Genomic DNA, 144,179 nt, shown 5'->3' on the forward strand with positions numbered 1-144,179 from the left:
CCAATCATAATGTCTCCTTGTAGTATATGAACAATATTATGATAATATTCTTTATTACCTTTTGATTAATAAGTCACGATTTTATAAGATGACTATTATTTGGTCAGGTCAGAGAAAAAAGATAATACCCAATTATGTTCAAAGATTATTTTTTTTTTAAAAATAAAATTATTTAGAAAGTTTGCTACATGCTAAGTAGCATATAATTAGGTATTTTAGCAGCATTTTTGAGTAAAATCGTCTTCAACTATCATTTGATAAATTTATAGCTAAGTTTTTGAGTACCTAGCTACAACATCCCTAAATTTCTTATCAATTAAGTATTATAGTGGGTTACAAAAATTTTGTACCCTATGTTTCTTTGTGCTTTAATTTGTCTAGGCACCCACCAGAATGCCACTGTAGAAATGGGGATAAAGGAAGAACATGAGAATTATTATGTCTTAATAGCTAAGTACACATTAGACAACAAGTTTTGAGTGCCATTTTCTTTGTTGCCTTGTCTAGAGGAAAGATAACAAATCAGCAAATAAAATTAAATGAAATCAACTAGCTTCTCATCCGCTTTAAGTTATGATGATGATAGTCTTGATTCTTGATGTTCCTTCTAAATCAAATTGATTGATGCTCACTTGTTTGCGAAAGCCATAAATAATTTGGAGTATATGAAAATGATAATTTTAATTAAGGTGCATTATAACTAATCAACCTACGTTTTGATTAATACCTTTATAATATTATTGAAGTGTTTTTTTTTTTCCCTTTATAGAAACTAACAAAATAATTAAGGGTCCGACCACGGTACCTTAGGGGTATTGTACCCCATCTCATGATTCTTTTTATTGTGAGATGATCGAAATTTTAGCAAGAGTAAAAAGGTGTGTAGACTATCGGTCGCAATCACAACCCCTAACTGATGAAGATAATAAAAAGAAGAAAAAAAAAAGTGCTTTCGATGTACACCCTCCTGCTGAAATTTTTTCATGGGTGGTATTTTTCTCAACTAACTTCTTAAAAAACCAAACATGATAAGAATCTAATGAAAAATTTATACATTAGAAATACTCAAAATTTTATACGTAAATTAAAGTTTTATATATAATAAATACGTGCATATATATGAATTTATTTTAATATAAAATTAAAATTCGACATTAAAATTCGGGAGGAATTTATAACGTTGTAAACAGACTTTTATAATGTTGCAAAACTGTGGAAAAAAAAATTTTTAGTCCCGAATCTAAAGCTGACTCCCTAGATTAGATTGTATGTATAAAAAGATTGAATAAGTTGTAATCAATTAATTGTTGTATATGTGAACATTGAATACTTCAACAATTTGACCAACTTACCAAATGTCAACCCTAACCCTGAGAAAAAAAAAGTACACGTTCACACATGTATCGGCTGAGCCGGACAAAACCTAAAAGCTCAAAATCGAAGTCCCCCGAAGCTACAAATTTCATTTTCACAATGCATGCCTGTAATAATAATAGCAAAAAAAAATTTTAGATCCCAAATTTCAAAGCATGCATGCAGACAAAGTACAAAACTTTTTTTATTTATTTATTGGGTTTTCCTTAAAGAATAAGCTGAGCAGATACGACCACCGCAGACGCAAAAACTTTCAAGTCAATTTTTCAACCCAAAAAATAGCTGCTGTAATTGAGCGGCGACGCGTAAAAAGCTTCGCAAATAAAAAGCAGTCCAAATTATTCACGCCATTGTTTACTCGGGATTTTCTTTTGAGAATCTTGAAAGAGTCAAGCGGCAAAGTTTCACATCGTTTGACAGTTCAAATCCATGACCAAATCTATGACTATGACTCACGCATGACTCTTTAAGTACTACTCTTTTTTCTTTTCACATTTGTCGTTAATTAGTATATAAAATGCCAATTAAAAATCTTTCTAGACCAGATTCTATTAACTCAACAATGAATTGTAATAATAATGGAAAAATCCACAACAACCTAGAGATGGGTATTGTGTCAAGTTGTGATAAATTTTAAAAAATGAAACAATAAAAAAAACCAACCGCTTGAGCTATCAGTTTATAATACACTAACTTGAGCTTTGGTTTAATGGTGAACCACTATTCTCAGAGTTAAATATGATTATAAGGGTAGTAGTTCGTGTCTTTATAGACTCAGTCTCCTTCAATTAAATAAAAAATTATATGAGCCACTCGGCCTTTGGCCAAGTGGTTAGGGCTGCTGCCCTCCAACTTGGAGGGCAGCAGTTCTAACCCCCAAAAATGTATTGTGAGGGTATTTCCTTCCTCAATTAAATTTGAGTGAAGGCAGTCTTCTCCCTTACCTAAGTGTGAGGAGTAGACATCCATCGAATATTTGTGAGAGTTAAAATCTGGACAGCGCTCCATTAACATTGATGTAAGTTGGTCCCAGTAATAGTCTGATTTGTAAATATCAGTTATAGTCTCATGTAATATGAGTTGTAATTTGAGCAATAATCTCATGTAATAAAAATAAATAAAAAATTATATGGAGTTAATTTATAAAATTTTATCCCTTACGAAATACGAATGAAGTAGATATATCATTGTGAGGATCATATGTCTGTGCATGTATTTTATAGAATTAATGTAATAAAATAAGTGCTAGTTAATATAAGTGTCAGTTATATATATAATTATAAATATGAGTGTAATGTCTGATGGGTCAGTATTAAAAAAAATTATAAAATAGTAAAAATTGAAATTTATGGCTTTGAGAACTCGTGGTTGAATGTTTTCACCTAATGTGCTGAAATTGACCTAGTAGATTGAAAGGCCAGAGGAGACCAGACATCAAAATTGATTTTGTTTCTATGGGCAAAGACGATCCCACGTGGCACTCCAATTTTCAAAAAGTAAAAAAGCAAACGCCAATTTTTCTTTCTTTCTTCTTTTTTTTCCCTCCTTTGCTGCGAATACAAAAACACATAAAGTTTGGACTTCAAGATTAGGGTGGCATTGAAAAGTCACCATGTTTTCACACAACAATTGGCTCAAAATTAACGTATTAAAAAAAAAAGAAAAAGAAAAGGTAACGCAAATATTTTATTTCTTCATTCATATTGACGAATGATAAGGCTCAAAATGTGAGGCCAAATTTTTTGGTAGAGCGTGAAAGGTTACTTAAACAATATTTCGCGTATAACACGAAGATTCTCATTTCCTCACTTTTGTCGGTTAATTTATGTGTACCTTGCCACCTTTTATTTATTCCATCTCACTTCCCACGTTCATTTCATACTATATATATAGTATGGGAGTTTGCCAATTTTCTCCCTACAGTAATCAATATATATTATTTTTTCTCATATTATTTTTATAATGGCCAAAAACCCCCCTGATAGTATAAATTTACAATATTACCCTTATTTTCAACTATTCTTTTATTTATATTTATTATAAATTAAATAAATGAGATGAATAGAAACTAAATAAAAAATTAAGCATTAAAAACAAGAAATATATGTTTTGATATGAGAAAAAAATTAATAATAAAATTTTTTTCTTGTACTTATTTATTTTGTGAAAATTTTCTCATAATAAATATATAAGAAAGTTTTTATAAAATGATAAAAAAATTATTATAAGAAAATTTGAATGACAAATAAAAATTTATTATAAGATAAATAATAAAATATTTTGCCTATACTTTTGACATTTAATTTTAAAATATTACAAAATATTTATTATAAGAAAATGTTCACAAAATAAATAATTACAAGAAAAACATTTTATTATTATTTTTTTTGCTCATATCAAAACATATATTTCTTGTTTTTAATACTTAATTTTTTTATTTAGTTTCTATTCATGTAATTTATTTAATTTATAATAAATATAAATAAAAGAGTAATTAAAAATAAGGGTAATATTGTAAACTTATGTTGTGAGGGGAGATTTTTGGCCATTATAAAAACAGTAAGGGAGTAAATGGTATATGTTAATTACTGTAGGGGGAAAAGTGGCAATCTCCCTATATAGTATTGATTTGATTCAAAATTTTGAATTTTATTAAAGTTTAAGAAAATTGTTAAACTGCCTAGTTTAATTGTATAATGTTATTACACTATTTAAACCACGTACGGTTTAGTAACTTTTACCGTCGTTACATTAATAATCTTTTCGAATTTTAATAAATTTAGGACTCTGAATTAAAACACACACAAACATACACACACAGACAAATATGAACACTTTTTTTAAATTTATATTATGATTTTTGTGGATTCTATGCTACGTCACCCCGCCAGCTTTTTTGTGATAACAAAATTTGGAAGTGGCATCTTATTTTAAAGTATGAATATTTTATGAAACAAAAATCAGTTGGTTCCCATTGGTATGACGTGGGAAACAGACCTAGATCCTATCCTACTTTTTTTTTTTTAATATATGAATGTTCAGATCGGTATTTAGAAAGACTTCTAAGAATTTTTAAAGGACTCACTATTAAATTATCGGCTCATCCCACCAAACATGATTAGAATTCGTAAGACTCAAATATTTTAAAAATTATTGAAACGAGTGATTTTATGAACGTGGTACCATAGTTAAGGTGCTGTGTGTTCGATTTTTTTTTTTTAAAACTCATTCGTTTATCTTTTCGGATTATATATAGTCTCTTAAAAAAATATTTTATATTAAATTTAAACTCTTATTTATCAGTTTAAACTTTCGAGTTCGGCAATATACTATACTTTTTAATTATTAGAAAAGATTTTCCATTAAATGACCCATAAGGTTCATCGGTGGCCAACTCATATGCAATGGGTGGTTTAATCGAGAAGGGGTATGTGAAATTATTCGAAGCTTTATTCGAAGGTAACAGCTCAAATGAATTGGCTTTCTCAGCAAATGCCGCATGTTGCATTGCATTGTTTGTAAGCAAACCACAACATGATGCTTTTTACCCGAATTTTTGGATGCCAAAATTTATTATCCCTCGAATGGACCGTTTTACCCCTACAAACAATCAAATATTTGTTTCGGATAAAAGGAATCAAGGAATCTATTTGACTTGATAGGTTGAAAATTTTGTCCAAATTGGTCTGGGCCTCCATTGAATAAAAGTCAACTTATTTGGGCCCATATTTTAATTCAAATTTATTTCCCTCATAATGTGTATATCTCATGGAGAAAGCAGCCATTTTTAGGCATATGGTAAAATCATCTTCAAATGGGTTCTCTTTGTTTTGTTTTTTTTTTTTTCCTTTTTTTGGGTGCACAACTTTTTGTGTTTATTAATCTTCTATGAATTATAATTTCACCAAACATTAATTACATTTAAGCTGTCATATCAATTGTGACTCAAATAACAAAATAAAAATTGAGATCCCTAATGCTATTTTTTCAAAGTATGCCTAATGAACTCTTGAGTTATGATTTTATTCACTTAATTACTTGACTAATATGCTGTTGCTAAAATTTAATAAAAAACAAGGATGCTGACTTTATATACCCCAACTTTTTAATTCAATTCTATATAGAGTAAAGCAATATAGAATTGGATAATTGAATTGAGACAGCCAAAAATGGTTAATGATATAGAAATTTTCTTTCGCTCTTGACCATGACTTAGACTTGATCTTTTTGCTTTTCGGTTGATTGATTGCCAAATGAAAGCAACGGGCAACAGAATTAATAATAAGGCACATGACATTAATAATTGGAGCTGAACCGATCCAGTGACTGAATCTTTTCCTTAGATGGCATGTCGTACGTGCACTTCAAGTCTAAACAAATATATCTTCTCTCTCAATTTTCTCCAAAAAAATGATTATTAGACAATGGATTCTGTTAGTCACATGTGGAACGCAAATGCTAAATTGCTAACCTAAGAATCTTTTATACTTTAAGACATTCTAAATTTTTTTTTGAGTTATGTTTGGTTGACTCCAGATTACGTTATCATTGTATTTACAAAATTAATTAATCACCAAATTATTTGATTCAATTTTGAAGTATTTCCAAAAATACTAGAAGTAAACATATGGCCCTTGCCATCATAGGCTTTCATAGGCTGTCACGTATTTAAGACGTACAGACACTTGCATATGGGCCAGCGAGCTCCATTACAGGCCAGGACAGGGCCATTAACAAGCCCATACATTGTTGTTTTCGTTTTAATGACAAATAGTTTTTTAGTAAATATTAAAATAGTCTTCTATTAAATCTATTCTATTAAATCTATTTTATTTCTTAAACTCTGTTGATAGCAGCTATAGAATTTTTGTTTGATTTTAATTTGCGATGGCAAATCTTTATCCTAAAAAAATTGAGTTTTAGTCTTTTAAATTATATCTCAATTTTAACAAGCTTTTTCTAAAGTCATAACGTCAATTGATTAAATAAATTTTTTACCATTGTCCAAGTTTAGACAAAGAAATATCGAAGGATTTCGCAGAGACTTTTGCCGAAAAGAGAAATAAAAAATTTAAAGTAAAAATTTTAACAAATTTAGTATTTTTTGTGCTAGAAAAATTAAGAAGAATAAATGAGTGTCAATTATTCTTTCTCATATAATTTTGTGTCTGTAGCAATTTATCTGATAATAGCCAATTGAATAAATGAATGTCAGTAATCTTTATATATAATAAAGTGTATCCAAAATTAATTTAAATTAAATCAAGATATTGGAGTCAATTGAAAAAAGTGAGATGGATATGTCTGTAGCTTTTTTAAAGAGGCTTGTCCAGCTTTAGCTGTCGTAACAGATTCCAAATCTGTTGGACAACCAACTTTCCCGCTTCCGCTAGGTTAATATACTTCTGTCTAATTAGAGAATGACCCCAGCATATTCCTAGATTACTACAAAGCTACCCCAGTAACTTCATTATTTTACTAGATGCACCCCTTAAACTAGTGAATCACAAGATCATCTCTCAAAATTGTAAATTGTTAATTTTGTGCTATGTATTGATATTTTTCAATCTAACTAATTATCAAGGCTATTAGTGTCAATAGTTTCAAGTTGAAGGGTGTCATTAATATAAAATTTGGCTTGAAAAAAAAAAGGGTACTGTATCTTGTGTGCAAGATTCAAAGTAAAAGATTCAAGGCTCATATGTTCATCATTTTGAGTAATCTTGTTTTTATGGAAAAGCTTATTCTTGATTTGATCGTTGTAACTTATTTTGAGTGGTTAATAACTATTAGAGCTCTCTTTTGAAGAAGCAATCGATCTTGCACCGAGTCAAGTATTCATCTTCATCAATTCTCAATATTATGTTTAAGCTTCTGATTTTTTTGATTAAAATAAAAAAGAATTGGTTTTAGTTAGTTAAAAAAAAAAGAGATTCAAGCAACTTGTTCATCATGTATCCTAAATTTCATTATCTATTACATCGGTACAAACATATTTAATCCCTCAACCAAAATTATGTTTGACGTTGTGCACTCTATGTATTTACAATTGTATTCATCCCTTAGTGGATTGTACAACTAGTAGATCAGTGGATGCATAAGTCAGATGTAAGGACAACAAATCTTTCCATCTTACTCATGTCTTTCAGTTCTAGGCTAGCTGCTTTCTTAGACATGTTTCATAGGCCGCATAACCTCATAGTCATAGAAAAACACGCTAAAGTAGCTAATACCAATTTTTTCTCTTTAAGATATAGTCGACAGTGATTAAGGATACCAGTCGAGTTCTTTCTTATACCTCAAAGAACTTATACAATGAGGAAGCAGAGATTCATTCACTCATATTCCTTTTGGTCATGGAAGCATGGTATGCATCACGCGTTGGAGTGAATTCCCTTTATATAAGAGCATATGTTTGGCAATTCACTATACAAATTTAAAATTAATCGCTATTCGAGCGCCCAGTTTGAGTCTCAATAATCTCGCTTTTTTAAGGCGCCAAATAAATTCGTATCTGGCTTAATTAGGTTCTCATCTTGATTTAGTCAAAGCGAATTTTTAAAATATAACCTATGAGAACGTACTAAACGTACTACTACTTTCTCTTAATCTTGTGTCTTATTCTAGCTTACTTTTCTTAACAACTGAGGTGACCACTTGTGAAAGAAAGTTGGTCGAAGCGTAAAGACATATCTTTTAATAATCATGTGTGTAATCATGCTAATATCATTAAGAAATGGATAAAAAAATTTATAAAAGTATCCAAAAGCTAATGAATAAAATCTCATCAAGTATAACTTTAAATCTACATAATCCAAATGATTTTGTATGTGCGAGATAAATATTTCGTGTTATCACTTTAGTAAATGGGTCTGCAACCATGAAGTGTGTGGATATGTGTTGTATCAACACTTTCTTTTTTGTCACAATATCTCTCATAAAGTTGTACTTAGTCTTTATGTGTTTAGACTTACTATAGTATTTTACATCCTTGGTAAAGGATATGCCGATATGGCAACTTGACTATCACAATATATAGTCACAGGCTGAGGAGGACTAGTCACGATCTCAAGATCATCTAGGAAATACCTAAGCCAAATAGCCTCTTGTACTGCGACTGAACATGCTACATATTCCGCTTCTATAGTCGATAGAGTTGTGCATGTTTGCTTTTTGCTACTCCATGAGATTACATCACAATTAAGTAGAAATACATATCCTAAGGTTGATTTATGCTCATTAAGATCACCTTCCCAATCGGTGTATGTGTATCCAATTAATTGTAAATCACCTCCTTGATAACATAAATAATAGTCAACATTGCCTTTCAAATATCCTAAAATCATTTTGACAATTTTAATGTTTGCGTCTAGGATTTGATTAGTATCTACTCACCAAACCCACAACATAATAATATATCTGGCCTTGTACACATCATAATATATATGAGACTTCCAACAATATTGAAGTACGAAATTTGTGCTATTTCGCTACATTCTTTTAAAGTCTTTGGACACATTTCAAGGTTAAAAGTTTTTCGTTTAGAGATAGGGGTATCCATAGGCTTACGCTTGTCTATTTTAAATTTTTCAAGAATTCTTCTAGTATAAGACTCTTGTGATAAAACTAGAAGTTTTCTTAATTGATTCTTATGGATTTTGATTCCCAAGATATAAGATGTTTCACCCATATCTTTCATTTCAAAGTTTGAAAATAATCATTCCTTGATAATTTAGACAAACTCTATATTATTTCCAGCCAATAATATGTCGTCCACATATAATGATAAGATAATAAAGTTATGTTCACATCTTTTAACATACATATGATGGTCTTCTTCGGTCATGAAAAATCCATAAGTTGTTATAGATTCATGAAACCTAAGGTACTATTGTCTGGAGGATTGATTTAACCCATATATAGACTTTTGAGCTTGCAAACTTCGCTCTCTTGGTCATTGGCTATGTAACCTTCTGGCTATTTTATGTAAATTTCTTCTTCTAGTTCTCCATTAAGAAATGCTGTTTTAACATCCATTTGATACAATTCAAGGTCCATGTGTGCAACGATGGTTAGAATTAATTGTATAAATGCAAACTTTATAAAAAAGAAATTTCCTCACAGTCTGTATCTTCTTGTTGGGTATACCCTTTGCGATCAAACATGCCTTATATCTTTCAATTGTGCCATTCACCTTTCGTTTAATGTTGTGTTAGAAAGTGTATATTTATAAAGGAAAAAAAATCATTATTTTACATTTCAAGTCTTATTAACATCCTTACTTTTATGTATTGAAGTTTCTTGTGATTTAATTATGTGTGTTTTATTTTAATTAAGTATTTTATATATTTTAGGGGCATCATAGTTATTTCACAATGAACGAAAGATCAGACAACAAAACGGACATTAGTTTTAAACTAGGACAGTTGTAAACCTTAAGAGGAACATAAAAAGAAAAATACCATTGTTCACATGTACGGTACTGTCCATGTTACTATTCACGACACTGTTCACATATACAGATCGATGACGTGGCATTGACCGATGATGTGGCATTAACTGACAAGGTGTTACGATCCTGTTGGACTAAAATTCTTATGTACTGTTGATCGGTGACGTGGCAGTATATTAGTGTGCCAAAAATCACGCGTACGGTACATACATATACACATGATTATTTTCAACCAAACCGCGTTACTATTCAAACCGCGTACTGTTGACTGATGACATGGCGCAATCCTGAGCGTCCAAAATGTTTTTAATTCGATGGCGATGATTTACTCAGTGTATCTATATAAAAAAAGGGGCTCTCCCCCCTAATTTGGCATCCCTGAATCTATTTTTGAGCTCTATTTTCTGTAATTCCTTCTCTATCTTGTATTTTCTACGTATTTTAATAAATTCTCATTTTACCCCTAGTTCAATTATGAGTAGCTAATTTTCTTTTAAGCTTGGGTTGAAGGTGAAGTCTCAACATATGCCATGAGCTTTATTTGGTAAATTTACTTTCTTTTCCCCTCTAATTATTGTGGATGTTTTGACTTTTCGTCAACAAATAGTAATGATCTTGTCTAGATATCGCCATGATTTCACTGGCTCCCTAATTATTATTATTTGACACGATAAGCTCTTAGCACCATATTGATTAGAGTATGGTTCATGAGGTGTGAAAACCCCCCTCATATTTTAATTGATATTAATAAGGAATATTTAACTCAAGGTGCATGCTAATGCAGATCCAAATACCCAAGTGCTGCATTTCAATAGAATTCGCTTCAATTTATTCTCGCCATTTTAATTCAAATTTTAGGATAATCTAAGTCACTTTCACCACAAATCCAACCACCATTTAGAAAATTAATTCTACACATAATTAAAATCAATTTCCTCGTGGGATCGACACTCGTCACCATTAATCTATTCTACAATAGATTCGTGTACTTGCGAGTTCAACAAAATTTGCACAACATTTAACACACCTATTTTTTTCCAATGATGATGTGATAGCCTTACTATAAGTTCTTGGGTCATTACCATCATGTGAAGCAATCATAAATGCCTCTCATTTAACCTCAAAACGACAACATGAGATGGGCGTACGATTACTTTTACGAATTGAGTGATCTTATAGAACAATCCCATCTTGACTTCCACTTGGATTAAAATCCTAAGATATATTTAGGTTTTTCTCAATTTATAATCAGAACTGTCAATAATCTCTAGATCATTCAACTCATTTAGATGAATATCTTTGTTGACTTCTAAAATGCTAAAGAATTCATTCTTTAAGAATGTGACATCTTATGACACTATCTCAGTTATAGTTCCTTCATCATGTTCTCCTATGAATACATATCCTTTGAAGTATTCTGGATATCTTATAAAGATATATTTATTTCTTGTTGGGCCCAATTTCCCATGTTTTAAAGATGGGTTGTGACACATGTTGCAGAGCCCCAGGGACGCAAATGAGTAAAATCAGCTTTTTTACCCTATCTATAGCTCATATGGAGTGTAACTTACTGACTTACTCAGAACTTGATTGAGTATATAAGTAATAGTCAACAACGTATCTCCATAGTAAGAAACTAGAAGATTTGTTTGCATTATCATAAACTTAACCATCTCGAATAATATTATATTCCTCATTTCTGCAACACTATTTTATTGTGGCGTTCTAAGAATAGTTCGTTATCTTTCAATACTTTTATCATTTTATATTTCCTTGAATTTTTTTTAAAGGTCTTCACGTCCATGGTTTGTTCTTAAGACTTTGATCATTTTATCTAATTGATTCTCTATCAAATTTAAGTATAATCTAAAGCAATCTAATGCTTCAAATTTATGAGAAATCAAATAAACATGACCAAAACATGAGTAGTCATCAATGAATGTAATAAAATATATGACTCTATATTTAACTTTTACATTCATTGGTCTACAAATAATAGAATGGCTATTATAACTTTATTAGTTTTACCAAATGGTTTTCCAATTGCTTTTCTGGCTAGATAACTTTCACAAGTAAGCAAGTCAATATTAGCGAGTGAGCCCAATAAGCCTTCTTTATCTAATCTATTCATTATTTCTTACCCTATATGTCCTAGTTTAGCATGCCAAGTATTATTTGAATCATAATAATTAATATAAAAAACAATAAAACCATTTAATAAATAACTAGAAACAACTAGAGTTGAATTAAAAATAATTTTTAAATTAACACCATAAAATTGTAAATGATATTCCATCCTAAGAAGAACAATAATAGAGATTAAGTTTCGTTGGATGTCTGAAGTATAAGGAACATCATGGAGATAAAGTATTCGGCCATCACGCAACTCTAATTTACAAGTGTCAATTCTTTTAGTTTTAACCCTGGTGTTATTTCCCACGTATATCCATTTAGTTCCTCGACTAATCTGACGATACTCCATAAATGCTCTATGATCTTTGGCTATATCTTGTTGCTTCTGAGTCTATAGTCCACAAAGGATGAGATTCAGTTAAAAAAACAGAACTTGTCACATAGTTACAACTTAAATTTGTGGAGATGAATTGTACCATTTTTGGTTTAAAAATTGGCCTAATTTGCCACAATTGTAACAATTCATTTTAGTCTTGTCTTTTTTTTTTACCAGTGCACTTTCTTCTCATGCGCTTTCCATTGTTAGGCTTCCCTTGTGTTAGCACAATTTTCTTTTCCTTTTAGAAAGTATTATTTCCTCTTTTGCACTTAAAGCCCGAAGCTATTTGTGGCTTGGAGTTAGCCATATAGAATTGATTAGAATATTTAGTAGCCTCTACGCAATCATTTTCTAATTCCAAATGAGGCTTGAAATCATTAAATGTCTTAATGTTATATTCCCAACTATCAGGAAAACATTGTATGATTGCCTAAACATGTTGCTAACCAGTCAATGCATGTTCAACATTTTTAAGCTCACGTATCATGTTCGATATTTCCCTTAGATGTTGCCTCATAGTCTTTTCTAGGCGCTTTCTAAATGAGTCGAATTTGATGTTGAGCCCTCTTAACTTAGTGGTCGAAGTATCACCAGATTTTTCTTTCAAGGCTAGCCACATTTCATAAGCCATATAGTACTCTTCGAACTCACACATAAGGTCATCTTACATTAACTTAGCAATGTAATGTGAGCACTGCTATTCTTTTTTTTTCCAGGATAAATAAGACTCAAGATCCTTATTGTATTGTTCAATAAGACCGCTCTCAAGCTCCTCAGGCTCAATTACAGTGTTATTGAGAGTTTCGAGAGTTTCTTGCTCCTTGATAATATATTAAACCTTTTGGTGCCAAATGTCAAAATTGTCATTGTTCAATTTTTCTCCTTTGTTCAATTCGGCCATACTATTTTTTGAAGATGCCATCTCTTTTAGTCATAATAAAAAATAGGGAAAAAATTGTTAATTAGCATAATTTTATATTACACACATTTATAATTTTTCCGCAAACAAAAGAACCAAACATGATTATTTAAATAAGGATTATAATTGAAAAGTTGTCAAAGCTTCTAATCATCATCTTTTCTAAATAATTAAATTATCATCATTTAGTCTTTTTGTGCAAAAATATTTAATTTGTTTAGAACTTTAATGATAAAACTCTTATTTTAATTTTAAGGGATAAAAAATCTTGATGCATCTATTCACGTGAATAAACACTAGGAAAATTCTCAGGGAAGAGGTAGGGATTGGATATGGTCCCACTTAAATACTTTATTTCCTTAGACTCTTATCATTTTTTTGACAGAATTTTCCTTGACATGCATAAATTTACATTACTACGCCATACTTTAATAATCCCATTATATGTTTAAGTGTTTTATTTTGCCTCCCACTCGAGTGAAATATTTCCATAAGTAAGATACAAATTATCTCCATTTCTAACATTTTAGAAAAATAAAAATTAAATAAAAAATCAAAAACATAGTTAAAAAAATCAATTTTAAAATGCAAATCAATAGAAAATTAAATTCTAGTTCAACTGCCGCAAACAACACCATAAACGGAGGTCGGGAAGGAGGCACGTGCTTTACACGCATCGCTGTCATGCGTGGGTCAATGCGGTCATGCTAGTTGTGCTAATACACGTTGTTTGGTTTGATTTGCGCAATTTAGCTCGGTTGGCTCGGTTTAAGGGTTCGAATATGCTTTATCGGCTCGATTAAGCTGAGCCAATATGTGTTGCTAAACTGTCTTCAGACGGTTTGATGCGTCCTCTTGGCCGTGTTGTGCACACTCTGGCTTCCAACCACTTTCTACCGTCACAAATCTATTTTTCCAACCAAACTCGATGTTTTGAACTCAATTATGGATTCAAAATTTTGTTTTGGCGAATGAATAAAGTGCACACACCATCCTAAGAGTGAAATTGCACATTAAACACTATTCATCTTCTTCATATCTAATAATTTTTTTAGTTTGCAAACCAGAACTTGAAATGGTTCGTTCTCTTAATTTACAAGTCCAAATCAAGCATATGATATAACTTTGTAAAGCTAATTAGAAGAATTTCTTATAATGCCAAACTCGCAGACAATGAGTCAACATAGAACAATTTATGAGCAAAATAGGCATTCGAGTTTATAACTTAGGGTTCCAATTACCTCATTATATGAGAGCATATTAGCTCATTTAAAAATCTAGATATAAACCATGTGTGTTCATGTGTTTATAGTTCGAATTTCGTGCTTTAACAATGAGAGTTTCATTCATGCCATTAATGTGTGTTCTTATAGTGAAAAATCAATTTTCATAGAAGAACATGGCATATTAGCATACATAATGCTCTTAAGATTATGACATGAACTACAGAGGCTTTGATACTAATGTTGATTTTCTAAACCAATCATGCAATTTATTTTATCGACCAAAGTCATACCTTGTTGGTTGATAAGGAAACGAATCATCACGAATCTGCAGGAATAAAGAATAGATGCCCTCTGATCTCCAAGAACGAAATTTTAGGAACTTTCATAAACAGATCGTAACGAGCTATGTCACTGGTGGTGAGAGGACAATCACGGAGTTAGAAAATCCCCTTAATTCACGAAGGAAGAACCCACTGCCTTATTTTTTCTTTCTCTCTCACTCTTCTTATGATATTACTCTTACTCCTATTATACGTATTTGCACTCACCTTTGTAATGCTTATATAGTACAATGAGTGTAGTTCAATTCAAATAAACTTCTTAGGGTTATTTGGATAAACCACACCTTATGTTGTTAGGATCTAAATAAAACTTTAAGTTTATCTTATAAGAATCTTAGATAAGTTATACAACATTAAACTCATCTCTCACATTAAATAAGTCAATCCATCATAAGTGCCTAAATCTAACATTTAATATAAGTCATGATGAAAAAAAAAAATCCATGCATCATAGATTATTAATATATTTAGAATTCTTTTATTATTATGGGAAATTATCCATCGTCCACCCATTTTTTCACCGTTTTTCAAAAAAATATATAAATCTTCTTTTTTTTTTGCAGCGCTCCACCTGAAGTTAACATTTTTTTGTTGGTCAACTCTCGTTATAGCACCGTTAGAACTTTGCTGACATCATAAGGGTAAAATTATCATTTCATAACGACATAGTAGTGGACACAAAACAATATAACTTCAAGTGGAGTTCAGCGAAAAAAAAAAAAGTGTGTATTTTTGAAACAATACGAAAAAAGGTGGTCGGTGAATAATTTATCTTTTATATTTGAGGGTAAAAAAATCATTTATATAATATTCCGTTAGTTTTTTAATTGTCTCCAAACAGAAGTGGACGAGTGAAAAGAAATGTAACTTCAGATGGATTTTAGTAAAAAAAATAATAATTATGTATTTTTGAAAAAGTTGGAAAAAACGGGTGGACGGTGGATAATTTTCCTATTATTATTATCTTTTTCATTTCAAATAGTTTATCATGTCAAAGAAATGAGACAAAATCATCATGGGAATGTAAAAAATATTACTAAAAATCATAACGGCAACGTAAAAACATTACTAACTTATAAATTTCCTTAAAAAAAATTGGGCTTTCAACTCAATTGTAATAAATCAGTTGAGCTAATCAACCCCACTCGTTATTTCATTAAAAGTTTAAAATTATCGATTTTTCTCAATAAAATATGTTAGAAAAAAAGGGATATGTAGTGTTTTTACAAATAGTATGGCCACCATATTGACAACTTCTGAAGTCTTCAATGTGATCGCTTTTTTTTCACTACTAGAAAAATAGACTTTACTGACACCAATTTAGTGTCAGTAATTACTTCTACTAACACTTATTAATTGTATCAATAATGGCCACGTGAGAACATTTGTGTCACTATAATATCACCAAAATAGTGACATATAGTGTTAGTATTTGATGATACTATTTTTGTGTCAGTAATTCGTGTCACTGTATTATCACCAAAATAATGACACAATAGCGTTAGTATTTAATGATACTATTTACATGTCAGTGATTTATATTATTTTAAATATTTAGTGTCAGTATTTAGTGATGTTATATTACTTTTGATTAATAGTATATTTTTATTTTTATTATATTTTTCCTATTTGTTTTACAATGAAATAAAAACTCAAAATATATTAAATATACCAAATCTCGCAACACAATTCACATAATAAAAATCTCAAATACATTACTTAAATTAATATAATTCAACTACACTACTGTTTGGAAAAAAAAACATAAGTACAAAATTAAGTTTTCCACAAGTTCTAAACAACAACAAAGTACTAAATTAAGTTTCAACAAACATTAACCAAAAAGAATAAGCACAAAAATGTCACTGAATATCTATACATGGCTTCAATTGTTTCCCATCTACAAGTACATAAAATCAATTAGTACACTACAAAAAATAAGTCTTCGATATTTGGAAGCAAAAATAATCATAAATTATTCATATATTACCTCATAATTGTAGGTTGTAATTAACTTGACAATATATTTAGTCCATTGATCACGAAGTCGTGAGAGCTCTTTCATTGTGTACTCATTAATTCCTTTGAACTTTAATTTCAAAACAACAAATTATTCACAAAAAATTAAATTGTAAACTATAGCTATTCACCTAATCTCTCCAACAATATGCCACATACCCATATTATTATAACATTAGCTCTAAGGTTCAAGATTATTTTTGAGGTGAATTATTTTACAATGCATTAAAACAATATGATGCAATATTCTAAAAATTGTTTTCGATACTTACATTATTTGAAAGAATGTTCACATTTGTAACGATATCTTGAATGTATTTCATCACGTAGTAATCACATTCAAAGCTGCTAGGTTGCCTTGGACACTACAAAATAAAAATTGCATAATTTATTTTTTTAAAATAAGCAATGATTATTTAGGTTTGTCTCATTTTTACCTTGACGGAGACCCATTGAACATTAGCCTTTGTACCAAACTTTAAAGATTGATGTATTCTAATCCCACTACAAGGAAGACATAATGAATGTTAGTAAATAATTAATGTAAAAAAGAAAAATAAAAGAATATGATCAGAGATACAAATAAGAAACTTAACTGATTCACAATTTGCATCATCTCTTCATTAGGATTACAAATAAGAAACTTAATTGATTCACAATCTGCATCATCTCTTCATTAGGATTACTTTCCAGGGGATCAAGATAATAGACTGTGCATCTCACTATATTAGTTGCGAATAACACCCAATGGCCGCTAAACAAAATAAAAATGATTTAAAGACATGAATTACAAGTAAATTTTTTTACACAATTAATTTACTAAATAAAGAATATAGGTACCAAATGAAAAAGATTATATCCAGGGTTATAAGTTTTGAAATATATTGAGATCTCTCTTTGAAGCGAACTATTGTCAGATGTAACTTCTCAAAAAGCCCAAACTGAATTGGCTTGGCACTTCTATTATTCTTCATCTCTTTATACAAGTATCTAAGGGAAAATAAACATATATAAAGTAAATTTGAATAAAGAAAATTAAAATAATAGCTTCAAGTTTTTAATAAAACATAATCCACGCTTATCTTAGTTGATCCATAAGTTAATAGTGCAATTTAAGACCTCCTTGAACTCAATGATTTCATCACAAATCATTTTATCCAGGTGCATTTCCCAAATTTGACCAAACGTTGCTATATCATGCCCAATCATCATCGATCGAGGTAAAGAATTCTCAATAAACATAGTAAACATGTTCATATATTTACTTGTGTCATTCTTTCTTAATTGTGCAACTACCCGTGTATTCTTTACACCATGTTGGATGTTTTTTGCCATTGGTTTGATGACCAATGGCTCTTTTTTTGGCACTCTCTCATCATAGAGGAATTGCACATCTACTTTATAAGTTAATTTGGGAGATTTTCTTGGCGTAGGCTTTGAAATAAGTTCAAAGTCTAGCTTCTTTGGAGTTTGTTGAGGAGTTGATTGAGAAATTTTGATAGAAGTGTTCTTTAAATTCAATAGGCTCTTCATAGATTTTTAAGTTAACGTACCCAATGGGAACCGGCCTATGAACCAATTAAAATATACATGCACACCATTAGTTTTCTTGGCCTCATACATTGATTTAGGTATATTATTATTATTTAGTAAAATATTAGTAAGGACTTCTAATAAAGCAGAAAACCCTTTATCGGACCACCCATAGTTTCCTTTCACATTATAAAGTCTCATTAATCCAAATAGATTTGAATGTTTTGCACTCAGATACAAAGACTTTTCAGCATCTTCAAGCATATCCTTAAAATAATTAGGATCCTTATCACAGTGCTCATAAGCATCTTCGACCATGTCAATTATGCTACTGTCATCATGACATCTGAATATTTGATTATGTTGATAGTCTTGACACTTTGTAGATATAGAAACAGAGTCAGTTTCACCATGCCAAGTCCAAACTCTATATTTTGCAAGAAAACTTTTTTGAAATAAATGATCCATCACCTGTTGAAGAGTATGAAACTTCATATTACAACAAGAGATGCAAGGACATCTAATTGATATTCAGTTTTCAACATTCAAAATGGTAAAATTTAATAAATCAGTAACTCTGGTACTATACTCTAAGGACAACCTATTACAAGTTATTCAAGTTCTGTCCATTTCAAATACTTGTACCTGTTCATATATTATATAGTGTCAATTTAAGTTTAATAAAATTGCATTATTAATTTCAAATATTTAAAGTTATTATGATTATAACTTCAACAATAAATTCGTAATTATGGAAAATCACTCACAGCTCCTATACTATAAATAAATGCATTACCATAAAGTATAATAAATTTTCTAGTATAGTTATATTAATTTGAAAACATTAATAACAACACATATTTTTTTGTGAAAATTACATGGCTTATGTATTAATTTGAAAACATTCCACTTACAGGTAATCTCGATCAAGTTTAATCACTGGAACATCCTCTAATTGATGCTCCACCGATAAATTTAAAGAGATTAATTAGTAAGATTGGCCTAAATGGTTTTTTAATAAGCCAAGTTAAATTTCTAAATAATGAAGTTTATTAAATAATGATGAATTAATAAAATTAGGATTTTAGGCCTTTTATATAATAACCCTTAATATTGTGAATTTACCAAAATAGGTAAATTTGAGATATTGTTTAATAATAAAATTCTTCTAATCAAAATAAGAAATTCAAAACAAATGGTGTCCAAATCCAATATCTACAAAAAAAAAAAGATAAAAATCCTAAAAGAAACCAAAAAGAAAAGAAAATATCTTAAAGCAAAAAAAAAACCAAGAAAGAAACATAATTTCAGGCTTGATCTTGTACCCGAACTTCTTAAGCTATTCTAAATTTGATTCATCTCATCTCAAGTTTCGAAACGGTATATTATATGCCCCAAACGGACACATGTAGCCTAAGTTATGCCCTTTGAAAGATACCATACTTGCAACACACAATTATCCTACATTACTATATTTAAGCAAAACTATATTGCCTGAGTGGAGTTAGAGATTGCAAACACTAATTTTACTAATAAAGATGACATTTAATTCTATTTAATTCTACACTATTACTAAAACTAATGCAACCAAACAAAAGTTAACATTCAACGAACTACATGTTAGAGTTTGGTTAATAGGTATGTGTAGTAAATTATTGAATTCCAACAAAGCAAGTTTTATACATATTGAGAGTACTCAAGTTTCATTTGACAGATAGTGGCTAGTCAAAGCTGTAATATTCAATTCAACTAAACCCTAAATTCGAATAAAGAAAGCGAGCGAAATGGTCAGAAACGAAGTAGTATCGTAATTGCCGACGACAACGACAATGTTGATAGAGCTCTACGTTACTTCAAAATACTGTTGAAGGGTGAATCAGAGGCTTGATTTCTAAAATAAGAGTTTAAATAGACTTTAATTATGTTTAGGGTTTGTTTTACACCCTTACAATTTAGTGAATTTGGCTAGTGTAGTGAACTAAGGAAAGAAGTTTTTAGGTTTCGATTGATGAGAATAGGGAAAGAGGTTTGATTTAGATTTAGGCTAGTGTAGTGAACTGCCAGGAATAAGTATATGGGTGTGTCGGCCAGTATAGTGAACTGAGGAAAGAAATTTTTAGGTTAGGATTGATGAGATGAGGGAAAGAAGTTCGATTGAGATTTAGGCATATTGCTTTTGCTATTGTTTTATGATACTTTTTACATTTTTAATGACAAAATTTGTCTCTTAAGTTTATACGATTTAGTGGTTTGTGTTTCAAACATAAAAATTTTGAGTTAGAGGTCTTAGGTTCGAGTTGGTAGATTTACATATTATAATAAATTTTTTTAACCTCTAATACTTTAGTGTCAGTGATTTTCGATGTTTAATTTACTAATACACTAGTATCAATAATTTATGATACTTATTTGTTAAAAGTAAAAAATAATACAATTTACTAATATACTAGTATCAATGATTTATGATACTTATTTGTTAAAAGTAAAAAATAGTACATATGTACACAATTACTGAATTTTTTTTTAAAGTGTCAGAAAATTAAGTGTCAATCAATGTCATTTTTGTAATAGCGTTTCATAGTTCATTTTGTGTTTCATTATACTCACAAGTTGCCAGCGTGACTTGTTTCTATTTGAAGTTAATATACATAATTTCTTGTACAATTCGTTGTAACTAAAGTTGCCAACATGGCTCGGTTCTGTTTGGATTTAAGGTCCAAGAACTTATTTAAGTGGGATGTACATCACATGACACTCAAGAGGAGAAATTGTCATTTTACTAAATTTTATCACTTATCAGCTCAAATTCTCTCATAATCTCTGTTAATTTAAGCTAGTTAGCTAGGATAAACTTTCATTACTTTAAGATTAATCTAAGGTTGCCATCAGCTGCTGCAAAGCAAGCCACTGGCGACGATTATTATTATGCCTAAGGCAAACTTGGTTAAAGCATCAACTGAGCTTTTTATGAAACAAAAATATGTTGGCTAGATCCACTTTAATGGAGATCCGTAGGGAGACAATTTGTATATAAGAACAATTTTGCCATTACACAAGAGTATCACTAAAATGATGCTTTTGAAGTAAAAGATGTTAACGGATACACCAACTTTGAACCATTTGAACCATTATTTTGGGTCATATTATGCAGTTCCCAATGTTAATGATTTAAATTTTTATCACAAGTTAAAGAGATTATAACATCCAATGAAAACATTTACATTAAGTATTTCATGCATGCTAGAGATTTGACTTCAAAATTAAAAAAACAATTCACATGCAGCTAGCTAGCCAACACATACATAGAGAGGATAAGATAATAGCTAACATTGATGAGAATTCAGAAGAGAGAGTTAATGTTGAATGAAACAGCTCAGTAGAGTGCATTAAATTCCATCAAAATAAATTTTAAAAAAAAACAACAGTAATTCGACAAAGGGGAAGTCAATACCCGAACCACCACCCTCTTGCATCTGATTCACTGACAAGGGTAACTATCTGGTGCGCTCTTGACTTCCTCCATCATTACATCACGACCACACATCACTACACTACACTTGGAACATCATCTTTAATTTGTTGCACAAAATATTAACTAATACTTGTCTTTTCTTATTTACCAAAACACACCCACTTGACTTTCAAAATTACCCTTAACCTCCCCACTTTAGACCAAGGACCACCAAAATACAACAGAACAAAAGTTAGGGTTTCTACCAAAACCATAAAATGCCCTTGGGATTAAGTGAAGGTAAATTTTTCCAATGGGGAGGTTTTTGGTAATTTTGAAACTGATGAAAATTGATCGCACCTATTGTTTAGGTGCAGGTATGACTACAATATTCTAGGCATACGATTTAATATATTTGATAATTTAGACACCATCATATAGATATTTCTTAACGTTCTGCTAAGAGCAGCGGTGATTTGTTGCACAGTGCTGCAAAGATGGCTGTTGATTGCGTTAACGCTAGAGAGATTGAGCTTGGCAGATGGGATTGTGCTGCCAAGAACTTGAAGGCCAACAGTGAGTAAACAACCTGCTGAGTTATTTTGTACTCCAATGTTGTTTGCTTCTTCAGGTGACAAAGCCATAGAGTTGCCATTGCCGTTGCCGTCGCCGCTAGTAGTGTTACTCTCTTTGATTGGTTCAACTGGGACTATTACAAACCCTAATGGGAGGAGAGGGATGCAAGATGGATCCTCGCCGCTCATTGCTAGCTGAATTGAATCAACATCAACGGTTGTGTAAACAACAAGGCTGCCAGATTGGTCTGTGCAACTCTCTTGCAGCATCAGCTCCACGTGCTGGGATGAATTGCTAGCAACCTGCATGCAAGCATTCAAATATATATATATATAAAACAAACTTTCAATCTATTTAGATGACTAACAATGGAAGCCTTACGTTGATTCGGAGAAGAGAGATGCAGTTTCCTGGATGAGAGCCATTGGCAATGTGAGCCACCTCATGCAGGGCATTGCCATTAGAAAGAACATCTAGCTGCTGCACAATCACAATACAAATTTTATTTTTATTGACTAACAGAGATCACATTATTTCTTTTTCATTAATATGACGTAAAAATTAATGTTGAATGTAGAAACCTGAGATCTGCGACGTTCATCACGCAAGAGATCGAAGACTTGGTAATGAGGATATGGGAGCCAAGTAGTAGATACAGCACAGAGAATGAGACCATTAGGCTGACCGGGCTCTGTGATTTTCCTTGTTGTGATTCTCACAGTGTCAGCGCATGAATCTGATAATGCAGTCCATGACTGGCCGCTTGCAGTGCTGATATTAACGGAGAATGTTCTTATCATTCTTTGGGATAGTCTCATCAGATTCTTTCTTGCTTCCGGAGATGGTATCACTGTCATATCATTGCCCACACAATTAATTACAAATAAATTTTAACGCTGATAGGCTAATTAACAAGCGTAAACTTGACCTAGGCAACGGAATGTTTGAGAATTAAGTACCTCCAAGGTCAGGAATGTTTCTTGCCATAAGGCTGGCGACTCTCTCGCATTGCCTTTGCAAGACTGATAACCAGCGAGATGCTCCAAATGCCATTGCACTGTAAACATAGTGACTAAATATCTGATGCACAGGCTTCTCTTCGATCTCTGCGTGCTCAACCCAAGTAACCTGTATAGATATAACACATTATAAAGTGAGTAAACTGTTTGATTGATTTTTTGATTTTATGCATACAACTTGAAAGTTAAGACATGCAATTGAGAAAATTTTACACACCCTTGAGTAACCATTGGGCATGTCTTGAATGATGCAGCCGGAGGGACGCCTACGGTACAGAGGAAAGGAAGGCTGAATGTTGTTGTCATGGAAGCTGTCCATCGGGAAATCAACGACGGCCCAAGTTCCTTCCTCCACATTTTGTTGACAATAGCGGAGAAAAAAGGCCTCTCGAGTTGGAACTAAAGGAGAAAGAACTTGCAATTCTGCATACATCTATGCATAGATATCACAAGTACTTAATTAATTACAAATTGAATCAAAAGTATTTCTCCAAGTATTGTGCAAGAATTTTCAAATATATTGTACCAGGTGAAGGGAACCACTTGCACTGGAAACTCCCGATGCAATAACTTGAACAGTTTTTGCTCTAGCAACAATTGAAGGAAACAGCTCCATCCATTTATTCTGTAAAATTAAAGTACAAAATTATTTCTAATACAATTATGTAAATGAATGTGAGTATAAGAAAAATTTGAACACTTACAGCATCAAGGAAGGCATCAACGAGAGTGATGCTATTCATGATAACAACGGCAGTGTCTCGAGTGGCTTCAGTCCTAAACTCACTTGAGTGTTGCTTGAGATTCAAAGGCCAAGGGAACATTCTCGCATGCTCCTCAAGATTAAGTACTTCCTTTCCGTTTTCATTGCTTCGAATCCAAAGAGGTTCAGCTGCATGGCACATCTTCACAAGCTCATTCATGGAAGAGGCGGCTAGCTCCATCGCGAGAGATTTCTCCTCTTCCATCAATATCAGGCCAGTTTCATGATAAGGAGAAGCTTCTGGGAACATTGGCATTGGCATCGGCATCATACCACCACCATTAGGCATTGGCTCCGCAAAATGCCTCGAATATATATTCATATCCAAGTCCAAAGAAGGAGGTATTAGAGCAGGAGCCGGAGCCATTGCTTGCACTGGCCTGCCACTATATCGCGAGGTGAGACAACAAACGCGTTCTAACTGGAAGAATTTGCAACATAAATTCAAGTTACTTTTATATACGTTGCATCTTTTAAATTTACTAATGAAGAAGTAACATCATATCGTACCTCTTCTCTAAGCCTTGCATTTTCGATGCGAATGTCTTCAAAGGAAATGCCCCCAAGCATGGCAGGACCACCACAATTAGGACAAATGACACTGCGTAGCTCGGCTTGAAGTCTGTAATTCTCACTCTTCAGTGACTCATTCTCAGCTCTAAGCACCGCATTATCAGCTCGGTCTTGTTGTGCCTAAGCAAGATCAGCACATTGCACCTTACATTATTTATTGCCTTATCCCTAAATTGTAAATAGCAATAAATTTGTGTACCCTCTGGGGTAGCAAATGCACAGGTAAGGTTTTTAATGCACAAATTAATGTAACACAGACCATGTGTAAGAGAAATACCATATGTTCATGATGATAGGCAAAAAACAATACACTTGTTTCTTAGCCGTCTAGGGCTTGAGAGTTTTTAAAGCAAAAGCAAAGAAACGCGTTTTTGTTCTTTTTTTTTTTAATCTTTTGGGGAAACGCGTAAAAGTTTTAGGGTTATACAATACAATGAAAGTGTGCTAACGTGCGCACCTTCATCTGAGTACGGCGGTTTTGGAACCAAAACTTGACTTGCCGAGGCTTGAGGCCAAGTTCTTGGCTCAGTCTCATCCTTTGCTTGTCATCTGGGTGTGGACATTCCTTAAACAACCTGCAAACGTGCAATCAATAGAATAAAAAAAAAAAAATTGTATTAAAGACAATGAATTTGATAATGCATGGGAATTTTTATTCTTTGACAAAAATTCATTTGCATACGCTTCCATTTCTTGGATCTGGCGAGCGGTGTGCCTGTGGTAACGTTTCTTCTTATTATTAGGCTGTTGCAGCTGATCACTGCTCTCTAGCTCATTCCCAGATTTCTCTTCAACTTGTTCACTCCCTGACCCACTCTCCACGTCCTCTTTACCTCTGAACATCAGCAATCCGTTCTCTTCTTTCTGCCAAAAGAAAATAAATAATCAATAATCGACAACAAATTAATTCTGACGAAAAGTAACAATCAGTACATAGAGTGTATAACAATAAAGGGAAATTGTTACTCACAGGAGCAATGGATGGAAACGAATGGAAAGGCATGAAGTTGAAGTTAGGGTTTTGCACCGGCGGCGACGAGAAAAGGGTTTCTGTTGAAACTATGTTACCTCCCATGTTTGGCATCACTTGGCAATCTCCATACATTTTGCTAATTACCAAAATGATCAACTAGGGTTTCAGTTTTTTCTCCTTTTTTTTTCCCAACTTTCTCTCTTCACTCAAGCCAGTTCCTGCATATTATGTCGTTAGAAACATTTTGTGAGGGGAAAAAAAGAAAAAAACGTAAAAACAAATCTTATCATTCAACTCAAGACCGTCATGAAGACACAAACTAAAGCAAATGGAAGAACTTGTGGAAAATTGTAAATCATTTATGTGATGTATGCATCTTTGTCCAAAAAAAAAAAAACTAAAATGAGTGTCACAAGTTCATCACCAAGTCAAGAAATTAACACACCATGAAAGCTAGAGAAAAATATGAGAGTCCCAACAAAAAAAATAATAAATGGAATGAAGAAATAAGAGGAAGAGAAGCAGATACCAAAACCAAGAGTGTGTCGGTGATTTTTGGAAATTGAGAACACAAAATAAGGGGAAAGGAGGAAAAAGAAATCCCTTCTCCTTCTCTGCTGCTTTGTTTTTTTTTTTTTTCGTTTTATTTGCTTTACTTGTTTTCTAAATCCCCCCTATCTGTGTGTAATAAATTGGTAATTTAATGTTATTACACCGTACGGGGTAAATAGAAACGGATCAAACGCCAGTTTGCGTTTTTGACACGTGGCATCTCCTTAATGGCCAGAGTGCGTTTCCCGAAGTAGCTATAACCCTAAAGTCAAACCTTTTTCTCTCTTCTTTGTCCCGTCCCACACGCGTGGGCGCAGAGCGTGTTTCAGGTTGCTGCATAATAGTGTATATTTCTTCTGTCGCGTGACACCAGTCGCTGAAGGCCGCGTGAGCGTCGACAGCTGTACATAGAGAGAGAGAGAGTTGGAGGGTAGATTTGTGGGGGGAGATTAAAGGAAAGTCAAAGAAAAGGCGCTGCAATGTCAAAGAGGTCAAAAGTCGACGAATATGGACCGTCCATTTTTGTGATGGGTGATGGTCCCATGATCCTGCTTGATTTTCCTTGCCAAACAAAAGTTTTTATCGTGAGGGTTGGGAGTTGGGGATTGGTGTGGGGATTGGTTTTTAATAGAATTGACTTTGAAACATGACAAGTTCAAAGATGGCTTCCTCTCTATGCAGCTTGAATTTAGAAGTGAACACTCCATCAACTACAAACGAGTTTATTTTTAATAAATCGGACAATAGTTTATTTTATTCACCCGGATATATGCCTATCAACTATCAAGCATAGCTCGAAATATGGGTTGAAGATAGATGAAATTTCTCTTATACAAGATTTATTTCATACTTTATATAAATTAACATAGCATAGTTTGAAGGTCTACTCAATATAGCATGCTCTCACATGAGAACTTTGACTCATTCCTTGCCTATTATTTCACAATTTGAATAGCTAGTCTAAATAAATAGCACTTATCATGTAATTGTGGATGATGTATCAACAAGCATTGAGCGCAAAGGTGAGTGTCTCTCAATGTCGATGGCAATCCCATAAGTGATAACATTTAATTGTGTGTTTGTTTTACGTGGGCAAAAAGTCTTATAATCGCAATCCCCTTCTCTTTCGCCAAATCAAGAAGAGTGAATCACGGAATACATAAGCGTTGAATCTGCAAAAAGAGTATCGTGAATGAGGCAGACAGAATATGTACACAATTTGAGTGTTAATTAAAATGGCAATTATGGGTGGTAGAACAAGGTGTGAGATCCAAAATAAAACGGTGGTCATTGACCATTTTTTTTATTTTTCCCTTTTGGAAATCATTTGAGATCTTATTTTAATGTACAAGTGAATCAAGTGATTTTGAAGGAATCGTCTCAAACAAGAAATATTGTACAACACTTTTGGTAAGAGGGTTTTGTTTTATTTTTTTTTCTTTGTATGTTTATTGTTCAGTCTCGTAAACGAGTTTTGAATCAGATTGTAGCCATGAATCAAATAATTAAGGCGATTTTGAATGAAATCAACAAGTACAATTGATCCTTACTTTTCAACCTCAAAAAATAAGCCATCTCATTGAATTATATAGTTTAATTTAGATGCCTTTATTTAGAATATTGGTCACAGTATTAATACTAATTGAAGAACGCCTTTATCTATTGGGAAAAGTTTATTCGGTTAAATTAACTACTTTCTCTTCATTCTTTAAAATCTACCAAAATCCTTGATAAAATATTAAATAATTCGATCTATATTTTGAGATAATCCTTGTTAAAATATTAATAAATGGCGATCAAAGTAAATAATCATAGCTATCATTATTCATAAATAAATGGTTAATATTGAAGAAGATTGTTTCGGCCAACCGTTTAATAAGCTGCTTTGATTATTAATTGACGTGTAATTCTCAAGCTTCTTAAACCAGGACTGTCGGAGAAGTTTGGGCAATACATACATACATACATACATACATACATACATACATACATAAATATATATATATATAATATATTCATTCATTCTCTCATGCGACGCCCTCATTTTTTTTTTATATGGACACGCTATTAAACTATATGATTTAATAAACTATGTGTTCAATGGTTTAATAGAATTAATGTTTAATTAATTATAAAGTTATATAACTTAATAGCATATCCGCATGAAATAAAAATAAGGGCACCCTGAGAATTTATATATATGTGTTTGCGTGTGTGTGCGCGCATGCGCATATATGTATATTTATAGAATTCTAATTGGAGCCATTGAATTCAAATTTAAGGGTCTTGCTAAGTTACATTTTTTGTAACTTACATCCTATATAAAAGAAAGTAAAAATCACTCTGAGACCCACCTGGCTTAATATTCACGTCTTTATTTTTACGTGTTTGAATTGAAATGTAAGTTACAAAAAATGTAATTTAACAAAATCTCAAATTTAATAGCTCATAAAATCTACACATGGTGGGCCTTACCATATGTAGATTTTAAAATTAAAAAAATAATGGGCCATTGAACAAATCCAATGACTCAAATTAAATTCTCATACTTTAACTAAAATACGGGCACCCTCACTAAAACTTAATACTCACACATAGTGTGTGTGTATATATTAATAACACAATAATGGAACCAACTAAAAAATAACTAAGACACACTAAAATTATTACACTAACACTTGTAATAAATTTATTATCGTACAGTTTTGATTTCATGCGTGCTCGTGCAAATGGAGATACCAAGTTGCAGATATAAGAAAAGTGCAAATTCATTAAATTATTTTAGGAGACCATCTAGATTTCACATTTATATGATAAAGAATATATAAGATAAATTCGACATGTGGCCAAGATACAATAACAACTGTATTAATTGTAAAGATAAATTTTAAGAACTTAACATAAATTTTGAGAAATTAAATATACAGCATGTAATAAATGTAATACTTATTTTGTAGTTTGAGGAATTAAATGTACAACATGTAATAAATGTGAAACTTATTTTTGTAGAAGGGCCCTAATGTCTAATCGAATCATCAAAATGCTCTCTAAACTTTACTTTTATTACAAAATCTCTATAAAATATCAATTACTATTTACTATATATTATTATAATACATATAGCATATTGTTAATGAATGAGTTTCTGAACTAATTTATAAACCTTGAGTTCTTCTAACTTTATAGCATTTTGAATTGTAAAGTCCAATAAAATAACCTTGAAGGACTATCTACTCAAAGTGGATAATATCTATATGGATCTTGGGTGTAAGCTATAAGCTGTGAATCCAAAGTAGATAACATTTACTTGATAGTTGGGTCCAGACTATTACAATATGAGTTGGACTATTGGCACCCCTTAATTGATCTTATAAAACCCCAATTATATTACAATTACATTTAAGGACATATAGAAATAGAATTAACCTTATATTTTTCTCTCTTCTTTTTTTCTCTTTCATAGTTTCACCTATACAATTAGTTTACACAAACTTAAAACAATATTCTTTTATATTGATCATTTTTATTTTTGGGTAGATATTTTTGGTTTTGTGGAGAAAGAAAGTTGGAGAAGATTGGTGATATCAAAACTGCATAATTTTTTTTTTAATTTCTTTAGCTTAAAAGAGATTATTTTAAAAAAGTATAAAAAGAGTATTTTATATTAGAAAAAAAAAAAGCAAGGGAGCAGCAATATATTTACAATTTCTGCAGGAGCTTCCTCCAACCACACCAACCACCAAGTGTTTATGAATGGAGAATACAAGTTTGGCCAAGTACTCTAGGTAGATTGGACCGTTTATAGCAGCATTTGTATTTAGCTTATACCAATTTTCTTATGGGGTGAACAATTGAATTTCATTGCAAAAGAATTATTGTAAATTGAAAGATTTTTAAATGGAAAAGAGAGTTTATTAAGAAAAATGGTATTTTTGACAATAGGTGAAGTATAATTGAAATAGGGGTTTTAATAGGATTTTGGAGGGGTGCCAATAGTCCAACTCTTACAATATTTAACCATAACAAGCCCAATAACAAAATTCTAATGGGGTGTATGTGCAAAATCTACTTAGTAGTGGAGTTTAGGCTATTATAATATTTAACCATGATGGGTGACAAAATCCAATAATAAAAGCATGCCATGATGCGTGCCCAAAGTAGGCCAAACCTACTCAATAGTTAGTTGGGTTTGGGTTATTATCTCACCAGCCCCTTACTTTTTGATTTATCTTATTATTTTTCAGAATTACACTTATTAAATCAAAAAAATATTATTTTATTTTTTATTTCTCTACTTTTCCCTGCTCACTGGTATAGGTGTATAACCATCACTCACATCATTTCATCAACAACAAGCTCATCATCATCAATATTAGTGATGGTCCATCACCATCACCATCACCATCACCTATTTTCTTCACCATCAATCTATCACCTCCTCCAATATCTGATGAGTTTCAATGTTGGGTTTTGTTAAATTTTTTTATAGAGTAGTATGTTTTGTTGTTATTGATGATATTGGTTTTGATTTTGAGTGAGAATATAATATTTGTTTAATTTCCACTTTGAATTTGATTATAAGTTAATATTTAATTCAAATTGTAACTCAATTAAACGAAAGAGCAATGAGAAGTTAGTCTATTGAGAACTTGAGAGAGAGCAAAAAGTATTTATTTTTTAATTACATTATTTTTCATCAAGGGCAATTCTAAAATAAACAACATTAATTAAAAAAAAATTGAGGATGATTAAATAAAAGGTACGGCTATTTGAACCTATTAAATTCCTCACTGCACCGTATTTGAATTAAAATTGAGAATACAATTTGAGCAATTACTTATGTGGCCTTATTCTCTTTCCCTCTATCTCCTCCCTTTATCAAAATTTGTCATGATATATGAAGTAAATATTGTATTTAGTAAAAAATAATTGCTCAAAAATTAAAAAATTTACTCCTATTGTAATCTAAACAAAATAAATGAATCAATACCCATCATGTAAAAACCAAAAAATAAAAGTTTTTGTACCATTTGGATGTATTAGAATTTTTTTAATTAAATCTCCTAAGCTCAAACTCTAAATGATAATAATAGGTAAAAATTGATAATGCTATGGGAAAAACTCAGAAAGATAAAGTTGATTTAGAAAAAGAGAATAAAAAAAAGAAAAGTAAAAGAGAGAAAAACTAGTTTTAGGTTTTTACCATTGTAAAATAAGGGAGAGAAAATAGCTAATCAAGGGTAATTTTATGAATTTTTAAGAATTAATTAATAATTAATAATTTGATAATTAATTTAATTAAAAAAGTGGGTGTTGAAAGAAAATTAATGAGTTCCAATAGTTTTACCCTTAAATAAATTAAGAGGATAAAATATAACCACTCCTACAATTGAACAAGATAATATAATTCAATTGATGGATATATAAAGGGTAATTCTAATTTTTCAAATGATGGATTAATTTATTGAGAAGACGAATCAAAAATAAAATTTGATAAATTCAAATAGCTCTAAATAGCATTTAATAAAATTGTATCACACTATGAAGTATGAACTATTAGGTGATGGGTAAATTGCACAAGTGGGTGATGCAGACTGCGGAGGGCCATAACTGTCCCTTTGATGGGCTTTCTCCAATTTCTAGTGTCTATAAAAATTGTAAAACCCCAGCTAATTCGCTCTCCATCCTTGACCAGATTTATGAATTAAATGCTGAATACGCCTGTCATTCATTGAAGTGGCTGTTCTGATAAAATTTATGGTATATTAGAATTTATATATATTTTTCATAGAATTACTACTTACATGTTAATTTTTTAAAATAAATAAATACATGACATGATATTATTTATTTATTATATGATTATCGTGATACCTCCGATATATTTTAAAGTTTTTATTTGGAGGATGCTGAATTTGCAAGGATTTAATTCTGTAATACTTTAATCCCTTAATATATATGCTAAGGCAGCCAACATAATTTTCATCTTGGATTGTTATTTACCTAACTACTTATCACAGTTATGTATGTGTGCGTTTCTCTACGAAAATAAATTAATAAGACAATAATATTAAATAAGCGAAAGATTTGAATATGGGCTCAAATTTTTTTTTTTGTCTGAACCACGAGGTGGTCCTGAGTGGGTTCCAACTGTGGGAGACACCTTTAAAGCCGTACAATAATCTAGACTAATCCCCGCTCACACCGGGTCGGCCCGTAAGGGGTAAAGTACTGAGCTCAAATCCTTATATTTTTAAAACTAATTAATATTTACATATGATAACTATGTAAAAGGACTATACAAAAGATACAAAAATCCTCTCAAATTCTATTTGTAACATATCCGTTAATTGTTCTCACCAACCACCTTGATCTATGAGGTGCATTTTGCAAAAGGACCAAAGGTGAGATGATTTACTTCACGGGTGAGGTCTCTGGTCAAATCCAGGATGGCCAATTGCACCAAGGAAAAGGAAAAAAAGAAATAGAAGAAACTTCAAACTCCTTCATGCATGCTCCACTTGGCTTGGGGGGCATATACCTCAATTGGTAGTCAAAGCAATTAGATGTCTGATTGTGGCCTATATGACACGACCGATAACTCGAAAATGCTCCACCTAAAGGTGGCCAATGGGCCGGGCGGCACGTGGCACGGCACGGGCACGGCACGTGTCCGTACGGCACGGCACGGCACGAGCACGTTTTGGTGAGGCACGAGGCACGGCACGGCACGCACGTGGGCCGTGCCGGGCCTAGAATTTTAGGCACGCGGGCTTTAAAGCACGGCACGATTAGAGATGGGCCAAAGCACGGCACGCGAAAAAGCACGTAATAAGCACGGTTCATTAGTGGGCTAGCACGCGGCCCGTGAGCCATTAATAGCACGTGGGCCAAAATATATCTAAGTAAATTTTTTTAACAAAAAGTAAATATAAAATGTTATGAAATTAAATGTTTTAATATATTTTTTAGCATAGACTTTTAAAAATTAATTTAAATCATTAAATCTTAGTTTAAATAAATGATTTGTTATATTAATATTTCGTAGTTATGACTTATTGTAATGATTATTCGAGGATTGTATTTTTAATTTTAATTAATTATTATTATGATCTATGGAATTAAATTAAATTAAATTTATGTATTGTTGTGTTATGAATTATGATTGATTATTGTGAAATAAAATATATAGTTGTGAAATTGTGATAAACTAATAATAAAATGTTAATTGCTCTCTTAATAAAAATTAATATGATTATGATTGTGAATATTATTATTATTATTATTGTTATTGTTATTATTATGTTGGTGGGCTTAAAAAAACACGTCAGGCACGTGGGCTTGAATAAAGCACGCTAGGCACGTGGGCTTTTTTAAGCACGCAAAAAAAAATAAAAATTGGTGGGTTTTTTTTGGGCACGGCCCACGGCACGGCACGAGCGGGCTCGTGCCGTGGGCCGTGCCGGGCTCAATTGAAAAAAATGTAGGCACGGCACGGCACGGCCCATTGGCCATAGTTAGCTCCACCCCAACACTTCACCTTTGTCATATATTATATGCATCACACTTGATGACTCATACGAGATTCAAAATTTTTGGACCACGAAATGCTTGATTTCCACTTCGGTTGTAGGTTTAACCAATTCACTATAGTAGAAATTATCAATCAGTTAACTAAAAGCTAAATATTAAAAGCGAGCAAAGTTACTGATTTTATAGTGAGTTATTAGTTGTTCTTAGATCTTGCCCAAAAAAAAAAAAAAAAATCAACAGAAAAGTTTGAAGAGATGATTATTGCTCTTTTATATACTTTCAGTCACGACTAAAATAATAAATATGAAGAAGGGGTTTTATAAGATGTTTTGGGGAGTGCTGATAGCTCTACTCGATTTTTTAATTCTCGAAACATCCATTTATTACTAAAAGACAATTCAAAAGCCCGCGAAAAAAAGAAGAATTTGAAATTGTTGGGCTTTGAGATAGGACCGGCCCGGCCGGGGCAAGCGAGGGCTAAACTTTTACTGGGCCAAATCGTGACTTCGCCAACCCAATCTTATCTGGCCCATTTTCTGTCTGATTAGGCTTTCAAGTGATGGGACTTGCTGGAGGCTTGACCACTCAAAACTTTTTAGCGACGCTCATTCGCTCATGGTCACAAATTCCTCTTCACTTAGCTAATGACATGGACGTTGATCAAGATCGAGGTATCATTTACTTGCACTGATTCGAGCGCATGTTTACGTAAAAAGTTCAAATTAAAATAAATTGAGTTAAATTAGGAAAAAAAAAAAATGAAGGAAGGAAAGAAAGAAAGGAAACAAATCAAAGTGCTTAAAATTGAATCCACATAATATTCCGATCAAATTAAAGGATGAGATTGAAATTCACATCTTCTTTCTATTCACAAAAAGAAGAACATTTAATAAAATATTAAATATATATAAACAAGAACATTTTTATATAATCAGAGTCCACAGAGCAGAACGCAAAATCAATTCATTAGAGAAAGGGATTAAAAAAAAAAAGAACTGACAACACACAGTTGACATGGCTTTCGTCTTCGGCTTGTCACCTACTTCACTTTTCTTCTCCTCCTCTTCCAAAAACCAGAACCCTAAGCCTTTATTATTCTTCTCTGCAAAATCCAAAACCCATTCTTCACTTTCTTTCTCTAAGCCCAACAACAACAACAACAGCAAAAAATGCAAAACCCACCTCGCACTTCGCCTTCGCTCCTCTTCCCAGCCCGACCCGGTTCCCGAACCCGATTCGGAGCCCTCCAAAACCCCAGTTACTATCACCGACGAATGGGGCGAGAAGACGGAGCTGGAGGCGGAGGAGCAGGAGCCCACGAGGATGGCGGATTCGGATCCTCCTAAGGACGAGGACGAGTGGGAGGAGAAGGAGGAGGAGTACGACGGCGGCACGGATAATGGGAGCGCCGCCTCCGCCGCTTCTGTGGCGGCGACTCCGGCGGCGAAGGAGGTGGAGGAGTACGATGATAAACTTGGGGATTTGAAGAGGTGTTTGGTGGACACTGTTTACGGGACGGAGCTCGGATTTCGGGCCGGGTCGGATGTTCGGGCTGAGGTTTTGGAGCTTGTTAATCAGCTAGAGGCGCTAAATCCTACTCCCAATCCTGTGAACGCCGCTGGGGTTCTTGACGGCAACTGGGTTTTAGTGTGAGTTCTCTTCATTGCGCTCATTTTATTTGATTGTGTTTTGTTCAATTGTCATGTTCTGATGATCAAATTTTCAAGTTAATTGATAACGGTATGTTTGTAATTATCGGACTATGGCTTACCAGCTACTGAACAATTATTTATACTTGATAGCCAGTGACTCCATTTCGTAGCAGATTAAATATAACACTGTGCAATTCCAATGAAGTGATTGGTATTAAGGATTTAGTGAAATGAATTTGAGAAACTTAATTTACAATGCTTAGGTGGATCAGAAGGAGATGTTGAGAGTACTTATAATCACAATGAGAGATGCCCAAGCATTTGGAGTTGACAAATACTTGATAGGTGATATGAAGTGATAAAGTTGTCTTTTCGTATCTGTAGATTGAAGAACTCATAGTGAAATCCAAATTGAAGTTTTACGTCTCTTAAATTGTGATTGTGGTCCAACCGATGTTAGACTGTTATAAATAGTTGCACAATGAAAAAGGTTCTGAGTAGGAGAAAGTCCAGGGTGGACCAGATTAGGGACATTGTATCAATGGAGCAATTTATCGATCTTATATTACGGATTCTTAACAATTTCATTCAGTCCTTACTTTGCCTTTATGTATTTTCTGACTGGCCAGGTACACTGCATTTTCTGAGCTGTTGCCGCTGTTGGCAGCTGGTGCAATACCTCTTTTGAAAGTGGAAAAGATATGCCAAAAGATTGACACCAGTAGCCTCACTATTGAGAACTCGACTACATTGTCCAGTCCCTTTGCTTCTTTCTCTTTCAGTGCAACTGCCTCCTTTGAAGTTCGAAGCCCTTCTAGAATACAGGTAATCCTTTAAACAAACTTGAATAGTTGATTAATTACAATTTCTTATGTTTGAATATATTTATGAATTGTGCAAAATATATGCAGTGTAATTGGCTGACTTTATGCTCTGAAAATGTTACTTGCAACACAAAACTTCCTCAAAATCTCTGAATTACAGTACATGAAATAGGTTAGTACAAATATACCTTATGTGTCTTCTTCCAAATTTGTTCAGGTTCAATTTAAGGAAGGTACCCTGCAACCTCCAGATATAAAGTCAACTGTTGATCTCCCAGGAAATTTAAATATTTTTGGGCAGAATATCAATCTGTCACCAGTGCAACAAACTCTCTCCCCACTACAGGAGGCAGTGGGAAGTATTTCAAGAGCCGTTTCTGGTCAGCCGCCACTTAAGGTGCCAATTCCAGGTGAACGGACCCAGTCTTGGCTTCTTATTACATACCTTGATGAGGATTTTCGTATCTCAAGGGGGGACGGCGGTCTTTTTGTGCTTGTTAAAGAAGGGAGTCCTCTTCTAGATCAGTAGCCAGGTATATTGTGCAGTGTTATACTCTTAATCTTTTTTCTTTTCTTTTTTGGTTGATTACACTACATATGTCAAGTTAGAATTATATTGTTAAATAGCAAAGAAGATACTTATATCATCATTCTTATGTTGTATTTGATTACCAGCAGACTCATTGAAGAAGGAACAATTTGAAAATTGAAACCATTTTGATGGGATACAGTTGTAAGAATCTCATTTTTCTTTCTTCATTCAAGTGGAGCAGAATGTGAAAAAATTGGAATGGAATTTTACAAAGGTTAATCATTTCTGTTGATTTTTTCAATGTGGTGGAACCAAAGGCAATGACGATTAAACTGGTTAAGATTGTAAAAGAAGTGAAAATAGATAGACTGTTGAGCAGATGGAATAGTTGTCATTCGTTGGATGCGTACATATTTCTTCATGTGCTGAATGCTGAATGCATGGTAGCGGTTAAGACGGCATGCTTGCCATTTCATTAATGAGTTTTAAGCAGAATCGCTGGCGGTCAATTTAAATTTTTGATGTCTAATCATAGTTTTTTCAAAATTTTCCCGGGATTTTTTGTAGCAAGTAGTGTTGTAACTGATATGATGATGTTATGTGTCTCAGTATAATTCATCTTCTTCTTATGACATTCTCAAATCATTAGTCATATCTTATGATGGATTTATAGGTCCCAAGTTGAGAATAATTTCAAGTAATGCTTGTGCTCATTTCATAAACAAAGTTTACAATGCTACCATTCACTAGCAAAATTGTTTATGTAGCCATACAAAGCATGTATCAGCTGGCATAAGAGAGGGTAACAAAGAAACTGATGCTCAGTATTAACTTCTTCCTCAATCATGGAACAGTTTAACTTGGTTTATAAAACTCTTGTTGCTGCAAGTTAGTATACAGTATTGTTGCACTACCTAATTGTTTTGTGCACGAGCAAGTCATTTTTGTCATATTTTTGGCTCTATTTTGTACAATTAGAAGACTACTGAGTGGTAACGACACTCCCATTTTCTGTACTATATAGTGTTGTTGCACTACCTAATTTTTTTGTGCACCCACAAGTCATTTTTTTTTCATATTTTTGGCTCTATTTTGTACTATTTAGTTGAATTAGAAGACTACTGAGTGGTAATGACACCCCGATAGTTTGGTAAAATAGTTATAGAGACTCTTTCATTTTCAGAAACGGTCACATAAACTCCTTTAGGATAATTATGTCTTTAAATATAGTGACCCACTTGTAATTCTGTATTCCGTTTGTGTATAATTATTCGAAAAGGGGTTTAATGTAACTATTTTAAAAAATAAGAGGATCTCCACGACTGTTTCATTAAATTACAAGCGTATTGTCGTCCTTGTTTAATTGTGGTATTTTATAGTATTCATGATGTGATTGTTTTTTGAAAAGTATTTTTCGGATTAAAAAAATCATTTGAAGTACTGCTTTTCAGAGAATACAGTACTTATTAAGTTTTTTTTTTTTTTTACCCCATGAAAATACTTTTTCGAGTGATCTTACAAAAGACAAATTTTACTCTTTTTTTTTTTTTTAAATATAATTATTTCTATCCATCTTCCATTCTTCCTAACATCATTCCGCTAACTAAATCAATTATTTATTATGATTTTTTTATTCCATTTGATGCCACACTAACTAAACGAATTATGAAACAGCTCAACGACAGAGCAACTTGAGAGATGAGCAAAATCACAAAACAAAGCTCCAATGTTTTGACTCTTCACCTAAAATATTTGGTACATATCTCATGGGTTTGGCCAAGTGAGATGTTCATATTAATTTTTCACCCGTAAAAGACCTCAATGACTCTTAGCCTACCCTTTTAGTTGGTGAGCTTTTAACAACTCAAATATTTTCTTGGCATTTTATTCTATATTGTTCAAATATTTTCTTCACTTTGTGCTCCTAATTCTTTTCACATTAGAACAAAGAGTTGTTTGATTTGTATCATATTTCGAATAAAAATAAAAAATTAAGAAAAGTTTCTCAAAATACACCTTGAGAGTAATTTTTCTCACTTTTTTTTAAGAGCATATTTCTGGGCTGAATTTCTTTTTTGAACATAATGAAATTATTTTCTTTAATCATGACTTTGTTTTGTCTTTTCCTATTTTTCTTGTGATGATAAAGCTACCCAAAACACAAATAAATCAGATGAAAAAAAAATCAGGTAAATAATTAAAATCTAGATAAACTAGATAGGACAAACAAGCACTCCAAAGCGATAAAAACAGCACACACAAAAAAGTTTACGTGCGAATTTCCGTGCCCAATTGTCCAATTATGTAAATTTATCATTTTTTAATTATTTAAAATGTCAAGTTCTTTACGGATCAAACTGCCACGTGTGTGAAATCTAATCAAATTAACCTACAAACTGTCGAGCTTAACGGTTGACGGAGTCAGTAACAGAAACAAAACACTAGCCAGCCGGAAACAGACGTGCACCAATCACGCAATTCCCGCCACTTATTTAGCGCTTCCCTCTTGTAATTAAATATTCTCAAGAAAATTATATATATTGCCACCAAATACACAAATTTAATAATAATAATAAAATAAATACTAAGTTATATGTATGTAACTTACACTCACACATATACAGTGTGTGGAACACACCACACATACTGTGTGTGGACCACACCACATATTATTCGTGTGTGTGGATGTAAGTTACATGAATTGTAACTTAAGGACTCCCTAATAATAATAATAATAATAATAAATAGTGTTAGTCAAACTATTTTATCCTTAAGTTCCGCATTTCATAACATCTACATGATTCGATTATTAGAATATCAATAAAAATTAATAAAATTTAATTGATAGCTAAATTATGTACTATAATTCAATAATTTGAGTATCGTCAGATGATCAAAACAGAGTATAGTCCGTAATTTGAGGATTGTGAAATAATCAGAACGTTAAGAAATATCTATATGATGGTGTCTAAATTATCAAATATATTAAATCGTATGCCTAGAATATTGTAGTCATACCTAATAAATAATTAAAACGTCTCTCTCTATAGTTTGGTGTTGACTCATTAACATCTATATATATATAATATATATTGTCTTGAAAATAAATAAAATACAAAAAAGTCTACATACACAATACACTACGTGTTCATCATTTAAAGACAAAGAAAGCATCATCCAAATTTCTGTCTCTCTTCTTACACATATGCATACACGCATTTTTGAATCTTGTTGTTGAGTCTTCATATCGGATCCGATAATTGGGTCTCAGTCGCCGGTAATTCGGAGGATCCAACGAAATTGGAGGGATAAATCAAGAACGATTTTCGAGGCAATCTTGGATCTTTCAACTTCACTCTTTTATAATCAAGAATCTTAACAGATCATCATAGAATAATAACAATGGCTACTGAATCATCAGGTTTTGATCCAAACCCACGATCTTTTTCTCCTTCATTTTCTTCATTTTCAACCTTTTGTTAATCTTTAGGATTCATTAGATTAGGGTTAGGGTTCAGTGTAATTATTGTGGTTAAAAAATACATTATAATATGAGCAACAAGCAACCGATGAATCTAGACGACGATCAAATAGCGGAGCTACGTGAAATCTTTCGTTCATTTGATCGGAACAACGACGGGAGCCTCACACAGCTGGAGTTAGGCTCACTGTTGCGTTCTTTAGGGCTGAAGCCGAGCCCCGACCAGCTGGAAACCCTAATTCAGAAGGCGGATACTAACAGCAACGGTCTCGTGGAATTCTCGGAGTTTGTGGCGCTGGTGGCGCCGGAGCTGCTCTCGTCGAAGTCACCCTACAGTGAGGATCAGCTGAGGCAGCTGTTCAGGATGTTTGATAGGGATGGCAATGGATTCATCACTGCCGCTGAGTTGGCCCATTCTATGGCCAAGCTGGGGCACGCGTTGACGGCGGAGGAGTTGACGGGGATGATCAGGGAGGCCGATACCGACGGCGATGGAAGGATCAGTTTTCAGGAGTTTGCACAGGCGATTACTTCTGCTGCTTTTGATAATTCTTGGGCTTGATATGTTGATCTGTGTGTGCATGTATGAAAGTGTTGTCTCTAGACTTTGATCATCATCATCATTTTGTGTTACTTAGCTTTGGTTTTTATGTTTTCTACTTCATGATTAATTAGAATAGTCGCTAGCGAATTACTCAATATTGTTAATTGGTAAGATCTTGGTTTTGAGAATCACAAAATCGTAAAAGTACTGAGTGCTATATATTTTAGAACTAATACGAAGAAACTCGAACGCTGCTCACGTAGATAGGAAGAGTATCGATTCCCCGTTCATGATAATATTTAAAACAAAAGCTTAATGCGAAGCCAAGCCAATATCCTATGGAGATATAGATTTCAAACGCAAAAATAATGTTGGACTAATTAAGATGGAGTTCGTGGTATACGTGTTTACTTGATTTCACTGTACTTAACTAGGTATCTAGCTAATACAGACACAAAGGAAAGACCGAATTCTTATGCGGGATCATCTAGTTGTTAATCATGTTAATGAAAGGACAAGCCCTAGATTATTGGTGATATGGAGCATTTTGCTTAGATGATGTTACTATTGGTTTCGGAATATTGTTAGTATATATTGCTGAATTCGGGTTAATTTTGATTTTATTTTATTTTATTTTATAGAATCATATAAGACTATTGCTCATATTACTATTGGTTTTGAATTAGATGAGACTATTGATGTTTGGGATCGAGAACTTTGTTAATCTCAGTTTGAATTCTCATCTTCCTGTGTTATTTTCAAATTGGCCACAAAAATTTTGCAGCAGCAGTTATCCATTAACAATAGTACCAAACTACCAATATTATCCAATGTACATCTGTCAAGTACAGTAATCGAAAGGGAAAAGGAAAAAGTCCACTTAAATTGAAAAGTTCAAGCCATGCACATGTAAGATAATTGAATATAATTGACAAATTCAATTATTTTGACTTTCAAGAAATATAATAATTTAGTCTTGCAAAGGAGAGAAGAGTGTAGAATTTATTGGCTAATATGCTCGTGTGACTTGGCAAAACCATACACAAACATGCACATATTTTGTTTTCCAAAAAGCATTCTTCTCAAACATCTAATATAATTGGAAACTCAAGCTCAAGACAGATGTTTTACAGACTGGATTTTATGGTCAGATTAAATCCAAGTTAGATTAAATCCAAGTTATCATTTAGAATTAGTCAAATCAAATTCGAAAAGTTTCCTATTCAACACATTGACAAATTAAACTAGAGCAGATGCCAAAATGAACCTATCAACAAGCTATTTGAGAAGCATCTCTACCAAACAAACTAAGCCAACAACCAAAGGAAAAAATTCAATGTGTAGGAAGCATATGAAAACCTTGCATCATGCCTTCTTCTTTTTGGACTTGAGGATCACAAACCCGATAAATATGCATAAGAAGCAGAGAAGTACCACACCAGCAAATACAGGTATAAATATGGCGTATTCTTGAGGTAGGAAATATTGGTGGATGAAGTGATCACTGTCTACAAATGGCTGAACAACCCACAATAATCAGTCCTATGCAAAGTTTATAAAAAGCCAGAAAGATATATTTAAGAATGTGTTGGATACTGACCAGAATGATGACCCAAAATGTGTAGTAGGTGAATGTTGATAAGCTGATAAAAGATAATAAGAACCCAACTATTCTGTCCGCTAATTCCATTTGGATTTTCAGCTTCAACTGTCTGCAAACCACAACAAGGAAAATCAATATCTTCTAATTACGACTTGGAACAAATGCTAACTAGTTTTGCATAGCATGCATAGTGATGCACAACAACAAACCTAGTTATCAAAATAGGAAAATAGTTCAAATTCCCTCTTCAAAAGTAACAAAATTGACTACATGCACATGCAGAAGGCAAAGGTGCTGGGCAATGGTGATATTAATGTTCAACTGAAAGAATCAGGGACAGCCAAGAGCAGGTTCCACTATTAAGTCTTTCAGGTTCTAATATGAGACTTCCAAAAACTATGAACATTTTCCAACATCATCACTCCAAACACTAAATATCATCTTCAGTTTCCAGCACACTAAGGAACCAAGAGTTAAACGAAGTCTTTTCTGCTCTTAATGGAGAGCACTCCAGAAGAATCCTATTCAGACTATTGCCAGTACCTAATCGGGCCCAAATGAGAATTATTCCCACTAAACTCCAATAGCTTCCTATCAGTAACATTTGCACTTTCATCACTGGAAAAATATGTTTCACTACTCGTTCCAAGCTCTTTTTCACTGAAAGCCAACTGGTATTCTTCACAAGGTGTTTTTCATTTTTCAAATTTTCTCTTCATATCTTCTATTCTGGACCTCATCTCCACCCTGTCAAGAGCCACTTCTCCATTTAAGGCTTGAGAGAATCTCTTAATCAAATTCCTACTAATGACTTTCTAGCTTCTGTCTTCGATTTATTCAACACAATTATCATAATCAATTCCACAATCATGACTTGCGCTTGCCAAAAGCATTAGAATTTGTTAACTCTAGCAAACCCCATCTCAATCTCTGTCATACAAGAAAAACCAATTTTTTTTTTTTTCAATGCAATCAATCGGACGAAGGGTCCAAAACTATTGCTTCAATCAAACACAAGGCCATTAAAAGAAAGAAATAATACAAATTTCAACACAAGTGAAGCTTGTATGAAGACATACAAGATTTCTTAGGTGTCATTATGAATTTTCGCTGCAGCAGCATTAAAACATATGCAATTGACAATAAAATTAAAAAAATTAAAAAAAATTAAAACTCCGTGAGAAATTTTATCAAGCAGGTTGTGTTTGAACCTGCAGTCAAACAAATCTAACAGATATATTCATATCAGATCCTCCAAACGGAAAACTAATATAAATTTAAAGGATCGTGAGAATATTAATGCAGAAGTTTTCGTACCTGTTAATCGTCGGAAGAATTTTCAATAGCGGAAATGAGAAGAAGGTTTCTGCTTCACTTCTCTTACTATTTTAAAACTGGGCTCCATTTGGGCTCCAGAACTGGATCGGGTATCTAAATAGTCCAGATCCAAATCAAATGAACATTTTTTGATCTCCGTTTCTCAATTGAACAATAATTGTTCTCTACAATGAGAGAGTGATATGATAATTAATGACAACCGGGAATCTAAATGCCCACAACTATAATATGAGTCATTATAGAGTTATATAAATTTATTTTTTAAAAACTGAGCTGGTATAAATCTATTAATTGAATGGAATATAAAATAATAAATATATATATTATGTGGATTAGGAATATTTAATCGTATTAATTTAATCACGCCACATCAGTTTGTTTAAAATAAATTTATACAAAAACTTATAATTTTTATTATCTGTTCTTATAACACCATTCAAATCAATTGAGCAGAGTTAAAAAATTTACAGTGATTTTCAAACCATGCATCACTTAAGATGAAATTTTAAAATTCAAATTGGTACTTCAAATCTCACCCCAACCTCAAATTATTTACAAGAGATGATGACATATGGGAGACTTGAATCCACACCAATCCTATTTAGTCACCATTCAATGATTGATGACGAAGGAAAGCTTTTATATGGTGTTTACTTACCAAATTAAGGAATTAGAATCTAGAATTAGAATAATTAACAATATTTACTTCGCAAAATAGAGTCAGAAATCATAATCAGAATTGTAGAGTCCACCATAATTGGGGAATGAGGAATGGTTGGGAATGAGTCTCCCATTCCTCATTCCCCTAATTGAGTATTTTGCCCTCCAAAAATTGAAAATGCCATTTTGTCCTCATTTATAATTAATTAATATATTATTATAATTAATTAATTAATATAAAATAATTAGTTAATTAATATAATAATTATAGTTTCTGAATAAATAATCATAATAATTAATATATTATTACTATTAATTAATATACTATTTAATAATTATTAATATTATTATTAACTAATTAATATAATTATTACTATTAATATATTATTAACAATGATGTATTAATAATTATAGTTCTTGAATATAAATTGAAAAAACTAAAAATTTATTATAATTATGGAATTCATTTATTGTTGTTTTTGTTGTTATTATTATTAATTTATTTATTATTACTATTGTTGTTATTGTTATTGTTATTAATTTATTAATTATTACTATTATTTATTTATTATTTTAATTACTATTATCATCATCATCATTATTATTATTAATTATTTTTATAATAATAAAAATCACAAATGATGACGACGACGATTATTATTATTATAATTAACTATAGGCATTTTAATAACTTGAAATAATTTAACTTATTTCGATTATGATTTCAAGATAAAATAAATATATCAATGGGATTCTAGCCCATTCCTATTTCGATTCTTGCAACTCAAGTAAACAACCTTTTCTTATTCTCATTTCTCATTCCCATTCCAATTGATTCCGATTGCAGCCTATCTGACAAGTAAATGCAGAATTAGTGTTTATAAATTACCTAACTGAATCATTTGGGTTCACTGAGTTAAGAATTCATCTGGGTCAAATGATTCTAGTAATGCGGACACACACTAACGCTTGCTTTACAATTTCCTCGATTTTTGTTTAATTTTCCTCCGCTGCAAAGTTCGTCGTCTTGTCCATTTTACTTGAATATTCTCCACTTTGGTATCAATTAGCACAAGACTACAAGAGACTTGACTGGATTTACAAACTTGCAACAAGAGCAATATTTATTGAATCTAGCAATCTGGAGCAATTTGCTTCACAAACAAAGAAACAAAGAAACACTACTAGAAGCAACTATGCAGTAAATGGTTCAGAAACACAAAACCTAGAGTTACTGAAAATGGAGAGAACAATTATTATCTGAGTAAAGAAGCAAAACAACTAAAACCTAGCTTTGCCAGCTTTCATGGCACGCAGCCTTTCAGTAATTACTGCATCAGCAGCAGTTCCACAACTCCCATGGATCAATTCCAAATTTAGGAGTCCAATAAACCAAGGGATATGAAGCAACAGATTATTGGCGATTAAAACTTTAGAAAGAAACGGGTGTCTGATAAGCTTCTACCTTCACTTTTGCAGCAACCACTGCATAATGTCCTTTCGTAGAACTCCATTAAACCCATTCCTATTGTAGTTCAAACTCAACATATCAGATCCATTCGTCTGAAGATGCCTATACTGAATTATGGTTCCAGCAGGCCTTGGATGCCGCATCATCATGGCAATGGTAGACAAGGGTGGTTTAGGCCATATATTTTTTGATGAGCTAAATAGATGTCTATCTGATTCCTTGTTTCTAGATGTTTGGACTCCAGGAGTTTTTGGATTCGGAGACTTCATTCCATGGTTGGTCATGCTCATGCTGGGGCCATGCGGCGGTCTCTCAGGGGGACCACGTATCTGGGCAGATGGTTTCATTCGGTCAAGCCAACGTAGAATCCAGTTACCAACATTTCTACCAACTTCTATGTCTCTCTCTTGTATGTTCTTGTGAAACTTGAGTGCAATGTCAAAGACAGCGCGTACTCGACTGTGGAAAAATCAAGGAAGAATGAAAGTCAGTCTTCAACACCAAAGATAGTTCCAAGTTGGAGGAGTATTTAATTTGTTATTATTGAAAACAATGGTAGAAATAACAGTAGTTCCCAGCTAGTAATTGACATAACAGCAGAAGGTAAACAGTACAGTGAAATCCAATGAGCCACCCAGTGGGAAGAATGCAATGCTCAGGCAGGACTGTGGTCAGCATCACACTAAGACTCTTAAGAGTGGAGGATGTCCAATTATTGGTTTCATAATGCATACTAAATCAATTCAAGTATTGAAATAATTAACTAATTCAGAATTTCCATTTTATGCAGAGGCTTTCATGAATAATTACAACTAGATTGGAAGGATTCTGGAGTGAAAAGACGTGCTCTGGTAACCTACTGTCCTGAAGTTAATAAAATCCTACTAATAAAATCAAAATACAATGGCTCATAAAAGAAAAGCACAGAAGAACTTTACTCTATCATTTCAAAACAGTCTCTTTGAACTAAACAAGAATACAGCTAGGATCTCCAGATATGGACATGAATACTTGTGCTTCTCCAAAATTTCCATACCACCTAATGAGAGAGAGCAATTTATGAATGTGCTCATAATTAGTTCTGGTATCTGAGCGTTATAGCTTGATTGGATAACAAGTCCACAGGAATACATATGAGACTGTCTATCTGCTTCTCTTAAAGGTACTACAACTTTGACATCAAGGGGTTGCATGATGGCAAAACAACGAACATGTTTCGTAAAATTCCATTTAAAAGTTTGGTATCACAAATCTAAAAGGTAAGTTGGTTCAAATCCCATAATGGGGACCCAGACAAAACTAATAGGAGGTTATGTAAAACTTAGAAATAAAAATTATGCACCAATCTAGAACTAGAGAATGCAGGTTGCTGTTGCAGATATTCAAGGATCAAGTGAGTTCATAGTTATTATCTATTTGGCGAAAACTTTTCTTAATCTTTAAAAGATTGGCTTAGCTCCATAATTGGTTAAATCACAAATTCTGCAACCTAGCCTATCCAATATGTCATAAGATCACAGATTTAGAAGCTGATTTTATTATGATATGCACAGGGTCATTCTAAGTCAGAAAGGGAAGAATAATTGCTTTCAGGGAAGAGCTCAGTGATCTCTCATATTGCATATGATATCAAGTCAATGTGAACTATTCACATCAGTTTACATCCAACCTGAAGTAGAAGTGTCAGGACGCATGATGAACTAGTAGAAGGACCATACTAAAGTTTTTCCTTTCATATTCCTATACTTTTAATCCAAATAAAATACAGATAGCTACTTTGTTATAGCTGTATTCAAACACATATTTGACCTCTGTACAATTAAACTTCAATGAAACTCATTAGATTGGAACCAATAAGTTTGTTGGAACAGCAAAGATGAGGCACACTCAAAAGTAAAAAAGTAGAATACAATAGCTACATCTAACAAGAAAACTTCCATTTTAAGAGAATATGAGATAGTCTAGTGGCATGGTGCTCACACAGAAAATTCAGACCGTTAATGACAATTTATGAACCACCAGCAAAGTAACTTTTCAAAGAGATGATTAATATATAGGCAAAGACAAGCCCTCAGTTGTGGACTTTCCAAAGAGATGATTAATACATAGGAAAAGACAAGCAATCATAATTGTGGACATATAGTCCAAGATAATCCCATGTCGCAGGATGCATTGCTGCAACATATTTAGTTCAGATTTGACATAATCAACTCCACACAATCCATCAAAATCCTATCGAAGAGGCGTAAGAAGGTGGAAATTTCAGCTAAAAACTTTTTCGAATAAAGAGAAATAGAAGAAAGAACAGTGAAATAGGTAGTGAGAATAGAGAATACAAGGGAAGAGCGAGGAGAAATTCTATGAATCTATGATCCCAAAACAAAACCAAAATCCAGACAATACCTCCCAAAAGAGCACATGCTTTTATGGTTTTTGATAGCATAGGATTACTCCCAAAGGAAATACATAAGTACTTAGGAGATGCCACAAGGATAGCTCACGTCAGTTGCCTCCTATATAGTTACTCCATAGTTAAGATAACACAACACTAGTTTCTATAAGGGAAGCCTGGTTTACTTTCACTGCGATATATAACATGAGTAGACAACAACACTAATATCTTGCTAAACTTTCAAAATTAGGTTTTCAGGATCTTTTACACATTTGTCATTTTATTTGTTTCACCCTCTCCCCCATTCTAAGAAAACCTAAAATTTTGGTTCCTTCTATCAATTGCCTTTGCTAATAAGACATTCTCTGTCTAGCCAAGCTAGTAGTAAGCCACATGATTACTCCAAGAAATCAATTCCTAGCCACAACAAAACTCCATTACTCTCCTCTGCTCTGTTACATTAGATCTTTAGCAAGCATCAATAACCAAATTCTGAATAATACACACTATCATACAGTTAAATCATCTTACCAAGATCAACCTTGAAAAATATCATAAAATCGTGAAACAATGCAACACCACCATCATCATAATCCTCTTTTGAGTCCAAAATCACCAGCTTTTATCGTCGTGCATAGCTACGGAACCCATTAGTGAAAATTAACACTTGGACTACCCAGCTTAATTAATTAATTAATATACTTGAAAATGCCCATTCCCAATCTGTGACCCATCCGCTAATAACCCTATTGATAGCTGACCCATCAAGCTACAAATGAATCAAAATCAAACTCCAAACAAAATGAAATAATCAAATAATAATAAGAACGACGGTAACACATATATACCGGTGAACAAATTGGCGAATCCGAGGGCGCTTAGGGCTGATAACGCGACGCTGAATCCTCAAAGCAAGCCTGTAAGTCCGCTTCAGTCCCAAGAAATACGCTGTTCCCAATGTGATCTCCCACAGCACCATTCTCTATCTTTCTAGAACTCTCTATCTCTCTCTGAGTCTCTCTCTGTGCGTCTATTTGTGCACTTTAAAAAAAAATTATATGTTTATTTATTTTGCATATTTTTTAATAATATTTTGATGTTTCTTTTCTCCCAAGTAAAATCTATGGATTCTTTTATTCAAGCCGCCGGAAATTTCGATCCTGGTTACCCATCCCGCTTCGGTCTTGAGGGTTCAACTGTCCATCGTGTCAGCTTTTATATGTATATAAAGAGGAAATTTTGAGGAATTTAATTTGCACAGAATATGCCATCGACGAAATTAAAATTCCATAAACATGACAAATATGTAATGAAAAGTCTAAAATGCCCTTCTATTGGAACGGCCATAGACGCATATGGTTGCGCGCCCTTTTCTCATGGTGACAAATAGTCTCGACCTCAATGGTTACATAATTATGATACTCGTATTCATTTTCGATCTATGTTTGATTTTATTTAATTAATTTTTAAATTGCTCGAATATTATCGAATATATACTAATTATGATTAAATAATTTTTTAATTATTCCATGATTACCTAACTATAATTAAGTAATTTATTTATGTATTATAACGAACAAAAAATTAAATTACAAAGGTGTGTAACTTATTTTTTTTTTAAAAGAGAACTAACAAAAAAATTGAGAGAGAGAGGGACAAAAATAGGTCTTTTAGGTACTTAAAGTTGTGTTGTTATATTGAATGAATGTATTTCACAGTATTTTTTTTAGCATATTTAATTTTTTTTTAAAAATAATAATAAAAAGAAGAAAACTCTACATCTCTTTTCAGTTTTCTCCCGGCCTTATCTCCACTGTTGGGTTTTCTGTTTGTTAATGATGGCCACTCTTTAGTGAAAGAGATATTTTAAATACACCTCATTCATCTCTTTTCAGTTTTTTCCCACTCCTTAGTGGGAGTATAGCTTGAATGTGTTCAGTAATACTCTTATAAAAAATTTGTACATAATCGGAATGCGTTGCAATTTCATAAACTCCCAATTTGTTGTAGATCAAATTGGGAAGTATTCAGATTATGTATACGTACAGATAATATAAATAGAATGAAGTTAAAAGGATTAAAAAATTCTAATAAGTAAGTCAATGAGAGCATAATTAACAAAATTTCTTCACGTGCTCACTATTTCATCTCTCAATTTTTTGACGTATTTGATTGATGGGTATTTATAACCAATAAAGCATATCAACCAGTCGTGCATTTAGCAACACACTTTTTAATTCTTAAAGTACTTTGTGATGCACGACCCATAAACATGTCTTAAAGGGTGTGAAAATTTTTTGCCTCCCTTGTTTTTTCAAAAGATATATTAAAGAGAGATAAAGCAAAATGCAGAGACAATTATATCAACATTGAACTAGACATCACAAACTGAACCCATCTAATCGCCATGTAGAGGCTTGAAAACCAAACCACAGTGAGAGTGTCAGCAACTGAATTTCTTTCACGAAAACTATCTGTGGGTACAATGAAATTGATTCTTATTATACGAAATTACAAATAAAAACTGGCATCCCAATTTTCTTGCAGGTAAAATGCTCATTCATTTTATTACCACATTGCTTTGAAAATTCCAAGCACAGAAACCTCTGCTTCCACAATGCACACATCATTCACAAGAAAACCATTGTCTCCCTCGTCTACGTAACTGAGTTCAGCAAATCTTGGCCAACCCCAATCTTCAATTGAGGACCTGAATCATGTTCTTCCTGCATGAAACAACAATAATAGGAAGCCTTAAAGTTATTTGTATATAGCTATGAGTAAGCTTATAGTAGTTAAACTACTATTGCATTAATTCATGCACCTGCTGTTAAATTAGTTTGGGAGGATAATAATTAATTTAATTACTTTTCTGCATTTTCATGCTTTCCCTGCACTTGATCACAGATTCGCAGCGTAAAATGCACGTATATTTTAAAACCATGAGTTATAGTTGAGGAATCAACCAATGCCAAGAGCAAAGAAAAATGACTGCTGGTTCCACTTTTGATTACCTTGGGATGGAGCTGTATCCTCCTGAAAAAATCAACTAAAGGCTAATTTCCAGGATGAGGCATTTAATTAGATGATATGAGTAAGGATATTAACAAAAAAATCATTTTCATATGATAGAATTTCTTTTGCATCAACTATATCACACGTGTATACTTTTGAATCCTAATTAAATATAATTATCCTTAGGTTTGGACGTCTTTCTGATCATAGTTTAAATCCAAACTTGGTAAGGACGTTTGGACCGGAGCACCATTTCAAAGAACATGTGAAATGGATCTTGAAATTGCTGTCAAGAGTAAGTTTTAACACTGATCAGAAAAACAACAGGCAAAAAATGTTCAATGCACATATATATGTAAACATACATAGAGAAGAGGAGCTGGGGAAAGAGTCAGAGAACATGCCAACTTGGCCTACAAAGTCATTTTCCATTACTACAAATTCCTCCTAATTACTAGAATTCCTCAAGTACTAAAACTAGTACTGAAGAAGATTGATTACAATAAGATTTTTCAAGGGTTAGAGTATTCTCTGCAGAGTAATATTTCTTCTTTAAGATATCTAAACGAGACCATGGTATAAACAAAGCATCAAGGTTGAGGGTCTGTACTATTAAACATTAGATTTTTAGAAATAGTTAGAATGAATATTGATATTCACCAAGTTTCGGAAACTGATGGTTGCAAGAATGGAATGGAAAGGGTAAAGGACAAGGTAATGGAATGGGGAAAGGAATATTAGTTTCTTTAATTTGTTTGGTTTGATCAAGTAATATTGATTTCTTTGCTTGATTGCAAGAATGGAATGGTAAGGGGAAAGAAAACAACTACAATACAAATGAACAAAAATACCCTCCACTAAAAAAATATATACATATATTTCAACGAGTTGAAGCAATATTTTAATTGTTCTATTCTTTATTATCAAATATTATATAATTAATTTCAAATTTAGGCATGGTTTGACATTGTAAGCCAGTAAGCCTAAGCCTGGTAAACACTTGTTCATATGGTTTGAATGTTAAATTGATTTTATTTTACAATTGTATGATGAAAAATCTATAATACCGTACCTATCATGACTATAAGGCAAAATATAGAGAGAGAAAAAACAACAATGAATTAGATATCACAAACTAAACCTATAAGAATGCATCCCCCACGTAATCTCCATGTGGAGACTTAACAAACAATTAACCACCAATTATTGAATGTCAGCATAAGAATTTCTTTACCAGAATATATGGGTACAATGAGATTAACTCTTATTATAAGAAATAAAATTAAAAAATTAGCATCCCAAGTTTCTTGCAAGGGTAACAATGCTCATTATAGTATATATTACAGGGCTTCGGAAATTCCAAGCACTGATACCTCGGCTTCGACAATGCAGACATCATTCACAAGAAAACCATTGCCTGCCTTGTTCAAGTAACTGAGTTCAATAAACTCGTGCCAACCCCAATTATCGATTGAGGTCCTGAACCATACACTAGCTGCAAGAACAACAATAGAAACCTGAAGTTATATGTACTTAGCTACAACCCTTATTGATGAACTTCAATACCTGTAAATTTGGGTTAATAATAACTTACTTTTATAGTGATTATGTATTGATTGAACTTGATTCCGGATTCGCAGTGTGAAATGCACGTATATTTTAAAACCACGAGTTATAGTTGACAAGTCAGCCAATTTCAAGTACATTGAAATATGACTGCCACTAGCTACTCCGTATCCCTTGGGACAGAGTTCTATCTTCCTGAAAAAACCAAGAACGGTAAAGTTTAAGTCTCGGCATTCAATTGTACATATTTACTAAGAGGTTCCATTTAACAAATTATCAAAACATTAACTTTCAGATGTGATGTTTAGATTATATATATGAATAGATAAATAAAAAAATTTGTGCAAATCATTTTACATTACACATTTGAAGAAGTGGTTTTAACATGATGCATTATTTTAACAAGTTGTATTATTCAAAACTACTCAAAAGAATTTCTTTGGCATCGGCATCAGAAATATATCGCGCATGTAAAAATGAACCCTAAGTATTAGTCATGCTCAGGTACAAATGTCTAGATTTAGTCTATGATACATTAGAGTTGTAAATCGTTGTTAAAAGTACAACTTGTCATAGTTCAAATCCGAATTTTAAAAACTCTCGAACGTCTGTACTTGAACAGCAATTCAGAAAGTATATGTACCACTTTTGATCTCCAGCAACGAATACTTCTGATTCGTAAGACTTTGCCTCCAAGTTTGAAAAGTTCTTGATCTTCCAAACATACTTATAAGGGGAAGCAGATGTGAATTTCTTCATGGAAAGGCACTCTCCTTTGACTATGTTCCTTTCTTTAACAAAGACTTCTGCTCCAAAAATACATGTATCTCCCACAAGATATCCATTTGAAGCATCGTTAAATTCTTTAAGCGGGATGAATTGATCAAAACCCCATTCAAGCTTCAACCCATGAAAACGTCTTTCATTTCCCATTGCATCTACCACATGATGAAGTAACGTCAAATCATTGATTAGCTCTCAGTTAAATAATTAAGAACAAAATGATCATAAATATTCTTGAGTTTAATAATCAACCTTGAGGAATCAAGTACGTGTCTTCGTTCTGATCATGCACAAACAGGCGAAAAATCACAAAGACTTCCCAACCAGAACCAAAAGAACTTGAGTCTGCCATTGCCAAGTAGAGTGAGATGTGATCTTTCACCTTTTTTTTTTTATTTCCATTTGGGTACACAACAAGTTTCCTGAAACCATCATGAATTAAATAACATATTAGATTATGATATATAATTAAGTAATAAGGTAATCTTAATATTAGTGTACTAAGTTTTAGGCCATACCATTTGTGGCTTCCAACATTAAATTCCGAAGATTCATAACTTTCCACATTATTTTCTAGAAGGGACGAAAATGTCTGTATTTTGAGTAGGAAATGAGCCGGTGGTACATGTGAAATGGATCTTGAAACTGCTGTCAAGAGTCATTTTAACACTGATAAGAAAATAACAAGCTAAAAGTGTTCGATTTACATATATAAACATACATAGAGAAAGGGAGCTGGGGAAAGAGCCTGATAACGTACCAACTTGATTTTCCATTGCAACAAATTCCTTCAAACTACTATAACTCGTCAAGTACTAAAAAGAGTATAGAAGAAAGATTGATTATAATAAGATTTTTTAAGGGTTAGAGTTATCTCAAGAGTAACCTTTCTTCTTTAAAATATCTAAAAAGGACCATGGTATATATAAAGCATCAAGGTAGAGGGTTTATACAATTCAACATTAAATTTTCAGAAAGTGTCAGAATGACTATGGAATGGTAACATTAAATTTTCAAAAAGTGTTAGAATAACTATTGACATTCACCAAAATTTGGAAACTGATAGTTGCAAGAATGGAATGGAAAGGGCAAAGGAATATTGATTTCTTTGTTTGGTATCAAGAATGTAATGGTAATGGGAAAGAAAGTGTCAAAATGATTATTGACATTCACCAAAATTTGAAAACTGATAGTTACAAGAATGGAATGGAAAGGGTAAAATTTCAGAAAGTATCAGAATGACTATTGACATTCACCAAAATTTGGAAATTGATAGTTGCAAGAATGGAATGGTAACATTAAATTTTCAGAAAGTGTCAGAATGACTATTGACATTCACCAAAATTTGGAAACTGATAGTTGCAAGAATGGAATGGAACGGGTAAAGGAATATTGATTTCTTTAATTTGTTTGGTTTGGTTAAGGAATATTGATTTCTTTGCTTGGTTGTAAGAATGGAATGGTAATGGGAAAGAAAACAACTACAATACAAGTGAACAAAAATACCCTCCAATAAAAAAAATGTATATATCAACGAGTTGAATCAATATTTTAATTGTTCTGTTTTTTATTATCAAATGTTATATAATTAACTTCCAAATTTTGGCCCGATTTGCTATTGTGGTTAAGCAGCACTTAAGTATTTAGTAAACATTTATTGATGTGATTTGAAAGATAGGTTAACTTTATTTTACACTTGTAAGATAAAAAACCCATAATACCTTACCTAGCGCAACTATAAGGCAAAATATAGAGAGAGAAATACAACAATGAATTAGATATCACAGGCTTAATCCATAAGAAGGCATCCCATCTAGTCTCCATGCGGAAACTTAACAAACAATTAACCGCCAATTATTGAATGTCAGCATAAGAATTTCTTTACCAGAATATATGGGTACAATGAGATTAACTCTTATTATAAGAAATAAAATTAAAAATTGGCATTCCAATTTTCTTGCAAGAGTAACAATGCTAATTAGAGTATATATTACAGGGCTTTGGAAGTTCCGAGCACAGGCACCTCTGTTTCCACAATGCACACATCATTCACAAGAAAACCATTGCTAGCATTGTTCAAGTAACCGAGTTTAACAAATTTTGGCCACTCCCAATGTAACACCCATCTCTAATTATTTGTTTGAATTTAATTATGCTTATCTATTTAATTGTTTATCTTTTGTTGCAAATTTGTTTTAATTAGCATTATTTGAGATAAGGTATAATTCTTTTTATTTATTTTTTAAAAATAAATTATGAGGGATTATCTATCTATCATATAATGTATTTTTATAAAAGCATTTGTTTTTATAAAACTTAAACTCTTCCTATCTTCCTATGATTTAAAATTCTTCAACCAAATAAAAATGTATTAAAAAAATGAATTCCAAGGTCTTCTTTTATGCATGTTTGAAAGAAGTTTTGAGGTATTTATCCTTCTTTAATTCATGCTCTCTAATACGATCTTATGTATTTGATGATGAATGCATGTATTGTTCTTTTTATCATGAATGACCAGTCAGGCATTATGAGGCATGAGCAGAGTGATTTGATTACTATTTTTCCTTTATTTTTGATTTAATTTCTGCACCATAAAATTAAAGTAGACATCTCAAGGTTTTCAATGATGTATTTTGTGCAAAGAGATTGCAACTAATCAATTTGTTGTGAATTTTCGAAATTAGAACAATTGTGTTGGAAAATTCTGATTTTCAGCAGCATGTCTGACTTCGCCAATTTTCCTTATTATGTCTACTTACTGTATGTTTAATTTCATAATTTTTAGTTGAGTATAAAAATTACTAAAAATCGTTATGTTGGACTGCTAAAAATATATAATATGAGTAGACAACAACACTGACATCTGGATAAACATTTGAAATTAGGTTTTCAGGATCTTTTACAAATTTGTAATTTTATTTACTTCACCCTCTCCCTATTCTTAGAAAACCTAAAATTTTGGCTCCTTCTGTCCGTTGCCTTTGCTAATAAGCCGTTCTCTGTCTAGCCAAGCTAGTGGTAAGCCACATTATTACTCCAAGAAATCAATTCCTAGCCACAACAAAACTCCATTACTCTCGTCTGCTTTCATACATTAGATATTTTTTACTCTTTTTTTTTTTTAATTGCTTGAATATTATCGAAAATATACAGATTATGATTCAATAATTTGTTAATTATTCCATGACTATCTAACTATAATTAAGCAATTTATCTATGTATTATACCGAGCAAAAAATTAAATTAAAAAAGTGTGTAACTTTTTTTTATAAAAAAGAAAAACTAACAAAAAATTGAGAGAGAGATAGAGGGAAAAAATAGGTATTTGGGTACTTAGGTTGTGTTGTTATATTGAATGAATGTATTTTATAGTATTTTTTTAATGGCATATTTTGTATATTTTTTAATAATATTTTGATGTTTCTTTTCTCCCAAGTAAAATCTATGGATTCTTTTATTCAAGCCGCCGGAAATTTCGATCCTGGTTACCCATCCCGCTTCGGTCTTGAGGGTTCAACTGTCCATCGTGTCAGCTTTTATATGTATATAAAGAGGAAATTTTAAGGAATTTAATTTGCACAGAATATGCCATCGACGAAATTAAAATTCCATAAACATGACAAATATGTAATGAAAAGTCTAAAATGCCCTTCTATTGGAACGGCCATAGACGCATATTGTTGCGCGCCCTTTTCTCATGGTGACAACTAGTCTCGACCTCAATGGTTACATAATTATGATACTCGTATTCATTTTCGATCTATATTTGATTTTATTTAATTAATTTTTAAATTGCTCAAAACATTATCGAATATATACGAATTCTGATTAAATAATTTGTTAATTATTCCATGATTATCTAACTATAATTAAGTGATTTATTTATGTATTATAACGAACAAAATATTAAATTAAAAAAAAGTGTGTAACTTATTTTTTTTTTTTTAAAGAGAACTAACAAAACATTGAGAGAGAGAGAGAGAGGGACAAAAATAGGTCTTTTAGGTACTTAAAGTTGTGTTGTTATATTGAATGAATGTATTTCGTAGTGTTTTTTTTTAGCATATTAAAAATTTTTAAAAAACAATAATAATAAAAAGAAGAAAATTCTACTTCTTTTTTCAGTTTTCTCCTAGCCTCGTCTCAACTGTTGGGTTTTTTGTTTGTTAATGATGGCCACTCTTTAGTGAAAGAGATCTTTTAAATACACCTCATTCATCCCTTTTCAGTTTTTTCCCCACTCTTTAGTGGGAGTATAGCTTGAATGTGTTCAATAATACTCTTATAAAAAATTTGTACATAATCGGAATGCGTTGCAAATTCATAAACTCCCAATTTGTTGTAGATCAAATTGGGAAGTATTCAGATTATGTATACGTACAGATAATATAAATAGAATGAAGTTAAAAGGGTTAAAATTTCTAATAAGTAAGTCAATAAGAGAATAATTAACAAAATTTCTTCATGTGCTTACTATTTTATTCTCAATTTTTTGATATATTTGATTGATGGGTATTTATAACCAATAAAAGTATATCAACCAGTCGTGCATTTAGCAACACACTTTTTGATTCTTAAAGTACTTTGTGATGCAGAACTCATAAACATGTCTTAAAGGGTGTGATAAATACATACGTCAGATATCATGTAGCTGCCTTCATAACTCACTTGCTAAAGTATTAGTGTGAAAGATACATTATTTTAATCAAGAGGTGGATGGATAGACATATCTCACAACAGCAATGAAAGATACATTAATTTAATTACTTTTCCGCATTTTCATGCTTTCCCTGCACTTGATCCCAGATTCGCAGCGTAAAATGCACGTATATTTTAAAACCATGAGTTATAGTTGAGGAATCAACCAATGCCAAGAGCAAAGAAAAATGACTGCTGGTTCCACTTTTGATTACCTTGGGATGGAGCTGTATCCTCCTGAAAAAATCAACTAAAGGCTAATTTCCAGGATGAGGCATTTAATTAGATGATATGAGTAAGGATATTAACAAAAAAATCATTTTCATATGATAGAATTTCTTTTGTATCAACTATATCACACGTGTATATTTTTGAATCCTAATTAAATATAATTATCCTTAGGTTTGGACGTCTTTCTGATCATAGTTTAAATCCAAACTTGGTAAGGACGTTTGGACCGGAGCACCATTTCAAAGAACATGTGAAATGGATCTTGAAATTGCTGTCAAGAGTAATTTTAACACTGGTCAGAAAACAACAGGCAAAAAATGTTCAATGCACATATATATGTAAACATACATAGAGAAGAGGAGCTGGGGAAAGAGTCAGAGAACATGCCAACTTAGCCTACAAAGTCATTTTCCATTGCTACAAATTCCTCCTAATTACTAGAATTCCTCAAGTACTAAAACTAGTACTGAAGAAGATTGATTACAATTAGATTTTTCGAGGGTTAGAGTATTCTCTGAAGAGTAATATTTCTTCTTTAAGATATCTAAAAGAGACCATGGTATATACAAAGCATCAAGGTTGAGGGTCTGTACTATTAAACATTAAATTTTTAGAAAGAGTTAGAATGACTATTGATATTCACAAAGTTTCGGAAACTGATGGTTGCAAGAATGGAATGGAAAGGGCAAAGGACAAGGTAATGGAATGGGGAAAGGAATATTAGTTTCTTTATTTTGTTTGGTTTGGTCAAGGAATATTGATTTCTTTGCTTGATTGCAAGAATGGAATGGTAAGGGGAAAGAAAACAACTACAATACAAATGAACAAAAATACCCTCCACTAAAAAAATATATACATATATTTCAACGAGTTGAAGCAATATTTTAATTGTTCTATTCTTTATTATCAAATATTATATAATTAATTTCAAATTTAGGCATGGTTTGACATTGTAAGCCAGTAAGCCTAAGCCTGGTAAACACTTGTTCATATGGTTTGAATGTTAAATTGATTTTATTTTACAATTGTATGATGAAAAATCTATAATACCGTACCTATCATGACTATAAGGCAAAATATAGAGAGAGAAAAAACAACAATGAATTAGATATCACAAACTAAACCTATAAGAATGCATCCCCCACGTAATCTCCATGTGGAGACTTAACAAACAATTAACCACCAATTATTGAATGTCAGCATAAGAATTTCTTTACCAGAATATATGGGTACAATGAGATTAACTCTTATTATAAGAAATAAAATTAAAAAATTAGCATCCCAAGTTTCTTGCAAGGATAACAATGCTCATTATAGTATATATTACAGGGCTTCGGAAATTCCAAGCACTGATACCTCGGCTTCGACAATGCAGACATCATTCACAAGAAAACCATTGCCTGCCTTGTTCAAGTAACTGAGTTCAATAAACTTGTGCCAACCCCAATTATCGATTGAGGTCCTGAACCAATCACTAGCAGCTGCAAGAACAACAATAGAAACCTGAAGATATATGTACTTAGCTACAACCCTTATTGATGAACTTCAATACCTGTAAATTTGGGTTAATAATAACTTACTTTTATAGTGATTATGTATTGATTGAACTTGATTCCGGATTCGCAGTGTGAAATGCACGTATATTTTAAAACCACGAGTTATAGTTGACAAGTCAGCCAATTCCAAGTACATAGAAATATGACTGCCACTAGCTACTCTGTGTCCCTTGGGATAGAGTTGTATCTTCCTGAAAAAATCAAGAAGGGTAAAGTTTAAGTCTCGGCATTCAATTGTACATATTTACTAAGAGGTTCCATTTAACAAATTATCAAAACATTAACTTTCAGATGTGATGTTTAGATTATATATATGAATAGATAAATAAAAAAATTTGTGCAAATCATTTTACATTACACATTTGAAGAAGTGGTTTGAACATGATGCATTATTTTAACAAGTTGTATTATTCAAAACTACTCAAAAGAATTTCTTTTGCATGCATCGGCATCAGAAATATATCGCGCATGTACAAATGAACCCTAAGTATTAGTCATGCTCAGGTACAAATGTCTAGATTTAGTCTATGATACATTAGAGTTGTAAATCGTTGTTAAAAGTACAACTTGTCATAGTTCAAATCCGAATTTTAAAAACTCTCGAACGTCTGTACTTGAACAGCAATTCAGAAAGTATATGTACCACTTTTGATCTCCAGCAACGAATACTTCTGATTCGTAAGACTTTGCCTCCAAGTTTGAAAAGTTCTTGATCTTCCAAACATACTTATAAGGGGAAGCAGATGTGAATTTCTTCATGGAAAGACACTCTCCTTTGACTATGTTCCTTTCTTTAACAAAGACTTCTGCTCCAAAAATACATGTATCTCCCACAAGATATCCATTTGAAGCATCGTTAAATTCTTTAAGCGGGATGAATTGATCAAAACCCCATTCAAGCTTCAACCCATGAAAACGTCTTTCATTTCCCATTGCATCTACCACATGATGAAGTAACGTCAAATCATTGATTAGCTCTCAGTTAAATAATTAAGAACAAAATGATCATAAATATTCTTGAGTTTAATAATCAACCTTGAGGAATCAAGTACGTGTCTTCGTTCTGATCATGCACAAACAGGCGAAAAATCACAAAGACTTCCCAACCGGAACCAAAAGAACTTGAGTCTGCCATTGCCAAGTAGACTGAGATGTGATCTTTCACCTTTTTTTTTTTATTTCCATTTGGGTACACAACAAGTTTCCTGAAACCCTCATGAATTAAATAACATATTAGATTATGATATATAATTAAGTAATAATGTAATCTTAATATTAGTGTACTAAGTTTTAGGCCATACCATTTGTGGCTTCCAACATTAAATTCCGAAGATTCATAACTTTCCACATTATTTTCTAGAAGGGACGAAAATGTCTGTATTTTGAGTAGGAAATGAGCCGGTGGTACATGTGAAATGGATCTTGAAACTGCTGTCAAGAGTCATTTTAACACTGATAAGAAAATAACAAGCTAAAAGTGTTCGATTTACATATATAAACATACATAGAGAAAGGGAGCTGGGGAAAGAGCCTGATAACGTACCAACTTGATTTTCCATTGCAACAAATTCCTTCAAACTACTATAACTCGTCAAGTACTAAAAAGAGTATAGAAGAAAGATTGATTATAATAAGATTTTTTAAGGGTTAGAGTTATCTCAAGAGTAACCTTTCTTCTTTAAAATATCTAAAAAGGACCATGGTATATATAAAGCATCAAGGTAGAGGGTTTATACAATTCAACATTAAATTTTCAGAAAGTGTCAGAATGACTATTGACATTCACCAAAATTTGGAAACTGATAGTTGCAAGAAAGGAATGGAAAGGGTAAAGGAATATTGATTTCTTTAATTTGTTTGGTTTGGTTAAGGAATATTGATTTCTTTGTTTGGTTGCAAGAATGGAATGGTAATGGGAAAGAAAGTGTCAAAATGACTATTGACATTCACCAAAATTTGGAAACTGATAGTTACAAGAATGGAATGGAAAGGGTAAATTTTCAGAAAGTATCAGAATGACTATTGATATTCACCAAAATTTGGAAATTGATAGTTGCAAGAATGGAATGGTAACATTAAATTTTCAAAAAGTGTTAGAATAACTATTGACATTCACCAAAATTTGGAAACTGATAGTTGCAAGAATGGAATGGAAAGGGCAAAGGAATATTGATTTCTTTGTTTGGTATCAAGAATGTAATGGTAATGGGAAAGAAAGTGTCAAAATGATTATTGACATTCACCAAAATTTGGAAACTGATAGTTACAAGAATGGAATGGAAAGGGTAAATTTTCAGAAAGTATCAGAATGACTATTGACATTCACCAAAATTTGGAAATTGATAGTTGCAAGAATGGAATGGTAACATTAAATTTTCAGAAAGTGTCAGAATGACTATTGACATTCACCAAAATTTGGAAACTGATAGTTGCAAGAATGGAATGGAAAGGGTAATGGAATATTGATTTCTTTAATTTGTTTGGTTTGGTTAAGGAATATTGATTTCTTTGCTTGGTTGTAAGAATGGAATGGTAATGGGAAAGAAAACAACTACAATACAAGTGAACAAAAATACCCTCCAATAAAAAAAATGTATATATCAACGAGTTGAATCAATATTTTAATTGTTCTGTTTTTTATTATCAAATGTTATATAATTAATTTCCAAATTTTGGCCCGATTTGCTATTGTGGTTAAGCAGCACTTAAGTATTTAGTAAACATTTATTGATGTGATTTGAAAGATAGGTTAACTTTATTTTACACTTGTAAGATAAAAAACCCATAATACCTTACCTAGCGCAACTATAAGGCAAAATATAGAGAGAGAAATACAACAATGAATTAGATATCACAGGCTTAATCCATAAGAAGGCATCCCATCTAGTCTCCATGCGGAGACTTAACAAACAATTAACCGCCAATTATTGAATGTCAGCATAAGAATTTCTTTACCAGAATATATGGGTACGATGAGATTAACTTTTATTATAAGAAATAAAATTAAAAATTGGCATTCCAATTTTCTTGCAAGAGTAACAATGCTAATTAGAGTATATATTACAGGGCTTTGGAAGTTCCGAGCACAGGTACCTCTGTTTCCACAATGCACACATCATTCACAAGAAAACCATTGCTAGCATTGTTCAAGTAACCGAGTTTAACAAATTTTGGCCACTCCCAATGTAACACCCATCTCTAATTATTTGTTTGAATTTAATTATGCTTATCTATTTAATTGTTTATCTTTTGTTGCAAATTTATTTTAATTAGCATTATTTGAGATAAGGTATAATTCTTTTTATTTATTTTTTTAAAATAAATTATGAGGGATTATCTATCTATCGTATAATGTATTTTTATAAAAGCATTTATTTTTATAAAACTTAAACTCTTCCTATCTCCCTATGATTTAAAATTCTTCAACCAAATAAAAATGTATTAAAAAAATGAATTCCAAGGTCTTCTTTTATGCATGTTTGAAAGAAGTTTTGAGGTATTTATCCTTCTTTAATTCATGCTCTCTAATACGATCTTATGTATTTGATGATGAATGCATGTATTGTTCTTTTTATCATGAATGACCAGTCAGGCATTATGAGGCATGAGCATTGTGATTTGGTTACTATTTTTCCTTTATTTTTGATTTAATTTCTGCACCATAAAATTAAAGTAGACATCTCAAGGTTTTCAATGATGTATTTTGTGCAATGAAATTCCAACTAATCAATTTGTTGTGAATTTTCGAAATTAGAACAATTGTGTTAGAAAATTCTGATTTTCAGCAGCATGTCTGACTTCGCCAATTTTCCTTATTATGTCTACTTACTGTATGTTTAATTTCATAATTTTTAGCTGAGTATAAAAATTACTAAAAATCGTTATGTTGGACTGCTAAAAATATATAATATGAGTAGACAACAACACTGACATCTGGATAAACATTTGAAATTAGGTTTTCAGGATCTTTTACAAATTTGTAATTTTATTTACTTCACCCTCTCCCTATTCTTAGAAAACCTAAAATTTTGGCTCATTCTGTCCGTTGCCTTTGCTAATAAGCCGTTCTCTGTCTAGCCAAGCTAGTGGTAAGCCACATTATTACTCCAAGAAATCAATTCCTAGCCACAACAAAACTCCATTACTCTCGTCTGCTTTCATACATTAGATATTTAGCAAGCATCAATAACCAAATTCCGAATAACCCACGCAGTATCATACATATCATTATCACCACCACCAAAACCAGAAATTTCGATCTTGGTTACCCATCACGCTTCGGTCTCAAGTGTTCAACTGTTCATCGTGTCAGTTTTTTTTTTTTTTTTTTTTGGTTTTTGAAAGGCATCGTGTCAGCTTTTATAGGTGCATAAAGAGGAAATTTTGAGGAATTTAATTTTGCCCCGAATATGCCACCAATGAAATTAAAATTCCATAAACATGACAAAACATGTGAGGGAAAGTCTAAAATGCCCTTACACTGGAACGGCCATGGACACGCAGACACGCCTTTGCTACACCCATTACATATGGTTGAGCGACATTTTCTCAAGCTGACAACCAGTCTCGACCTCAATGGTTACATAATTATGGTAATCATATTCATTCTCGATCTACATTTGGTTTTATTTAATCAATTTTTTAATTGCTTGAATATTATCGAAAATATACAGATTATGATTCAATAATTTGTTAATTATTCCATGACTATCTAACTATAATTAAGCAATTTATCTATGTATTATACCGAGCAAAAAATTAAATTAAAAAAGTGTGTAACTTTTTTTTATAAAAAAGAAAAACTAACAAAAAATTGAGAGAGAGATAGAGGGAAAAAATAGGTATTTGGGTACTTAGGTTGTGTTGTTATATTGAATGAATGTATTTTATAGTATTTTTTTAATGGCATATTTTGTATATTTTTTAATAATATTTTGATGTTTCTTTTCTCCCAAGTAAAATCTATGGATTCTTTTATTCAAGCCGCCGGAAATTTCGATCCTGGTTACCCATCCCGCTTCGGTCTTGAGGGTTCAACTGTCCATCGTGTCAGCTTTTATGTGTATATAAAGAGGAAATTTTAAGGAAATTAATTTGCACAGAATATGCCATCGACGAAATTAAAATTCCATAAACATGACAAATATGTAATGAAAAGTCTAAAATGCCCTTCTATTGGGACGGCCATAGACGCATATTGTTGCGCGCCCTTTTCTCATGGTGACAACTAGTCTCGACCTCAATGGTTACATAATTATGATACTCGTATTCATTTTCGATCTATATTTGATTTTATTTAATTAATTTTTAAATTGCTCAAAACATTATCGAATTTATACGAATTATGATTAAATAATTTGTTAATTATTCCATGATTATCTAACTATAATTAAGTGATTTATTTATGTATTATAACGAACAAAATATTAAATTAAAAAAAAGTGTGTAACTTATTTTTTTTTTTTAAAGAGAACTAACAAAACATTGAGAGAGAGAGAGAGAGAGGGACAAAAATAGGTCTTTTAGGTACTTAAAGTTGTGTTGTTATATTGAATGAATGTATTTCGTAGTGTTTTTTTTTAGCATATTAAAATTTTTTAAAAAACAATAATAATAAAAAGAAGAAAATTCTACTTCTTTTTTCAGTTTTCTCCTGGCCTCGTCTCAACTGTTGGGTTTTTTGTTTGTTAATGATGGCCACTCTTTAGTGAAAGAGATCTTTTAAATACACCTCATTAATCTCTTTTCAGTTTTTTCCCATTGTTTAGTGGGAGTATAGCTTGAATGTGTTCAGTAATGCTCCTATAAAAAGGTTGTACGTAATCGGAATGCGTCGCAATTTCATAAACTCCCAATTTGTTGTAGATCAAATTGGGAAGTATTCAGATTATGTATACGTACAGATAATATAAATAGAATGAAGTTAAAAGGATTAAAAAATTCTAATAAGTAAGTCAATGAGAGCATAATTAACAAAATTTCTTCACGTGCTCACTATTTCATCTCTCAATTTTTTGACGTATTTGATTGATGGGTATTTATAACCAATAAAGCATATCAACCAGTCGTGCATTTAGCAACACACTTTTTAATTCTTAAAGTACTTTGTGATGCACGACCCATAAACATGTCTTAAAGGGTGTGAAAATTTTTTGCCTCCCTTGTTTTTTCAAAAGATATATTAAAGAGAGATAAAGCAAAATGCAGAGACAATTATATCAACATTGAACTAGACATCACAAACTGAACCCATCTAATCGCCATGTAGAGGCTTGAAAACCAAACCACAGTGAGAGTGTCAGCAACTGAATTTCTTTCACGAAAACTATCTGTAGGTACAATGAAATTAATTCTTATTATACGAAATTACAAATAAAAACTGGCATCCCAATTTTCTTGCAAGTAAAGATGCTCATTCGTTATATTACCACATTGCTTTGGAAATCCCAGGCACACACAATGCACACATCATTCACAAGAAAACCCATTGCCTGCCTCGTCTACGTAACTGAGTTCAGAAAATCTTGGCCAATCCGAATCTTCAATTGAGGACCTGAACCATGTTCTTGCTGCATGAAACAACAATAATAGGAAGCCTTAAAGTTATTTGTATATAGCTATAAATAAGCTTATAGTGGTTAAATTACTATTGCATTAATTCATGCACCTGCTAATTACTTTTTGCATTTTCATAGTTTAAATCCAAACTTGGTAAGGACGTTCGGACCGGAGCACCATTTCAAAGAACATACCAACTTGTTTTTCCATTGCAACAAATTCATCCAAATTACTATAATTCTTCAAGTGCCAAAACTAGTATTGAAGAAAGATTGATTATAATAAGATTTTCCAAGGGTTAGAGTTCTCTCAAGAGCAATATTTTTCCTTTAAAATATCTAAAAGTGACCATGGTATATATAAATCATATCAAGGTTAAGGGTTTATACAATTCAAGAATAAATTTTTAGAAAGAGCTAGAATGACTACTGATATACACCGAATTTTGGAAACTGATGGTTGCAAGAATGGAAAGGAAAGCTAAAGGTAAGGAAAGGGGAATAGAATAGGGAAAGGAATATTGAATTTTTTAATTCGTTTGGTTTGGTCAAGGAATATTGATGGTTTGGTCAAGGAATATTGATTCTTTCGTTTGGTTATAAGAATGGAATGGTCAGGGAAAGAAAACAACTATAATACAAGAGTGATGATACAATCATAAACTTTTATACAAACTTATTTTGTGCAAACTGATGTGTCATTAATTTATTGATTGAATGACAATATAAAATAATAGAAATAAATCATGTGGGTTAAGAGATATTTAATTCAACCAATAAATTAATGCCACATCAGTTTGTACAAAATAAATTTGTACAAGAGTTTGTGGCAATATCATTATTCATAATACAAATGAACAAAAATATCCTCCACTAGAAAACGTATATTTCAACGAGTTGAAGCAATATTTTAGTTGTTCTGTTTTCTATTATAAAATATTATATAATTAGCTTCCAAAATTTAGTCCCGATTTAGTATTATGGTTGAGTAGTATTTTAGTAATTGATAAATATTTTTTGATGTTATTTGAAAATTAAATTGATTTTATTTCACATTTATATGATAAAAAGCCTGTAATACCAAAGCCATAGTCAAGTTTACTTATTGCGACTATAAAGCAAAATATAAAGAGGACAGAAGCAACAGTGGATTAGATATCACATGCTAAACCCATAAGAAGGCATCTCCATGTGAAGACTTAATAACCAATATTATCAAGTGTCAGTAACTGGATTTCTTTGCCAAAAGGTATGGGTACAATGAGATTAACTCTTATTATAAGAAATAAAATAAAAAAATTGGCATCCCAATTTTCTTGCAAGAGTTACAATGCTTATTAGTTAGATATTACAGGGCTTTGGAAATTCTTAGCACCTCTGCTTCCACAATGCACACATCATTCATAAGAAAACCATTTTCTGCCTTGTTAAAGTAACTGAGTTCAACAAATGTTGACCAACCCCAATCTTCGCTTGAAGTACTGAGCCATGTACTAGCTGCAAGAACAACAACAGAAACCTGATGTTATTTGTATTTACCTGTTAAAGTTTGGGTTTCTAATAATTTACCTTTTTTTTCATTATGCTTTGACAACACTTGATCCCGGATTCGCAAGGTAAAATGCACGTATATTTTAGAATCACGAGTTATAGTTGACAAGTCAGCCAATGCCAAGTACACTGAAATATGACTGCCCCTACCTACTCCCTGTCCTTTGGGATAGAGTTTTATCTTCCTGAGAAAAATCAACAAGGGTAAAGTTTAAGTCTCTGGATTCAATTAAACATTAACTTTCAGATGTGGCATTTACATTAATTATATACATGAATAGAGAAACAAATAAATTTGTTAAGCAATTCATTTTACATTATGCATTCGAAGAAGTGGTTTTAACATGATGCATCTTTTTAACAAGTTGTATTATCCAAAACTCAAAAAGAATTTCTCTTGCATCAGAAATATATTGCACATGTACAAATGAACCCTAAATATTAGTCATGCTTAGGTCTAGACTTAGTCTATGATATATTAGAGTTGTAAACTGCTGTTAAATGTACAACTTTGATCATATTTTAATGAGTAATGTTATAGCCACAAATTCTTGTACAAACTTATTTTGTACAAACTAATGTGGCATGATAAAATTGGTTAAATTAAATATCTCTTGGCCCACATAATTTATTTTTATTATTTTGTATTTTCATTCAACCAATGAATTGATGCCACATTAGTTTGTACAAAATAAATTTGTACAAGAGTTTGTGGCTGTATCATCACTCTATTTTAATTCCGAATTCTATAAACTCCAAACGTCCGTACTTGAACACCATTTCATAAAGTATACATACCACTTTTGGTTTCCAGCAACGAATACTTCTGATTCGTAAAGCTTTGCCTCTAACTTTGAAAAGTTCTCGATCTTCCAAACATGCTTATAATTGGAAGCAGATGTCAATTTCGCTAGGAAGAGGCACTCTCCTTTGCATTTGTTCCTTTCTTTAACCAATACTTCTGCCCCAAAAACACACGTATCTCCCACAAGATATCCATTCGAAGCATCGTTAAATTCTTCAAGCGGAATGAATTGATCAAAACCCCATTCAAGCTTCAGTACATGAAAACGCCTTTCTTTTCCCATGGCATCTATCACATGAAGGTGACTCGGCCCAAATCATCGATTAGGTTTCACTTAAATAATTAAAAACAAAACAATCATAGACATTTTTTAGTGTGATAATCAACCTTGAAGAATCAAGAACTCGTCTTTGTTCTGATCAAGCACAAATAGGCGGAAAATCACATAGACTTCCCAACCAAGGCCAAGTGAACTTGTGTCTACCATAGCCAAGTAGAGTGAGATGTGATCTTTCACGTTTTTGTTTTTATTTCCATTTGGGTAGACAACAAGTTTCCTGAAACCATCATGAATTCAAAATAACATATTAGATTATGATATGTAATTTAGTAATAAGGTAATCTGAATATAGTGTACAATTAGGTTTTGGGCCACACCACTTGTAGCCTCCAGCATCAAATTCCAAAGATTCACAATTTTCCACATTATTCTCCACAAGAGATGAAAATGTCTCTATTTTGAGTAAGAAATGTGCCGGTGGTACATTTGAAATGGATCTTGAAATTGCTGTCAAGAGTAATTTTAACACTGATCGTAAAATAACAGGCTAGAAATGTTCAATGCACATATATAAACATACATAGAGAAGGGGAGCTGGGGAAAGAGTCAGAGAACATACCAACTTGGTCTGCGAAGTCATTTTCCATTGCAACGAATTCCTCCAAACTACTGCATTTCTTCAGGTACTAAAACTACTATTGAAGAACGATTCGATTATAATAAGATTTTTTCAAGGGACGATTCGATTATAATAAGATTTTTTCAAGGGTTAGAGTTTTCTCTCAAGAGTAGTATTTGTTCTTTAAAATATCTAGAAGGGACCATGGTATATATAAAGCACCAAGGCTGAGGGTTTATACAATTCAACATTAAATTTTCAGAAAGAGTCAGAATAACTATTGATATTCGCCAAGTTTTGGAAACTGATAGTCGCAAGAATGGAATGGAAAGAGGAATGCAATGGGGAGAAGGGATATTGATTCTTTAATTTGTTTGGTTTGGTCAAGGAATTTTGATTTCTTTGCTTGGTTGCAAGAATGGATGGTAAGGGGCAAGAAAACAACTACAATACAAATGAACAAAAATATGTACCCTCCACTCAAAAAATGTGTATTTCAACGAGCTGAAGCAATATTTTAGTTGTTCTATTTTCTATTATCAAATATTATAAAATTAGCTTCCAAAATTTAGGCCCGATTTGGTACTATCATTGCAATTTACTATCAAATATTATAAAATATTTTCGATTATCAAATGTAATGAGCCGGTGGTAGTGAAGTGTATCTTGCAATGGCTATACATTTAAGTAATTTTTAATTAACACCGATTGATTAGAAATAACAAGAAGCTGACTCAAAGCCAAAGTAAGTCTAGATCGAACAGAATATCCCCAAGTTAATATTGAAAAATACGATATTATTGAATCCTAATTAGATCCAACCATAGCGTTGTGCATAGCAGCTTAGATGATATATAATTATGTTAATTAGTTAATCAACGTAAAAATGCCAATATGATACTCAAACATGGGCAAAGTGTTAATGGAGCAGTGATACCACAAAAGAACATAACCTTCCTCCCTCGCATATAATGTTAAACAACTACAAGACCGCTAGCTAGCTCTTCAAAGGTATTCAAGTCCAAAACAGAGCCACGATTATCACTAGCTCACTTATTGCACGGATACATGAATAGAAGCATCAATTTTGATTTGATCACCATCAAAATTTCTGAAACAAATTGACTGACAAAAGGGAGGGAAACTAAATTCTGCTTGGCCGAAAATCATGTGACGTGGGACCCGAAAGCTTATAACCACAACCCCAAAACAAAGTCTCAGAAATTTATAAAAAATGATACTACCGAGCATACTACAGTCATATGACCTGGGTCACCAATTCTCTTCTTCTTTTTTTTTTTGGGGGGTGGGGGGCGCATCACGCTCGCTGGTTCAATTGTCTTCATACTACCAAAAAATGCATCTTTTGTTTGTTGGTTCCTGCATAAATTGAGTGTTACCTCCCGACTTTAACCAAAGGTGAAAAGATTGATGAATAAGCAATATGTGAATGACAACTCGTTCTATCATCTCATTGTAGGTTGCATTAAAATTTCTGTTCTTATTTCTGGAAAGTTTTCCTCGGTCGTGATTGTTTACGCAAGCATTAGGAAAATTCATAACTCTTCACCTTATTGTTTTATTTACTTTCACATTATTGAAAAGATTCATCTTGCTCTGTTTTTGAGCTTTCACATTATTATTTAAGCTTTATCTTGCTCTGTTTTTGAGCAGGCCGAGATGAAAAGAATTCATATTGGCTTGCTATGTTTTCGATTAATTTTTTTTTTCTTTTTTTTAATTTGCAAATTGAGTTGGTGGTACTGATAAGGACATGTTTTTTCTTCATTATTTCTTTCAAATAAAAAACTAAAGCTCCTACTATACACAGGAAACGCCATTGCCTCAGTCCAAGAACAGAGGTTTTTTGTGAGATTTGATGATTTCGCGAGGAAATTTGACTGACGTAACTTGAGAAATTAGAGTTCGGCAATTCAAAATAGCTCATTGTAGAAATAGAACTAGTAATTAATTAGCATTATCAACGCCACTACTAGTAAATATGGTTTGCAGTGGATCAATTGCTTCCCTGGATTATTAGCAAAATGGTTGGCACTTTGGCTATATCCATTAATTAATAAATATTAATTTATCTTTATAGAAATAATATCACATCGATAATATGAACTTTTATAAAATATAGTGTTAGCATAATTAGAGAATTAAGTGATTCTGAGCTAGTATAATTAGAAAATTTAGTGATCCTAAGGTAGTATTACTAGAGAATTTAACAAAATATCCTAAGGTAGTATTGCTAGTATAATTAATTTAGTAATTAATTAGCATTATCCACGCCACTACTAGTAAATATGGTTTGTTTGCGGGGACTTTAATCAACCGCAAAAAGCCTTATTTTCTTGCTTCCCTGGATTATTAACAAAATGGTTGGCAGTTTGGATATATCCATAAATTAATGAATATTATTAATCTTTATAGATATAATATCACGTTGATAATTGAATTTTTTTATGAAATACAGTGGTAGCATAATTAGAGAATTTAGTGATTTTATCAGGTTGTATGATAGGATTTTGATTTGATCTTGATTGAGTGAATCAATCACTTGATAATTCTTTGGTTAGATTGCATGGCTGGATCACGATTACATGGTGACTCATCAAAAGAGATTTTTTGGAGGTAATAGATTAAACCGATCTCTCTCTCTCTCATTTCTCTTACCACAACACATATAATACAACAATAACTTCTCTTGTATAAAAAGTAATAATGATCGATAAAATGCATAAAGCATTATGTCAGTACAACAACAAAAAAAAAAAAAATCATAGACATGTCATATATATTTAGCTTTAAATTAATTAATTATTAATACATGTATTAATTGGGTCCTATAGAAAAATAATTTTTTAAAATATATTATCTAATAAAATTTATCGAATTATTAATTTACCATATTGACTCTAAGTTACAATGACAAAAACTATTATTTAATCAGAGTTATCAATTTATCCAATATTAATTCAACAAGATTCTATTCTACTTTGTTTTAATTTTCTAAGTGAAATTATTAGTTCTCTTGCACCTAATTTTCTTCGTTTCAACTACATTTTTTTTTTTCTTATTTTTTTTTAAAATCAAAATCTTAGAAGAGAAGCATTACAGCGTAGGGGATATAATGAATTTCTCCTTAAAGAGATGCAGAGAAATAGAAAACCAAAATCACACTAAAAAGTTAGCTGGACAGCATAAACAATAAACAACGTAAGAGTTATTTTGGAAAACCACAAGAGAAATAAATTTCCTAGATTAGCCAGGCAGTCAGCATCACACAATAAAAGAACCCATTTGGAGGACAATTAATTACTTGTTATAATGGCTCGGAAATTACAAGCACAGTGACCTCAGCTTCCACTTCCAGCCTTCCACCACGCAAACGCCATTCACTAGAAATCCAGTCTCTGGCTCATCTAACTCACTCAATGAAATGAATCTTGGCCGGCCACAGTTATCGCTTGGTGTATGGAACCAGTCTTTATTCTCTGCTAGAGTAAAAGGAACACTCTCGTTATATTATTTGGATTTGCCTCAAATACTAATTGTATGTAAACACACACATTTTACCTCGAAAAGATTTATGTTTCGCCCCCACTTGATCTATGATTCGCAATGTATGCTCTGCATATATATTCTTTAATCACCTCGACTGTGGAATCTACCAAAGCCAAGTACAGAGAAAGATGATCGCCATCACCACAGCCGTTTCCAATCTGGGGGAATGTGCATCACAAACAAAGAAACAAACAAACATTACCAGAAGCAACTATGCAGTTACTGGTTCGGAAACAAAAAACCTAGTCACTGAAAACGGAGAGAACAATTACTATCTTTGAGTACAGAAGCAGAACAACTAAAACCTATCTTTACCAGCTTTCGCAGCACGCAGCCCTCCAGTAATTAGTGCATCAAGCAACATGTCCATAACTAGCATGGATGAATTTCAAATTTAGGAGTCCAATAATGCGAGCGGTTTGAGTGAGATATTATAACTGAATTATTGGCGATTAAAACTTCAGAAAGGAACAGGTGTCTGATAAGCTTCTACCTTCACTTTTGCAGCAACCACTGCATAATGTCCTTTCGCAGCACTCCATCAAACCCATTTCTATTGTAGTGCAAACTCAACAGATCAGATCCATTTGTCTCAAGATGCCTATACTGGGTTGTGGTTCCTGCAGGCCTTGGATGCCGCATCATCATGGCAATGGTGGAAAAGGTTGGTTTAGATGTTTGGACTCCAGGAGTTTTTGGATTCGAGGACTTCATTCCATGGTTGGTCATGCTCATGCTGGAGCCATGTGACAGTTTCTCAGGCGGACCACGTATCTGGGCAGATGCTTTCATTCGGTCAAGCCAACGTAGAATCCAGTTACCAACATTTCTACCAACTTCTATGTCCCTCTCATGTATGTTCCTGTGAAACTTGAGAGCAACATCAAAGGCAGCACGTACTCGGCTGTGGAAAAAATCAATGAAGAATGAAGGTCAGTCTTCAAAAAACAATGGCAGTTCCAAGTTGGAGGAGTAATAAATTTGTTATTATTCAAAACAATTGTAGAAATAACAGTATTTGCCAGCTAGTAACTGACATAACAGCAGTAGTTAAACAGTAGAATGGAATCCAATGAGCCAACCATTGGGAAGAATGCAATGCTCAGGCAGTACCGTGGTCAATATCACACTGAGACTCTAAGAGTGGAGGATGTGCAATTATTGGTTTCATGAGGCATACTAAATCAATTCAAAGTCCAAAGTATTGAAACAATTAATTAATTTAGGATTTCCGTTTTATGCAGAGGCTTTCATGAATAATTACAACTAGATCAGAAGGATTCTGGAAAAAAGATATGTGCCCTGGTAACTTACTTTCATGAAGTTAATAACGTCCTACTAATAAACATCAAAATACAACGGCTCATTAAAAAGAAAAGCACAGAAGAACTTTCAATCTATCATTTCAAAACAGTCTCTTTGAACTAAACAAGAGTACAGCTATGACCTCCAGCTTTGGACGTTAGTACTTGTGCTTCTCCAAAATCTTCATATCACCCAAAGAGAGACAGCAATTTAAGAATGTGCTCATAATAATGAAATTAGTTCTGGTATCGGAGCATTGTAGCTTGATTGGATAATAAGTTCACAGGAATGCATATGAGACTCTCCGACTGCTTCACCTACAGGTACTACACGAAGCTGGCAAACATGTTATTTTGACATCAAGTGTTCAACATAATGCCAAAACAGCAAAAAAACATTTCGTTAAAAGTTTGGTATAGCAAATCTAAAAGATAAGTTAATTCAAATCCCATAATTGGCACATAGACAAAACTAGTTGGAGGTTTGCAAAACTTCGCAATAGAAATTATGCACCAATCTAGAGCGAGAGAATGCAGGTTGCAGTTCCAGATATTCAATGATCAACTGAGTTGATAGTAACTTCTCTTAATCTTTTAAGGATTGGCTTTGCTCCATAATTGGTTAAATAAAAAATTCAGCAACCTAGCCTATACAATATGTCATAAGATCACAGATTTAGAAGCTGATTTTATTATGAAATGCACAGGGCCATTCTAAGTCAGATAGGAAAGAATAATTGCTTTGAGGGAAGAGCTCAGTGGTCTCTCATATTGCACATGATATCAAGTCAATGTGAACCATTCACATCAGTTTACATCCAAGCTGAAGTAGAAGTGACAGGATGCACAACGAACTAGTTGAAATACTAAACTAAAGTTTTTCCCTTCATATTCCTATATAATTAACACAGCTAAAATACAGATTGGTACAAGCTGAAGTAGAAGTGACAGGATGCACAATGAACTAGTTGAAGTACTAAACTAAAGTTTTTCCCTTCATATTCCTATATAATTAACACAGCTAAAATACAGATTGGTACTTTGTTATAGCCGTATTCAAACACATATGCTGACCTCTGTATAACTAAACTTCAATGGAGCTCATTAGATTGGAAGCAATAATTTCATTGGAATAGCCAAGATGGGGCACACTCAAACGTAAACAAGCAGAATACAATAGGTGCATCTAGCAAGAAAACTTCCATTTTAAGAGATGGTCTAACGGCATGGCACTCACACAGAAAATTCAGACAATGAATAACAATTTATGAACCACCGTCAAAGTAACTTTTCAAAGAGATGATTAATACATAGGCAAAGACAAGCCATCGTTATTGTGGACACATTTTAATACGCTGTTCCCAATGTGATCTCCCACAGCACCATTCTCTCTCTTGCTAGAACTCTCTCTCTCTCTCTCACTCTCTCTGAGTCTCTCTCTGTGAGTGTATTTATGCACTTCTTTTTTCTAGTTTTATGTTTATTTATTTTGTATATTTTTTTTCTTATATTTTGACGTTTCTTTTCTCCCAAGTAAAATCTATGGATTCTTTGATTCAAGCCGCCAGAAAGTTCGATCTTCGTTGCCCATCAGGCTTCGGTCTTGAGTGTTCAACTGTTTATTCTGTGAGCTTCTATATGTATATAAAGAGGAAATTTTGAGGAATTTAAATTTTGCACCGAATACAAAACATGTGATGAAAAGTCTAAAATACCCTTATATTGGAACGGCCAAATGCACGCCTCTCGGCCTCTGCCTACACCCATCACATATGGTTGCGCGACCTTTTCTCAAGGTGACAACCAGTCTCGACCTCAATGGTTACGTAATTATGATACTCATATTCCTTCTCGATCTACGTTTGGTTTTATTTAATTAATTTTTTTAATTGCTCGAATATTATCGAAAATATACAGATTATGATTCAACAATTTGTTAATTATTCCATGACTATCTAACTATAATTAAGCAATTTATCTACGTATTATAACGAGCAAGGAATTAAATTAAAAAAGTCTGTAACTTTTTTTTTTTAAAAAGGAAAAAATATCAAAAAATTGAGAGAGAGATAGGGGGAAAAAAATAGGTATTTAGGTACTTAAGTTGTGTTGTTATATTGGATGAATGTATTTCATAGTATTTTTTATGGCATTTTTAAAATTAAAAAAATATTAATAATAGAAAAAAAAAGCCCTCTACATCTCTTCCAGGTTGAAATTACCTAGTTAAATAGAGAATTTTATTTTTTAAAATAAAAATTACGCCGCCGTTGATCGGCGTTATCGATGCTGATCGCCATCTTTTATCGTGTTAAATACATAATAATGATAAAAAAAATGGACGATTTACTCATTGGAAGTGTTAATTTTGCAGAAAATACACTATATAGTTGGAAATATGGGAATTAAAATATTCCCAAATATTTAAACAAGATTTGAGGTAAATAACAATGTATATTAGCATTTCTAACTCCATAGAGTTGTAGATCGGCTCACAAGGATTCCATTGGTACAGGTTTTGATAGTGAAATGCATCTCCAGCGAGTCTTCGGTGACGGTCTGGTGATTCACCTTAGTGCTTTTTCTTTTTTTAAATAAATTATCCTCTTAATTTAAGAAAATAAATATAAACTATTTGCATTTTAACTTATTTAAAATTATTTTTATTAGAGAATAATAATGGAATTTTTGTATTCCAATAGATGAGAAATTCGAAATCCTTACCCATTGATAAGGAATACAAATTCTTCAATCTAATGGAAATTCAATTTTATTGAATTTGGTCCAACCAAATAGTGGAAAGTGAAAAAGAAATCAAATTCTTTTCCTCTCCCCACTCCTCTACCCCCAAGCAAACATGGCATAAGGGCTCATTTTTAGATGAGGCATTTAATTAATTAGATGATATGAGTAAAGATATTAACAAACAAATCATTTTCATATGATAGAATTTCTTTTGCATCAATTATATCACACCTGTGTATTTTTGGACCCTAATTAGATATAATTATCCTCAAGTTTGGACGTCTGTCTGATCATAGCTTAAATCCAAACTTGGTAGGGACGTTTGGACCGAAGCACCATTTCAAAGAACATACCAACTTGTTTTTCCATTGCAACAATTTCCTCCAAATTACTATAATTCTTCAAGTACCTAAACTAGTACCGAAGAAAGTTGATTATAATAAGATTTTTCTAGGGTTAGAGTTCTCTCGAGAGTAATTTTTTTCTTTAAAATATCTAAAAGGGACCATGGTATATAGAAGCATATCAAAGTTAAGGGTTTATACAATTTAAGAGTAAAATTTTAGAAAGAGTCAAAGTGACTGTTGATATTTATCAAATTTTGGAAACTGATGGTTGCAAGAATGGAATGGAAAGCTAAGGGTAAAGAAAAGGGGAATAGAATGGGGAAAGGAGTATTGATTTCTTTAATTTGTTTGGTTTGGTCAAGGAATATTGATTCTTTCGTTTCAAAAATGGAATGGCAAGGGGAAAGAAAACAACTATAATGCAAATGAATAAAAATATCCTCCACTAGAAAATGTATATTTCATCGAGTTGAAGCAATATCTTAGTTGTTTTGTTTTCTACTACCAAATATTATATAATTAACTCGCAAAATTTAGGTTCAATTAAGTATTGTGGTTGAGCAGTACTTAAGTATTTGTTATTTTTTTTTATGTGATTTGAAAGTTAAGGTTTTTTTTCTCTTATTTATATAAAGGCATACTTTCATAGATGATAATGAAGTGCAAGATTGTGTAAAACACACCCAAGATTTTATTTTTAAAATGGGCTGACACTAAATTAGGTCTTCTACTCTAACCCCTACCTTAGATCTCCCAAATCCTGGTTTAGAGGACCCCATCTCTTTCTTCTTAAATTTGGCAAATTCGTTGCCAATTACAATTGCATCCAATTTACACATTTTACCTGAATGACACTTTATTAAAACATCCTTGGAAAAGTATTTAGATGCATATGCCAACATTTTAGGATGATTTAATTTTACTAAATTAATTAAAAAAGTAAGGGGTATAAATGATTTTTTCTGGACTAGACCAGGCCACAGTTCGGTCTAACCCACGTGTGGGTCTACCACCGGGTTTACTAGTTGCGACTATAAAGCGAAACACAAAGAGGACAAAAGCAACAGTGGATTAGATATCACATGCTAAACCCATAAAACGGCAGCTGCATGGAATCTCCATGTGGAGACTTAAGAACCAATTAACCACCAATTATCGAGCGTCAACAACTGAATTTCTTTGCCAAAAGAGGTGGGTCCAATGAGATCAACTCTTATTATAAGATATAAAATTAAAAATTGGCATCCCAATTTTCTTGCAAGAGTCACAATGCTTATTAGAATATATATTACAGGGCTTTGGAAATTCCAAGCACAGGCATCTCTGCTTCCACAATACACACATCATTCACAAGAAAACCATTTCCTGCCTTGTTCAGGTAATTGAGTTCAACAAAATTTGTCCAACCCCCAAATTTATTTGAGGTATTTAACCATTCTCCAGCTGCGAACACGACAATAGAAACCTTGAGTTATTTGCATTTAGCTACAAAACTTATTGAACTGAATTACCTGTTAAAGTCTGGGTTTATAATAATTTACCTTTTTTTTCATAATGCTTTGACAGCAATTGATTCCGGATTCGCAGTGTAAAATGCACGTATATTTTAGAACCACCAGTTATAGTTGACGAGTCAGTCAATTCCAAGTACATGGAAATATGACTGCCTTTAGCTTCTCCCAGTCCTTTGGGAAGGAGTAGTATCTTCCTAAAAAAAAATCAACAAGGGTAAAGTATAAGTCTCTGCATTCAATTAATTGTGCATATTATTAATACATTAACTTTTAGATGTGGCATTTAGATTATATATGTGAATAGAGAAACAAACAAATTTTAACAATTCATTTTACATTATACATTTGAAGAAGTGGTTTTAACATGATGCATCTTTTTAACAAGTTGCATTATTCAAAACTCAAAAGAATTTCTTTTGCATCAGAAATCTATTGCAGACGTACAAATGAACCCTAAAGTGTTAGCCATGCTCGGGTCTAGATTTAGTCTATGATATATTAGAGTTTTAAATTGCTATTAAATGTAGAACTTTGATCATATTTTAAATTCGATTTTTATGAACTCCGAATGTCCGGATTTGAACACCATTTCAAAAAGTATACATACCACTTTTGATCTCCAGCAACGAATACTTCTGATTCATAAAACCTGTCCTCTAACTTTGAAAAGTTCTCGATCTTCCAAACATGCTTATAATTGGAAGCAGATGTCAATTTCATCATGGAAAGGCACTCTCCTGTGCATTCTTTCGTTTCTTTAACAAATACTTCTGCTCCAAAAACACACGTATCTCCCACAAGATATCCATTCGAAGCATTAATAAATTCTTCAAGCGGGATGAATTGATCAAAACCCCATTCAAGCTTTAATCCATGAAAACGTCTTTGTTTACCCATGGCATCTATCACATGGAGGTGACCGGCCCAAATCATTGATTAGGTCTCACTTAAATAATTAAGCACAAAACAATCATAAACATTATTGAGTGTAATAACTAACCTTGAAGAATCAAGAACTCGTCTTTCTTCTGATCAAGCACAAATAGGCGGAAAATCACATAGACTTCCCAACCATGGCCAAGTGAACTTGTGTCTACCATAGCCAAGTAGACTGAGATGTGGTCTTTCACATTTTCATTTTTATTTCCATTTGGGTAGACAACAAGTTTCCTGAAACCATCATGAATTCAAAATAACATATTAGATTATGATATGTAATTTAGTAATAAGGTGATCTGAATATAGTGTACAATTAGGTTTTGGGCCACACCACTTGTAGCCTCCAGCATCAAATTCCAAGGATTTATAATTTTCCACGTCATTCTCCACAAGAGATGAAAATGCCTCTATTTTGAGTAAGAAATGTGCCGGTGGTACATGTGAAATGGATCTCGAAATTGCTGTCAAGAGTAATTTTAACATTGATCAGAAAATAACATGCTAGAAATTTTCAATGCACATATTTAAACATAGATAGAGAAGGGGAGGTGGGGAAAGAGTCAGAGAACATACCAACTTGGTCTACAAAGTCATTTTCCATTGCAGCAAATTCCTCCAAACTATTATAAATCTTCAAGTACTAAAACTAGTACTGAAGAAAGATTGATTATAATAAGATTCTTCAAGGGCTAGGGTATTCTCTCAAGAGTAATATTTCTTCTTTAAGATATCTAAAAGGGACCGTGGTACATATAAAGCATCAAGGTTGAGGGTTTATATAATTCAACATTAAATTTCTAGAAAGAGTCAGAATGACTATTGGTATTCACCAAGTTTTGGAAAATGATGGTTGCAAGAATGGAATGGAAAGGGGAATGCAATGGGGGAAAAGGGATATTGATTCTTTAATTTGTTTGTTTTGGTCAAGGAATATTGATTTCTTTGCTTGGTTGCAAGAATGGATGGTAAGAGGCAAGAAAACAACTACAGTACAAATGAACAAAAATATGTACCCTCCACTCAAAAACCGTGTATTTCGACAAGCTGAAGCAATATTTTAGTTGTCTATTTTCTATTATCAACTAATATAATTAGCTTCCAAAATTTAAGCCCGATTTAGTACTATGGTTGAGCAGCACTTAAGTGTTCTGTAAATACTTATTGATTTAAATTCATTTTATTTGACACTCGTAAGATAAAAAAAGTCTATAGTACCTTACCTATTGCGACTGGCAGAATACAGAGAGAAAAAAAAAAAGCAACAATGAATAAGATATCGCATGCTAAACCCATAAGAAGGCATCCTCATGTAGTCTCCGTTTGGAGACTTAACAACCAATTAACCACCAATTATCGAGCGGCAACAATTGAATTTCTTTGTCAAAATATTTGGGTACGATGAGATTAACTCTTATTATAAGAAATAAAATTAAAAAATTGGCATCCCAATTTTCTTGCAAGAGTAGCAATGCTTATTAGAGTATATTACAGGGCTTTGGAAATTCTAAGCACAGACACCTCTGCTTCAGCATTGCACACATCGTTCACAAGAAAACCATTGCTTGCCTTGTTCAAGTAACTGAGTTCAACAAATTAGTGCCACCCCCAATCTTCGATTGAGTTCCTAAACCATGTACTGGCTGCAGGAACAACAATAGAAACCTGAAGTTATTTGTATTTAGCTACTACGCTTATTGATGAACTTCAATACTTGTTAAAGTTTGGGTTAATAATAACAAGGGTAAAATTTTATGATTATGCTTTGACTACACTTGATCCTGGATTTGCAGTGTGAAACAAAGGTATTTTTATAAACCACGAGTTATAGTTGAGAAGTCAGCCAAATACCAGGTACATAGAAATATGACTGCCAGGTCCTTCTCTCTGTCCCTTGGGATAGAGGTATATCTTCCTGAAAAAATCAACAAGGGTAAAGTTTAAGTCTCGGCATTCAGTTGTACATAATTACTAAGAGGTTCCACTTAACAAATTATTAAAACATTAACTTTCAAATGTGCCATTTAGATTATATATATGAACAGCGAAACAGACAAATTTTAGCAAATCATTTACATTATTCATTCAGAGAAGTGGTTTTAACATGATGCACCTTTTTAACAAGTTGTACTATTCGAATTTCTTCTGCATTACCATTAGAAATATACAGCACATGTGTAAATCAACCTTAAGTATTAGCCGTGTTCAGGTGCAGATGTCTAGATTTAGGCTATTATATATTAGAGTTGTGCATCGTTATAAAATGTACAACTTCGATTATGGTTCGAATCGAATATTTCTGATTCGTAACGCTTTGAGTGCAACTTTGAAAGGTTCTGGATCTTCCAAACATGTTTATAAATGGAAGCAGATGTGAATTTCATCATGAAAGGCACTCTCCTTTGCCTTTGTTCCTTTCTTAGCAAAGACTTCAGCTCCAAAAACACACTTTTGTCCTTCAAGATATCCATTCGAAGCATCGTTAAATTTTAGTTTATATATATATATGAACAGAGAAACAAACAAATTTTAGCAAATCATTTACATTATACATTTGAAGAAGTGGTTTTAACATGATGCACCTTTTTAACAAGTTGTACTATTCTAATTTCTTCTGCATTACCATTAGAAATATAACGCACATGTATAAATCAACCTTAAGTATTAGTCCTGTTCAGGTACAGATGTCTAGATTTAGGCTATTATATATTAGAGTTTTACAACTTTGATTGTAGTTCGAACCGAGATTTTATGAACTCTGAACGTCTGGACTTGAGCATCAAATCTAGATTTTGATCACCAGCAATGAATATTTCTGATTCGTAACGCTTTGACTGCACTTTGAAGAGTTCTCGATCTTCCATGCATGCTTATAAATGGAAGCAGTTGTGAATCTCATCATGAAAGGCACTCTCCTTTGCCTTTATTCCTTTCTTAGCAAAGACTTCAGCTATAAAAACACGAGTGTGTCCTTCAAGATATCCATTCGAAGCATCGTTAAAAATCAAGAACTTGTCTCTTTTTTTATCAAGCACAAATAAAAATCTAATATCTAATTCACTGTTGTGGACTGTTATGACCATTGATATTCACTAAATTAATTATCTTATTTTGCAGTAACATATTTTTGTGAAACGTAACTAAGTAGTACTTTAGCTACTGATCCTTTTTTTAGTTTAGAAACTACCTCTTTCGAATTCTTAAATGTCCATAAATGATATTCCTTTTATGTAATATTAATTTCTTGCCCTATTGTACTAAATTTATCTTATCAATACTTCTCTTTAATTAAAAACTAAGAGTTTTTGTCACCATCTCACTTGGTAATATTTGATAGATGTGATTTTATTTCAGGATTAAGATTGTCAGAGATTTCCTTCCAGGATTAAGAATTATGTCAATGAACAAACGTGATCGCATAAGTAATTAAGCAAAAAATCAATGAATTTCTTTATTTTGTGAGAAACAAAGAAGAATACTTATTATTACAATGCCTCGGAGATTCTGAGCACAGTGATCTCAGCTTCCACAACGCGAACGTCGTTCACAAGGTACCCATTCTCTGGGTCATTTAACTTACTCAATGAAACGAATCTCGACCAACCCCACTTATTATCGCCTGGTGCATGGAACCTTTCTCTGCCTCCTAGAGAAAAAGAATCATTCTCATTATACACATTATTTGAATTCTATAGCCTCAAATTAAGTTTATTATTATTATTTTGGGTTAAAGGTACTTTCAAAATCAAAAGTTAAAGAAAACTGCTTGAAAATCACTCAGTCAAGCTGCCAGTAGCAACTAAATTAGTTGCGTATTAGAACAAGCAATGTGCCTTAAGAAGATTCATGCATTGCCCGAACTTGATCTAAGATTCGAAATGTAAACTTTGCGTATACTTTAACAGTACTCCGAACTGTGGAATCTTCAAAAACCAAGAACAAGGAAAGACAATCGCCAGCATTGGGCCCAGTTCCCATGGGTGTAGCTCTGTCTTCCTGAAAACACCGAAATGGTATTTTATTAATTGTACACTGTTGGGTCATAAACTTGATCCAAGATGAATAAATTCAAGCCCAACTCATGGAAGGTTGGTGAGGTTTAAATTATTTGTGTTAGGTGTGGTAGGTGTGGTTGGTGAAGTAGGTGAGTGATAGGTTTGAATGGATTGTGAGGATTTGTTTATTAATTGAATAAATGAATGGTTGTGATTAGTTTGTTTCATGTATAAATATCATCTCTCCTCTTTGGTTTAAGTATCAAGTGAAGTAACAAAATTTCTAAGTTGTAGAAAGTGAAAAATAAGAGTTGTAATTGGTGATGAGTATTGTTGAAGAAATAAAATAGTGTGTTTTTTTAGTGTTATATGTGTTAAGTCTCCAACATACACTCACTGACAACTTTGTCCCAAGAACTCATTATTTATTATACCTGTAGAAATTAAAAAAAAAACTTAAAATCTTTGATACCATTTGTGATTTCCAGCATCGAAAACTTGTGATTCCTCGTATCCTGCGTCTAAGTTCTCGATCTTCCAAACACACTTACAACTAATTGAAATTTCTTTTATAGATTGGCACTCTCTTTTGAATTTGTTTCTTTCTTTAACAAGGACTTCAGCTTCAAAAACACACGTATCTTCGACAAGGTATCCATTCGAAGCATCATTGAAAGCTCTAAGCGGGATAAATTTATCAAAATTAACCCCATACATGCTTCAGTCCATTAAACCGTCTTTCCTTTCCCATGATATCTATCACATTACAAGCAACCACTCATTATGCATGCATTCAATTTTTTTTCCTAATGTTGCAATATACAATTCTGCACACTAAATTTGATTTAACCTTGAACTACACAGTAGTTTTCTTGGTTCTGATCAAGTAAGAACAGACGAAAAACTGCCGAGACTTCCCAATCCAAAGTAAATGAACTTGTGTTATTAAGGAAAAGAATATATATATATATATATATGTACCACTTGTATCCTCCAACTTCAAATTCTCCTGATTCATATTCCTCTTCTGCTTTTTCTGCAAGTAATGATAATGATTTTATTTTGACGATGAAATGAGCCGGTGGTAGTGAAGTGTATCTTGCAATGGCTATACATTTAAGTAATTTTTAATTAATGCCGATTGATTAGAAATAACAATAAGCTGAAATTTTTAAGAATATTGTCCTCTAGAGAACGTGAGAAAAGGTTGAACATACATACCATCTTTGTTAACAAAGATATTTTCCATTGCGAAAAGTTCTCCAAAAAGTTGTTGAATTTTTATTTTTATTTTTGGTAACTTGGACAGCACGAAGTCGTTTTAAATAAAAGAAAAATAAAAAAACTGGGAGGAGGTACTGAGTTTCATCTCTCAGAAAACTCATAGAATCTAGAACATAAAAATGTGATGCTTGAAAATACAATGAATAAACATGATTTAAGCAAATATACAATGAATCTTCATTAATTACTACATTAGGGGATAAATAAAAAAATTTAATAAAAAGCCTAATGATTGGACTGTTTATATCCTACTTTCTAATTGACCAAACTCGAAAATATAAACTCAATCGAAATTTTCTTTGGTTTGTACTAATCTTCGTTACAGCGCTTAGAAAATTCTAAGCTCATGTAGCGATTGTTCATTTCACAGATTATTTTGTGGGGAGAAATTTCTTGATTGTTAATAATTAAACATAACAAATATATAGATATTAATTGCATGTATAATAATGTGCAAGTATTAAAATGTACTTCAAAGCTTAAAGCGAAAGTAAGAGTTTGTTTGAAATTGAAGTGTTGTAACTTTTAAGGTACAACTATTGTAGAAAAAAATTATAATTATGAAATAAAAGTTAATAGTGTATTGTAAAAATAATTTTTAATAATAATTTTGACAAAATTATTAAAGATATAATAGATTTTTCATCAGAAAAAACCTCTTTTCATCCCTAAAGTTTCATGTAATAACTCATTTCATCCTTACTTTTTAAATAATAGCCCAAAACATCCTTCCGCTAACCACTGTTAGTTTAATGCCGTTAACTAGTAATTCATTTAAATTGGTAAAATATGATTATTATTAAAATGTTTCAAACTATATTAAAATATTTTTTTTATACAATTAAGTAACACTACAAAATATGCAAAATTTATTAATTTTTTCTTAAATGAAATCAACGATGAAGTAATTTGATATAACCACTTAATAGTTTCCATAAGCAACAAATTGTAATTAGCACAATATCTTTAAATAATTAGAAGAAAAAGTAAAAAATACAACCAAATTTTATGTGCTGAAAATTTTCTTAATCTTCAACCAATTTTTATTTTGAACTTGGCCACCACTCTTCTTCGACCATTATTGTCTTCCCAAGTCCTTACCACTATCTTTTTTGGTATTTATTGTTTAGTGGGATTAGATAAACATTATTTTTAGTTATATGTCAACTTTTATTTTTTTTTTAATTTTCTCTTTAATAGAAAATCTTTTTTTACCCTCAATGAATAACTAACAAACAACGTTTAACTAACAGTGAGTTAATAAAATGATGTTTTGAGTTATTGTTTAAAAAGTAGGGATGAAATGAGGTATTACATGAAACTCTAGGGATGACAGAGGATTTTTTCCTTTTTCATCATACAAGTGAAAAATCATATTAAGATAGCTTTTAAGCTATAACAGTTATTGTTTATTAAACACTTTAGCGCTGTAACTCTGCCCAACTTCAAACCCAAACACACCCTAAGTCTAGATCGACAGAATAGCCCTAAGTTAAAAATGTGCATGAATCTTGAAAAATACGATATTATTGAATCCTAATTAGATCCAACCAAAGCTTTGTGCATAACAGCCTAGATGATATATTTATTTTAAATAATTAATCAACGTGAATATACAAATATGATAATAGCGGTGGTTCAAAAGGTTTGGGTTTCGAATTCGGATTACATTAGGGTTGAGGAGTTGATTGAATATATATTGCAAAATGGGAAAAAAATGGAAATAATAGAGAAACACACCTTGTATATTGAATATCTTTTTTTTTTTTTTTTCTTTTGAAGATAAGTTAACTTAAAATTTAGCTTAATTTTAATCCTAAAAATTTAAGAAACTAAATTAAGTCCTAACTAAACTAAAATTATAAAAACGACTCGAATACGACCAATTTGACTGATTATAATTTGTAATATAATTTTACCAAGACAGAACCATGATTGATTACTTGCACCTTGCATGTTAACAATCAAAAGATCTCTTTGTTTGATGAGAATTTGGCATGAATTGAAATTCAAACACGGGCAAAGTGTTAATGGAGCAGTGATACCAGAAAAAACATAACCTTCCTCCCTCGCCCATAATGTCAAACAACTACAAGACCGGTAGCTAGCTCTTCAAAGGTACTGAAGTCCAAAATAGAGCCACGATTATCACTAGCTCACTTATTGCACAGATACATGAATAGAAGCATCAATTTTGATTTGATCACCATCAAAATTTCTGAAACAGATTGACTGACAAAAGGGAGGGAAACTAAATTCTGCTTGGCCGAAAATCATGTGACGTGGGACCCGAAAGCTTATAAGCACAACCCCAAAACAAAGTCTCAGAAATTTATAAAAAATGATACTACCGAGCATACTAAAGTCATATGACCTGGGTCACCAATTCTCTTCTTCTTTTTTTTTTTTTTTTTTTGGGCCTTCACGCTCGTTGGTTCAATTGTCTTCATACTACAAAAAAATGCATCTTTTGTTTGTTGGTTCCTGCACAAATTGAATGTTACCTCCCGATTTTAACCAAAGGTGAAGAGATTGATGAATAAGCAATATGTGAATGACAACTTGTTCTATCATCCCATTTGTAGGTGGCATTAAAATTTAATGAGGTAAATATTGGTGAGGGATTTTATTGGGTTTAATGCCTGTGAATCATGTCTTCACTGTTCTTATGTCTGGAAAGTTTTCCTCGGTCATGATTGTTTACGCAAGCATTAGGAAAAATCATAATTCTTTACCTTATTGTTTTATTTACTTCCACATTATTGAAAAGATTCACTTCTTTTGACATTTAAGCTTTATCTTGCTCTGTTTTTGAACAGGTTGAGGTGGAAAGAATTCATATTGGCTTGCTGGGATAATTTTGGTTTACATAATTTGCTTCTATGGCTACGGAAAGTTACCCTTTCACATTATCTCTCTAGTATTACATTATTATCTGGTCTCATCTTGAGAGTTAAGATTCTCGCCGGAGATCCTAGGCTTTTCCCTCATTTTCTTTTCAAGTAATAGTTTGGCGGAGGGAATCCAAAGCTTTTTATGTTATTGTCATTTCTAACTTCATTATTTTTTCCAATTCCATGTTGGATTCACCTGGTAGAAGCATAAGCTAGCAAAGATGAAATGAACCAAGAGCAGGAAGTGAGTTTCTGTCGATTAATTTCTTCTTTTTTAATTGCAAATTGAGTTGGTGGTACTGATAACGACATGTTTTTTCTTCATTATTTCTTTTAAATAAAAAACTAAAGCTCCTATTATACACAGGAAACGCCATTGCCTCAGTCCCAGAACAAAATGGTCGGTACTTTTTTTATATCCATTAAATGAATAAATATTAATTTATATTTATAGAAATAATATCACGTTGATAATATGATTTTTTTATGAAATATAGTGGTAGTATAATTAAAGAATTTAGTGATTCTGAGCTAGTATAATTAGAAAATTTAGTGATCTTTTTTTTTTTGAGTAAAGAAATTTAGTGATTCTAACGTAGTATAACTACAGAATTAAGTGATTTTATCATGTTGTATGATAGGATTTTAATTCGATCTGGATTGAGTGAATCAATCATTTGATAATTCTTTGGTTAGATTGTACAGTTGGATCACGATTACATGGTAACTCATGAACTGAGATTTTTTGGAGGCAATAGATTAAATCTCTCTCTCTTATTTCTCTTACCACAACACATATAATACAACAATAACTTCTCAACTGAAAAGTATAAAAAAAGTAATGTTGATCAATAAAATGCATAAAACATTATGCCAGTACAACAAAAAAAATCATAGACATATCATATGTATTTAGTTTTAAATTAATTAATTATTAATACATGTATTAATTGGGTCTTATAAAAAAATAAATTTTTTTAAAATATATTATCTAATAAAATTTATCAAATTATTAATTTACCATATTGACTCTATGTCAAACTGAAGAAAACTATTATTTAATAGGAGTTATCAATTTATCAATATTAATTCAACGGGTTCAATTCTACTTGGTTTTCATTTTCTTAGTAAGTGAAGTTATTAGTTCTCTTGCATCCTAATTTTCTTCGTTTCAACTACTTTTTTTTTTCATTTTTCATTTTTCATTTTTCTTTTTTCTTTTAAATCAAAATCTTAGAAGAGAAGAATTACAGCGTAGGGGACATAATGAATTTCTCCTTAAAGAGATGCAGAGAAATAGAACACCAAAGTAACACTAAAAAGTTAGCTTGACAGCATAAACAATAAGCAATGTAAGAGTTATTTTGGAAAACCACAAGAGAAATAAATTTCCTGATAGCTAAAATAAATTTCCTAGATTAGCCAGGCAGTCAGCATCACACAATAAAAGAACCCATTTGGAGGACAATTAATTACTTGTTATAATGGGTTGGAAATTCCAAGCACAGCGACCTCAGCTTCCACCATGCAACCGCCATTCACTAGAAATCCAGTCTCTGGCTCATCTAACTCACTCAATGAAACGAATCTTGGCCAGCCCCAGTTTTCGCTGGGTGTATTGAACCAGTCTTTATTCTCTAATAGAGTAAAAGGAACATTCTCGTTATATTATTTGGATTTGCCTCAAATACTAATTGCATGTAAACACAGATATTTTACCTCGAAAAGATTTATGTTTTGCCCCCACTTGATCTATGATTCACAATGTATGCACTGCATATATATATACTTTAATCACCTTCACTGTGGAATCTCCAAAAGCCAAGTACAGAGAAAGATGATCGCCATCACCACAGCCATTTCCAATCTGGAGGAATGTGCTTCACAAACAAAGAAACAAACAAACATTACCAGAAGCAACTATGCAGTTACTGGTTCGGAAACACAAAACCTAGAGTCACTGAAAACGGAGAGAACAATTACTATCTTTCAGTAAAGAAGCAAAACAACTAAAACCTAGCTTTGCCAGCTTTCGCAGCACGCAGCCCTTCAGTAATTAGTGATCAAGGCTTGATGATCAAGCAACAGGACCATAACTCGCATGGATGAATTTCAAATTTAGGAGTCCAATAATGCGAGCGGTTTGAGTGAGATATTTTAACTGAATTATTGGCAATTAAAACTTCAGAAACTAACAGGTGTCTGAAAAGCTTCTACCTTCACTTTTGCAGCAACCACTGCATAATGTCCTTTCGCAGGACTCCATCAAACCCATTTCTATTGTAGTTCAAACTCAACAGATCAGATCCATTTGTCTCAAGATGCCGATAATGGGTTGTCGTTCCCGCAGGCCTTGGATGCCGCATCATCATGGCAATGGTAGAAAAGGGTGGTTTTGGCCATATATTTTTTGATGAGCTAAACAGATGTCTATCAGATTCCTTGTTTCTAGATGTTTGGACTCCAGGAGTTTTTGGATTCGAGGACTTCATTCCATGGTTGGTCATGCTCATGCTAGGGCCATGTGAAGGTTTCTCAGGGGGACCACGTATATGAGCAGATGGTTTCATTTAGTCAAGCCAACGTAGAATCCAGCATTTCTACCAACTTCTATGTCCCTCTCATGTATGTTCCTGTGAAACTTGAGAGCAACATCAAAGGCAGCACATACTCGGCTGTGGAAAAAATCAATGAAGAATGAAGGTCAGTCTTCAAAAAACAATGGCAGTTCCAAGTTGGAGGAGTAATAAATTTGTTATTATTCAAAACAATTGTAGAAATAACAGTATTTGCCAGCTAGTAATTGACATAACAGCAGTAGTTAAACAGTAAAATGGAGTCCAATGAGCCAACCAGTGGGAAGAATGCAATGCTCAGGCAGTACCGTGGGTAATATCACACTGAGACTCTAAGAGTGGAGGATGTGCAATTATTGGCTTCATGAGGCATACTAAATCAATTCAAAGTCCAAAGTATTGAAACAATTAACTAATTTAGGATTTCCATTTTATGCACTAGATCGGAAGGATTCTGGAGCAAAAATATGTGCCCTGGTAACTTACTTTCATGAAGTTAATAACGTCCTACTAATAAACATCAAAATGCAACGGCCCATTAAAAAGAAAAGCACAGAAGAACTTTCAATCTATCATTTCAAAACAGTCTCTCTGAACTAAACAAGAGTACAGCTATGATCTCCAGCTTTGGACGTTAGTACTTTTGCTTCTCCAAAATCTTCACATCACCTAAAGAGAGAGAGCAATTTAAGAATGTGCTCATAATAATGAAATTAGTTCTGGTATCCGAGCATTGTAGCTTGATTGGATAATAAGTTCACAGGAATACATATGAGACTCTCTTACTGCTTCACCGACAGGTACTACAAGAAGCTGGCAAACATGTTGCTTTGACATCAAGGGTTCAACATAATGCCAAAACAGCAAAAACATTTTGTTAAAAGTTTGATATGGCAAATCTAAAAGATAAGTTGATTCAAATCCCATAATGGGCACACAGACAATCTAGAATGAGAGAATGCAGGTTGCAGTTGCGAATATTCAACGATCAACTGAGTTGATAGTAACTTCTCTTAATCCTTTAAAGGATTGGCTTTGTTCCATAATTGGTTAAATCACAAATTCAGCAACCTAGCCTATCCAATATGTCATAAGATCACAGATTTAGAAGCTGATTTTATTATGAAAGGCACAGGGCCATTCTAAGTCAGATAGGGAAGAATAATTGCTTTCAGGGAGGAGCCCAGTGGTCTCTCATATTGCATATGATATCAAGTCAATGTGAACCATTCACATCAGCTTACAACCAAGCTGAAGTAGAAATGTCAGGATGCACGATGAACTAGTTGAAGTACTATTCTAAAGTTTTTCCTTCCATATTCTTATATATTTAAGGCAAATAAAATACAGATTGGTACTTTGTTATAGTTGTATTCAAGCACATATTTGGCCTCTGTACAACTAAACTTCAATGGAGCTCATAAGAGTGGAAGCAATAAGTTCATCGGATTAGCCAAGATGGGGCACACTCAAAAGTAGACAAGTAGAGTACAACAGGTGCATCTAACAAGAAAACTTCCATTTTAAGAGATGGTCTAGTGGCATGGTACTCAGACAGAAATTCCAGACCATGAATAACAAGTTATGAACCACCATCAAAGTAACTTTTCAAAGAGATGATTAATACATAGCCAAAGACAAGCCATCATAATTGTGGACTGTTCAAAGAGATGATAATACATAGGCAAATACAAGCCGTCATAATCGTGGACACATATCCTAAGATAATCCCATTCCGCAGGATGCATTGCTGCAACATATAGAATTCAGATTCGACGCAATCAACTCCACATAATCCATCAAAATCCCATTGAAGAGGCATTAGAAGGTAGAAATTTCAGCTAAATTTTTTTTGAAGAAATGGAAATAGAAGAAAGAATCGTACCATAGGTAGTGAGAAGAGAGAATACAAGGGAAGAGAAAGGAGAAATTCTATGAATCTTTGACCCCAAAAGAAAACCAAAATCCATACAATACCTCCCTAAAGAACACACGCTCTTATGGTTTTTGATGGCATAGGAGTACTTCCTAAGGAAATATATAAGTAATTAGGAGATGCTACAAGGATAGCTCATGTCTGTTGCTTCCTATATAGTTACTCCATAGTTAGTTCACACAAAAATAGTTTCTGTAAGGTAAACATGGTTTACTTTCACTGCAATATATAACATAAGTAGACGACAACACTCATATCTGGATAAACTTTTGAAATTAGGTTTTCAGGATCTTTTACAAATTTGTAATTTTTATTTGCTTCACCCTCTCCCCCTATTCTTAGAAAACCTAAAATTTTGGATCCTTCTGTCCGTTGCCTTTGCTTAAGCAGTTCTCTGTCTAGCCGCTATTAAGCCACATTACCTCCACAAGAAATCAATTCCTAGCCACAAAACACTCCATTACTCTCCCCAGCTTTGTTACATTAGATCTTTAGCAAGCATCAATAACCAAATTCAAAATAACACACACTACTATGCACTTAAATCAAATTACCAAGATCAATTTTGAAAAATATCATAAAATCGTGAAACACAAGAACATTGCATTGCAATGTATTGTTAATATATCCCATATCAGTATAATACATATCATTATCAACACCACGAATACCACCACCATCATCATAAACCTCTTTTGACTCCAAAATCAACAGCTCTTATTGTCGTAACGAGCATAGCTACAGAACCCATTACTGAAAATTAACACTTGAAACCACCTAGCTTAATTAAACCCATCTGCTAATAAACCTATTCATTGCTAACCCATCAAGCTACAAATTAATCAAAATCAAACTCCAAACAAAATGAAATAATCAAATAATAATAACAACAACAGTAACACAAATATACCGGTGAACAAATTGACGAATCCGGGGGTGCTTAGGGCTGATAACGCGGCCCTGAATCCTCAAAGCAAGCCTGTACGTCCGCTTCATCCCCAAGAAATACGCTGTTCCCAATGTGATCTCCCATAGCACCATTGTCTCTCTTTCTAGAACTCTCTCTCTCTCTGTGTATTGTTCGTGTATTTATGCACTTTTTTTTTGTTTTATGTTTATTTATTTATGGATATTTTTTATATTTTGACGTTTCTTTTCTCCCAAGTATCTATGGATCCCTCGCTTCAGAGAAGTATCTATGGATCCCTTGATTCGAGCCGCCAGATATTTCGATCTTGGTTACCCATCACGCTTCGGCCTTAGAGTGTTTATCCGTTTTTTGTCTCCGGACTTCATATGTATCTAAAGAGGAATTTTTGAGGATTATGCCATCAATAAAAATAAAATTTCCATAAACATGACAAATATGTGAGGAAAAGTCTAGAAAGCCCTTCCATTAGAATGACACACTCTACCCACACCCAGTAGTTAGCTGCCCGACCTTTTTTTAGTTGACAACTATACTCGACTTTATTTTAACCAATAGTTACATAATTGTGAGACTCATTTTCATATTCGATCTATATTTAATTTTTTAATTACTCGAATATTATCGAAAATGAACTAATTATGATTAAATTATTTATTAATCATTCCATAATTATCTAATTGTACTTAAGTAATTTATCTATGCTATGCATTATAATGAACGAAAAATTAAACTAAAGAAAGCCTGTCACTTTTTTTATAAAAAAAATTGGAGAGAGAGGGGCAAAATAGTCTATTGTGTTGCTATATTGAATGAATATATTTTATAGTCTTTGTGCAATTCACTCGGTCGTAATCACATATAAGTGAATAAAGCCGAAAGCAGGCGTAGTTCTGGAAATTGGCCATTTAAAATTAAAAAAAAAAAAAAACTCTACATCTCTTTGAGTTCTCCCGGCCTCATCTCAACAGTTGGGTTCTCTGTTTTTTTTTTTATAATGCCACTGTTTTAGTGAAAGAGATCTTTTAAATACACCTCTTTACTTGAATAAAAAAGGGGTACAAATATGTCAAACAATAAAAATGGCATGAAGCTAAAAGGAGCAAAATAATAATAAGTCAATGGTAGAATAATTAGTAGAACTTCTTCGCGTGTTCACTATTTCATTTCTCAATCTCTTGAAATATTTGATTGATGGGTATTTATAGCCAATAAAGCATATATATTCGGTCGTGCATTTAGCAACATGTTTTTTGATTCTTAAGGTGTTATGTATATTATATTTCAAGGAGTATGATGATACACACATACATCATAAATCATGGAGCTGCTTTTGCAACTCACTTCCTAAAGTTATTAGTGTAAAATACACATTCTTTTTACCAAGAGATGAATAGATATATCTCATAACAACAACGAGAATTTAAATTATCACAATGCTTTTGAAATTCCAAGAACAGAAACCTCCGCTTCCACAATGCACACATCATTCACAAGAAAACCATTGCCTGCCTCGTTTTAGTAACTGAGTTCAACAAATCTTGGCCAACCCCATGAGGACCTGAACCATATACTTGCTGCGTGAAACAACAATAAAGAAAGCCTCAAGTTATTTGTATTTAGCTATAAAGCTTATAGTTGCAGTACTATTGCATTAATTCATGCACCTGTGAAATAAGTTTGGGATATTAATTTTTTTATTTAATTACTTTTTGCTTCTTTATGCTTTCCCCGCACTTGATCCCGGATTCGCAGTGTGAAGTGCACGTATATTTTAAAACCAGGAGTTATAGTTGAGGAATCAACCAATGCCAAGGACATAGAAACATGACTGCCGGTTCCACTTTTGATTCCCTTGGGATGGAGCTGTATCTTCCTGAAAAAATCAACAAGGGTTAATTTTCTGATGAGGCATTTAATTAGATGATACGAGTAAAGAAATTAACAGAAAGAATTAGTCATCCTCAACTTCGGACGTCTACTTGATCGTAGGCTAAATCCAAACCTCGTGAAATTTGGACACCATTTCAGAAAGTATATATATACATATACCACTTTTGATCTCTAACAATGAATACTTCTGATTCGTGACGCTTTGCCTCTAACTTTGAAAAGTTCTCGATCTTCCAAACATGCTTATAAATGGAAGCAGATGTCAATTTCGTCATGGAAAGGCACTCTCCTTTGCATTTGTTCCTTTCTTTAACCAGTACTTCTGCTCCAAAAACACACGTATCGTCCACAAGATATCCATTCGAAGCATCGTTAAATTCTTCCAGCGGGATGAATTGATCAAAACCCCATTCAAGCTTCAATCCATGAAAACGTCTTTCTTTTCCCATGGCATCTACCACATGATGAAGTGACCCCAAATCACGATTAGCTCTTAGGTAAATAATTAAGAACAAAATAATCCTGAACACTGTTGAGTATAATAATCAACCTTGAAGAATCAAGAACTCGTCTTTGTTCTGATCAAGCACAAAGAGGCGGAAAATTGCATAGACTTCCCAGCCAAAGCCAAGTGAACTTGTGTCTACCATTTCCAAGTAGAGTGAGATGTGATCGTTCACATTTTTGTTTTCATTTCCATTTGGGTAGACAACAAGTTTCCTGAAACCATCATGAATTCAAAATAACATATTAGATTATGAATTATAATTTAGTAACAAGGTAATCTGAATATTAATTCACTAAGTTTTAGGTCATACCACTTGTGGCCTCCAGCATCAAATTCCAAAGATTCATAAATTTCCAATTCATTCTCCACAAGAGATGAAAATTCATGTATTTTGAGTAAGAAATGAGCCGGTGGTACGTGTGAAATGGATCTTGAAATTGCCGTCAAGAGTAATTTTAACATTGATAAGAAGATAACAAGCTAAAAATGTTCAATTAATGCACATATATAAACATACGTAGAGAAGGGAAGCTGAGGAAAGAGTTAGACAACATACCAACTTGGTCTACAAAGTCATTTTCCATTGCAACAAATCCCTCCAAATTACAATAATTTCTCGAGTATTAAAACTAGTATTGAAGACAGATTTATTAAGATAAGATTTTTCAAGGGTTACAGGTCTCTCAAAAATAATATTTCTTCTTTAAAATATCTAAAAGGGACAATGGCATATATAAAGCACCAAGGTTGAGGGTTTATACAATTCAACATTAAATTTTCAGAAAGAGTCAGAATAACTATTGATATTCGCCAAGTTTTGGAAACTGGTGGTTGCAAGAATGGAATGGAAAGGGGAATGCAAGGGGGGGAAGGGAGATTGATTCTTTAATTTGTTTGGTTTGGTCAAGGAATATTGATTTCTTTGCTTGGTTGCAAGAATGGATGGTAAGGGGTAAGAAAACAACTACAATACAAATGAACAAGAATATGTGCCCTCCACTCAAAAAACGTCTATTTCAACGAACTGAAGCAGTATTTTAGTTGTTCTATTTTCTATTATCAAATATTATAAAATTAGCTTCCAAAATTTAGGCCCGATTTAGTATTATGGTTGAGCAGCACTTAGTGTTCGATAAATATTTATTAATCTAATCTGAAAGTTAAGTTGATTTTATTTCACGCTCGTAAAATAAAAAAACCTAAAAAAAACCTATTGCGACTGGCAGAATACAGAGAGAAAAAAAGAGGGGCAACAGTGAATAAGATATCACAGGCTAAACCTATAAGAAGCATCCCCATCTAGTTTCCATGTGGAGACTTAACAACCAATTAACCACCAATTATCGAGCGGCAACAATTGAATTTCTCTGTCAAATATTTGGGTACGATGAGATTAACTCTTATTATAAGAAATAAAATTAAAAAATTGGCATCCCAATTTTCTTGCAAGAGTAGCAATGCTTATTAGAGTATATATTACAGGGCTTTGGGAATTCTAAGCGCAGACACCTCTACTTCAGCAATGCACACTTCGTTCACAAGAAAACCATTGCTTGCCTTGTTCAAGTAACTGGGTTCAACAAATTTGTGCCAGCCCCAATCTTCGATTGAGTTCCTAAACCATGTACTGGCTACAGGAACAACAATAGAAACCTGAAGTTATCTGTATTTAGCTACTACGCTTATTGATGAACTTCAACACCTGTTAAAGCTTGGGTTAATAATAACAAGGGTAAAGTTTTATGATTATGCTTTGACTACACTTGATCCTGGATTTGCAGTGTGAAACAAAGGTATTTTTAAAACCACGAGTTATAGTTGAGAAGTCAGCCAAATATCAGGTACATAGAAATATGACTGCCAGGTCCTTCTCTCTGTCCCTCGGGATAGAGGCATACCTTCCTGAAAAAATCAACAAGGGTAAAGTTTAAGTCTCGGCATTCAATTGTACTTATTTACTAAGAGGTTCCACTTAACAAATTATTAAAACATTAACTTTCAAATGTGGCATTTAGTTTATATATATGAACAGAGAAACAAGTAAATTTTAGAAAATCATTTACATTATACATTCGAAGAAGTGGTCATAACATGAGGCCCCTTTTTAACAAGTTGTACCATTCAAATTTCTTCTACATTACCATTAGAAATATATCGCACATGTATAAATGAACCTTAAGTATTAGTCATGTTCTGGTACAGATGTCTAGATTTCGGCTATTATATATTAGAGTTGTGCATCATTATAAAATGTACAACTTTGATTATAGTTCGAATCGAGGTTTTATAGACTCTGAACGTCCTGACTTGAGCATTAAATCCAGATATCATTCAATTCTGAATTGATCAAAACCTAATTCAAGCTTCTTTCATTTCCCATGGCATCTATTACATGAAGTTGACCAAATCATTGATTAGCTCTTAGTTAAATAATTAAATAAGAACAAAATAATCATAAACATTGCTGAGTGTAATAATTAACCTTGAAGAATCAAGAACTCGTCTCTCTTCTGATCAAGCACAAATAATAATCTAATATCTAATTCACTGTTGTGGATAGTTATGACCAATTAATTATCTTATTTTGCAATAACATATTTTTTACGTTCGGCACCGTTTTTCATGGGCCATTCTCATTTTCTTTTTATAAATTCAAGTGGAATAAGTGTTCGGTAGCCCTTCTCGTAAAACCTAATTGTAAAACATAGAATCTGACTTAGCTTTGATAGTTATAAATTATAAAACAACTTATACATGTTTTACTTGTTTTATAAAACAAATTGTAAAATAAAATATAATAATATACACGGTTAATAAAAATAGCAGATAGTCTCCATCTTTAAGACTCTTGACACCCCGTCTATCTCACTAACCTTATCTCTTAACTCTCATCTTCCTTCATGATTTACGAACTGCATCTCGTTCTTCCTTTCTTCTTCTTTTCTTCTTCCTCTGTTTTTTCTACCTTTCCTTCATAATTCTTTTCTTTATTAGCTCGATCATTTTTTTCAACATATTTCTGGGTTCTTATACATTTTATTTAGTTTTTCTTTGATAAAATCACCAAAGATCTATAGAGATTTACACTGAACTTTGCAGATATGGGTATTTGATTCTTAATTGTAAGCAAGCATGTAATCTTTTTTTTTTGTTTCCCAGAAACGCCATATTTAATCATTTTAATTTGATCAAATGTTAAAATGTTGTAAGAATTCAATAGATTTTTTTCTTTTTTGAAAGAAAGGAGAATTAGATTTAATATTTATAAAATTATTTTTCCTCCTTTTATATCCTTTTCGAATCAAGTGTATAAGGTAGAAAGATCGATCGAATAGTGATCATGTTAACAAAAAATAATTATTTAAAAAAGTTAAAATTGGATATTATAATTATTGTTATTATTATTGCTGTTGTTGTTGTAAGTTGGTATATTGAAAAATAAATTAGTTTTTATATGAATTTTAAACACAAATTTAACTTGCATGAAGTAAAAACCGTTAATAGATACCGAACGTGTATTATTAATTTCATTTTTTAAATATAGGATATACAAAATAATACCAAACACATATTTAAATTAGAAATATAAGAACTTCAAAACACCATTTTCGTTCTCATTTTTATTCTAAGAAAATATAAATTTAAAAACCATACCGAACATGCTAGCTTCTGATCTTTTTTTAGTTTAGAAACTACTTCTTTTGAATTCTTAAATGTCCATATATGATATTTCTTTCATGTAACATTAATTTCTTGCTTGTACTCAATTTATCTTATTAATGCTTCTCTTTAATTAAAAACTAAGAGTTTTTATCACCATCTCACTTGTTAATAGTTGATAGATAGTAATTTTATTCCAGGATTAAGATTGTCAGAGATTTTCTTCCAGGATTAAGAATTATGTCAATGAACAAATGTGATCGCATAAGTAAGCCATAAAATCAATGAATTTCTTTATTTCGTGAGAAACCAAGAAGAATAAACATCTCAATTTTCTTCATATTTTGCTCGAATTACTTGTTATTACAATGCCTCGGAGATTCTGAGCACGTGATCTCAGCTTCCACCACGCAAATGTCGTTCACAAGATACCCATTCTTTGGGTCATTTAACTTAATGAAACGAATCTTGACCAACCCCACTTATTATCGACTGGTGCATAGAACCATTTTCTACCTCCTAGAGAAAAGGAATCATTTGTTGAACATGTGCATGCATGTGGCAAATAATTGCACGTGGCTAGCATGCAATTTTTTAACTCTTAGCATAAAGTTGTTGAGTAAATGGAAAACAAAGGTAAGTGGAAGGAATCAACTTTTGACATTGGCACCAAATTTGAAAAGTTGGGTGGAAATTTATATTATTTTAATGCCCACCATTGTTGATTTTTGGGCATGGCTTGACCTATCAATAGAGGCCTCATTTGCCCTCTTTATTTATCTCATTTTCTCCAATTCAAGTGAGAGTGCCAAGAGGTGTAAGTTGAGAGTGTTGAGAGCTTTGAGCTGTAGTTCTAGTGTTTTGAGAGTTTGGGTGTATTGAGATTTTGGGTTGAGAGAAAAAATATTACAATACTTGTAATTCCTTTTCACTAGTAAAATATTTTCTTTTGTCTTTGTCTGTGGATGTAGGTTAAAAACTGAACCACGGAAATTCTGGTGTCCAGGTATGTTCATTATTTCTTAATTTTACTTTAGTTGCGTGTTTGCTGCACCCGCAAATTCCCAACATCATTCTCATTATACATATTATTTGAATTCTATAACCTCAAATTAAGCTGATTTTTTTTTAGGTTAAAGGTACTTTCAAAATCAAAGAGTAAAAAAAAAACTGCTTGAAAATCACTCAATCAAATTACCGGTGTCAATCATATAAAAAACAAGCAATATACCTTAAGAAGATTCATGCATTGGCGAATTTGATCCAAGATTTGAAATGTAAACTCTGCGCATACTTTAACAATACTCCGAACTGCGGAATCTCCAAAACCCAAGAACAAGGAAAGATAATCGCCAGCACCGGGGCCAGCTCCCATCGGGTGCAGCTCTATCTTCCTGAAAAAAACGAAATGGTATTTAATTAATTGTACACTCACTGACAACTTTGTCTCAAGAACTTATTATTTATTATACCTGTATAAATTAAAAAAAAATTAAAATCTTCGATACCATTTGTGGTTTCCAGCATCGAAAACTTGTGATTCCTCATATCCTGCGTCTAACTTTGAAAAGTTCTCGATCTTCCAAACATACTTACAACTGCTTGCAATTTCTTTCATAGATAGGCACTCTCCTTTGAATTTGTTTCTTTCTTTAACAAGCACTTCAGCGTCAAAAACACACGTATCTTCGACAAGGTATCCATTTGAAGCATCATTGAAAGCTCTAAGCGGGATGAATTTATCAAAACCCCATACATGCTTCAGTCCATTAAACCGTCTTTCCTTTCCCATGCAATCTATCACATTAAAAGCAACCACTGATTATGCATGCATTCAATTTCTTTCCTAAAGATTCGAGCAAAATTTTTGCTTTCAATATACAATTCTGGACATTAAATTTGATTTAACCTTGAACTACAAAGTAGTTGTCTTGGTTCTAATCAAGTAAGAACAGACAAAAACTGCAGAGACTTCCCAATCCAAAGTAAATGAACTTGTGCCTGCAATTGCTAAGTAGAGTGAGATGTAGTCTTTCACATTCTTGCTCTAATTTCCATTTGGGTACAGAACAAGTTCCTTGTAATAATTAATCGACATTAATAAATAATACACTAACATGATAATTAAATTTAATTACGTCAATTAAGGACACACACACACGCACACACATACATACATACATACCACTTGTAGCCTCCAACTTCAAATTCTCCTGATTCATATTCCTCTTCTGCTTTTTCCGCAAGTAATGAAAATGATTTTATTTGGACAATGTAATGAGCCGGTGGCGCTTTTGAAGTGGATCTTTCACTAGCTATTAAAGTAATTTTATACACCGATTGATTAATTAGGAAATAAAATAAGAAGCTGAAGATTTTATCTATATTAATTTGACCAAGAAGAGAAGGAGAGAGAACAGACATTCCACGGAAAAAAATTCTTCCAAATAATTGTCGAATGCACATTCTGCCTCGTGGGAATTCTCGGACGGCGTTTCGCGACCGAAACGGCAGCGTTTCGAGGCAGCTGTCTTTTGAGGGTGGTTCATGCTAAGTCCGATGATGGCTTCAGGAATGCTCCGCTTGATACAACTTAGTAGCTAATAACTTTGTCCAAATCCCAAATAAATAAGAGAAATAAATTTAAATCCAAATAAAAATGGAATTACAAAAACTGACTAAAAAACAAAGGCTAAATAGGGTAAATCCTGATAAAATATGAAAAACTGCTTTTAACTAATAAAATTCGTAAGTATCTCATTTAAATGTTACAAATGATCAATAAAATCTCACCCTTAAAAGTTGTGTGCCTTGCCCGCACTTGATCCAAAATATAGAGTCCAAGTTTTGCATATACTTTTAACAGTCGAATATACCAAAATCGAGAACAGCAGATCAGCTTTTTCTTCATGAAGAATATTAGCTTTTTTGCATTTATTTTCATTACAATAAGTTTCTTGCAACCACCATGAATTCAATGAGATATTAGACGGCCGTAGTTCAGTAATAAGAAAATCTGAATATTAAATGAATTAGTCTGACTATTGATATTCATCAAATTTCTGAAACTGGGTCAACAATTTGCTTTTCATTGTAATCCAGCGAAGGAAAAAAAAAGTAATAATAAATAAAGTTTGGTAGATAAATCAAAAGAAAATCATATAATAATATTCCATGTGATTGGATTAATTGTTTCAGTTGGTTTCACTGCCTTCGATTTCTCTCTTACATCCCAATTTTCTTTGTACCAATCACTTCTTTCTTTTTGGAAATCAAAATCTTAGAAGAAAGAAGAATTACTGCCAAGAGCATATAATAAATCTTCACGTTCATAGATGCATAAAATTAGATCACCAAAATCACACTAAAAGTTAACTGGACAACTGAAACAATAAGCAACATAGCTATAATTTGGAAATCCAGGAGAGAAATAATTTTCTTGCAAGCTAAAATAAATTTCCTAGATTAGCCAGGATGGCAGTCAGCATCACACAATAAAAGAACCCAATTGGACGACAAGTAACTACTTGTTATATTGGCTCGGAAATCCCAAGCACAGTGACCTCAGCCTCCACCACGCAAACGTCATTCACTAGGAACCCAGTCTCTGGATCATTTAACTCACTCAATGAAACGAATCTTGGGCAGCCCCAGCTAGACTTTGGTGTATGGAACCAGAATTTATCTGCTAGAGTAAAAGGAGCGCTCTCGTAATATTATTTGGATTTGCCTTCAATTAATTAAGCTGACTTACTAATTGCATGTAAAGACACACATTTTACCTTGAAAAGATTCATGCTTTGCCCCAGTTGATCCCAGATTCGCAATGTGAACTCTGCATAAACTTGAACATTCTCAACTGTGAAATTTTCCAAAATCAAAAACATGGAAAGATGATCGGCAGCACCAATGTCAATTCCCGCGGGGTGGAGCTCTATCTTCCTGAAAACAATGATTTGGAACTTAGTTGTAGATTCACTAAATACCTTGCCTCAAGAAGGTATTTACATATATATTCTGATTTGGAAAAAGAAAAAAATTGAAGCTTAGATACCATTTGTGATTTCCGGCACCGAACGCTTGTGATTCCTTATATCCTGCGCCTAATTTTGAAAAGTTGTCGATCTTCCATACATACTTAGAACTATATGCATATTTTTCCATGGATAGGCACTCTCCTTTGACTCTGCTTCTTTCTTTAACAAAGACTTCAGCTCCAAAAACACATGTATCCTTGACAAGGTATCCATTTGTAGAATCGTTGAAAGCTTCAAGTGGGATGAACTGATCCAAACCCCACTGAAGCTTCAACCCATTAAACCGTCTTTCCTTTCCCAGGGCATCTATCACATTACAACCGACCACTGATTATGCAATTCTTTATCTAAAAGACTAGAACAAATTTTTGCTGCAGTATTTTCTGTATTTAATTTGTAAAATACTGACGACCACACTAGATAAGTTTATAAACATATCATATCGTCAAAATTGTAAAATGTACGTAGATCATTAGAAAATATGATCAAGATTAACATTTCGAAAGTAGAATATAATATAACCTTGAACTACCAAGTAGATATCTTGGTTCTGATCAAGTAAAAACAAACGAAAAACTGCATAGACTTCCCAACCAAAAGTAAGTGAACATGTATCTGCCATTTCTAGGTAGAGGGAAATGTGATCTTTCACATTCTTGCTCTCTTGGGGTATATAACAAGTTTCCTGCAATAATTAATTAATCAACATAAATACACTAATAAATGATACTACCAAGCAAAGACTATCATTCAAAAGTTAGGTTCAAATCGTGATCACATTAGGGTTGGGGAGTTGTTGTTTTTTTTTTTTTTAATCATTATAGTCTAACGGCAGCCCAATTTTCTTGTCATCTTTGAAAAGTGATTTTGAACCCGGGATCTGATGTTTCACCACAAAAGATTTTACCAATTTAACTAAATAACACTCAGCCCGTAGGTTGAGGTGTCGTTTGATTATTAATATCAAGATGGAATAATAATAATAATAATAATAATAATAATAATAACGATAATAACAAAAGAAAAGGTGGTGGCATAAGTTATTTAATTTACTGCAATAAAGGAACTATATATATATAGATATATATGCACACGCACGCACGCACCACTTGTAGCCTCCAGCTTCAAATGCTCCTGATTCGTACTTCTTATGAACTGCTTTTTGGGCAAGTAATGAAAATGATTTTATTCTTAAGCTAAAAATGTACAAGAATATTGAAAAATATGATATTATTTAATCCTAATTAATCAATATACATACACTAATACCGTAACAGTAGTGGTTCAAGAGGTTCGGGTTCGAATTCGGATTACACTAGGGTCGAGGAGTTGCTTGATTTATATCGCAAAATGGGAAAAATAATAATAATAATAGAAATAATAAAGAAAGGAATGGTGGTGCCTTGAGTTATTTAATATACGGCAGTCAAGAAAATAAATATACGTATCACTTGTAGCCTCCGGCTTCAAAGAAACTGTCCATCTCTGTTAACAAGTTCTCCAAAGAATTGTTGATTTTTATTGATTAGAAATAAAATAAATTAAATTCTATCCAAACTGAAATTACAAAAACGACTGAAATACGACCAGTTTGACTGATTATAATTTCTAATTGAATTTTACCAAAACAGAACCATGATTAATTGCGTACACCTTGCATATTAACAATCAAAAGACCTCTATGTTTGATGAAAATTTGGCATGTGGAAAGTGTCAATGTAGGAGCAATGATACCACTACCAGAAAAGAACATAACCTTCCTCCCTAGTATATAAATGTCAAACGATTACAAGACTGCTAGCTAACTCTTAAAAGGTACTGAAGTCCAAAACAGAGCCACGATTATCAGTTGCTCATTTACTGCATTGACAAATGAATAGAAGCATTAATTTGATCATCATCATTAGTTCTGAAACGAATTGGCTGACAAAAGGGAAACTAAATTCTGCTTGGGCAATGTGAAAATACGACAAAGCATACTAAAATCATGTGACGTGGGACCCGAAAACTTATAACCACAACCCCGAAACAAAGTCTCAGAAATTTATAAAAAAAATGATACTACCAACCATACTAAAATCATGTGACGTGGGTCGTCAATCCTTGGTTCTTTTACTTTTTTATTTTTTTATTTTTTTCCATTGACTTCAGAACTTTTTTTACTCCTCTCTGTGGCGGCACTTTACACTCGTCACTACTAGAAAAATAGGTTATTATGACAGAATTTTTGTGAGATATTTAAAAATTAATCATTTATCACAAAAATAAGATAGATTCGTGATAGAATTTTTATGTATCATAAAGACGTGATAGATTTGTAATAGCTTATTTATCTATCACATACACATGATCGCATATTAATATTTAATGAAACGGTGATTTTGAATGGATTAATTTAGGCATAGAATGACAACGTATCTTGAAACCACAAAAAAAAAACAAAAAACCATAAGTGGTAGACTCTCCTTTGACTTCAAATGGCAAACCCTAATTTCTAAATCACACACAAAAACAAAATCACGTTGCTGACAAAAAATTTGGTCCTCTACTGCGCTGCTTGCCGACAACAAATTGCTACTCTTCGTCTTCGTCTTCGTCTTCGTCTTTGTTAAGGAAGCTCATTTGAGCAAAATGGTCAGCAAAGCAGAGGATTGTAACAGTTGCAGTTCACAGTTACAAGTTGATGACTTGGGATGCCAGCTGGCACCTGGTGGTTATATAGTTTCTTGTACACGTGAATATTAGTTTTAGTTTTGTTATAGTAGCTATTAAGTATGTTTAGCATGTTTAGTTAGCTAAGCAAAATTAGTTGTGTACAGTTTCTTTTGTAATTTTTGATGAATGAAGTAGAAAACAAATTTCCAGAATCTTCTTATTTTCTCTCAATATTTTCTTAGTTTCCAAACGTCTTGATTCTTATATGTCTTCATCCTTACTCTTCGATCTGCTGCTGCTACTACTTGCCGATGAACAACACGCACAAGTTCAGCTAGGTCTTTACTTCCTCTTTTTCTTATATTATATTCTTTTGATTTGATTTGATTTTTCTGTGATCTATACGCCATTTATTTTGATCGATCTGATTGCTATTCTATGATGTTGTTTATTTTTTGGTGAACCACTAGCTTTCAATTGATTTTGATTTATTTGCTAGATCTAGGGTTTTGTATTGGCTTATTAGTTTAGTAGTTATGTATCGACATGTTTTTTCCTTTAATTTTGATTTTTTTTACTTCTCTCATTCTAATTTAGATAATTTTAGGGTTATGCTTGAATTAATTATTCTTTTAATCAACTTAGGGTTGGATTTAATTGATTCTAAGTCTCATCTCTGTTCCCATTCAAAAAATAAGTACGCACAAATAGTTTTCATTTTATTCTCAGTCATTGCCATGTGATAATTTTGTTTCTTTGAATTAATTTATTTAATCTTCGGTTAATACACTTCTCTTTGAATTAATTTTGTTTGTTTGAATTAATCATGGCCATGTGATGGAGTTCATTTATCATTGGGAAGAAAAAAGTAGATGAGAAGGAATATCATGTTCAAGAGATTAAGGACAACATGCTGGACTAATTATCGATTATTTTAAAATTATGTTTTGGCTTAAACTACCCATGTCACTAGCATTATTTCAAAATCTGAATAACCTCATCTCTTTCTCAGACTGAAAGGCTAGCATAGCATTGGGCTGTTGCCTTTACTGATTGAGAAGTGAAGTTCTAAACAGTGGCTCTATACTGGAAACTTGGTTTCATCTGCGTTAATACTTTTGGTAATTTCAGAACAAGAACTGGAATCTAAATAAGTAGTAGAAATTTTTTTATGTAATTCTCAAGATTTTTGATATCCTGAATTTATGGATTAGTTAGATATCTAATTTCTTCACTTTTTAAAGTGGAAATTACTAGTTGCTTGATGAGTATGATAAGTTTACTGCAAAATACTTGTCTAGGACGCCCTCTGCTATGATGGGCTCTAATGTGTTGATTTCTCTGATTTCTGCCCTGGAAGAAACTTTCCATTTCTCTAATTTATGTTGTTTTTTTTTTAACCATTGTTGCTATTTTAACTGCTAGCTTTTTTTTTTATTGAATTTAACTGCTGTTGGTTTTTTTTATGGGTTGATTATGTAATTTTATTAGTTGTTCTTACAGTTACAAACAATATTAATCCAAATGTGCATGATTATATATATATATATATAGTTTGCATTAATATTAATGGAATAAAGATTGAAAAAGATCATAAGTAACCATACCACACAAGTTGAGATTGTGTGGATATTATATCTTCAAAATACACACCCAACTAGCTCTGGTGAGCTCTGGAGACTTTAAACTCGTTATTTGAAGCGTTTTGCTAATATCATTCATTTGGATTAGTTGCAAATAAAATTCATTGTTTCTAATTAGTAGCTAAATAAATTCACTATCCATGATGGAATTCTCCTACAATTTTAGGATTAACAAAGAAGAATCATATAAAAAATTATAATAATGAAGGAGCAAAATAAGATATGGCCTGGGAATTTGTTTATGCCAGTATAGCAAACGCCACATATAACTTCTTAAGTTACAATAAACTAGGAGAAGGTAGATTTGGGCCAGTGTACAAGTAGGGATGGCAATGGGGAGGGGAGGGGAGGGGAGGGGACCAATCTCCCCGTACCCATCCCTGATATTTTGTGTATGTCCTCGTCCTCTCCCCGTTCCCGTCATAATTACTTGAGAGAATCTCCACCCCCTCCCCGAATAATAACAGGGGATCCCCGAGGGTCTCCGATCCCCGAATAACTAATACATTTTTGTTTTCGATTTTGAGTTAATCATATTAAAATAAAAAAATTCAAATAAAAGTAAAGTTTGAAATATATCTTACATTAATATCCATTAGAAAAGTCACATACATTAAATTAGTAAGTAACGCAGCGTGTAAGGGATACAAACTTATTTTATAAACTATCGTGAATAAATTAATAGTCTAATACAAAATGGTTACAAATAAAATCGAATTTAGATTCAAAATTAACTTTTTCAATGGTGGCGTGGGCACTTTATAAATGTGGACTATTCCTTTTACAACACAATAGTTAAGTCGGAGCAAATCAAGAGCAAATATTAGATTAGATATTAAAATTGTGATTCCCTGTGGGCAATTATAACATCTAAAAATAAATAAAAAATAGATTTAAGTTTAAAACATTTAATGAATATTAAAATAAAAATAAAATTTTTGGGCTAATAGAATTTACCCGGTTTTTTTAATGTGCTAAATAAAAATTTAGGATTTTAATTAGTTAATTAGGCCTAAAAGTTTAATAATATAAATATTTTGATATTTTTTATTTTTACCAATATTTAAAATTTTATAATTCAAATTTTATTATTTATTTACTAGTAATTTTAAAAAATAAAAATTAAAATTAAAATTAAAATGGGGAAATGGGTAGGGGATGGGGATTCTACCTCATCCCCATCCCCTCCCCGAATAAGAAATTGGGTAAAAAAATTTCCCCGTCCCTTCCCCGAATAAGAAATTGGGTATGAAATTATCCTCATACCCTCCCCGAATGGGGAAAATTCCCGAGGGTACCCGTCCCCGTGGGGATTTTTGCCATCCCTAGTTTTATTTTACTAAAACACAAAATATGATTTTTTTTATTAAAAAGAAATTCATAGTTAATTTATCTCCTTAATAGAGTCTTGTTTTTGTGGAAGTAGTAATGGATGTAACCATTATTAAATAACTTTTCAAAATTATAACAATTATAGACCTTATCATAAGAAATCAATAAGTGAATATTATACAAACATAATTAGTATGAAGTTGAATCAATATTGATGATGGACCGGAAATTCAAATCCAAAATCTTCACTAATTTGGCTTAGTAACTTTCTTGTTCAAGTTTAATAATTTTTGTGAAACTGCTCCTAAAATTAGGGAGAGCAAAGTGATATATATATTTGATGGACAATATAAATGCCATGTATCACCTCTACCCCATTTGATTTTTATATGAGTTAATTTATTTAAACTTAAAGTTCAACAAGATTATTGTACAACGTGCATTGTTGATCAATTAATTGATAAGCTCACTGACATAGAGAATTAAAAAAAATTACCACTAATATGGGTTGATGTCCTTGAAGGATGAAATGGTGATACAAAATAAATACACAAATGCCTGAAGCTTGCATGTAATAGATCAAATAGTAAAAAATAATTTAAATCTTGAGAAAATGACAAAATCTTTTAAAATAATTCGGCGCTCCTAAAGAGACTATGTTTGTATATAGAAACACATTTGATCTATAGTTAGATTATTGAATATACTGCCCTAGAAAGGCATACCAACTAATAAATGAATCTCAAATACTCTGAAAAAGGTAGATACTAAGAAACAAAGAGATTGAAATTGTCCTATAAAAGATGCTCATGTATATTAAAAAAGAGAGATCTTCAGTTCTTGCAGAGATATATGTATTAGAAATTTCGAAAGATCTCAATTGTGCATATATATTGAAAATGAGAAATATTTAATAAATGTTGGTACTTGGTGCAAGAGAAAAAATTGAAATTGACATTAAATATTTGTCAATAAAATATAGTTGTTATGATAAAAAATTTTTAGAATTCTAAATTATAAAATGTATAGATCATCAAATTATATGATTGGCCAAAATTGTAAAATATTTAGATTTGTAGTCCATACACTAAATGACGTAAAATTAATTAGTAAAATTTTATGAATTTTGGACTTGTAGTCCATACACCTAAAGTCATAAAATTTATTAATAAAATGTAAATCTGAACTGTAGTATGTCAAAATTAAATTGAAGAATTTATCTAAAATTCGCAATGAATAGTCTGCATATACTTTAACAGCCTCAACTGCGGAATCTGCCAAAGCCAAGAACAGAGAAAGATGATCGCCATCACCAAAGCCATTTCCCATGGGATAGAGCCGTATCTTCCTGAAAAGAATTTTATGGAATTTAATTGTTCATTCACTAAAAACTTTGTCCCAAGAACGTATTTACATCTATAATCTGATTTAAAAAAAAAATTTGAATCTTTGATACCATTTGTGATTTCCAGCACTGAACACTTGTGATTCCTGACGTCCTTCGCCCAACTTTGAAAAGTTTTCAACCTTCCAAACATACTTAGAACTATATGCATATTTTTCCATGGATAGGCACTCTCCTTTGACTATGTTTCTTTCTTTAACAAAGACTTCAGCTCCAAAAATACATGTATCCTCGACAAGGTATCCATTTGAAGCATCGTTGAAAGCTTTAAGCGGGATGAACTGATCAAAACCCCATTCAAGCTTCAATCCATTAAACCTTCTTTCCTTTCCCATGGCATCTATCACATTACAAGCGACCACCGATTATGCAATTGCTTATCTAAAAGACTAGAACGAGTTTCTGCTGCAATATTTTCTGTAAAACTTTATATGTACCAGCTAGACTGTATTTAATTTGTGAAATACTGATGATCGCACTAGATAAAATTTATAAACATACGATATCGTCAAAATTGTCAAACATAGATCATTGGAAAATATGATCAAGGTTAGCATTTCAAAAGTAGAATATAATATAACCTTGAACCACCAAGTAGTTGTCTTGGTTCTGATCAAGTAAAAATAAACGAAAAACTGCATAGACTTCCCAACCAAGAGTAACCGAACTTGTGTCTGCCACTGCTAAGTAGAGTGAAATGTGGTCTTGCACATTCTTGCTCTTATTTCCATTTGGATATAGAACAAGTTTCCTGCAATAATTAATTGATCAACATAAATACACTAATTTATGATATTACCAAGCAAAGACTATGGTTCAAGAGTTAGGTTTGAATCCTGATCACATTAGGGATGAGGGTTGAGTTGTAGCATTTTTCTTATTATTACTATAGCTTAATGGCAACCCAATTCTCTCCCATCTTTGTAAAGTAGGTTCGAACCCCAGATCTCATGTTTCGGCACAAGAGATTTTACCCAATTGAACTAAACGACACTCAACCCACAAGTTGAGGAGTTGTTTGATTATATATCAAGATGAAATAATAATAATGATGATGATAATAACAAAAGAAAAGGTAGTGGCGTAAGTTATTTCATTTACAGCAATAAAGGAAAAAAAAACTTATATATGTATATATATACCACTTGTAGCCTCCAGCTTCAAATGCTCCTGATTCGTATTTCTCATCAACTGCTTTCTCCGCAAGTACTGAAAATGATTTTATTTTGACAATGTAATGAGCCGGTGGTACATGTGAAGTGGATCTTGCAATGGCTATACATTCAAGTAATTTTAATTAACACCCACTGATTATAAATAAAATAAACTGAAAATTTTAAGAATGTTGACCAAAAGAACATGAAAGGTTTGAACATACATACCATCTTTGTCAACAAAGACACTGTCCATCTTTGTTAAATTGTTCATTTTTTTTTCTTTTTTGGTAATTAAACTGAAGCCGGAGGCTGTAGACGCTACTTGGACGGTACTGTTTTTGTTGGCAAGGGCAAGGCACAAGGCTCTGCTACCGATCCTAGGGAAAAAAATGGACTATTATTTATTAGGGTAACTTTTTTTTTTTTTTTGAAGATAAGGTAACTTAAAATTTACTTAATTATATCCTAAAAAATTAAGAAAATAAATTAAATCCTAACTAAACTGAAATTACAAAACAGCTCAAATACGACCAATTTGACTGATTATAATTTCTAATATAATTTTACCAAAATAGAATGATGACTACTTGCCCCTTGCATATTAACAATGAAAAAGATCTCTTTGTTTGATGAAAATTTGGCATGAATTGAAATTCAAACATGGGAAAAGTGTTAATGTAGAAGCGATGATACCAGAACAGAACATAACCGTCCTCCCTAGCATATAATGTCAAACAACAACTACAAAGACAGCTAGCTAGCTCTTCAAAGGTACTGAAGTCCAAAACATAGCCATAATTACTAGTAGCTCACTTATTGCTAGGGATGGCAATGGGCGGGCTCGGGGTGGAGATCATGAACCCCAAACCCAAACTGGTAGCAATCTCCGTACCATAACCAAAAAACTTTAACTGGGGATATCCCTGATAATCCCATTTATTTATTTTTTAAAAAATTGATAATTTTGAATATTCGGGTCCTTCAAAAAAAATTAATTATTTTGCATACATAGCTTTGAAAAAAAATTAAAAATGAGCAAATTAATAGCGCAAACAACATTTCAAACGAACGAATTCAGCTATCAAGCATACCCGTAATTAATAACAAGATTATTTCAACACAAAACGAATTGATAATCATCCATCAAGCATATCCGTAATAATAAATCCAATATCACTGAACAAACTTGTACAATAATACCACTTAGTAATATTCAACCAAGTTTCAAAGAATACGGCCTCGTCGCAAGTAAAGGCGCTAATTTCTAAAATTACCTTGACTGATCAAATGGCAGCTAAGGCGGTGACGGGTGGTTGAGTCCGGTGAGAAATGAGAGCGCCGGCGAGAAAGGGTTAGCGGCTTGCGGTAATGCTTGGTCTTTAGGCTAGAGAGGAAAGCGATGTTAACGGCGCAATCTTGGACTTTTGGTGTTGGACGCGACGGCCGGAAAGGGGAAGCTCCGTTGACCGTTGGAGACTTGGAGGTGGCGATGTCTAGCGTTTTGAGAGTGGTGGGTTTCGGTCTGGGTTTTAGACTTTTAGTTTTGTGATGCCTTTTTTTATTATTTGATTAAACTTATTCGGAAAGTGCGTCGAGTAATTTTTTTATTAAATTAAATATTTTTAATCGTGTGAATTCAAAATATATTTTACTTTTAAAATAAAAAAATTTGGGTTTCGAATTCTTGAACCCAAATGCAAAATACATTTGAGACTTGGACTTACTTTTGAAACAGATCCGTTTTCAGTTTTAAAGCGGTTTGGGTTCATATCTGACCCGAATTAATCTAAACCATCCCTACTTAATACTTTCTTCGTTTCAACTACATTTTTTTTTTTTTAAATATCAAAATCTTAGAAGAAAAAAGAGGTAAAAGCCCATTCAATCTCTATATTTTAAAATTAGTATTCATTTAGGCCCTATATTTTTTAAAATATCTCGAAACATCCTTACCGTTAAAATATTGATACCCATACCGTTCCTTTTTATTTCTTTTAGCTTACTTTTACAATATTACCCTTTTATAATAATTTTTTTATTTGAACATTAATAAAAAATAATTAAATTATCAATTTAACTAAAAAAATTATATTAATTTTTAATTGTCAAAAATTGTATGCAAATTACCAAGCGTGCAAATGGTACTTGCAAAAAAATTAATATAATTTTTTTTTTATTTTTAAGGTTAAATTAGTAATTTAATTATTATTTTTTATTAATATCCAAACAAAAAAATTATTATAAAAGGGTAATATTGTAAAAATAAACCAAAAGAAATAAAAAGTAACAATAGGGGTATCAATACTTTAACGACAAAGATGTTTCGAGGCATTTTAAAAATATAAGGACTAAATGGACACTAATCTTAAAATACGGGGACTAAATGAACTTTTACCCATAAAAGAATTAGAGTAGGGGATATAAGGAATTTCTCCCTAAAGAGATGCAGAGAAATAGAACACCAAAATCACACTAAAAAGTTAGCTTGACAGCATAAACAATAAGCAATGTAAGAGTTATTTTGGAAAACCACAAGAGAAATAAATTTCCTGATAGCTAAAATAAATTTCCTAGATTAGCCAGGCAGTCAGCATCATACAATAAAAGAACCCATTTGGAAGACAATTAATTACTTGCTATAATGGCTCGGAAATTCCGAGCACAGTGACCTCAGCTTCCACCACGCAAACGCCATTCACTAGAAATCTAGTCTCTGGCTCATCTAACTCACCCAATGAAACGAATCTTGGCCGGCCCCAGTTATCGCTTGGTGTATGGAACCAGTCTTTATTCTCTGCTAGAGTAAAAGGAACATTCTCGTTATATTAATGGGACTTGCCTCAAAAACTAATTGCAGGTAAACACAGACATTTTACCTTGAAAAGATTTATGTTTTGCCCCCACTTGATCTATGATTCGCAATGTATGCTCTACATATATGCTTTAGTCGCCTCGACTGCGGAATCTCCCAAAGCCAAGTACAGAGAAAGATGATCGCCATCACCACAGCCGTTTACAATCTGGAGGAATGTGCTTCACAAACAAAGAAACAAACAGACACTACCAGAAGCAACTATGCAGTTACTGGTTCAGAAACACAAAACCTAGAGTCACTGAAAATGGATAGAACAATTACTATCTTTGAGTAAAGAAGCAAAACAACTAAAACCTAGCTTTGCCAGCTTTTGCGGCACGCAGCCCTTCAGTAATTAGTGCATCAAGCTACAGGTCCATAACTCGCGTGTATGAATTTGAAATTTAGGAGTCCAATAATGCAAGCGGTTTGAGTGAGATATTATAACTGAATTATTGGCAATTAAAACTTCAGAAAGTAACGGGTGTCTGATAAGCTTCTACCTTCACATTTGCAGCAACCACTGCCTAATGTCCTTTCGTAGGACTCCATCAAACCCATTTCTATTGTAGTTCAAACTCAACTGATCAGATCCATTTGTCTGAAGATGTCTATACTGGGTTATGGTTCCAGCAGGCCTTGGATGCCGCATCATCATGGCAATGGTAGAAAAGGGTAGTTTAGGCCATATATTTTTTGATGAGCTAAACAGATGTAAATCAGATTCCTTGTTTCTGGATGTTTGGACTCCAGGAGTTTTTGGATTGGAAGACTTCATTCCATGGTTGGTCATGTTCATGCTGGGGCCATGTGGCAGTTTCTCAGGGGGACCATGTATCTGGGCAGATGGTTTCATACGGTCAAGCCAACGTAGAATCCAGTTACCAACATTTCTACCAACTTCTATGTCCCTCTGTTGTATGTTCCTATGAAACTTGAGAGCAATATCAAAGGCAGCACGTACTCAGCTGTGGAAAAAATCAATGAAGAATGAAGGTCAGTCTTCAAAAACAATGGCAGTTCCAAGTTGGAGTAATAAATTTGTTATTATGCAAAACAATTGTAGAAATAACAGTATTTGCCAGCTAGTAATTGACATAACAGCAGTAGTTAAACAGTAGAATGGAATCCAATGAGCCAACCAGAGGGAAGAATGCAAAGCTCGGGCAGTACCGTGGTCAGTATCACACTGAGACTCTAACAGTGGAGGATGTCCAATTATTGGTTTCATAATGCATACTAAATCAATTCAAAGTCCAAAGTATAGAAACAATTAACTAATTTAGGATTTCAATTTTATGCAGAGGGTTTCATGAATAATTACAACTGGATCGGAAAGATTCTGGAGCAAAAAAATGTGCCCTGGTAAATTACTGTCATGAAGTAAATAACATCCTACAAATAAACATCAAAATATAACGGCTCATTAAAAAGAAAAGCACAGAAGAACTTTCAATCTATCATTTCAAAACAGTCTCTTTGAACTAAACAAGAGTACAGCTATGACCTCCAGCTTTGGACGTTAGTACTTGTGCTTCTCCAAAATCTTCACATCACCTAAAGAGAGACAGCAGTTTAAGAATTTGCTCATAATAATGAAATTAGTTCTGGTATCCGAGCATTGTAGCTTGATTGGATAATAAGTTCACAGGAATACATATGAGACTCTCTAACTGCTTCACCTACAGGTACTACAAGAAGCTGGCAAACAAGTTGCTTTGACATCAAGGGTTCAACATAATGCCAAAACAGCAAAAAACATTTCGTTAAAAGTTTGGTATAGCAAATCTAAAAGATAAGTTGATTCAAATCCCATTATGGTGCCACAGATAAAACTAGTTGGAGGTTTGCAAAACTTTGCAATAGAAATTAGGCACCAATCTAGTATGAGAGAACGCAGGTTGCAGTTGCAGATATTCAACAATCAACTGAGTTGATAGTAACTTCTCTTAATCTTTTAAGGATTGGCTTTGCTCCATAATTGGTTAAATCACAAATTCAGCAACCTAGCCTATCCAATATGTCATAAGATCACAGATTTAGAAGCTGATTTTATTATGAAATGCACAGGGCCATTCTAAGTCAGATAGGAATGAATAATTGCTTTCAGGGAAGAGCTCAGTGGTCTCTCATATTGCACATGATATCAAGTCAATGTGAACTATTCACATCAGTTTACATCCAAGCTGAAGTAGAAGTGCCAGGATGCACAATGAACTAGTTGAAGTAGCAAACTAAAGTTTTTCCCTTCATATTCCTATATAATTAAGACAGCTAAAATACAGATTGGTACTTTGTTATAGCCGTATTCAAACACATATTTTGACCTCTGTATAACTAAACTTCAATGGAGCTCATTAGATTGGAAGCAATAAGTTCATTGGAATACCCAAGATGGGGCACACTCAAACGTAAACAAGCAGAATACAATAGGTGCATCTAGCAAAAACACTTCCATTTTAAGAGATGGTCTAACGGCATGGCACTCAGACAGAAAATTCAGACCAAGAATAACATTTTATGAACCACCATCAAATAACTTTTCAAAGAGAGGATTAATACATAGGCAAAGACCAGCTATCATTATTGTGGACACATAGTCTAAGACAATCCCATGCCGTAGGATGCGTGGCTGCAACATATTGAACTCAGATTTGACAAAATCAACTCCACACAATCCATCAAAATCCCATTGAAGAAGCATAAGAAGGTAGAAATTTCAGCTGAAAAGTGTTTGAAGAAAGAGAAATAGAAGAGAGAACAGTAAAATAGGTAGTGAGAAGAGAGAATACAAGGGAAGAGCAAGGAGAAATTCTATGAATCATTGACCCCAAAAGAAAACCAAAATCCATGCAATGCCTCCCAAAAGAGCATACGCTTTTATGGTTTTTGACAGCATAGGATTGCTCCCTAAGGAAATATATAAGTACATAGAAGATGCCACAAAGAAAGCTCACGTCTGTTGCTTCCTATATAGTTACTCCATGGTTAAGTTCACACAACACTAGTTTCTATAAGGTAAACCTGGCTTACTTTCACTGCAATATATGATATGAGTAGACAACAACACATATATCTGGATAAACTTTTGAAATCAGGTTTTCAGGATCTTTTACAAATTTGTAATTTTATTTACTTCACCCTCTCCCTATTCTTAGAAAACCTAAAATTTTGGCTCCTTCTGTCCGTTGCCTTTGCTAATAAGCCGTTCTCTGTCTAGCCAAGCTGGTAGTAAGCCACATTATTACTCCAAGGAATCAATTCCTACCACAATAAAACTACATTACTCTCCTCTGCTTTCTTACATTAGATCTTTAGCAAGCATCAATAACCAACTTCCAAATAACAAACACAACCATACAGTTAAATCAAATTACCAAAATCAATTTCGAAAAATATCATAAAATCGTGAAACAAAGAACATTGCATTGCAATGTATTGTTAGTATACCCATATCAGTATCATACATATCATTATCAACACCACCACCACCATCATCATTATCATCATAATCCTCTTTTGACTCTAAAATCACCAGCTCTTATTGTCTTAACGAGCATAGCTACAGAACCCATTAATGAAAATTAAAACTTGAACTACCTAGCTTAATCAATAAATACACTTCAAAATGCCCATTCCCAATCTGTGACTCATCCGCTAATAACCCTATTGATAGCTGACCCATCAAGCTACAAATTAATCAGAATCAAACTCAAAACAAAGTAATTAAATAATAATAATAATAATAAAACAACACAAATATACCGGTGAACAAATTGACGAATCCGAGGGTGCTTAGGGCTGATAACGCGACGCTGAATCCTCAAAGCAAGCCTGTAAGTCCGCTTCAGTCCCAAGAAATACGCTGTTCCCAATGTGATCTCCCACAGCACCATTCTCTCTCTCTCTCTCTCTCTCTCTCTCTCTCTCTGAGTCTCTCTCTGTGAGTGTATTTATGCACTTCTTTTTTCTAGTTTTATGTTTATTTATTTTGTATATTTTTTTATTATATTTTGACGTTTCTTTTCTCCCGAGTTAAATCTATGGATTCTTTGATTCAAGTCGCCAGAAAGTTCGATCTTCGTTGCCCATCACGCTTCGGTCTTGAGTGTTCAACTGTTTATTCTGTGAGCTTCTGGAAATTCTGAGGAATTTAAATTTTGCACCGAATACAAAACATGTGATGAAAAGTCTAAAATGCCCTTATATTGGAACGGCCATATGCACGCCTCTCGGCCTCTGCCTACAGTCCTACACCCATTACATATGGTTGCGCGACCTTTTCTCAAGGTGACAACCAGTCTCGACCTCAATGGTTACGTAATTGTGGTACTCATATTCCTTCTCGATCTACGTTTGGTTTTATTTAATTAATTTTTTAATTGCTCGAATATTATCGAAAATATACAGATTATGATTCGACAATTTTTTAATTATTCCATGACCATCTAACTATAATTAAGCAATTTATCTACGTATTATAACTAGCAAGGAATTAAATTAAAAAAGTCTGTAACTTTTTTTTTTTAAAAAAAGAAAAAATAACAAAAAATTGAGAGAGAGATATAGCGGGAAAAAAAAAAGGTATTTAGGTACTTAAGTTGTGTTGTTATATTGGATGAATGTATTTCATAGTATTTTTTATGGCATTTTTAAAATTTAAAAAAAATAATAATAGAAAAAAAGCCCTCTACATCTCTTCCAGGTTGAAATTACCTAGTTAAATAGAGAATTTTATTTTTTAAAATAAAAATTACGCCGCCGTTGACCGGCGTTATCGATGATGATCGCCATCTTTTATCGTGTTAAATACATAATAATGATAAAAAAAAATAGACGATTTACTCATTGGAAGTGTTAATTTTGCATAAAATACACTATATAGTTGGAAATATGGGAGTTAAAATATTCCCAAATATTTAAATAAGATTTGAGGTAAATAACAATGTATATTAGCATTTCTAACTCCATAGAGTTGTAGATCGGCTCACAAGGATTCCATTGGTACATGTTTTGATAGTGAAATGCATCTCCAACGAGTCTTCAGTGACGGTCTGGCGATTCAACTTAGTGCTTTTTCTTTTTTCAAATAAATTATCCTCTTAAGTTAAGAAAATAAATATTAATTATTTGCACTTTAACTTATTTAAAATTAATTTTATTAGAGAATAATAATGGAATTTTTGTATTCCAATAGATGAGAAATTCGAAATCCTTACCCATTGATAAGGAATACAAATTCTTCAATATGATGGAAATTTAATTTTAATGAAAATTCAATTCTATTGAATTTGGTCCAACCAAATAGTGGAAAGTGAAAAAGAAATCAAATTCTTTTCCTCTCCCCACTCCTCTACCCCCAAGCAAACATGGCCTAAGTGTTAATTTTCAGATGAGGCATTTAATTAATTAGATGATATGAGTAAAGATATTAACAAACAAATCATTTTCATATGATAGAATTTCTTTTGCATCAACTATATCAGACCTGTATATTTTTGGACCCTAATTAGATATAATTATCCTTAAGTTTGTACGTCTGTCTGATCATAGCTTAAATCCAAACTTGGTAGGGACGTTTGGACCGAAGCACCATTTCAAAGAACATACCAACTTGTTTTTCGATTGCAACAATTTCCTCCAAATTACTATAATTCTTCAAGTACCTAAACTAGTACCGAAGAAAGTTGATTATAATAAGATTTTTCTAGGGTTAGAGTTCTCTCGAGAGTAATATTTTTCCTTTAAAATATCTAAAAGGGACCATGGTATATAGAAGCATATCAAGGTTAAGGGTTTATACAATTTAAGAGTAAATTTTCAGAAAGAGTCAAAATGACTATTGATATTTATCAAATTTTGGAAACTGATGGTTGCAAGAATGGAATGGAAAGCTAAGGGTAAAGAAAAGGGGAATATAATGGGGAAAGGAATATTGATTTCTTTAAATTGTTTGGTTTGGTCAAGGAATATTGATTCTTTCGTTTGGTTACAAAAATGGAATGGCAAGGGGAAAGAAAACAACTATAATGCAAATGAATAAAAATATCCTCCACTAGAAAATGTATATTTCATCGAGTTGAAGCAATATCTTAGTTGTTTTGTTTTTTACTACCAAATATTATATAATTAACTTGCAAAAGTTAGGTTCAATTACGTATTGTGGTTGAGCAGCACTTAAGTGTTTGTTAAATTTCTTTTTTTATGTGATTTGAGAGTTAAGTTTTTTTTTCTCTTATTTATATAAAGGCATACTTTCATATATGATAATTAAGTGCAAGATTGTGTAAAACACACCCAAGATTTTATTTTTAAAAGGGGCTGACACTAAATTAGGTCTTCTGCTCTAACCCCTACCTTAGATCTCCCAAATCCTGCTTTAGAGGACCCCATCTCTTTCTTCACAAATTTGGCAAATTCGTTGCCAATTGCAATTGCATCCAGTTTAGACATTTTCCCTGAATGACACTTTATTAAAACATCCTTGGAAAAGTATTTGGATGCATATCCCAACATTTTAGGATGATTTAATTTTACTAAATTAATTAAAAAGTAAGGGGAATAAATGATTTTTTCTGGACTAGAGCCCAGTCTAACCCACGTGTGGGTCTGCCACTAAGTTTACTAGTTGCGACTATAAAGCGAAATACAAAGAGGACAAAAGCAATAGTGAATTAGATATCTCATGCTAAACCCATAAGGCGGCATCCGCATGTAATCTCCATGTGGAGACTTAAGAGCCAATTAACCACCAATTATCGAGCGTCAGCAACTGAATTTCTTTGCCAAAAGAGGTGGGTCCAATGAGATCAACTCTTATTATAAGATATAAAATTAAAAATTGGCATCCCAATTTTCTTGCAAGAGTCACAATGCTTATTAGAATATATATTACAGGGCTTTGGAAATTCCAAGCACAGGCATCTCTGCTTCCACAATACACACATCATTCACAAGAAAACCATTTCCTGCCTTGTTCAGGTAATTGAGTTCAACAAAATTTGTCCAACCCCCAAATTTATTTGAGGTATTTAACCATTCTCCAGCTGCGAACACGACAATAGAAACCTTAAGTTATTTGCATTTAGCTACAAAACTTATTGAACTGAATTACCTGTTAAAGTATGGGTTTATAATAATTTACCTTTTTTTTCATAATGCTTTGACAGCAATTGATTCCGGATTCGCAGTGTAAAAAGCACGTATATTTTAGAACCACCAGTTATAGTTGACAAGTCAGTCAATACCAAGTACATAGAAATATGACTGCCACTAGCTTCTCCCAGTCCTTTGGGAAAGAGTAGTATCTTCCTGAAGAAAAATCAAGGGTAAAGTTTAAGTCTCTGCATTCAATTGTATGTATTATCAATACATTAACTTTCAGATGTGGCATTTAGATTATTTATATGAATAGAGAAACAAACAAATTTTAACAATTCATTTTACATTATACATTTGAAGAAGTGGTTTTAACATGATACATCTTTTTAACAAGTTGTATTATTCAAAACTCAAAAGAATTTCTTTTGCATCAGAAATCTATTGCAGAGGTACAAATGAACCTTAAAGTGTTAGCCATGCTAGGGTCTAGATTTAGTCTATGATATATTAGAGTTTAAATTGCTGTTAAATGTAGAACTTTGATCATATTTTAAATCCGAATTTTATGAACTCCGAATGTTCGGATTTGAACACCATTTCAGAAAGTATACATACCACTTTTGATCTCCAGCAACGAATACTTCTGATTCGTAAATATTGTCCGGTAACTTTGAAAAGTTCTTGATCTTCCAAACATGCTTATAATTGGAGGCAGATGTCAATTTCTTCATGGAAAGGCACTCTCCTGTGCATTTTTTCGTTTCTTTAACAAATACTTCTGCTCCAAAAACACACGTATCTCCCATAAGATATCCATTCGAAGCATTAATAAATTCTTCAAGCGGGATGAATTGATCAAAACCCCATTCAAGCTTTAATCCATGAAAACGTCTTTGTTTACCCATGGCATCTATCACATGAAGGTGACCGGCCCAAATCATTGGTCAGGTCTCACTTAAATAATTCAACACAAAACAATCATAAACATTATTGAGTGTTTGAGTGTAATAACTAACCTTGAAGAATCAAGAACTCGTCTTTCTTCTGATCAAGCACAAATAGGCGGAAAATCACATAGACTTCCCAACCAAGGCCAAGTGAACTTGTGTCTACCATAGCCAAGTAGATTGAGATGTGGTCTTTCACATTTTCATTTTTATTTCCATTTGGGTAGACAACAAGTTTCCTGAAACCATCATGAATTCAAAATAACATATTAGATTATGATATGTAATTTAGTAATAAGGTGATCTGAATATAGTGCACAATTAGGTTTTGGACCACACCACTTGTAGCCTCCGGCATCAAATTCCAAGGATTTATAATTTTCCACGTCATTCTCCACAAGAGATGAAAATGCCTCTATTTTGAGTAAGAAATGTGCCGGTGGTACATGTGAAATGGATCTCGAAATTGCTGTCAAGAGTAATTTTAACATTGATCAGAAAATAACAGGCTAGAAATTTTCAATGCACATATATAAACATATATAGAGAAGGGGAGGTGGGGAAAGAGTCAGAGAACATACCAACTTGGTCTACAAAGTCATTTTCCATTGCAGCAAATTCCTCCAAACTATTATAAATCTTCAAGTACTAAAACTAGTACTAAAGAAAGATTGATTATAATAAGATTTTTCAAGGGTTAGAGTATTCTCTCAAGAGTAATAGTTGTTCTTTAAAATATCTAAAATGGACCATGGTATATATAAAGCACCAAGGTTGAGGGTTTATACAATTCAACATTAAATTTTCAGAAAGAGTCAGAATAACTATTGATATTCGCCAAGTTTTGGAAACTGATGGTTGCAAGAATGGAATAGAAAGGGGAATGCAATGGGGAGAAGGGATATTGATTCTTTAATTTGTTTGGTTTGGTCAAGGAATATTGATTTCTTTGCTTGGTTGCAAGAATGGATGGTAAGGGGCAAGAAAACAACTACAGTGCAAATGAACAAGAATATGTACCCTCCACTCAAAAAACGTGTATTTCGACGAGCTGAAGCAATATTTTAGTTGTCTATTTTCTATTATCAACTAATATATAATTAGCTTCCAAAATTTAAGCCCGATTTAGGACTATGTTTCAGCAGCACTTAAGTGTTCTGTAAATACTTATTGATTTAAATTCATTTTATTTTACACTCGTAAGATAAAAAAAAGTCTATAGTACCTTACCTATTGCGACTGGCAGAATACAGAGAGAAAAAAAAAAGCAACAATAAATAAGATATCGCAGGCTAAACTCATAAGAAGGCATCCCCATGTAGTCTCCATGTGGAGACTTAACAACCAATTAACCGCCAATTATCGAGCGGCAACAATTGAATTTCTTTGTCAAAATATATAGGTACGATGAGATTAACTCTTATTATAAGAAATACAATTAAAAAACTTGGCATCCCAATTTTCTTGCAAGAGTAGCAATGCTTATTAGAGTATATTACAGGGCTTTGGAAATTCTAAGCACAGACACCTCTGCTTCAGCATTGCACACATCGTTCACAAGAAAACCATTGCTTGCCTTATTCAAGTAACTGAGTTCAACAAATTAGTGCCAGCCCCAATCTTTAATTGAGTTCCTAAACCATGTGCTGGCTGCAGGAACAACAATAGAAACCTGAAGTCACTACTAGAAAAATGGCTTTTACTGACACTCCTCTTCTGACACTTTTCTAAAAAGTATCAGTAGTTACATATATTTGGGTCATTTTCCGTGTTTAACAGACAAGTTCACAAGTTACTAATTCTATGGTGTTTGTAGATTAAACATAAGACAAGTTCACAAGTTACTAATTCTATGGTGTTTGTAGATTAAACATAAGAGATTATCGACACTATGGTATCAGAAATAACAACAAAAAAGTCTATTTTTGTTTTAATTGCTACTCGAACCTAAGACCTCAAAACTGGAGTGCTTTATGTTCAAACAACAAACCACCAGGCCAAATTCGTATTTTAGTTTATGTTGAAAATGTTCAAATTATCATATTAAAATAACAACAATATAAAGCAAAAGCAAAAAACCCTAAAATCAACATAAACATAAAATTCTCTAACTTCTAATTCTATGGCCAGCCGCCTCATCTCTCTGGCAAGATCCTTCTTCTTCTTCGTACCTCTAAAAATTCTCCCCTTCGAGCCCTAAAATTCAAGGGTCCATGCCATGGGAAATCCTAACAACATTGCTCAAATTCTAAGACCCATACCATACGAAACCCTAACGAGCTACATGAGGTTGCGAAACATCCACCATGCCACTATGCCACAAGCTCAGAAGATCCTCTTTAGATCTCCACATTTTGCTCACCCTACTCAAGTGCGCACCGCCCCTCTCGCTTCGACTTCTCTGGATTTCTTGTTAGCTGAACTTTTGTTTTCTTCTGCTAATTTGATCTTCGACTGCCGTATGGTTAGATCGGTTCGCTTGGACTCCATCATGATGGACAAATCATGTGCGAGGCCTAAGACACTGTTGTTAAAGGTCGAATCACTATTTTAGCCTCAATTGAGATTTTAATTTGTTCATCTAATTGGAAAATTAATGCTTTGAATTGTATTGTGTTAATTTCTTTGGATATGCTTAACTGAATTATTGCATACTCAACTAAATTAAAGGTTAGATCATCATTTCTTAGTTCAATCTGTAGTTTTATTTTTTAATTTTTAGGTGGTAGTTTGCTGATGTATTAACTTTATACTTGTATGAAGGTAAATAGAATTGCATTGGCTAGGACTCACAGAACATGTAATTAATCACTGTAAATTGATTCTTAAGCTAGTTTCCTGAAGGCACTAACATTGGGTAAAGGTTTTTCATGTTTAGATAATTTCATTCAAATTGGATTAATATACCCTAGCGTAGCTAGTTCCTGTGCGACTTATTGACACGAAAGGACAATTTAATTCAAAGTGAACTAATTAAGCAAGCTTTTCTTTTTAATTTAGGTTAATATGATCAAGTTGAGGTTATCATCTATTTATGAATATCATTTCTTCCAAACGATTATTTCCTTATTCCTCTAATGTGTTCAGTTGGATACTAATACTTTCTACAATGAGTTATGGAAGATTGCTCTGAAAGCGAAGACTTTGGCAGTGTGATTGTTGTCGATATTAGGGAAATCCATTATGCTTTTGTGGAATTTGTGGAGCTTTGATTACAACTTATGTTATTTCTCTTCTCGTGTAGGAAATATGATCATATAGTTTCATATTTACAAACTCTTTCCATATGTTATTGTACCATTGAGGCTTACACAATGACACAACTTAAAAACTTTTAAAATAGTGGAGAAGATCAACTTTTTGTTTTACAATAACATAATGTTTCTAGTAGTTAATTTTATTATCTCTTGTCTTCTTGCAATTTATTGGAACTAATTCTTAATTTCAATATGAGGTATTTTCTTCGATTTGGTTTCTATCAGCATGATCTATGTTAACATGTTACAGACCATGTCACTGTTAGAAGTGGTGGCCCTGGGGGTCAGAGTGTGAACAAAAGTATGCTATTCACTTTTTCATTTTCACCTATATTCCCTTACAAACTTGGCCTCACGACTTCTACCAAGGTTGCTTTTATTTAATCTTACAGCGAACATTAAGGTTTTTCTGTTGAATATCATAAAAATCATATTTCTTTTATTTTATATGCAGGGGATTTTGACAACTCTGTCTAGGATACAAGTATGACTATGTGACATATCCATTTCTTGTTGAAGTTTTCATGGTAATTCTAATTCTGTGGCTTTGGTTGGTGATCTTTTAGCTTAATGAGTTATTGCATTTTAAAACTTTAATGCTATTTAAAACCTCTATTTTGGTTGAGTGTGCATTTCTTTTACCTATTAGCTCTAATCAATCATCTCTACACGATTTAACAGATATGCACTTGCATACTTTCTTAACCTGTGTTAGTTTACTATAAAATTTTGCCTTATATATTTAAAGGTTTTGTTTTATCTTTATTTATAATTACTTTTTTCTTTCTATATGGAAAACCCTAATTTTGATTTCCTTTAGGGTTGAAGTTTTTGGTTGGAGCTGGGCTTTATGAAAGCAAAGAAGAAGGGGCAAAGGGAGAAGAGGTTCTACTTCGAATTAGACAGGCAAGAGTTTTTTTTTTAAAATTAATTATTGGTGATTTTGAAACCTGGGATGACCTTGCTGTAATATTTTTTTCATCAGTTGGTTCATCTTCATTTTGTAATTGGGTTATGAATTGAGTTTGTTTGAATTGTATTGGTGATCTTAGAGGTTTTATTTTATTACAGAATTTAGTGATGAACCAGAAAATTAGAAGAATTGATTCAAGGTGATGATGATAATTGGTTTTCTTTATTTTAGTCTAAGAGTCGGCTGATCCCCTTTTTTGGTTATTGTTACTTTTCCAGGGTATCAAAAAGTGTATTAATGTTATTTAGTCGCTTAGGGACTTCAGTGTGTTTCCTTGCTTATGCTGGTATCTTTTTTTTTCCCCCTTGATGGTAAGTTGGTTAACTGGGTGTTAAGAAATAAGAAGTATATTTATGTTTTTTTCTTTCTAATATTATTTTTTTAGAAGCTCTATTTATTCTCTTTCACTTTGGAAAAATCAATCAATGATCTTTAGAACTAACATAGATGGGTTTTCATGGGCTTTTTCCATGGGAAGCGCAAGTTTGTTTTCTGGTTGCAAGATCAGTCAATGGAATATTTGTAGAGATGCATGTGGTACAGTTAAAATGTTACATGCCCTCACTTCCTGATAGCTTTATCATTATGTTGGTGGTGCTGTTAAGGATTTAGGCATAGCTACTTGAATTTTGATTTTGGAGGCTGTTTTGTTAATATTTTGGTTTAGTTAATTATTGAAATTCAGACTACCATGAAAAGAAGTTGAATTGTATTACATAACTTACTCAAGTCTGTAACATTGCCATGGCTAAATAGAAATTTCACTTTCCTTGCCAAGTGAAAGAAAGGAGGAATTTTGATGTAATCAATGCTTGGTAAGGTCTAGACAGTAGTATCAATCATACTTCCTATGTACAAAATTTTCTTCACTTGGTGTTGGAAGCAATTGTTATTGTTGCAGTCCTGTTTTATTTATACCTAGAGCAGGTTCAGGATTGAGATGTTGTTAATATTTTGGTTTAGTTAATTATTGAAATTCATATTCTTGTCTTAAGAACCAGTTTCAATGACTTTGTTTGAATGTTCAAATATTTGTGCAGGATATTCGTATGCTCTAAACCTTCTGTATATATTTCTCAACTTTTGATGAGCTTACAAAGCATGGACTCTGTATTCTGATTGCTGCATGTTTCTACTCTTTCTTCCTTTGTTTTAAAGCATGAACTCTGTATTCTGATTGCTGCATGTTTCTACTCTTTCTTCCTTTGTTTTAAAGCATGAACTCTGTATTATGATTGCTTCATGTTTCTACTCTTTCTTCCATGTGCAAAGGAAGGATTATAAGCCAATATTCATAAAAATAACCATTCCATAGTCATATTATAAGTTATAAAGTTTAAGTCAATAGATTTCACAATAATTTGTATGCAACCGTAACTGCAATTGTGGGAAATAAATTAGGATAAATATCATCTCAACCATAACTGCCATTGGATTAATTATAGTCATATTATAAGTTATAAAGTTCAATTTAATGGTAATTACGTCATTTTTTTATTTTTGTTAAATCAAGTTTTTTTTTTTATGTTTGAGTTTTGTGTTGTGAATTTGATAAAAGTTTATTTCTGTTAACCATTGTTTCTCTCACATGGTTGGAAATTAACAAGCAATTTTTTTCCCTTTTCCATGTATTCATTTGCAGATTTGATCAATGTGTTTGAAGTTTCTTTTTCCTCAACTTCACTTGTATTCTAACCCATCCACTATTGAATGGAGAATGGAGAAGCTACTGTTGTGTTAACGTAATTGCACTACTTATGTTCAAAGAGTGGAGGCAATCATCCTTTTCATTTTAGATTCTAGAAATGTTAAATTTAGCCACAACTAGTAGGCATCTGATTAGATGTGGCAGAAATTTTTATGTATTTAATTTAGATTATTCAGTTATGAGAGTGAGATTTCTCATCTCTTGTTTGTTGGAGTGTTGGAATTTGTAATGTGTACTAACGGTATTTTTAGTGCACTTGATCCTGGATTTGCAGTGTGAAACAACGGTATTTTTAAAACCACAGAGTTACAGTTGAGAAGTCAGCCAAATACCAGGTGCATAGAAGTATGACTGCCAGGTCCTTCTCTCTGTCCCTTGGGATAGAGGTATATCTTCCTGAAAAAATGAACAAGGGCAAAGTTTAAGTCTCGGCATTCAATTGTACATATTTACTAAGAGGTTCCACTTTAACAAATTATTAAAACATTAACTTTCAATTGTGCCATTTAGATTGTATATATGAACAGACAAACAAACAAATTTTTGCAAATCATTCAGAGAAGTGGTTTTAACATGATGCACCTTTTTAACAAGTTGTACTATTCAAATTTCTTATGTATTACCATTAGAAACATATCGCACAAGTCTAAATGAACCTTAAGTATTAGTCCTGTTCAGGTACAGATGTCTAGATTAGGCTATTATATATTAGAGTTGTGCATCGTTATAAAATGTACAACTTTGATTATAGTTCGAATCGAGATTTCATAAACTATGAACGTCTGGACTTGAGCATCAAATCCAGATTTTGGTCTCCAGCAATGAATATTTCTGATTCGTAACGCTTTGAGTGCAACTTTGAGAGGTTCTGGATCTTCCAAACATGCTTATAAATGGAAGCAGTTGTGAATTTCATCATGAAAGGCACTCTCCTTTGCCTTTGTTCCTTTCTTAGCAAAGACTTCAGCTCCAAAAACACACGTATGTCCTTCAAGATATCCATTCGAAGCATCGTTAAATTCCCAATTGATCAAAACCTAATTCAAGCTTCTTTCATTTCCCATGGCATCTATTTCATGAAGGTGACCCCAAATCATTGATTAACTCTTAGTTAAATAATTAAATAAGAACAAAATAATCATAAACATTGTTGAGTATAATAATTGACCTTGAAGAATCAAGAACTCGTCTCTTTTCTGACCAAGCACAAATAAAAATCTAATATCTAGTTCACTGTTGTGGACTGTTATGACCATTGATATTCACCAAATTAATTATCTTATTTTGCAGTAACATATTTTTGTGAAACGTAACAAAGTAGTACTTTAGCTACTGATCCTTTTTTTTAGTTTAGAAACTACTTCTTTTGAATTCTTAAACGTCCATAAATGATATTCCTTTTATGTAATATTAATTTCTTGCTTTATTGTACTCAATTTATCTTATCAATACTTCTCTTTAATTAAAAACTACGAGTTTTTGTCACCATCTCACTTGTTAATATTTGATAGATGTGATTTTATTCCAGGATTAAGATTGTCAGAGATTTCCTTCCAGGATTAAGAATTATGTCAATGAACAAACGTGATCACATAAGTTAGCCATAAAATCAATGAATTTCTTTATTTCGTGAGAAACCAAGAAGAATACTTGTTATTACAATGCCTCGGAGATTCTGAGCACAGTGATCTCAGCTTCCACAACGCAAACGTCGTTCACAAGTGACCCATTCTCTGGGTCATTTAACTTACTCAATGAAACGAATCTCGACCAACCCCACTTATTATCGCCTGGTGCATGGAACCTTTCTCTACTTCCTAGAGAAAAAGAATCATTCTCATTATACACATTATTTGAATTCTATAGCCTCAAATTAAGTTTATTATTATTATTATTTTAGGTTAAAGGTACTTTTAAAATCAAAAGTTAAAGAAAACTGCTTAGAAAATCAAAATCACTCGGTCAAGCTGCCAGTGGCAACTAAATTAGTTGCGTATTAAAACAAGCAATATGCCTTAAGAAGATTCATGCATTGCCCGAACTTGATCCAATATTCGAAATGTAAACTCTGCGTATACTTTAACAGTACTCCGAACTGTGGAATCTCCAAAAACCAAGAACAAGGAAAGATAATCACCAGCATCGGGCCCAGCTCCCATGGGTGTAGCTCTGTCTTCCTGAAAACACCGAAACGGTATTTCATTAATTGTACACTCACTGACAACTTTGTCCCAAGAACTCATTATTTATTATACCTGTAGAAATTTAAAAAAAAAATTAAAATCTTTGATACCATTTGTGATTTCCGTCGTCGAAAACTTGTGATTCCTCATATCCTGCGTCTAACTTTGAAAAGTTCTCGATCTTCGAAATACACTTACAACTAATTGAAATTTCTTTGAATTTGTTTCTTTCTTTAACAAGGACTTCAGCTTCAAAAACACACGTATCTTCGACAAGGTATCCATTCGAAGCATCATTGAAAGCTCTAAGCGGGATGAATTTATCGAAACCCCATACATGCTTCAGTCCATTAAACCGTCTTTCCTTTCCCATGATATCTATCATATTACAAGCAACCACTCATTATGCATGCATTCAATTTTTTTCCTAATGTTGCAATATACAATTCTGCACACTAAATTTGATTTAACCTTGAACTACACAGTAGTTTTCTTGGTTCTGATTAAGTAAGAACAGACGAAAAACTGCAGAGACTTCCCAATCCAAAGTAAATGAACTTGTGTTATTAAGGATAAGAAAATATATATATGTACCACTTGTATCCTCCAACTTCAAATTCTCCTGATTCATATTCCTCTTCTGCTTTTTCCGCAAGTAATGAAAATGATTTTATTTTTACAATGAAATGAGCCGGTGGTAGTGAAGTGTATCTTGCAATGGCTATACATTTAAGTGATTTTGTAATTAACACCGATTGATTAGAAATAAAAATAAGCTGAAAATTTTAATAATATTGTCCTCTAGAGAACGTGAGAAAAGGTTGAACATACATACCATCTTTGTTAAACAAAGATATTTTCCATTGCGAAAAGTTCTCCAAAAAGTTGTTGAATTTTTATTTTTATTTTTGGTAACTTTGACAGCACGAAGTCCTTTTAAATAAAAGAAAAATAAAATTACTGGGAGGAGGTACTGCGTTTTATCTTTCCAAAAAATTCATAGAATCTAGAACACAAAAATGTGATGCTTGAAAATACAATGAATAAACATAATTTAAGCAAATATACAATGAATCTTCATTAATTACTAAATTAGGGGATAAATAAAAAAATTTAACAGAAAGCCTAATGATTGGACTGTTTACATCCTACTTTCTAATTGACCAAACTCGAAAATATAAACTCAATCGAAATTTTCTTTGGTTTGTACTAATCTTCGTTACAGCGCTTAGAAAATTCTAAGCTCATGTAGCGATTGTTCATTTCACAGATTATTTTGTGGGGAGAAATTTCTTGATTGTTAATAATTAAACATAACAAATATATAGATATTAATCTCATGTATAATAATGATCAAGTATTAAAATGTACTCCAAAGCTCAAAGCTGAAGTAAGTCTAGATCGAAAGAATATCCCTAAGTTGAAAATGTATAAGAATGTTGAAAAATACGATATTATTGAATCCTAATTAATCAACGTAAATATGCCAATATGTTTTTGAACAGGTTGCGGTGGAAAGAATTCATATTGGCTTGCTGGGATAATTTTGGTTAGCATAATTTGCTTCTATGGCTACGGAAAGTTACCCTTTCACAATATCTCTCTAGCATTACATTATTATCTGGTCTCATCTTGAGAGTGGAGATTCTCGCTGGAGATCCCAATATGAATCCCGAGCATTTTATGTTATTGTCATTTCTAACTTTATTATTTTTTCCAATTCCATATTGGATTCACCTGGTAGAAGCATAAGCTAGCAAACATGAAATGAACCATGAGCAGGAAGTGAGTTTCTGTCGAATAATTTTTTTTTTAATTGCAAATTGAGTTGGTGGTACTGATAAGGACATGTTTTTAGGGGATAAACAAAAAGCCTAATGATTGGACTGTTTACATCCTGCTTTCTAATTGACCAAACTCGAAAATACAAACTCAATCGAAATTTTCTTTGGTTTGTACTAATCTTCGTTACAGCGCTTAGAAAATTCTAAGCTCATGTAGCGATTGTTCATTTCACAGATTTTTTTGTGTGGAGAAATTTCTTGATTGTTAATAATTAAAGTAAACATAACAAATAAATAGATATTAATCTCATGTATAATAATGCGCAAGTATTAAAATGTTCTTCAAAGCTCAAAGCTGAAGTAAGTCTAGATCGAAAGAATATCCCCAAGTTAATATTGAAAAATACGATATTATTGAATCCTAATTAGATCCAACCAAAGCTTTGTGCATAACAGCCTAGATGATATATTTATGTTAATTAATTAATCAACGTAAATATACTAATATGATAATAGCGGTAGTTCAAAAGGTTTGGGTTTCGAATTCGGATTACATTAGGGTTGAGGGGTTGATTGAATTATATTGCGAAATGGGGAAAAAATAGAAATAATAAAGAAAAACATCTTGCATATTGAATATCTTTTTTCTTTTTTCTTTTTTCTTTTGACGATAAGTTAACTTAAAATTTGCCTTAATTTTAATCCTAAAAAATTAAGAAAATAAATTAAGTCCTAACTAAACTGAAAACAAAAATGACTCGAATACGACCAATTTGATTGATTATAATTTGTAATATAATTTTACCAAAACAGAACCATGATTGATTATTACACCTTGCATGTTAACAACCAAAAGATCTCTTTGTTTGATGAGAATTTGCATGAATTGAAATTCAAACATGGGCAAAGTGTTGATGGAGCAGTGATACCAGAAAAGAACATAACCTTCCTCCCTCGCATATAATGTCAAACAACTACAAGACCGCTAGCTAGCTCTTCAAAGTTACTGAAGTCCAAAACAGAGCCACGATTATCACTAGCTGATACATGAATAGAAGCATCAATTTTGATTTGATCACCATCAAAATTTCTGAAACAAGTTGATTGACAAAAGGGAAACTAAATTCTGCTTGGCCGAAAATCATGTGAAGTGGGACCCGAAAACTTATAACCAAAACCCGAAAGCAAAGTCTCAGAAATTTATAAAAAATGATACCACCAAGCATACTAAAGTCATATGAGGTGGGTCATCAACTAGATATCACATGCTAAACCCATAAGGCGGCCGCTGCATGTAATCTCCATGTGGAGACTTAACAACCAATTAACCACCAATTATCGAGCGTCAACATCTGAATTTCTTTGCCAAAAGAGGTGGGTACAATGAGATCAACTCTTATTATAAGACATAATATTAAAAGTTGGCATCCCAATTTTCTTGTAAGAGTCACAATGCTCATTAGAATATATATTACAGGGCTTTGGAAATTCCAAGCACAGGCACCTCTGCTTCCACAATGCACACATCATTCACAAGAAAACCATTTCCTGCCTTGTTCAGGTAATTGAGTTCAACAAATTTTTTCCAACCCCCAAATTGGGTTGAGGTATTTAACCATTCTCCAGCTGCGAACACGACAATAGAAACCTTAAGTTATTTGCATTTAGCTACAAAGCTTATTGAACTGAATTACCTGTTAAAGTCTGGGTTTATAATAATTTACCTTTTTTTTCATAATGCTTTGACAGCAATTGATTCCGGATTCGCAGTGTAAAAAGCACGTATATTTTAGAACCACCAGTTATAGTTGACAAGTCAATCAACCGCAAGTACATAGAAATATGACTGCCGCTAGCTTCTCCCAGTCCTTTGGGAAGGAGTAGTATCTTCCTGAAAAAAAATCAACAGGGGTAAAGTTTAAGTCTCTGCATTCAATTATACATATTATCAATACATTAACTTTCAGATGTGGCATTTAGATTATATATGTGAATAGAGAAACAAACAAATTTTAACAATTCATTTTACATTATACATTTGAAGAAGTAGCTTTAACATGATGCATCTTTTTAACAAGATGTATTATTCAAAACTCAAAAGAATTTCTTTTGCATCAGAAATTTATTGCAGACGTACAAATGAACCCTAAGTGTTAGCCATGCTCGGGTCTAGATTTAGTCTATGATATATTAGAGTTTTAAATTGCTGTTAAATGTAGAACTTTGATCATATTTTAAATCCGATTTTTATGAACTCCGAATGTCCGGATTTGAACACCATTTCAGAAAGTATACATACCACTTTTGATCTCCAGCAACGAATACTTCTGATTCATAAAACCGGTCCTCTAACTTTGAAAAGTTCTCGATCTTCCAAACATGCTTATAATTGGAAGCAGATGTCAATTTCGTCATGGAAAGGCACTCTCCTGTGCATTCTTTCGTTTCTTTAACAAATACTTCTGCTCCAAAAACACACGTATCTCCCACAAGATATCCATTCGAAGCATTAATAAATTCTTCAAGCGGGATGAATTGATCAAAACCCCATTCAAGCTTTAATCCATGAAAACGTCTTTGTTTACCCATGGCATCTATCACATGAAGGTGACCAGCCCAAATCACTGATTAGGTCTCACTTAAATAATTAAGCACAAAACAATCATAAACATTATTGAGTGTAATAACTAACCTTGAAGAATCAAGAACTCGTCTTTCTTCTGATCAAGCACAAATAGGCGGAAAATCACATAGACTTCCCAACCAAGGCCAAATGAACTTGTGTCTACCATAGCCAAGTAGACTGAGATGTGGTCTTTCACATTTTCATTTTTATTTCCATTTGGGTACACAACAAGTTTCCTGAAACCATCATGAATTCAAAATAACATATTAGACTATGATATGTAATTTAGTAATAAGGTGATCTAAATATAGCGTACTATTAGGTTTTGGGCCACACCACTTGTAGCCTCCAGCATCAAATTCCAAAGATCCATACTTTTCCACATCATTCTCCACAAGAGATGAAAATGCCTCTATTTTGAGTATGAAATGTGCCGGTGGTACATGTGAAATGGATCTTGAAATTTCTGTCGAGAGTAATTTTAACACTGATCAGAAAATAGCAGGCTAGAAATGTTCAATGCACATATACAAACATACATAGAGAAGGGTAGCTGGGGAAAGAGTCAGAGAACATACCAACTTGGTCTACGAAATCATTTTCCATTGCAACGAATTCCTCCAAACTACTGCAATTCTCCAGGTACTAAAACTAGTACTAAAGAAAGATTGATTATAATAAGATTTTTCATGGGTTAGAGTATTCTCTCAAGAGTAATAGTTGTTCTTTAAAATATCTAAAAGGGACCATGATATATACAAAGCACCAAGGTTGAGGGTTTATATAATTCAATATTAAATTTTCAGAAAGAGTTAGAATAACTATTGATATTCGCCAAGTTTTGGAAACTGATGGTTGCAAGAATGGAATGGAAAGGGGAATGCAATGGGGAGAAGGGATACTGATTCTTTAATTTGTTTGGTTTGGTCAAGGAATATTGATTTCTTTGCTTGGTTGCAAGAATGGAAGGGAAGGGGCAAAAAAACAACTACAATACAAATGAACAAGAATATGTACCCTCCACTCAAAAAACATGTATTTCAACGAGCTGAAGTAATATTTTAGTTGTTCTATTTTCTGTTATCAAATATTATAAAATTAGCTTCCAAAATTTAGGCCCGATTTAGTAATATCATTACAATTTACTATCAAATATTATAAAATATTTTCTATTATCAAATGTAATGAGCCGGTGGTAGTGAAGTGTATCTTGCAATGGCTATACATTTAAGTAATTTTTAATTAACACCGATTGATTCGAAATAACAAGAAGCTGAAAATTTTAAGAATATTGTCCTCTAGAGAACGTGAGAAAAGATTGAACAAACATACCATCTTTGTTAAACAAAGATATTTTCCATTGCGAAAAGTTCTCCAAAAAGTTGTTGAATTTTTATTTTTATTTTTATTTTTAGAAACTTGGACCGCACTAAGTCAATTTAAATAAGAGAAAAATAAAATTACTGGGAGGAGTCACTGAGTTTTGTCTCTCAAAAAATTCATAGAATCTAGAACATAAAAATGTGATGCTTGAAAACACAATGAATAAAACTAATTTAAGCAAATATACAATGAATCTTCATTAATTACTACATTAGGGGATAAATAAAAAAATTTAATAAAAAGCCTAATGATTGGACTGTTTACATCCTACTTTCTAATTGACCAAACTCGAAAATATAAACTCAATCGAATTTTTTTTTGGTTTGTACTAATCTTCGTTACGGCGCTTAGAAAATTCTAAGCTCATGTGATTGTTCATTTCACAGATTATTTTGTGGGGAGAAATTTCTTGATTGTTAATAATTAAAGTAAAAAAATAACAAATAAAAAGATATTAATCTCATGTATAATAATGTTCAAGTATTAAAATTTACTTCAAGCTCAAAGCTGAAGTAAGTCTAGATCGAAAGAATATCCCGAAGTTAAAAATGAACAAGAATATTGAAAAATACGATATTATTGAATCCTAATTAGATCCATCCACAGCGTTGTGCATAGCAGCTTAGATGATATAGTTATGTTAATTAATTAATCAACTAAATATGCCAATATGATATTCAAACATGGGCAAAGTTTTAATGGAGCAGTGATACCAGAAAAAACATAACCTTCCTCCCTCGCATATAATGTCAAACAGCTACAAGACCACCAGCTAGCTCTTCAAAGGTACAGAATCCAAAACATAGCCACGATTATCACTAGCTCACTTATTGCACTGATTCATGAATAGAAGCATCAATTTTGATTTGATCACCATCAAAATTTCTGAAACAAATTGACCGACAAAAGGGAAACTAAATTCTGCTTGGCCGAAAATCATGTGACGTGGGACCCGAAAACTTATAACCATAACCCCGAAACAAAGTCTCAGAAATTTATAAAAAATGATACTACCAAGCATACTAAAATCATATGAGGTGGGTCATCAATTTTCTCTTCTTTTTTTTTTTCTTTTTCTTTTTTGGCCTTCACGCTCGTTGGTTCAATTGCCTTCATACTACCAAAAAAATGAATTTTTTGCTCGTTGGTTGCTGCACAAATTGAATGTTACCTCCCGACTTTAATCAAAGGCGAAGAGATTGATGATTAAGAGTATGTCATGTGAATGACAAGTTGTTCTATCATCTCATTGTAGGTTGCATTAAAATTTAATGAGGTAAAAATTGGTGCGGATTTTATTGGGTTTTATGCCTGTTAATCATGTCTCGACTGTTCTTATTTCTGGAAAGTTTTCCTCGGTCATGATTGTTTACGCAAGCATTAGGAAAAATCATAATTCTTTACCTTATTGTTTTATTTACTTCCACATTGTTGAAAAGATTCACTTCTTTTGACATTTAAGCTATATCTTCCTCTGTTTTTGAACAGGTTGAGGTGGAAAGAATTCATATTGGTTTGCTGGATAATTTTGGTTTGCAGAATTTGCTTCTATGGCTACGGAAAGTTACCCTTTCACGTTATAGTATTACATTATTATCTGGTCGAGATCCTAGGCTTTTCCCTTATTTTATTTTCAAGTAATATTTTGGCGGAGGGAATCCCAAGCTTTTTTGTTATTGTCATTCCTAACTTTATTATTTTTTCCAATTCCATGTTGGATTCACCTGGTAGAAGCATAAGCTAGCAAAGATGAAATGAACCAAGAGCAGGAAGTGAGTTTCTGTCGATTAATTTCTTCTTCTTTTTTAATTGCAAATTGAGTTGGTGGTACTGATAACGACATGTTTTTTCTTCATTATTTCTTTTAAATAAAAAACTAAAGCTCCTATTATACACAGGAAACGCCATTGCCTCAGTCCCAGAACAAAATGGTCGGTACTTTTTTTATATCCATTAAATGAATAAATATTAATTTATATTTATAGAAATAATATCACGTTGATAATCGGATTTTTTTTTATAAAATATAGTGGTAGTATAATTAAAGAATTTAGTGATTCTGAGCTAGTATAATTATAAAATTTAGTGATCTTTTTTTTTTCGAGTAAAGAAATTTAATGATTCTAAAGTAGTATAACGACAGAATTTAGTGATTTTATCATGTTGTATGATAGGATTTTAATTCGATCTTGATTGAGTGAATCAATCATTTGATAATTCTTTGGTTAGATTGTATAGTTGGATCACAATTACATGGTAACTCATCAACTGAGATTTTTTTGAGGCAATAGATTAAATCTCTCTCTCTCTTATTTTTCTTGCCACAACACATATGATACAACAATAACTTCTCAATTGAAGAGTGTAAAAAAAGTAATACTGATCGATAAAATACATAAAGCATTATGCCAGTACAACAAAAAAATCATAAACATATCATATGCATTTAGTTTTAAATTAATTAATTATTAATACATGTATTAATTGGGTCTTATAAAAAAATATTTTTTAAAAAATATATTATCTAATAAAATTTATCAAATTATTAATTTACCATATTGACTCTAAGTCAAACTGAAGAAAACTATTATTTAATAGGAGTTATCAATTTATCAATATTAATTCAACGAGGTTCAATTCTACTTGGTTTTCATTTTCTTAGTAAGTGAAGTTATTAGTTCTCTTGCATCCTAATTTTCTTCGTTTCACTACTTTTTTTTTCATTTTTCTTTTTCTTTTAAATCAAAATCTTAGAAGAGAAGAATTACAGCATAGGGGATATAATGAATTTCTCCTTAAAGAGATGCAGAGAAATAGAACACCAAAATAACACTAAAAAGTTAGCTTGACAGCATAAACAATAAGCAATGTAAGAGTTATTTTGGAAAACCACAAGAGAAATAAATTTCCTGATAGCTAAAATAAATTTCCTAGATTAGCCAGGCAGTCGGCATCACACAATAAAAGAACCCATTTGGAGGACAATTAATTACTTGTTATAATGGCTTGGAAATTCCAAGCACAGCGACCTCAGCTTCCACCATGCAACCGCCATTCACTAGAAATCCAGTCTCTGGCTCATCTAACTCACTCAATGAAACGAATCTTGGCCAGCCCCAGTTTTCGCTGGGTGTATTGAACCAGTCTTTATTCTCTAATAGAGTAAAAGGAACATTCTCGTTATATTATTTGGATTTGCCTCAAATACTAATTGCATGTAAACACAGATATTTTACCTCGAAAAGATTTATGTTTTGCCCCCACTTGATCTATGATTCACAATGTATGCACTGCATATATATATACTTTAATCACCTTGACCGTGGAATCTCCAAAAGCCAAGTACAGAGAAAGATGATCGCCATCACCACAGCCGTTTCCAATCTGGAGGAATGTGCTTCACAAACAAAGAAACAAACAAACATTACCAGAAGCAACTATGCACTTACTGGTTCGGAAACACAAAACCTAGAGTCACTGAAAACGGAGAGAACAATTACTTTCTTTCAGTAAAGAAGCAAAACAACTAAAACCTAGCTTTGCCAGCTTTCGCAGCACGCAGCCCTTCAGTAATTAGTGATCAAGGCTTGATGATCCAGCAACAGGACCATAACCCGCATGGATGAATTTCAAATTTAGGAGTCCAATAATGCAAGCGGTTTGAGTGAGATATTTTAACTGAATTATTGGCAATTAAAACTTCAGAAACTAACAGGTGTCTGAAAAGCTTCTACCTTCACTTTTGCAGCAACCACTGCATAATGTCCTTTCGCAGGACTCCATCAAACCCATTTCTATTGTAGTTCAAACTCAACAGATCAAATCCATTTGTCTCAAGATGCCTGTAATGGGTTGTCGTTCCCGCAGGCCTTGGATGCCACATCATCATGGCAGTGGTAGAAAAGGGTGGTTTAGGCCATATATTTTTTGATGAGCTAAACAGATGTCTATCAGATTCCTTGTTTCTAGATGTTTGGACTCCAGGAGTTTTTGGATTCGAGGACTTCATTCCATGGTTGGCCATGCTCATGCTGGGGCCATGTGAAGGTTTCTCAGGGGGACCATGTATCTGGGCATATGGTTTCATTCAGTCAAGCCAACGTAGAATCCAGCATTTCTACCAACTTCTATGTCCCTCTCATGTATGTTCCTGTGAAACTTGAGAGCAACATCAAAGGCAGCACATACTCGGCTGTGGAAAAATCAATGAAGAATGAAGGTCAGTCTTCAAAAAACAATGGCAGTTCCAAGTTGGAGGAGTAAATTTGTTATTATTCAAAACAATTGTAGAAATAACAGTATTTGCCAGCTAGTAATTGACATAACAGCAGTAGTTAAACAGTAAAATGGAGTCCAATGAGCCAACCAGTGGGAAGAATGCAATGCTCAGGCAGTACCGTGGGCAATATCACACTGAGACTCTAAGAGTGGAGGATGTGCAATTATTGGCTTCATGAGGCATACTAAATCAATTCAAAGTTCAAAGTATTGAAACAATTAACTAATTTAGGATTTCCATTTTATGCACTAGATCGGAAGGATTCTGGAGCAAAAATATGTGCCCTGGTAACTTACTTTCATGAAGTTAATAACGTCCTACTAATAAACATCAAAATGCAACGGCCCATTAAAAAGAAAAGCACAGAAGAACTTTCAATCTATCATTTCAAAACAGTCTCTCTGAACTAAACAAGAGTACAGCTATGATCTCCAGCTTTGGACGTTAGTACTTTTGCTTCTCCAAAATCTTCACATCACCTAAAGAGAGAGAGCAATTTAAGAATGTGCTCATAATAATGAAATTAGTTCTGGTATCCGAGCATTGTAGCTTTATTGGATAATAAGTTCACAGGAATACATATGAGACTCTCTAACTGCTTCACCTACAGGTACTACAAGAAGCTGGCAAACATGTTGCTTTGACATCAAGGGTTCAACATAATGCCAAAACAGCAAAAACATTTTGTTAAAAGTTTGATATGGCAAATCTAAAAGATAAGTTGATTCAAATCCCATAATGGGCACACAGACAAAACTAGTTGGAGGTTTGCAAAACTTCGCAATAGAAATTATGCACCAATCTAGAATAAGAGAATGCAGGTTGCAGTTGCGAATATTCAACGATCAACTGAGTTGATAATAACTTCTCCTAATCCTTTAAAGGATTGGCTTTGCTCCATAATTGGTTAAATCACAAATTTAGCAACCTAGCCTATCCAATATGTCATAAGATCACATATTTAGAAGCTGATTTTATTATGAAAGGCACAGGGCCATTCTAAGTCAGATAGGGAAGAATAATTGCTTTCAGGGAGGAGCCCAGTGGTCTCTCATATTGCATATGATATCAAGTCAATGTGAACCATTCACATCAGCTTACAACCAAGCTGAAGTAGAAATGTCAGGATGCACGATGAACTAGTTGAAGTACTATTCTAAAGTTTTTCCATCCATATTCTTATATATTTAACGCAAATAAAATACAGATTGGTACTTTGTTATAGTTGTATTCAAGCACATATTTGGCCTCTGTACAACTAAACTTCAATGGAGCTCATAAGATTGGAAGCAATAAGTTCATCGGATTAGCCAAGATGGGGCACACTCAAAAGTAGACAAGTAGAGTACAACAGGTGCATCTAACAAGAAAACTTCCATTTTAAGAGATGGTCTAGTGGCATGGCACTCAGACAGAAAATTCAGACCATGAATAACAAGTTATGAACCACCATCAAAGTAACTTTTCAAAGAGATGATTAATACATAGCCAAAGACAAGTCATCATAATTGTGGACTTTTCAAAGAGATGATAATACATAGGCAAATACAAGCCGTCATAATCGTGGACACATATCCTAAGATAATCCCATTCCGCAGGATGCATTGCTGCAACATATAGAATTCAGATTCGACGCAATCAACTCCACATAATCCATCAAAATCCCATTGAAGAGGCATTAGAAGGTAGAAATTTCAGCTAAATTTTTTTTGAAGAAATGGAAATAGAAGAAAGAATCGTACCATAGGTAGTGAGAAGAGAGAATAGAAGGGAAGAGCAAGGAGAAATTCTATGAATCTTTGACCCCAAAAGAAAACCAAAATCCATACAATACCTCCCTAAAGAACACACGCTTTTATGGTTTTTGATGGCATAGGAGTACTTCCTAAGGAAATATATAAGTAATTAGGAGATGCTACAAGAATAGCTCATGTCTGTTGCTTCCTATATAGTTACTCCATAGTTAAGTTCACACAAAAATAGTTTCTATAAGGTAAACATGGTTTACTTTCACTGCAATATATAACATAAGTAGACGACAACACTCATATCTGGATAAACTTTTGAAATTAGGTTTTCAGGATCTTTTACAAATTTGTAATTTTTATTTGCTTCACCCTCTCCCCCTATTCTTAGAAAACCTAAAATTTTGGATCCTTCTGTCCGTTGCCTTTGCTAATAAGCAGTTCTCTGTCTAGCCGCTATTAAGCCACATTACTTCTACAAGAAATCAATTCCTAGCCACAAAACACTCCATTTCTCTCCCCAGCTTTGTTACATTAGATCTTTAGCAAGCATCAAGAACCAAATTCAAAATAACACACACTACTATGCACTTAAATCAAATTACCAAGATCAATTTTGAAAAATATCATAAAATCGTGAAACACAAGAACATTGCATTGCAATGTATTGTTAATATATCCCATATCAGTATCATACATATCATTATCAACACCACGAATACCACCATCATCATCATAAATCTCTTTTGACTCCAAAATCAACAGCTCTTATGCCGTAATGAGCATAGCTACAGAACACATTACTGAAAATGAACACTTGAAACCACCTAGCTTAATTAAACCCATCTGCTAATAAACCTATTGATTGCTAACCCATCAAGCTACAAATTAATCAAAATCAAACTCCAAACAAAATGAAATAATCAAATAATAATAACAACAACAGTAACACAAATATACCGGTGAACAAATTGACGAATCCGGGGGTGCTTAGGGCTGATAACGCGGCCCTGAATCCTCAAAGCAAGCCTGTACGTCCGCTTCAT

At 32.6% G+C, this 144,179-nt stretch overlaps 15 protein-coding genes and 3 pseudogenes across 21 annotated transcripts; 2 read left to right on the top strand and 16 right to left on the bottom strand.

Moving 5' to 3' along the window:
- Window positions 1-22,210: 22,210 nt before the first annotated feature.
- On the bottom strand, window positions 22,211-26,388 carry LOC18042841 (homeobox-leucine zipper protein HDG5). Its single transcript, XM_006432682.2, has 12 exons — window positions 26,261-26,388; window positions 25,729-25,949; window positions 25,441-25,622; window positions 25,216-25,333; window positions 24,696-24,878; window positions 24,127-24,606; window positions 23,949-24,047; window positions 23,640-23,855; window positions 23,363-23,531; window positions 22,985-23,253; window positions 22,785-22,883; window positions 22,211-22,705 (listed from the first exon to the last, which is right to left on the bottom strand). The coding sequence occupies exons 2-12, from the start codon at window positions 25,861-25,863 to the stop codon at window positions 22,211-22,213; spliced, it is 2,445 nt and encodes an 814-aa protein (XP_006432745.2). The 5' UTR covers window positions 25,864-25,949; window positions 26,261-26,388.
- An 8,269-nt stretch (window positions 26,389-34,657) lies between these two features.
- Window positions 34,658-37,727, top strand: LOC18042708 (plastid lipid-associated protein 3, chloroplastic). Of its 3 annotated transcripts, none has more exons than XM_006432684.2 (4): window positions 34,659-35,465; window positions 36,098-36,293; window positions 36,510-36,825; window positions 36,971-37,727. In XM_006432684.2, the coding sequence occupies exons 1-3, from the start codon at window positions 34,831-34,833 to the stop codon at window positions 36,819-36,821; spliced, it is 1,143 nt and encodes a 380-aa protein (XP_006432747.1). In that variant the 5' UTR covers window positions 34,659-34,830; the 3' UTR covers window positions 36,822-36,825; window positions 36,971-37,727. The 3 variants fall into 3 exon arrangements, with proteins under 3 accessions (XP_006432749.1, XP_006432747.1, XP_006432748.1); XM_006432685.2 differs by having other exon boundaries at window positions 36,968-37,125; XM_006432686.2 differs by having other exon boundaries at window positions 34,658-35,465; window positions 36,510-37,032.
- A 2,224-nt stretch (window positions 37,728-39,951) lies between these two features.
- LOC18042709 (probable calcium-binding protein CML11) lies at window positions 39,952-41,020 on the top strand. The gene has a single exon (XM_006432687.2). The coding sequence runs from the start codon at window positions 40,376-40,378 to the stop codon at window positions 40,865-40,867; it is 492 nt and encodes a 163-aa protein (XP_006432750.1). The 5' UTR covers window positions 39,952-40,375; the 3' UTR covers window positions 40,868-41,020.
- Window positions 41,021-42,145: 1,125 nt separating this feature from the next.
- Window positions 42,146-43,975, bottom strand: LOC18043005 (dolichol-phosphate mannose synthase subunit 2). Its single transcript, XM_006432688.2, has 3 exons — window positions 43,770-43,975; window positions 42,450-42,561; window positions 42,146-42,367 (listed from the first exon to the last, which is right to left on the bottom strand). The coding sequence occupies exons 2-3, from the start codon at window positions 42,537-42,539 to the stop codon at window positions 42,215-42,217; spliced, it is 243 nt and encodes an 80-aa protein (XP_006432751.1). The 5' UTR covers window positions 42,540-42,561; window positions 43,770-43,975; the 3' UTR covers window positions 42,146-42,214.
- Window positions 43,976-45,543: 1,568 nt separating this feature from the next.
- LOC18043006 lies at window positions 45,544-49,489 on the bottom strand. Its single transcript, XM_006432689.2, has 2 exons — window positions 49,162-49,489; window positions 45,544-46,380 (listed from the first exon to the last, which is right to left on the bottom strand). Exons 1-2 carry the CDS (start codon window positions 49,290-49,292, stop codon window positions 45,918-45,920), a joined length of 594 nt encoding a protein of 197 aa, XP_006432752.1. The 5' UTR covers window positions 49,293-49,489; the 3' UTR covers window positions 45,544-45,917.
- Window positions 49,490-52,619: 3,130 nt separating this feature from the next.
- Window positions 52,620-54,558, bottom strand: LOC18042033. Of its 3 annotated transcripts, none has more exons than XM_006432690.2 (6): window positions 54,438-54,558; window positions 54,196-54,322; window positions 53,930-54,099; window positions 53,538-53,832; window positions 52,923-53,089; window positions 52,620-52,823 (listed from the first exon to the last, which is right to left on the bottom strand). In XM_006432690.2, exons 1-6 carry the CDS (start codon window positions 54,451-54,453, stop codon window positions 52,669-52,671), a joined length of 930 nt encoding a protein of 309 aa, XP_006432753.1. In that variant the 5' UTR covers window positions 54,454-54,558; the 3' UTR covers window positions 52,620-52,668. The 3 variants fall into 3 exon arrangements, with proteins under 3 accessions (XP_006432753.1, XP_024040207.1, XP_024040208.1); XM_024184439.1 differs by having other exon boundaries at window positions 54,196-54,325; XM_024184440.1 differs by having other exon boundaries at window positions 52,807-52,845; window positions 54,196-54,325.
- Window positions 54,559-59,876: 5,318 nt separating this feature from the next.
- LOC18042034 lies at window positions 59,877-61,826 on the bottom strand. Of its 3 annotated transcripts, none has more exons than XM_006432691.2 (6): window positions 61,706-61,826; window positions 61,464-61,590; window positions 61,198-61,367; window positions 60,806-61,100; window positions 60,187-60,353; window positions 59,877-60,087 (listed from the first exon to the last, which is right to left on the bottom strand). In XM_006432691.2, exons 1-6 carry the CDS (start codon window positions 61,719-61,721, stop codon window positions 59,930-59,932), a joined length of 933 nt encoding a protein of 310 aa, XP_006432754.1. In that variant the 5' UTR covers window positions 61,722-61,826; the 3' UTR covers window positions 59,877-59,929. The 3 variants fall into 3 exon arrangements, with proteins under 3 accessions (XP_006432754.1, XP_006432755.1, XP_024040206.1); XM_006432692.2 differs by having other exon boundaries at window positions 61,464-61,593; XM_024184438.1 differs by having other exon boundaries at window positions 60,058-60,109; window positions 61,464-61,593.
- A 6,191-nt stretch (window positions 61,827-68,017) lies between these two features.
- Window positions 68,018-70,079, bottom strand: LOC18042035 (probable inactive serine/threonine-protein kinase fnkC). The gene is made up of 6 exons (XM_006432694.2): window positions 69,975-70,079; window positions 69,733-69,862; window positions 69,463-69,632; window positions 69,069-69,363; window positions 68,289-68,455; window positions 68,018-68,216 (listed from the first exon to the last, which is right to left on the bottom strand). Exons 1-6 carry the CDS (start codon window positions 70,000-70,002, stop codon window positions 68,068-68,070), a joined length of 939 nt encoding a protein of 312 aa, XP_006432757.1. The 5' UTR covers window positions 70,003-70,079; the 3' UTR covers window positions 68,018-68,067.
- Window positions 70,080-74,039: 3,960 nt separating this feature from the next.
- LOC18043124 lies at window positions 74,040-75,036 on the bottom strand. The gene is made up of 2 exons (XM_006432695.2): window positions 75,014-75,036; window positions 74,040-74,448 (listed from the first exon to the last, which is right to left on the bottom strand). The coding sequence occupies exons 1-2, from the start codon at window positions 75,034-75,036 to the stop codon at window positions 74,040-74,042; spliced, it is 432 nt and encodes a 143-aa protein (XP_006432758.2).
- A 4,105-nt stretch (window positions 75,037-79,141) lies between these two features.
- Window positions 79,142-81,114, bottom strand: LOC18043117. Its single transcript, XM_006432696.2, has 6 exons — window positions 80,967-81,114; window positions 80,725-80,854; window positions 80,455-80,624; window positions 80,062-80,356; window positions 79,482-79,648; window positions 79,142-79,383 (listed from the first exon to the last, which is right to left on the bottom strand). The coding sequence occupies exons 1-6, from the start codon at window positions 80,992-80,994 to the stop codon at window positions 79,229-79,231; spliced, it is 945 nt and encodes a 314-aa protein (XP_006432759.1). The 5' UTR covers window positions 80,995-81,114; the 3' UTR covers window positions 79,142-79,228.
- A 9,290-nt stretch (window positions 81,115-90,404) lies between these two features.
- LOC18041196 lies at window positions 90,405-94,190 on the bottom strand (annotated as a pseudogene).
- Window positions 94,191-95,493: 1,303 nt separating this feature from the next.
- On the bottom strand, window positions 95,494-96,866 carry LOC18041197 (MATH domain and coiled-coil domain-containing protein At3g58400). The gene is made up of 5 exons (XM_024183707.1): window positions 96,715-96,866; window positions 96,447-96,616; window positions 96,056-96,350; window positions 95,713-95,879; window positions 95,494-95,564 (listed from the first exon to the last, which is right to left on the bottom strand). The coding sequence occupies exons 1-5, from the start codon at window positions 96,864-96,866 to the stop codon at window positions 95,494-95,496; spliced, it is 855 nt and encodes a 284-aa protein (XP_024039475.1).
- Window positions 96,867-110,848: 13,982 nt separating this feature from the next.
- On the bottom strand, window positions 110,849-112,546 carry LOC18042770 (ubiquitin carboxyl-terminal hydrolase 12). Its single transcript, XM_024183708.1, has 6 exons — window positions 112,519-112,546; window positions 112,279-112,411; window positions 111,718-111,887; window positions 111,188-111,476; window positions 110,983-111,079; window positions 110,849-110,878 (listed from the first exon to the last, which is right to left on the bottom strand). Exons 1-6 carry the CDS (start codon window positions 112,544-112,546, stop codon window positions 110,849-110,851), a joined length of 747 nt encoding a protein of 248 aa, XP_024039476.1.
- A 2,411-nt stretch (window positions 112,547-114,957) lies between these two features.
- LOC18042378 lies at window positions 114,958-119,060 on the bottom strand (annotated as a pseudogene).
- A 2,978-nt stretch (window positions 119,061-122,038) lies between these two features.
- LOC18042379 lies at window positions 122,039-123,892 on the bottom strand. Its single transcript, XM_024183709.1, has 6 exons — window positions 123,777-123,892; window positions 123,535-123,664; window positions 123,265-123,434; window positions 122,864-123,158; window positions 122,292-122,458; window positions 122,039-122,193 (listed from the first exon to the last, which is right to left on the bottom strand). Exons 1-6 carry the CDS (start codon window positions 123,802-123,804, stop codon window positions 122,039-122,041), a joined length of 945 nt encoding a protein of 314 aa, XP_024039477.1. The 5' UTR covers window positions 123,805-123,892.
- Window positions 123,893-131,148: 7,256 nt separating this feature from the next.
- On the bottom strand, window positions 131,149-131,689 carry LOC18041477. Its single transcript, XM_024183710.1, has 2 exons — window positions 131,453-131,689; window positions 131,149-131,310 (listed from the first exon to the last, which is right to left on the bottom strand). The coding sequence occupies exons 1-2, from the start codon at window positions 131,687-131,689 to the stop codon at window positions 131,149-131,151; spliced, it is 399 nt and encodes a 132-aa protein (XP_024039478.1).
- A 2,377-nt stretch (window positions 131,690-134,066) lies between these two features.
- On the bottom strand, window positions 134,067-136,420 carry LOC18041478 (probable inactive serine/threonine-protein kinase fnkC). Its single transcript, XM_006432710.2, has 7 exons — window positions 136,305-136,420; window positions 136,063-136,192; window positions 135,793-135,962; window positions 135,400-135,694; window positions 134,825-134,991; window positions 134,576-134,726; window positions 134,067-134,190 (listed from the first exon to the last, which is right to left on the bottom strand). The coding sequence occupies exons 1-7, from the start codon at window positions 136,330-136,332 to the stop codon at window positions 134,067-134,069; spliced, it is 1,065 nt and encodes a 354-aa protein (XP_006432773.2). The 5' UTR covers window positions 136,333-136,420.
- A 3,851-nt stretch (window positions 136,421-140,271) lies between these two features.
- The window catches only part of LOC18041398, a 4,191-nt pseudogene continuing 283 nt past the window's right edge, over window positions 140,272-144,179 (bottom strand).

Source organism: Citrus clementina, unplaced genomic scaffold (assembly GCF_000493195.1).
Source record: "Citrus clementina cultivar Clemenules unplaced genomic scaffold, Citrus_clementina_v1.0 scaffold_5, whole genome shotgun sequence".
Lineage (NCBI taxonomy): Eukaryota > Viridiplantae > Streptophyta > Magnoliopsida > Sapindales > Rutaceae > Citrus > Citrus x clementina.

Coding starts and splice junctions, on each gene's coding strand:
- LOC18042841 (XM_006432682.2), bottom strand. CDS start 25,863: ATGTATGGAGATTGCCAAGTGATGCCAAACATGGGAGGTAACATAGTT. Junction 23,532..23,639: donor TGCCCAATGGTTACTCAAGG/GTGTGTAAAATT, acceptor ATATCTATACAG/GTTACTTGGGTTGAGCACGC. Junction 22,706..22,784: donor TCTCTCTTCTCCGAATCAAC/GTAAGGCTTCCA, acceptor GCTTGCATGCAG/GTTGCTAGCAATTCATCCCA.
- LOC18042708 (XM_006432686.2), top strand. CDS start 34,831: ATGGCTTTCGTCTTCGGCTTGTCACCTACTTCACTTTTCTTCTCCTCC. Junction 35,466..36,097: donor GACGGCAACTGGGTTTTAGT/GTGAGTTCTCTT, acceptor CTGACTGGCCAG/GTACACTGCATTTTCTGAGC. Junction 36,294..36,509: donor GAAGCCCTTCTAGAATACAG/GTAATCCTTTAA, acceptor AAATTTGTTCAG/GTTCAATTTAAGGAAGGTAC.
- LOC18042709 (XM_006432687.2), top strand. CDS start 40,376: ATGAGCAACAAGCAACCGATGAATCTAGACGACGATCAAATAGCGGAG.
- LOC18043005 (XM_006432688.2), bottom strand. CDS start 42,539: ATGGAATTAGCGGACAGAATAGTTGGGTTCTTATTATCTTTTATCAGC. Junction 42,368..42,449: donor CATTTTGGGTCATCATTCTG/GTCAGTATCCAA, acceptor TGGGTTGTTCAG/CCATTTGTAGACAGTGATCA.
- LOC18043006 (XM_006432689.2), bottom strand. CDS start 49,292: ATGGTGCTGTGGGAGATCACATTGGGAACAGCGTATTTCTTGGGACTG. Junction 46,381..49,161: donor ATTCGCCAATTTGTTCACCG/GTATATATGTGT, acceptor ATTTTTCCACAG/TCGAGTACGCGCTGTCTTTG.
- LOC18042033 (XM_024184439.1), bottom strand. Junction 54,100..54,195: donor AATGTTGGAAGCCACAAATG/GTATGGCCTAAA, acceptor TGATGGTTTCAG/GAAACTTGTTGTGTACCCAA. Junction 53,833..53,929: donor CACGTACTTGATTCCTCAAG/GTTGATTATTAA, acceptor ATCATGTGGTAG/ATGCAATGGGAAATGAAAGA.
- LOC18042034 (XM_006432692.2), bottom strand. Junction 61,101..61,197: donor CACGTACTTGATTCCTCAAG/GTTGATTATTAA, acceptor ATCATGTGGTAG/ATGCAATGGGAAATGAAAGA. Junction 60,354..60,805: donor GTTGCTGGAGATCAAAAGTG/GTACATATACTT, acceptor TGATTTTTTCAG/GAAGATACAACTCTATCCCA.
- LOC18042035 (XM_006432694.2), bottom strand. CDS start 70,002: ATGGAAAATGACTTCGCAGACCAAGTTG. Junction 69,364..69,462: donor CGAGTTCTTGATTCTTCAAG/GTTGATTATCAC, acceptor TTCATGTGATAG/ATGCCATGGGAAAAGAAAGG. Junction 68,217..68,288: donor AAAGCATAATGAAAAAAAAG/GTAAATTATTAG, acceptor TTGTTCTTGCAG/CTAGTACATGGCTCAGTACT.
- LOC18043124 (XM_006432695.2), bottom strand. CDS start 75,036: ATGAAGATTTTGGAGAAGCACAA. Junction 74,449..75,013: donor AAGATTTTGGAGAAGCACAA/GTACTAACGTCC, acceptor TTTTTTCCACAG/CCGAGTACGTGCTGCCTTTG.
- LOC18043117 (XM_006432696.2), bottom strand. CDS start 80,994: ATGGAAAATGACTTTGTAGACCAAGTTG. Junction 80,855..80,966: donor TGACTTTGTAGACCAAGTTG/GTATGTTCTCTG, acceptor TACTCTTGACAG/CAATTTCGAGATCCATTTCA. Junction 79,384..79,481: donor AAAGCATTATGAAAAAAAAG/GTAAATTATTAT, acceptor TCGTGTTCGCAG/CTGGAGAATGGTTAAATACC.
- LOC18041197 (XM_024183707.1), bottom strand. CDS start 96,866: ATGTTAAAATTACTCTTGACGGCAATTTCAAGATCCATTTCACACGTA. Junction 96,351..96,446: donor CGAGTTCTTGATTCTTCAAG/GTTGATTATTAT, acceptor ATCATGTGGTAG/ATGCCATGGGAAAAGAAAGA. Junction 95,880..96,055: donor ATTGTTAGAGATCAAAAGTG/GTATATGTATAT, acceptor TGATTTTTTCAG/GAAGATACAGCTCCATCCCA.
- LOC18042770 (XM_024183708.1), bottom strand. CDS start 112,546: ATGGACAGTGTCTTTGTTGACAAAGATG. Junction 112,412..112,518: donor TGTCTTTGTTGACAAAGATG/GTATGTATGTTC, acceptor TTGAATGTATAG/CCATTGCAAGATCCACTTCA. Junction 110,879..110,982: donor CCGCAGTTGAGGCTGTTAAA/GTATATGCAGAC, acceptor TTATGACTTTAG/GTGTATGGACTACAAGTCCA.
- LOC18042379 (XM_024183709.1), bottom strand. CDS start 123,804: ATGGAAAATGACTTTGTAGACCAAGTTG. Junction 123,665..123,776: donor TGACTTTGTAGACCAAGTTG/GTATGTTCTCTG, acceptor TACTCTTGACAG/CAATTTCGAGATCCATTTCA. Junction 122,459..122,863: donor GTTGCTGGAGATCAAAAGTG/GTATGTATACTT, acceptor ATTTTTCTTCAG/GAAGATACTACTCTTTCCCA.
- LOC18041477 (XM_024183710.1), bottom strand. CDS start 131,689: ATGGGAAAGGAAAGACGGTTTAATGGACTGAAGCATGTATGGGGTTTC. Junction 131,311..131,452: donor CAGGATATGAGGAATCACAA/GTTTTCGACGAC, acceptor CGGTGTTTTCAG/GAAGACAGAGCTACACCCAT.
- LOC18041478 (XM_006432710.2), bottom strand. CDS start 136,332: ATGGAAAATGATTTCGTAGACCAAGTTG. Junction 136,193..136,304: donor TGATTTCGTAGACCAAGTTG/GTATGTTCTCTG, acceptor TACTCTCGACAG/AAATTTCAAGATCCATTTCA. Junction 134,992..135,399: donor GTTGCTGGAGATCAAAAGTG/GTATGTATACTT, acceptor ATTTTTTTTCAG/GAAGATACTACTCCTTCCCA.